The sequence below is a fragment of the Phascolarctos cinereus genome, unplaced genomic scaffold (genome assembly GCF_003287225.1).
Source record: "Phascolarctos cinereus isolate Bilbo 61053 unplaced genomic scaffold, phaCin_HiC Scaffold_1;HRSCAF=81, whole genome shotgun sequence".
Lineage (NCBI taxonomy): Eukaryota > Metazoa > Chordata > Mammalia > Diprotodontia > Phascolarctidae > Phascolarctos > Phascolarctos cinereus.
The window spans coordinates 131881993-132026171 of record NW_027555514.1 but is presented as its reverse complement, the minus strand read 5'-3'; the positions used below and the strand labels follow the sequence as shown (position 1 = coordinate 132026171).

At 36.4% G+C, this 144179-nt stretch overlaps 1 protein-coding gene across 2 annotated transcripts; it reads left to right on the top strand.

Moving 5' to 3' along the window:
- The first annotated feature begins 26162 nt into the window (after positions 1-26162).
- Positions 26163-139778, top strand: MDFIC (MyoD family inhibitor domain containing). 2 transcript variants are annotated; one of them, XM_020984657.2, is made up of 5 exons: positions 26163-26397; positions 26863-27019; positions 45342-45464; positions 90733-91008; positions 136641-139778. In XM_020984657.2, the coding sequence occupies exons 2-5, from the start codon at positions 26926-26928 to the stop codon at positions 136886-136888; spliced, it is 741 nt and encodes a 246-aa protein (XP_020840316.1). In that variant the 5' UTR covers positions 26163-26397; positions 26863-26925; the 3' UTR covers positions 136889-139778. The 2 variants fall into 2 exon arrangements, with proteins under 2 accessions (XP_020840316.1, XP_078010307.1); XM_078154181.1 differs by lacking the exon at positions 26163-26397 and adding an exon at positions 26537-26656.
- The last annotated feature ends 4401 nt before the right edge of the window (positions 139779-144179 follow it).

Sequence of the window (144179 nt, the reverse complement as noted above, 5' to 3'; positions counted from 1 at the left end):
CCATGCTACCAACCTACAAAGTGGGTACAGGACAAATATGAAGTAATGGGGGAGAGAAGGCACTAACAACTTCAGAAATAAAAACAATGCTTCATGTAGGAGGCAGCTAGGTGGTGCAGTGGATAGAGTGTTGGGCGTGAAGTCAGGAAGATTCATGTTCAGAAGTTCAAATCTGGCCTCAGATACTTACTAGCTATGTGACCCTGGGCAAGTCACTTAACCTTGTTTGCCTCAGTTTCCTCACCTGTAAAATGAGCTGGAGAAGGAAGTGGCAAACTACTCCAGTATCTTTGCCAAGAAAACCCCAAATAGGGTCATGAAGATTTGGACAGGATCGAAACAACTGAACAACAAAGGAGGTAACATGAACTGAGTCTTGAAGGGAATTCTAAGAGGTGGAAATGAAGAGAGAAATCATTTAAGGCATGGGACAGCCTACATTGAGAGGCATGAGAGAGAGGAATTGGGATGTTTTCTGCAAGAAAGAATTAGTAGTTCCAATTTAACTGCAATGTAGAGCTCATGAGTGAAATTAATATATGATTAACCTGGAAAGCCAGGTTGTGAAAGATCCAGATTGTGAAAGGCTTTACATACCAACAGAGCAGTTCACATTTGATCAAAGACACAATAGAGAGCCAATGAAGTTTCTTGAGCAGGCTAGTGGCATGGTCATCCTTGTGCTTTAGGTATGTTCATTTGGCAGCTGGGTAGGGGATGGGTTGTAGAATGCTAAGACTGGATGGAGATAGTCTAATTAGGAGGTTAGTGACCATGGGAGTGGAGATAGTGGATCTAGGACAAATCTCATCAATGTCCTCCTACAAGTGCAGCACAGGGGTTCCACCCAACTTGCTGGGAATCTTGACATTTAACGGCTATCTTTGGAACATAAGGAATGTCTGCTAGTCATTGTAGATACATGAAAATCAAGCCTTTGTGCTCAAAGGAAGTAGAAGGTTAAATAACTGCTGGATGAGGATCGTTTGGAGTTGTGGAAGAAGAAACAAGATTCTGGTTAGAAAGACAATGGGCAGAACTGGCAACTAATTAGATGTGAGAGGTGAGAAAGTGTAAAGAATTGAGGGAAGTTCATATTTCTTTGTTGCTTTAGAGTTTAAAAGTGCTTTTCTAACAATAACCTTGTCAGGTAGGTAATGTAGTTGTTATTTGTCACCATTTTAAAGACAGGAAAACTGAGGTGAAGTGATTGAAGTAAATTGCTAAAAGGCATACATACAGGAGTGTGCTGGAACCAATTTGTACTGGCTTGTGAGAATCAATTGTTAAATTTTCAGCATGAGCATTCATACCTCAGAAATCAACAAATGCTACAAATTAGATTTATTGTTTTGTTTATTTTCTGGACTTAAGAAAGTGATAGGGAAAACAGCCACAATCAATAGAGTACTGGGCCTGGAGTCAGGAAAATCTGAGTTCAAATTCTGCTTCAGACATTTACTAGATATAGATATGTTTGCCTCAGTTTCCTCATCTCTAAAATGGGGATTGGACTGGATGGTCTCTAAGTCCATTTATTTTTACTTTTTTGTTTTTGTTTTTTTACTTTTTATATTTGAAATAAAAATTATGCAAACCCAGGTGAACAGTATTTAGAAGATCTAATATGGTATTTGCACCAGTGTGGCACATGGGCTAGAGAGCTTGCCTTTAAGTCAAGAAGGCCTGGGTTCCCAATTCTGCTCTGACACTTGAATCATGAGTAAATCATCTCTCAATGCTCCCAATTACTCTCTAAGACTATAATAAATTACAAGGGAGTTGTAGATTTGAATGTCTGCATAGTGGAAGGAATTTCAACCATAGGGGTTGAAATTATTGAAGAAATCATAGATCCAGATAAAAAAAACTATATATAGTATTTAACTTTCTACTGGAGTTGCATGCATTAGTTCCCTAAGGTCATACAGCTAGTTAGGGATAAAGTTGGAGTGAGAATTAGGGTCTCCCAACTTGTACTTGGTCCGCTGTTATTCCTGTTATACTATGACCACATTGCTTTAGTCTTTAAAAAAAAAGTTTTAATCTTTATTATTTAACTTTATTATGAGTATGTGTATTATTGCTATAGTAATTATAATAGAATTAGATATATGAAGTTTTGACTAAATGACACTCAATGAAATTGCACTTAGTTATAGCAATTTTGAAAGATTTCCAATGAACAGCTTATTAAAAATATGAATGCAATAAATTAGTAGGGCCCACATGGCCACTGTAATGGTAGTTGTTTTAGAAAGTGAAAATACTGAAACATTCCTGACTTATTCCTTCATTTTACATTCAGTTAAAGGATTCCCTAGATCAGCCTGTTACTGATTCCGTAATGAAAGTAATCTGGTCCTTGTGTTGACCTGGGTCCCAGAGAAAGGCAACTGAGGAGGCTTATCCCACTTTGGGTGTTGTGGCAGCTTCATTTTACCCTCGCTACATTATTCTATTTACTTATGGAGTTATAAACATCTGATACTTGACATTCTGTATTAATCACACGAGTTTACTAGTGAACAGTGACTACTGTCTCTGAAGTAACAGTCTCTCAATTGGGAAATGACTTTAGAACATGGCACACAATCAGAGCCTTCTGACTCCAGTGATGTCTAAGACACCATACTTATGTTAATAATGCCTCCTTGAATGAGGAAATCTGACTGTTTCCTTTTGTACTACCTTGAAATTTCATTCCAGAGTCGCAACAAGACATAACAAGCTTCATAGTTGGAGAGAGTTATTTCATTTCTTTACTGCTTCAAGTCACTCAGACTTCACCCTATGGCCTTGTAACACCAGAGGGATGTTTAAAATCATCCAGAAATGCACGTTCTTTTTTGCTTCCAACTGCCCAGCAATGCCAATTGTACACTACAGAATTCTAGCAGATTCCTCAGAAAGCTAAAGATGTTGGGTACTATGGCACCTCTTAGAGAGATATTTTCCTGGGTATTTTTTAAACCAAAGAATCATACCTGTAGTTGCCAACTACTTGCTAACTATGAGAACTATTTATAAATGAAACAGTTGTAGTTTCAATTTCATTTCCAAATTAGTGAACTTGGTTATTAGCAAAGGGTTATCAGAACTTTCACATCTTTAAAAGGTTTTTTTTTTTTGAGTTAGAGTCATGGAAATAAACACCACAAAGGGAACATAATAGAGCATCTCATCAGAATTTACTAATTCTAACTAGACGTTGCTATTTTGGATGCTAAAAGGTAAGGCCTAGTTGAAAACAAAAAGTAGTTAACAGTGTAGCACTAGGGTTATGCAAATGAGTTTTTCCCACTAATTGTATTGGGAGAAATTTGAAAAATAGTCTTTAACAAATGGCAAAACTTCAAGTAAGGAATTTAAGTAAACAGTATCTGAGTATGATAACTACATTTTATAAAGATTTTACTACGTATTCAATATGATGAACTCATAATATGCAAATCTATTCTCCAGTTAATACACATTCATTACATACATGGATAATGGTTCCAAAGGAACTCTTACAAGTATGCTCTGAATACATATTAAGGATGATCTGTACTATGCAACTGGATTCATTGTATACTAAGAGTCCAAAATGCAGAAGGTATTAGCTGGCTAAAACTCATTCAGAAAATATATCAAAGTAACTAACAAAAAAGAAACATTATTGTGTAACTTCCAAATGCGTATAAAGTAAGACAAAAATCAGAGTAAACATTTATGAGTCCTTTAATGGACTAATTGAATATGTAGGGAAGAATGTTTTGATCTAGTACATTATTTATTCCATGGATATAAGAGAAAATTTGGATATGAAGATGTATGTGCTATTTTGATGACATGAAATATTGGAAAGATGCTGGAACATATTAATCTAAATAAAGAATAAGGAAATACATGCTTATATTTTTGCCTACTCAAACCTTAGAGTCATATTGCATGTGCTAATGCTAGAGCCAAAGAGGCTCATAGAGACTTTGTTACGTTACATAACTATATATTTGTCCTATGTTAAAGTTCAGGAGGAACAGGTAGATGGCATAATGGATAGAGCACTGGGCTTGGAATCAGGATGACTCATCTTTATGAGTTCAAACTTAGCCTCAGACATTTACTAGCTGTGTGACCCTGGGCAAGTCACTAAACCCTGTTTGCCTCAGTTCCTCACCTGGACAAGGAAATGGCAAACCACTCCAGTATCTTTGCCAACACAAAGAGTCAGATACAACTGAAAATGACTGAATGACCACAAAAAACCCCTCAAAAACCTCAGGCTATAGTTACAGGTAACAGATATGGACTGTATTTATCACTTCATTGTTATTAGGAAAACCTTGATGAAAAATCTCTCTCTAGCAATGCAGGTCAGATTTCTCTGCAATTTATGGTCTTAGAGAAAGGAATTGTCTGGGGTTACAGAGCTAGTATATTGTAGGGGCATATTTGAAACCAGGTTGCTCTGATTCTGAGGTTGGCTCTCTAACCACTGCTCCACACCACCTCTAAAACTATAGATCTCAATAGAAAAAGGAGTTTTTCCATCAGGATAAGATAATCTCAAGCTCTAAGAACCCATAGTTCATCAATATATCAACAACCTGATGGGTAAGCAAATTCATTGTTGTTTTTTTAGTTGTTTCTGACTCTTCATGACCCCTTTTTGGGTTTTCTTGATACTGGAGTGGTTTGCCCTTTCCTTCTCCAGCTCATTTTTCCATATGAGGAAACTGAGGCAAACAAGGTTAAGTGACTTGCCCACACAACTAGTAAGTGTCTGAGGCCAGATTTGAACTCATGAAAATGGATCTTCCTGACTTCAGGCCTGGTGCTCTACTGTGCCACCTAGCTGCCCCTAAAGACTCGTTTTAAAAATATCATTATTTTCCACTGATGTTGTATTGCTTCAGTTCATAGATCACTACAATGTCTGAAGAAGGAAAGATTGTTGACAATCATTTCAAAGGATAAGGGTGAGACCTTTGTTGGATATGAGTAAGTAACAACACATTAAAAACAAGAGATTGTGAGAAAGTGTTATAAAGGATGGTATCAATAAAATGTATGACCAAGAAAAGATGGGCAGGGTGAGTGGTACAAACCCCCCCCCAAAAAAAAAACCCAAAAGAGAATCAATGGATAGCCCATGTGTATCCTTAAGCTTCTGGAGAACTTGAGGAAACATCCTAGCATATTGGATAGGTGTCTGTGGTAAACTTATGTCCGTAGGGGAGTCACACAGAATGGGAAGGTATGAAAGGCTTGTGATCTTGTGGATTATTGGATGAAATATCTGTCTTAGCCATTTTAGTTTTTGAGTCTCATTAGTGGGAAAGGCTCTCCAGACACAAAGAAATTTATTTTTGCAAACAAAAACTTATGGAATCTTGGAGCTTGAGGTAATGTTGTTCAACCTGTTCATTTTCCTAGATGATGAAACAGAAAGCCAGATAGGTTATGACTTGCCCAAGGTTGCACAGAAATTCAGTAGCAGATCAGAAAGGAAAATCTAGATTTTTCTGAAAGGCTGTCCAGTGATTTTTTCCACCACTATAGTCCTCCATGTTACTTTTGGAATTTGGGGATGTCTTTTACATGGTGAATACAGCTATACTTATGGGCTTGATAGGAGGGCAATACAAAAATTGTTTTTTTCCCTTCAATTCCCTAGTGATTCTATGTGTATGAGGGTACATGCTTATATGTATTTATATATATATGTTTGTGTGTGTGTATATATATGCATGTATACATATATAAATGAACTAGGAAATCAAGCCCATAAATATAGCTGTAGTCGCCTTAGAAGAAATATCAAACTCATAAATAAATCATTAACTAAAACTTAATGAACTTATAACATTATTTGCCAATAATAGCACCTACCTCCAGAGTTGCTATGAGAATAAATGAGATAATATTCGTAAAGTTCTTTGTAAACCCAAGGCAGCTATATGGTATAATGAAGACGAGCATCAGACTGGGGATCAGCCTTGGACACTAGCTGTGTGACCCTTTGTGGGCAAGATACTTAATCTCTCTGAGGTTCAGTATTCTCATCAATAAAACAGGGATAATAATAGCACCTACCTCCCAGGACTGTTGTGAGGATCAAATGAGATAATAATTGTAAAGCACCTAGTACAGTATGTAGAACATGGTAATCACCATGTAAATGTTAGCTATTATTGTTATATCTGTATAGTGCTTTGCAAATCTTATAGCACTATATAAATGCTAGCTGTTACTATTATGATAATAGCAGTGATTGGACACAGATTAAGTAGAGCTCCAGAAAACAAAAAGAATCCGTAATCATTGAGGAAAGGTATTTATAAACTTTAAAAAAAAACAACAAATGAGGATTAAAGACAAACAAATGTTGCTCATCCAATGTTCTAAATCAGGAGCTATCACCATAAATAATTAGGTAATTAGGTAAATGAACTATATAATTCAGGCCAGGAGAAGTAGGAACCCCAGCAACTGTCTCACAAGTATCCAGTTAAGGTAGAATTAGCTAAATTGAGCTAACTTAGTCTAGAGCACTTAGGACATCTGGTTGTTGTTATTATTGTTCTTCAGTTGTTTCAGTTATGTCTGACTCTTCCTGACCCCATTTTGGGGTTTTCTTGGCAAAGGTACTGGAGTGGTTTGCCATTTCCTTCTCCAACTCATTTTACAGATGAAGAACTAAGGCAAGCAGAGTTAAGTGCCTTGCCTAGTGTCACGCAGCTGGTATCTGAGGCCAGAGTTGAACTCAGGAAGATGAGTCTTCTGGATTCCAAACCCAGCGCTCTGTCAACTGCACCACCCAGCTGCCCCAGGACATCTGGACTACCTCTGTATAAGGATCTTTCTCATCCTCACCACTAAAGTAACTGGGTAATTGTCCTAATCTTCTACCATTTTACCTATATGGTCTAAATACAAATTTCCTTCTCAAAAACCTTGTAGCAGGCTAGACTTTTAAAAAAATTTCCCATGAAATATTGCGTTATTTGTCAAACTAATAAAAGATGCACCTAGGTTAACCAGAATTCAGTGTAATAAAAAGAAGCATCTACTATCCAGTCGGGGTAAAATATAGGCAGAAGTGAGCTTCTCCTGGTACTGGGATTGACTAAAAAAGATTAGGAATATTAGAGACATGTTCATTTGCTCATTTACAAGTTCCATATTCAAACACAGAACAACTCTGTCTGCCTATTGAGTAAATTAAATAAACAACTAGGAAAAGAAAAGGTGTTATAGTACAGTCCCATTTTCTGTATTATGAAAAATAAAACTCTATCTTAGAATACTCACAGATACACACAGCTCCTTCATACTCACCCTGATTCTCTGCAGGTTGGAAGCTAGGTTGTCATAAACCTATAGAGGGAAATTTGAAGGTTTATGGGAGTAGAGGAATTCATTTCCTAGCCCCACAGGCACTGAAGAGCAGGTCAGATTATAGCAGGGATAATCAGGCATTTGCCCCTTGGCCTGCATAAAAATACTGCGTTTATTGGATTTTGATAAGTAAGGGGATAGCAAAGAGCTGCAGATCCTGGAAGGTGTGTCTGGTGTGCTGATACTATGGGGATTTGCCAAGGTTGAAATTTTGCTAACTTTCCATTTTTATTCACTTCTACAGCCGGAATGGATGTTATTGTACCCCGTGGAGCTAGAAAGACGATAGAAGACTAAATGACACTTGTGAACCTAACAGGGTGTTGGAGTTGCAAAGTGTAAAGCACTATTTTATGGAAAATCACATTTCCTAGCATTCAGTGGAGTTGAGTTCTTTTGTTTAATAATATTGGGGAATTAACATGATAGTGTGGAGAAAGTATTACATAATCTGTAAGAATATCTTTATAGAGTTGGTAGTTGTATGCATGTAATATAAATATTGACTGACAGAGGAACAAAGTAACCCCCTAAGGTTATAAAAGTTATTAAATTTGCATTACAATTTGTAAAGTTGAATACTAAAGGGAATATGGTCTAAATAAGTTAATTATTTTAACTCAACTCACTTAGTTGACTGGCATGTCTGCAGAAATATGAATTATAAGTCAAAATTTTATGTATGTTGTAACACAGCAGTTTGCACGATTTAGTATATGATCTAATCCATTTTTAAATTGATTGTCTTTGCAAATGATTATCTCCTGCCTAGGAATTTCCATGAGAAAACAGCCAAAGCCACAAAAAAAAAATAAATATCTAATAATAAGCTTGCTTTTTAGAAAGTTTTTTTCTTTATTTATTCACTATACCTCTAAAATGATAAATATACACATAAATATGTCTAGGGAAAGTCAAATAGTTTGAATATATTTTTAACTTGTACTACGGAATCAAATGGCTTTTATCGAGTGTTCTGAAATTTCTATCCAATCTACTTTGAGCCTCTACTGAATACAATAAACCATAGACAGGCAGAAAGGAAAACACTTCTGCTGAAATTCTAATTAATTAAACTTCATTATCATCCACAAATATGAAAGTAAGATTCATATAAGTAGATAGGCTATCACTGTTGAGGAGTTTTCACCAACTACAAGAATGGCATAAAGTCACCAGGGACTTAAGAATGAATTTTCTTCATTTCATCTCATTTGGAGTGTGCAGTTTTTTATGTATCTATTGCCTGGGGCCGAAGTGCACCAGGGAGACACATGGAAAAAAGGGAGAGCCATTAAAACCTCCTAACCACACTTCAAAGTGCCAATTGTTTTTCTAGGATATTTCAGCTTTCTCTTGGGTTAAGAGTTGGGATTCTCTGATTAATCAAGCATCCCTACCTCATCCCCTTAAGCCCCACCCCTTTTCTTTTATGAATGGGGGGAGGAGGCCTTGGTTTCTTGATTTAGAAACTACTGACTCTTGGGAAGGCATGGCTTCCACAGAAGTGAAATGAGAGAGTGATCGATGTCCCTTATGCTGAAATAAAAATCTGAATCTATAATTTGGGATGTTTCACAATGCTCAGTAGCCTCTTTTGTGAAATGGTTATGCTCACTTTGGGAATAGCACTCAATTAAAAAAAACACTATTTTGAAAAATGGATTCTGGGAAAATTCCAGATCTTCAGCTTGAGATTGCTTTCTCTAAAGGGTCTACTTGGTCAAAAAATGCTGTTAAGTTCTGGTTTGTGTGTGTGTGTGTGTGTGTGTGTGTGTGTGTGTGTGTGTGTGTGTGCATGCTTTTTTTTTTTAGAAGTTTCAGTAACAAGAATGTTGAGCTATCGCCATCATAGCTAGTCATTTTGTAAGAACAAGACTCTGGTGGAAATAATAGAACCCAAATGAAAAATACATATGTAGTTCCAGAAATAGCAAGCTCTTATGCTGTTTTGTGTCTGTAACAATTTGATCCTATGCGGTGTAACTTCAGACTAAGGTAAAAAAAGAAATTCATTCAGTAATGGCTCACATTTCTATAACTCTTGGTAGGTATGAAATATTTTACATACATGATTTAATTTGATGCACACTGCAACACAGAGAAGGCATGGTGTAATTAATAATAGATAAGAAATTTGGCAGAGAAGAATTCCGAGATTAAAAGAAGTTGTGGCTTTCCCAAAATGACATAGATAATATGTGGGGAAGCTGAGATTTGAACTCATGTCTTCTGATTCTAAGGAGTCTGATGCTTCTGCCAGTGAACCATGCTGATTTTGTAAATCTTAGGTGAATATAAGGCAGCCTATGAATCTTAAACAAATCAAAGGCTCCTGTAATATAGGAACAATATTCCTCTAGTTTAGCATAGATAAGTTTAAAGAGACTGTGGTTGTGAATGAATAGATTGTGGTTCAAAATATGTTTGCCTGGAAAAAGAAATTTGACAAAAGGGCCGAATTCCTGTAAGGGTTCATTGGATCATACATTTAGAGTAGATGAGACCTTAAAAGCCAAAGAGCCCAACCCTCTTATTTTACAGGTACAGAAACTGAGGTACAGTTAAGGCAAGATTTGAAATCAGTCATTTTCAACTCCAATTCCAGTATTCTACCCACTATGCCACCTCATAGCAACATAAAATGCTAGAGTTGGAAGTGATCTTCAAGACCATCTGATCCAACACTATCTTGTTTTATAAACATGACAAATGAGATCCATGGCAGTTAATGGCCTTGGGAAAAGATCAGAGATCTCAGTTATGGGAAGAGCCAGAAACCAGGAGCCCAATATTCCAAATCAGAATCCTTAGCCATAGTAGTTTGCCACCTGGAATTAATAAGTTTTACTTTGAAAGATGAAGCACACTTGGATTAGATTCTTTAGTTGGATTTTGCAAAGCATGTACAGATAATCCGTGCCTGTTTCCATCCAATGTGTTGTACTTTGGAAGCCTGTTTCTGGCCATACATGATTCAGGGTTTGGTACTATAAAAAAAATCATCTAATTGGATTCAAAATCAGAACAACTGTTGACTCTGAAGGTGCTAAGCCAGGACTGGATATAAATAGAAAAAGTCTGACCTGCCCATCTCTCACATTGTTCTTTGGAAGCTTCAGGTGAGGAAGACTGCTTTGAATGGTAGGGGCGCACAGCTTTCACATCCTCACCTAGGTGCTATATGCCTGTGAACATGTGACACTTCTGGTTTTTCTTTGTAGTGGCTATTTCCTGATTTGAGGTAATTAAGTATTACAAGATGGGAGTACCCATATAACTATATGAATTTAAGATCTACTGAGGTCCTCTCAAAGGTCCTAATGGTGACCAGAGTCAGTAAGTAGCAGAATCCACTGTGAGGTGGTCCTACAGTCACTAGCTACTGCTGGTGTCATGAGGAGACCCAGAAGTAACCCTGAGATGGACATACCTAGGCAGTGATTCTATAGGCATTGCAAGGTCTGGAAAGATTGCAAGATGGCAGCTGAGCAGCTCAGTACAAGGTAGAAATTAAACAATTATTGTTATAGTTCATTCAATATATTCAGTCTTAAAGATGGTAATTTCCCCCTTCTGAATAGACAGTTTATGCCAGAGTAAATTAACTATACCAGTCTGCATCAATTCATATAAGTCTTCTCAGGTTTCATGAGAACTTGCTGTTTGGTTGTGTCTGACTCTTTGTGACCCCATGGATTCTATCCCCTACTATCTCTCTGTCTGTCCAAGTACATGTTCATTATTTCCATGATGCTATCTATCCATCTCATCCTGCATTCTCCCCTTTTCCTTTTGCCTTCAATCTTTCTCAACATCAGGGTATTTACCAATAAGTCCCATCTTCTCATTATGTGGCCAAAGTATTTACGCTTCAGCTTCAGTATTTGACCCTCCAGTGACTATCTTGAATTAATTTCTTTAAATATTGACTGATTTGACCTCCTTGCTGTCTAAGGGACTCTCAAAAGTCTCCTCTAGCACCACAATTTGAAAACACCTACTCCGCAGCCCTCAGCTTTCCTTATAGTACAACTCTCACAGCTAAACATTGCTACTGGAAAAACTATAGTTTTGACTATACGAACCTTTGTCAGCAAGGTTATGTCTCCGCTTTTTAGTAGCTTTCCTTCCAAGAAGTAAGCACCTTTTCATTTCATGACTGCAGTTATCATTTATAGTAATCTTTGAACTGAAAAATATAAAATCTGATTTCTTCTCCATCTATTTGCCAGGAAGCAATGGGACCAGTTACCAAGATCTCAGTTTTTTTTGACGTTAAACTTCAAGCCAGTTTTTACACTCTCCTCTTTCATCCTCATCAAGAAGCTTCTAAATTCCTCTTCATTTTCTGCCATCAAAATGGTATCATTTGCATATCTGAGATTGTTGATGTTTCTCCCAGCAACTGTAATTCTGGCTTTTGATTCATCCAGCCTGACATTTTGCATGATGTAATCTGCATATAAGTTAAATAAATAAAGTGAGAATATACAACCTTGTTGTACTCCTTTTCCAATCTTAAACCAATCAATTAGTCCATGTTTGGTTCTAACTGTTGCTTCTTGGTTCACGTACAGGTTTCTCAGGAGACAAGCAAGATGAATCTGGTACTCCCATCTTCTGAAGGACTTGCCATATTTTATTGTGATTTGTACAGTCACCAGAACTGTCCATTTCATTATTTCTTAGAGAACAATAGTAATCCATTGAATTCAAATACCATTATTTATTCAGCCAGTCTTCAAATGATAGGCCCCCTCTTAGTTTCCAGTTCTTTGCTATTATAAAAATAGCTGTCATAAATGTTTGTACTTATGAGTTCTTTTCTTCTTTCTTTGAGTTAGAGGCCTAGAAGTGGTATCATGGACTTGTGATTTCATTGACATAGAAAACTCCCTACACCATTGAAAGTTATCACCTCTACTACAATTTATAATCTTAGAAAATTTTGTAATGTACTAAGAGGTTAAGTGTCTTAACTAAGGTCACATAGTCAGTATGTGTCAGAGGTTGGATAACTGAACCTAGGTCTTCCTGGCTTTGAGGCCAGCTCTCTATCCTCTATATCACACTGTTTCTTACGACAGTAAATTTTCTCTTTCATTCACTTGTGATTCAGAAAACATGTCATTAAGTGGGGTCCCATGTCTTGGCCTTATATGTTGATAGGATAGATGACCACCTATTTGGAGTGACATTCAAAAGATGAGAAAAAAAGATCCTTCAAAATATTTTCTTTAAATTAGGAATGAATTGCCATAAATGTTTCCTCTCATTTTATCATACTTGCTGATATTCTATCAATTGTAAGTTTATTTGAGAAATTGATCAGTCCCTTTTAAAGACAAATACTCCTGAGAAAGTTAAGAAAGGTGTTAGCTATATCTTTCTGTGACTTAATTTAATCAGATACTTTCCATTAATCCCTTGGAGAAATCAGGGCAGTAAGGCCATGGTCCAGGCTTTGGGTAATCTGAAAGAAGTTGGAAGGCTCCAGATGCCTGGGAAACAGGAACATCAGGAGGTGGGAAAGGGAAGAATAAAGGGGGAAATGATAAAGGGGAGTTAGAGGGGTGCCAAAGGCAAACTTCACCTACTTTAAGATTTTGCCCAGGGCCAGCCTAGTATGTGTTATATGTTAACTATAGCCTTAGTTATGTTGAATTTCTGACATGGCTTTTATTCCCTAATGCCAAATTTGGAGAAAAATGGAGATGAGTTAAAAATGCTATTGTAAAAAAATCAGACAAAATGAGCTTCTATGTAACTTATCTGTCAGAAAGAGTTGAGGGTTCATGCTCGGTGAGAATTATCTTCTTTATTAATTATTTTGACTGTATCATTTCCGGGCTCAAAACTCTGTAATGAATCCCAATTGAATCTTTAGCAAATCTACATTTTGAACCATCTCTTTCAAGGCCCTCTACTAATTGATCCTCCTTACCACCTAACCTCTTGGCATACTTACATTTATCCTCTTTGTCTGCACCAAGCAAGCCTGCTTATTGCCAAATGCCTACAGCATCCTTGCTTCCATTTCTGAGATTTCACTTGGCATTCATTTTTGTAATGCCATCTCCTCTGCCCTGTCACATAACACCCCTCTTTCTAAACATTAGCAAGAAAGAATGAAGTGATTCCAAGAGGAAGGGCCAATGTATGAGCCTTGAATGAGCTGGAACAGAATATACCTATTGGAGGTTAATTAATGAACTGAGTCAAGTTAATTTAATAATGATGAACATGCCCTAAATGCCTCTGCTTAACCGAACATTTGAGTAACCAGTTAGAGGTCATATATAACAATAAGAGGCAGTATGGATAGTGGCTAGGGAACAGACTTTGCTGTCAGGAAGTCTCAGGTTCAAGTTCCATTTGCAACACATACTGGCTATGACATCCTGGACAAGTCATTGAAGCTCTCAGTGTATCTAGGAAACTCTCAAGCTATAAAGTGTAGACAGTTTGTTGATCTGAACTAGTAGATGAAGCTTCCTGCTCTGTGCTTCGGACACTCATTAAAGTCATAAGAGCAGACCAGGACAATAACAACAATAATAGATATAATTTTTAACGCCAATAATAACAGTGATGTGTTTGATATAGACTCCAGTAAACTAAGAGACTTGACTATCTATCATTCCTCCTGAGTTCAATCTAGGCTTTACTCTGCTCTTGAGTATCTGTGCGCCTGGGCTGCAATGAAACCACATAGCTGAATAAGTTAATGTCATAGGCTAGTATGTGCCTTCTGGAAGGAAGGAAGGAAAGAATGTAAGAGGGAAAGAAGGAAGGAAGGAAGGAAAGAAGGAAGCAAGGAAAAGAGGAAGGAAGGGAACAAACATTTACCAAGTGGCTAGTCACTGTGCCAAGTGCTTTACAAATTTTACTTCATTTCATCCTCACAACAACCTTGGGAGGGAGATATTATTATCCCTATTTTATAGCTAAGGAAACTGAAGCAGACAAAGGTTAAGTTACTTGTCCAGATCACATGGCTCGTTTGAGGCTAGATTTGAACTCAAGGTCTTTCTGTCTCCAGGCCCAATGCTTTATGTTGTACCAGATAGAGACTCTGTGAGACAAATACTCATTCTCTAACACTTCATGCTGCTTTGCTGAGTGTTTTTGTCTTGATCACTGCTCCAATGTCTATATCATGACTCCTCCATAGTCTTCTGTATTCATTAATATTGGTGAGCTCTGTGGTTTGTACCAGCTGACTTTGGGATTTAAGGAAGTGAATGACAGCTTATGCTCATAGGGAGATAGCCTAGGTATAGTTTGTTGATATCAAAACAAAGGGATGGGGGCAGCTAGGTGGTGCAGTGGATAGAGCACCGGACCTGGAGTCAGGAGGACCTAAGTTCAAATCCAGCCTCAGACCAAACACTTGACACTTACTAGCTGTGTAACCCTGGGCAAGTCACTTAACCCCAAGTGCCTAAAAATAAATTTAAAAAATTAAAAAAAACCAAAGGGATACAAAAATAGAAAGTATTGAAGACATGGGCCAGATTGTGATAAAATCACCTGTGTGATTATTTCCCCCATGAATTTGGTACACATAAGTTAGTACAATTCTTTTGATGCTCAATAGATACATCTATAGATACATCAGGCATTTTTGGTTTAGGTGTCCTTACCCTTCTCTCCTCTGGGAAAAAGGGCAGATCTGTCAATATACTGGAAAGCTTTTGAGGCCTTGTAGGAATCAGATGATAGACTCCAGGAACAGGTAGAGTCACTCATTGGCCCCACCTCCCAGGTAACACAATGAGTCACCCAGATTCTTTACTGGACAGGTGGAAGAACTTTCAGGGTTTCTGGCTGAATGAAAACTGTTTCTGGACCTCTGTCTCTGAAGAACTCCCTATAGTCCAAGGTAGCCTTGGTCATATGCCACCAGATGGGGCAAGCTCTTCACTGGCCTACCACCTCTCTTGTTGGGAGCAGTTAGGTGGTACAGTGGATAGAGTGCTGAGCTTGGAGTCAGTCAGATTTGAGTTCAAATCTAACATCAGATACTTACTAGCTGTGCAACCCTGGGAAAGTCACTTAACCTCTTTTACTCTCAGTTTCCTCATCTATAAAATAATAGCATCTACCTCCCAGAGTTTTGTGAGGATTAAATGAGATAATATTTATAAAGTGCTTAGCACAATGCCTGGCATATAAGCACTATATAAATATTAGCTATTATTAATGTAGGAAGCTGCCCCTTCTTTGGATTTCAAGTCATTGTGACTTAACAAGCATTTATTAAGTGACTATTATGTGGAGGACACCAAGGATACAAAAATGAAAAACCGACTCAGTCCTTACCATCCAGGATGGTAATATTTTACTAAGGAAAAATAATAATAGATAAGCAAATAACTATAATACAGATGGAATATGAGAGTAGGAAAACTGATATTCAGGCACAGTATTTTAGGAGAATTGGAGGAGAAGGAGGAAATTCTTTCAGATGGAAGGATAAGGGAGGGCTTCAACTTGAAGGTGACACCTGGTCTAAGCATTGAAGAAAGAGGATTTCAACTAGCAGAGATAAGGAGGGAGTTTATTCCAAGTAGGGGAATATATAGCCTACATAGGGATAGAGGATGACAGAATGGATTTGGGGAACAGATTGCAGTTCATTTTGGCTGGAATGTAGAATGTGAAGGATAATAAAGTGAAAAAAGACCAAAAAGTAAGTTGAAGCAACTTCTATTTTGCCTTTTAAGGCAACAGGGAGCCATTGAAATATTTTAAGTGGAGAATTAATTAATATTTGGTCAAAGCTATGAATTAGGAAAATTACTTCAATAACTATGTAAAGGCTGAAACTAATGAAAAGGAGCCGTAATAAGCACTGGGGATAAAAAAAAAATTAGGAAGTCTTCATCTCTCAAGATGCTCACATTCTAATAAGGGAAAACAACAGTTGCCAGTCAGATAGAAAGGCCCGGTGGTCCCAGTAACAAAGTATATATAATCTCCGTAACAAACCTATAATATTTAGTCATTTGACAGCACCAAGAATTTTGGTGACAAGCGCTTCATTTTCTGGGTCTTCAGCTGGCACTGCTGAGGAGGCAGGATGCAAAGAAATCTGCCAAGTTTCTCTTCACAAGGGTTGCTTCCCTTGATGACAGTGGAGAGAGGGTGGAGCTGGCCAGGAAGCAGGGCCAGTGGTATTGAGGCACTTCTACTCTCAGGAATCTTGGGCTTAATTGCCTATCACTGGCAGTTAGTTAGTGGCTGGCTTTTGTGCTGGTTGGGGTGTTCGTCTTCCTCTCCACTAGGATTGACCCTCTCAGGGATGGCTGTGAGGGTCAGATTGGAAGGTGCGAATGTAGTCTGGAGAAACTGCAATTCCTGGGGCTCTTAGGCTCTTGAATCTGAGAAGTGGTGGTTTGAGGAGGTAGCAGTGGTTTGACTCGTCTGGCACCCTTGTTTTATAGAAAAAGTGAGAACCTAGATAAAAGGAAATCAGTTAGGATTATGTTACAGTAGGCTGGGTGAGAGATAGTGAGGGTCTGAACTAGGGCTTTGGACACGTAAAATGGAAATGAGGGGAAAGAAGGACTTAAGAAAAATATGGAATTAGCAACTCATTACATGTGGACATTCAGGGAAAGATAAGAGTCAAAAATTAACCGATGTTTCAAACCTGGGTGACTGGAAGGATAAAACAGGCACTAATCGGAAACAGAGAATGAGAAGGAGAGGTTTAGAGGAAGGAATAATGAAATTCACTTTTGTACATGTTGAATTTGAGGTGTCAATAGGATGTTCAGAAGAAATCTAGAAGGCAACCAGAAAGACAGAATTTGGAATCAAGTGAGAAATTGGGGTTGGATATAGAATTGGGAGTTATTTGTATAGAAATTATAATTGAACTCATGGGAGTAGATAAGATCACCAAGGGAGGTAATATGGAAAGGTTCTTTCAGAAACCATGAGGATCAATGGGAAGGAGAAAGAGAAGTAAGGTTATGCTTGGAGTATACAACATTCCACCCACCAGGATCATGAAAAAATGGATGACGAATTTGGGAAACATGAAAAAGTGACTCAGAGGCATGACCCAGTGGCAACAAGAGATTTTCACGCTCCAGATGACTCTTGGTGCTCTTTGTTAAATGTAAAGAAAAAACTGATAAATTCTTGCATTAGTTTAATAAAATGTTCATTCTTCAAAAGGTGAGGAAGTACCTCAAAAGATGGGAAACTCCACCTTCAAAGATGTAGGAAACTGCTATCCTGGATCTCATTTGGACTAAAAAGGAAGGATTCATTACTAGATTCATTGCTAATGGAGGGCACCTTGGAAAGAACCTCCTCATCTTAGAATCTTGGATAGAAAATGAAAGGAAAGTTGGTCCGAACCTAATTCACACTCGAGATTTTGGGAGAATAAATCTCAAAGAGTTCAGAACAAAGGAGAGGTACAATCCCATGGCCTAAAATTCTGAAGTGGTAGCAGCTCAAAAGGGATGGGAAACTCTCAAAAATCAAATTCTGACAACTGGAAAAAAGTGCTCCTCAACAGTTCTGATGAGGAAGAAAAAAGGGAAGCTTTCTGAAGAGGTAGATATTGATACATAGGACATCAGTCCTCAGGTTTTGTATGGAAGATCAACAGCATGACCAACAATGGTATAGGAAAGTAGCATTCAATTGAATCACTTATATTTTCAAGGAATATCTTTTTCCTGCTTTGTATGTTCTTCCTATTCTATGGCAACCCAAGTAAGCCTTATTCTCTTTTTATTTTTTTGGCAGTTGGGGTTAAGTGACTTGCCTAGGGTCACACAGCTAGTTAAGTGTCAAGTGTTTGGTCTGAGGCCGGATTTGAACTCAGGTCCTCCTGACTTCAGTGCCAGTGCTCTATCCACTGCACCACCTAGCTGCCTCTATTCTCTTCTTTTATAAAATTTGTTATTTTTTATTTTCAGCATTCACTTTTATAAGATTTTGAGTTCTAAAAATTTCCCCTTCCTCTCCTCTCCCTCCCCAAGATGGCATTCAATCTGATATAAGCGGTACATGTACAATCATATTGAACGTATTTCCACATTAAACATGTCGTGAAAGAGGAATCAGAACCAAAGGAAAAAACCATAAGAAAGAAAAAAAAGAGAAAATAGTATGCATCAATCTGCATTCAGATTCCATAGTTCTTTCTTTGAAGTAGATAGCATTTTCCATCATGAGTCTTTTGGAATTGTCTTAGATAATTGCATTGCTGAGAAGAGCTAAGTCTATCAAAGTTGATTATCACACAATGTAGCTATTACTGTGTACAATGTTCTCCTGGTTCTGCTCACTTCACTCAGCATCAGTTCATATAAGTCTTTCCAGGTTTTTCTGAAATCTGCCTGCTCATCATTTCTTATGGAACAATAGAATTCCATTACATTCATATACCACAACTTATTCAGCCATTCCCCAACTGATAAGCATCCCCTCAGTTTCCAATTCTTTGCCACCACAAAAAGACCTGCAATAAACATTTTTGTGCATGTGGGTCCTTTCCCCCTTTTTTTATGATCTCTTTGGGATACAGACCTAGTAGTGGTATTTCTGGAGCAAAGGGTATGCACAGTTTTATAGCCCTTTGGGCATAGTTTCAAATGCTCTCCAGAATGGTTGAATCAGTTCACAGCTCCACCAACAATGCATTAGTGTTCCAATTTTCCCACCTCTCCAACATTTATCATTTTCCAGTTTTGTCATGTTAGCCAATCTGATAGGTGTATTGTGGTACCTCAGAGTTGTTTTAATTTGCATTTCTCTAATTGATAATGATTTAGAGCATTTTTTCATATGGCTATAAATAGCTTTAATTTATTCATCTGAAAACTTCCTGTTCATATCCTTTGTCCATTTATCAATTGGAGAATGAAGTATATTCTTATAAATTTAACTCAGTTCTTTATATATAATTTAGAAATGAGACCTTTATCAGAGACACTGGTAAGCCTTTTTTTTTTTTGGTGAGGCAATTGGGGTTAAGTGACTTGCACAAGGTCACACAGCTAGTAAGTATCAAGTGTCTGAGTCCGGATTTGAACTCAGGTCCTCCTGACTCCAAGGCCAGAGCTCTACTCACTGAGCCACTTAGCTGCCCCCAAGTCTTTTTTTTTCTTAAGAAGTTAGATGGACAATAAGCATTCTTTATTCACTTAGTTTGGTTAGATCAAGCCCTTTTGACTGATTATGGATCTCATCTAGGAAGATTTGCAATTTGTCTTGGGACTTGATGCAAACACAGCCCAAAAATTTAAAACTAGGCACATTTAGAGGGCCTTGCTTCACACAGAAAATCAATCATTTAACTTGGACAGAATGATGAAGAAAAACTTAGGTGTTTTGTGACTAGGATGAAATTTAATAGGAATAGATATCATGTCTAAAACTTTGGTTAAAAACACGCAACCCTACAAGGAAAGTGTGACTAAACCAGAGGTGATCTGAAATACACCTTGGTATTTTGGTCAGTTGAGTGACATAGAAGCCAAATCATTTTATGTGATTCATATCATTCATAGATCTTGGGCTGGAAGGACCCTCAAAAGACATTTAGTGCAACTGTCTTATTTTTCAATATGGAGAAACTGAGGCCCATGGAGGTTAAGTGATTTGGCCAAGATGTTCCGGGCAGTAAACATCAGAGGTGAGTTTTAGACTCAGGTCCTCTGACTCCAGTAGCTGAATTAATAGAGGCAAGGTGTCCAAAGTAGTCCCATTGTGCTCAGCCTTTAGAATTCATCTAGAAAACTGTATTTAGTTCAGCAGCAGATTTTTGTTAAGGACCTTGACAGACTGAAGAAGGGTGAGTAGGAATGGAGACTATGTCATATGAGGACTGGTAGAATGAAATGGAGATTTTTTTTTAACTTGGAGAGCTCATGTTGGAGGGTTGGTAATGAACATTTTTTTCTCTTCAGGGATGGACTTTTACGTATGTGAGACTTTTTGTTGTTTATTTGTTTCACAGGGCAGAGACTGAAGCTAAAGAAACTGTAAAGACATAGAGTTCAGCTTGAGGTAAGGAAAATTTTCCTAACAATCAGAGCTGTACAAAAAGTGAAATGGACTGTGTTATGAGGGAGTAAATCTGTTGGGTAATGTGGCATAATCCGTTTACTGTGTGGGACTCAGAGTATTGCCTGGAATCACATCCATCTACAGGCCCAGAGACAGAATTTCCTTTCTAATAGAGAACTTGGGGAGACTTTTTGGGCACAGTTTGTAGGTATGGTCAGGGAGGAAGCCAGCAGAAAAGGAGGGACTGAAAATGAGAGAGAAGGTATGATACATGAATGGATGAATAGATGAGAAGGATGATAGATGAATCTGCTGCTGAACTAAATACAAAAAGTATTAAGTGCTATGGACTGTGCGAAGTGTGTGGTATACAAAAAAGATACAAAAAAGCAAAATGGTCCCTGCCCTTAAGGAGCTCACATTCTAATAAGAAAAGAGAAGCACATGCTGGCCAGTGAAGGGCTCTTTGATCCAGAAAGTATGCAGGGAGGGTGGTATTCAACAAACTCTTTCAAGATATATAGTGGCTTCTTCAGAATATGAGAAGGTAACAAAGAGAAAGATTGCCTTTTGATATAGGGTACTATATATCTACATGACATAGAAAATATCCTGTAGTTGAGAGATTCCATATATGAATATATGAAGCATTCCTTGGGTTTGTGAGCTGTTTCCACCTTTTTTTATCCCCAGATTTTCTGCTTTTGGTAGTACTTTAGTCTTCGTATTATAGCCCAAGGCATTCTGCTAGACAGCAAATCCAGGAGGGAGATTCAATGATCTCAAAGCCAATTGACCTACCACAACCTGCAAAAATCATTCAGTTTTTGAACACACCAAGTTCCTTTGGCTCTCATCTCATAGACTACACTACCTTCCTCCACTCCACAGTCTGTATTACTTCTACAAGTTGACCACAGTAAATATGGGAGAAGAGATTACTCCCAGTAAAGGTTATATTTAAGATATGGGAGTGCCGTTTGGAGAGAAGACAACAATTCAGCATCACCCACCATGACCACTATTAACAGCAGATATCATATCATGTCGTATTGAAAATCTGGGGATGGAGGAAGCAGAAAGATTGTGACCTTATGGAAATCCAGCAGACTTATTGTAATTCTTATAGTTTCTCTTCTACCCCTAAGTAATAGTAATACCAGTTTTAGTTATGGACCTGCCCCTATTCAAGGGTTTCAAAGCCATTTCTGGTGGAGGTAAAAATCTTGGCCAAGGTTGCTTATTTTCTCTGTTCTCCTGGACCTCCTATTCCTACAAAGGCTGGCCACCTACTCCTGAAAATATTTTTCTAGCGGCATAGTCTCCCCTTTTATGTTGTCTCTGATTGTTACATCTAGCTTCTCTGTCATCTCTGGGCTGTGCTTACTCTTTGTGGTTTTCCAGGTAAAGATTCTTCTTTCTATGGCATATCACCCCAGTACAACAGGGAACATGACCTACACATTTGAGCAATATCTAAAGCGTTATACTTCTCATCATCAAGATGATTTGATCACTGTGCACTGTTGAATTCTGTTCAACAAAACTGGGGATATTTGAGGTTGACTTTCAAGGCACACTACAGTCAGACAAAACAATTTGTAACACAGAAATGAACTTTCATCATAACTCTGGATAAGCTTTAGGTGTAGGTGATCATGTCTAGATGCCTTTTCAAAATCTGCATGTCTATTGACCAGGAGTGCTTGACCTTTTTTGTGTCATGGACACCTTTGGCAGTCTGGTGAAGCCTATGGACCTCTTCTCAGAATAATGGTGGTTTTTTTTTTTTTTGGTTTTTATTTATTTATTTATTTTTGGTTTGTTTTGGTGAGGCAATCACTGTTAAATGACTTGCCCAGGGTCACACAGCCAGTAAATGTCAAGTGTCTGAGGCTAGATTTGAACTCAGGTTCTCCTGACTCCCAGGCCACTGTTCCATCTAGCTGCCCCAGAATAATGTTTTTAAACGCAGAAAATAAAATAGACAGGATTGCAAAGGAACAAATAATGTTAAAAATGTAGTTATTAAAAATATTTTTTAAAAAACAAGTTCATGTACCCAAGTTTAAGAATCTCTGCTTTAATCTAGACCATTCCTCATCACTTGAGTGGTAGGGTACATGAGCTACTGGCCAGGAATGCCCCTACCCTGTCATTACGCAACGACCCTGTACTCTAATAATTAGACCTTATTGTGGTTTACTTAGATACTTCAATAAATCTGTGACTGATCAATGTAGGTACTCCTTTTGGTATAAATTACAACCTATCTGCATCTTCTCATCTTGTCCATGTCCTCCCACAGATTCTTCATAGGGTTCATCCAGTATGCTGAGGCCTTCCTCCGGCTCTCTTGATATTTTATGCATATCAATAAAGCAAGAAGACTTTCAACTAGTCATCTTTCACTCTTACTATATGACCAAACCCATCTTCTTTTGGGGGTCATACAGCTTTCTGACAATATACTTTAAACCACTTCTCCTGTGGCATCTTTCATAGGTAACATGTTTTAGCCTTCAGATCTGCTTGTCCTCTGGGTGACCTTCAACTTAAGTTCTACAGAGACTTTGGTATTCCATGACTCACAAGGCACACATCATCAGTGGAAGAATATTGCTGTTCAAAAATGAGTCTTTGTTCGGGAAGATATTTGAGATCATTAAGCCATAGCACAGTTTTCCCAAGGCAGTAGGCTCATTTTCCTCTTCCTTATCAATTAGGGACCAGCTCACTGTCTATTCAACACCTTGCTTAGATATGCCAAGTTAGAGTTGCCTCAGTTATATGTTACAACTCCTCTTCTTGATTCTTTCTTCTAGCTTGGTATTGACTTTCATCTTTAACATGTTTATTTTCTGACTGTATACAGATAGCTGATTTTAAAATGACTGCTTTCAGTAATCAGTTATATCCTTTCTGTTAAAACATAAATTTTTTTTGGTCACATTATTTGGTGTTCAACATGCAAAGTATATTCAAATCATCTTCTTATAGGAAGTGTTCATGAGATATATATATATATACATATATATATATATATATATATAGATATATAGAGATATATATGTATATATATATAGATATATATATCTATATATATATATATACTTTTGGTTTACCTAGTGCCTTACTGCTGAAATCTGTTTTCTAATGAAAAAGAATTCTCCTCCCCACCTCAGTTGCTCTAATCACATGCAGCACAGAATGTGATCTCAAGGTGCTAATGAGCTATTAAATTAAGGATATGAGATTGATCTATGATTTAATCTCTTTATGAAGTGGGAACAAATCTCTGATTGGACCAAATTGTCTCAGTGATTGGCTGAGCAAAGGGATTGACCATGCCTCTGGGGTCTTTAAACAGATTATCCCTGGATGAATTTCAGTAGCTCTAGTTCAAGAGACTTTGTAAGCTTGTAACTGCCAGTTAAGGAGAAACCCTATGGGGAGGGGAAAGAATTCCTTCCTTCCCATTCCCCACATTGGAAACGTAGCTTTGAAGAGAGCCACTGGACCAGAAGGACACACTACATCCAGCAGGGAGGAGAGACACACACTCTGACAGACACACATACTGAGACATCGTCACCAGAGGGAGTAAGGAGTTTCATGGAGTATGATCCCTGACATTTGAGAGTCAGGCCGTGGAAAGGAGCTGACCCTGGGGACCCAACATGAAAACTCTACAATGAAAGAGGATATTTCCAGGCTTTATAGAACTAGAAGTTTGAGGTGCTTTTGCTAGACATGCATCCTACACTTGTGTCTCATTAACATAATATGCTAAATTTGAGCCTACTCTTTTTATGAATTAAATATATATTATTTGTGAGATGGTGTACTCCAGTATTTTGGACAGAATGTTTTATTAGCTATAATTTTTGCTATGCGACCTTAACAAATGCTTTTACAAAGAGCTGATGATCTACTGGCTGATTATTTATGGGAAGCACACTGGAAGGGGCTCATTATCTACAGTATTAGGCGAATAGACATACCTACAGAGTTGCCCTTAGATCTGGTGGTGGTAGCTGCCTTCTGGGGACCCAATCTGTGAGCACTTGTGGAAACTGGGGGAATATTTCTTAAGGGGTGCTCCATTAACATTTCCATAAAATTACAAAATTATAGAATTTCATTCTGCAGATGAGGAAATTGAGATCCAGGAAGGTTAAATGACTTGCCCAAGGTCACAAAGATAGTAGGCATCAGAAGGTAGATTTGAAAGTGGATACAAGATGGTTTTATTCATTCAACAAATATTGGCTTATCACCTACTACATGCATTCTATTATGATATAAGTGGATCTATTTGTCAATCAATTAACAAGTATTAATTAAGCACCAGGCATTTCAGCATAATATGGCTAATTTGCATTCTTTTGGGGAAGGCAAGATTTATATTCATATTACAATTAAGGAAAAATACAAGCCTATGTACAGTGCTAACCTGAGTATAATCTAAGGAAAGCAGGAGTTTTACCCCAGATTGCCCTGGTCAAGTGGCCAGGTGTATAGTGGAGAGTCAAATTCACCCAGCAACTGACTTTAAAAACTTTTTGGGGAAACTAGTTATTTTTAGGGACTTTTAATGACGATTACAAAAAGTTAAGATATAGGACAGCTGAATAAGTACCAAATCTGAGTAATTCTTTTAGGAAAGAAATGAGCAAGACACTAGTAGTGACATATTAACTTCATTTACATTTACTTTAAAGTTTGATAACCTTTATTATGATTTTTCCCCTTTAGACTGAGTCAAAGTCTGACTATTTTAGTTTTTAAAATATTGATGGGACCTTACTAAACATTACATGGGACATTATTAAGGACTTCATAAAGATTTTTACAATTGTTATTCACTTTAGTTCATTAAACTAAATTACAAAGTGTGTAATTTATAACAGTAGTTTTTACTAGCTCCTCGACATCCTTACACAAAATTTCTACACTTAACACATGGAATGTCTGTCCAGTTGATGCATTTCATCCTTGCTGACAATAGCCATTTGAGATCCAGGCCAGGGCGTCTGTCCCAAGTTTAGTAGCTCAAGTTTGCTTGTCCAAACTGCTTCCTGTTGTCCCATGCCAACTAGTTCTACCTGATTTCAGAGGTTTCTCTTTACCGAGACCAGGAGTTGGACACCCGACCAGATTTCAGTTTTTCCTCTTCTGTTGCTGGGTTTCAATTTCCCTCGGGCATTCTCATGATTGCAACTTCGCCTGGGGCAGAATTGGAAAGTGGAGGAAAAGTATATTAGAAGGGCGTGTGTGTGTGTGTGTGTGTGTGTGTGTGTGTGTGTGTGTGTGTGTGTGTGTGTGTGTGTGTTCGGGTACGGCGCACGGCATCAGCTTCCTATCCTCTTTTCCAGAGACCCATTAGTAGGGCAAAGTCTGAGGTCTAAACTACTCGCCAGAGGACTGCGCAGCCTTCTGGCCTCCTGACCCAGACACGGACCAGGGGGTGAGGAGGAGGAGCGAGGCGGGCAGCAGGACCCCGGGCTGCGCCTCCCTTCAGTCTCAGTGGCTGTGGCCACCCGCCAAGAGTTAGATGCTTTCATGATCCGGAAATGATGAAAAAAGAAAGAAAGAAAGAAAAGTGTTTCTGAAGTGTGGTAGGAGGGGAGGGGAGGGGAGGGGAGGGGAGGGGAGGGGAGGGGAGGAAGAGAGAAGGGGAGGTACAGGGCGAAAGGTCCCCAGCGGTGGGTGCTCTGGGGCGCGGGGAAGGGGCGGGGTGCGTAGAGCCAGCGCAGCAGAGTCCAGGCTGAGACGCAGTCCTGGGAGCAGCAGCGCAGCGGCAGCAGCAGCGGCGGCGGCCAAAGCCAAGGCCAGGGCCACGGCCACGGCCGCGGGACCGGAGATGCTACGGCTCCCGGAGACTCGCTAACTTTTCACTGGAGGAGAGGCAGGGGGAACGAGGAAGAGGAAGAGCGCGCAGGCATCGCAGACAGGGATGCCGAGGTACGTAAGTGAAGTTTGTTAGCTCCGCGGAGTTGGTTCGTTGGTTGCCCCCACCGCCCCGCGGGAGGAGGGGCTTTCATGTCCCCCCTCCCCCTGCACTCTGCTCGCTCCTCCTCCTTCGTCTTCCAAACTCCAACTCTGAGCCCCTTCTCCTCCCTCCCGCCCCCTTCCTCAGCACCCACATATCCAACCCTTCTGAGCTCTTCCCTCCCCACCCCCAGGACTAGCAGAAACTTTACTTTGGCCGTCGAGTGGCTGTGTAATAATTTGCTTACTTCTCTTTTTCAAATCAAAACTTCTCAAGGGGTGGGGCTTGGGGAGGGGAGCAGGGGGAGGAAATATTCCTAGTGGGTGGTGTGCTTTTCTTTTTAAATGTTATTCCCCCCCCCCCCCCCCCCCCCGCTAGCTGCAGTAAGTTTCCCGAATGCAACACATAAAAGTTCTTTCATTTGTTTGTTCCTTCAGGGTCGTCTGTTAGTTGTGACAGAGGGGTGTAAGCTCTATATATCTTGGTGAGAGGGCTGGCAGATGTCCCAAGTGGGAGAACCTCTTCCTCCTGGGCCTGAAGGGCCAAAGCATGGAGATGAGTCTGAAAGCAGCTTTTTGATCTCACTCCCTGGGGGTAAGTTGCTTGCTTTAAACTTTCTTTATAATTGTTGCCTTTTTTTTTTTAATTTGTCTAATACATTTAGGGGATTGTTTGGTGTGTGTGGACCTGTTCCAACCTCTGTAGCATTGACCTTTCGCATGTAGAGAACTTAAAATTGTTACCAAGAAGACTATCAGCGGCTAGGTCTCTATTCTTCTTTCCTTATATTGGGGAGAAACAGAATTCATGAACTTCATTTTGAGGGCAAGCACATTTTTAACTCAGGAGCTAAGACTCTTAGGGTCATAGATCTCAAGCTGGAAGAGGATCCAGATGTCCATGGAGTCGTCCAGCTCTCTCTCTTTACAGCTGAGGAAACTGTTTGGAAGCAGTGCTTAGAAATGCCTCTCAAATTCCTCTATCCTCAGCAGATTTTGGAATGCTGTAGGTCTGTGAACATGTCTGTGCTCCAAGTTTGATCTGTTTGTCCTGGAGGCTGCCCTGAAACCCATTTCCTAATTCTGATTCCTGTGACCCATTTCTTTGAAGTGGCCCATGCATACATTTTCACTTAGTCTTTTGTTTTGATATATAGGTACCTTAAAAGGAAGACTTCATAAGAATGAATTAATTCTCTTGTCTTGTACTCTTTGTCAAAGGGATAGTTTTGCACTTGGGTAACTTCCAAAGCAGCCTTATAAACAAGTTAGACAATAGCTTCCTTCTACTGGAGATAACACTCCTTGTTTTCATTTGTTATCCATAACAAGGCCTGTGCTTTCTGATTTTTTTTTAACCCCATTGACAGTTCTGGTTTGAAGACCTCTGATAATGGATATCAAAGTCAAATGCTTTTTGGAGTTAAGAAACCTAATCTAGAACTTTGACTTTCCAAGTTATAACTGAACAGTTGTTTTCTTTTTTAAATAACAATACTGTAGAGCTTCTGGGAAAGTTTTTTTAAGGACATAGAAGGAAATGAGAGAGAAGAAGTCAATCAAAGCCTGAGCAGATAAAACCAGAAAATACCCATGGTTAAAGAAAAATGTTCTGGCATGGAAGGCTGTAAAATTGAATTATGGTTATCATTATTTTTCTGTTCTAAAAAGTAGACTCATAATTTCTAAACAGAGAAAATAAAAATGAATTAGCTATAAAAAAGTATCACACACAGAGAGCTGGAATGATAAACAGGTGTTTTTCCAGAAACCATCTCTGTTCTACACATATTATTGTCAACAGAATAATTTTCTTGTCATTAAGCATGACCTTTATATTCATTTCAACTAATCAACATGCTGTTTATACTCAGACATGGGCCATTCATCACCTTAAATAATGTTTTTGTCATAAAACCAATTTGGAACTTTTGAAAAACTGTTATTTTAAAAAATTACCTTCTAGATTATTAATCCTTATTTTAATAGTGTGTTCTTATTTTTATTTTTTAATTATCCTCATAGTAAACTGCTATAAGAGCTTGGAATGACAAGTTCCTTCACCTATAGAGTGGGCCACTGTGAGCGCCACCCTAAGGATCAGTGCAGTACTTACTGTATGACATTTGAGAATAAGTTGTTTAAAAACTCATTTGTTTAGTATGTGAACTTGATTTTGATTTTAATTGAAAATTAACTTACTTCAATTGTATTTCTAGGTCAAAGTAGACAATATCTGCATAGAGAATTATAAAGCAGAATGAGTCTAGGAAATAAATTTAAGGTTTATCTTAATAGTGAAAATGACTGATTTACATTTCTGTAGGTAAGTTTTTACAAAGTGTTTTCCTCAATACAACCTGGGGGTAATTATTATCATCCCCATTTCACAGATGAGCAAACTGGAGCCTGTGGTTGTAGAGCTGGTGAGTCTTAGTACTGGAATTTTAAACCAGGTCTCCTGAGTCCACTGCACTTTCCACCATTCCACATTGAAACCCAGAGAGGTCAGGAGATTTTCCCAAGGTCCCAGAGCTGGTTAGTATATTAAGAAAAGGTAATAAGAATAGACTTTTCAAGTCATCCGATATGTTTACTGGGATAAATGTGGAGAAACAGGAAATCAATATTCTAACTTTTTAGTACTATTATATTAAGGATAATACCCTCAGAATATTTGTGAGCCAGTCAAACTTATTCATGCGTTGTTTTTTTTTTTCCCTGATGCTTTTGCCAAGCCTTTAATATGTGGACTCTAAGTACTGAAATACACGATAATGTGATAATGTGTGATTTAATGCATTCTTCTCTCTTGGGAGGATCCTCTGAGACTATTAGGCGGACTTTTCATAGCAGGATGCAAAATGCCAATGAAGTTAATTAAAAATAATCTGAAATAGAAGCTAGGGAGCAGATTTTCAAGTTGGAATTACATAGAAAAAGCTTTATTTTAGATGTGTAGTTTAGATGTCCAAGACTTTTAAATTCCTAATGAGACTTCCTGGGAGAGAAAGGTTCTGATTACTATATACACACATTTATATATCTATATCAGATCCTAATATATATGTATATATATGTGTATATATCATACATGTGTGTATAGACACACATACATTCATCCATTTGATTTCTATAGCACCTTTTCTCCATAGAAGTCAAAGGCTTGTACAGAATTAATTTTGGTCTTTACGAAGGAATGTTAAATCTAATACCTTGCAAAGGAGATCAGTAACTTTCTTTCCTGTTGCTTCTGACTTCAGAGCCCAAGTCAATCCACATGACTGAGGACAATATACACCACAAATTAAGTCCTTGATTTGAAAAACTGGGTGATATTCCAGAAGTTTGGTGTAAATTTGTCATTGGGATTTTAGAATTAATTTTCCCATAGAAACATTTAGCTCTAAAAATTCTGATTCTGTGAGAGATTCTAATTGTTTCTAGAGAAATCATTATGTCATATGAAACAGAAACATACCTGGACTTCAAGATCTGGACTTAACTACCCTTGTGCAAATAGACATGATGTTTAATCTCTCCGAGACTCAGTTTCCTCATTTTTTAACTGGTTATAATAATACTTGCACTATTTATCTTACATATATTTCCCTCCTAAACTACCTGGTATCTAACTACTTTGTATATATTTGGATTTATCAACTTTCTATTTATGTGGTATATACTTAACATATGTCTACTCTGTTAGTAGGTAAGCACCTTCAAAATGGGGTGTTTCATTTCTTTGTACTTGTATTTCTAGTGCCTGACACAGTGCTTGATACAGAGTAGGTGCTTAAAAATACTTCTCATTGATAGGGAAAATTTAAGCAAGTTCTTTGTAAACTATAAAGCACTTAAGTTAAATGTGAACTGTAATTTGTTTGTAAAAGACCATCCTAAAACATACTATACATTTTGATATAAAATTAATATTATAATATTTTCAGTGCTGGTAATTAAGAAAATTAAGCAGAAATATGATTAATAGTTTAAAAACCTTACCTTGAATGCTGGTACTTTAAAAGTTTAATAAGAAGACAAAACAAATTTAATTAAAAGAGGAAAAAAGCTTTCCTTCTTTTCTTCTTTCCTCTCCTATCTTATTTATTTTGGCCAATATTTGCAATTTTATTTGTTTAGTGAACTTCTAGTGTGGAAGATCCTTCTACCAATGTGGATTGTCACCTTTTGTTCATCTTGTAGTGTTAGAGAGTTGTTTGAGATATTATGAGGTTAAGTGGTTTGCCCAGGCCCCTACGTATCAGACTTGAACTTGAATTCAGGTCTTTCTGGTTCTGAGCCACTGTCTCTGTCTGTCCCCAGATATAGATATATTTCTCTCTCTCTCTCTCCTTTCTCAGCAATTTCAAGAACTATTATAACAGATGCCACTGTTTCATTTTCATGCTTCATTTTAAAACTATTGACTTTATTTTTTATTGATATTTTTATGATCAGCCAGTGTTAGGTTGATTTTTAATTGCAAATTGAATATAGAATCACTGAATCTCTGCAGTCCGTAGGGACCTCAGAGGTCATGGAATCCTTCAAGATTCTGTGTGCAGATATCCAGTGATATCTAACCTCCCTACCTCCTGAGGCCATTCATTCAACTTTGGGGGGTGCTTTAAGTGTTAGCAAGCGTTACCTTAAACTGAGCTTCAGTCAGGCTGTTAAAATTAATTGTGACTTTCAGACCCAAGCATAAAGACTGTAATCCTTCTTCTAGCTGATAGCCCTTCAAAAGACCTCGGACAGTTATCATATCAGTGTTAAATCCATCACTTAGATTTAGCAAATATTTATTAAGTGCCTGCTGTGTTTAGGCCACTGTGGTGGCCCTGGGCAAATCACTTAAACCTGTTTGCCTCAGTTTCCTCATCTGTAAAATGAGCTGGAAATGGCAAACCACTCTAGTATCTTTGCCAAGAAAATCCAAACTGGGGTTATGAAGAGTCGAACACAACTGAAAAAGGCTGAACGGCAGCAGCTGGATAAACAAAAACAAAATGACCTGTGCCTTCAAGGAGATTTTATTTCACTTTTTTCTCACTCAGTCTCTTCATTTTTCTGGCTAAACTTCCCTAGTTCCTTCTTACATTCCATGTGTGTCACGGTCCATAGTCCTTCATTATCCTGCTCACTTTACTCTGGGTATTGTCCAATTTTTCAATAGGGGGAAGAAAAAGGAGTAAGCACTTATGTATTGCCTACTGTGTGCCAGGCACTGTGCTAAGCACTTTTACGTTTGATCCTCATACAACCTGGTGAGGTGGGTGTGATTATTATCCTATCTTATAGTTGAGGAAACTGAAGCAGCTATAGGTTAAGTAACTTGACCAGGTCACACAAATAATAAGTGTCTGAGGCCAGATTTGAACCCATGTCTTCCTAGGTCCACACTCACTTGTCTATCCACTGTGCCACCAGCTGCTTTAATGATAGTAACTCACTTATATAGCACCTTAGTATTTCACAAAACACATTCTTCGTAACTGCCTGGTGAGGTAAGTAGTACATGTGTTACTGTGGCTGTTGTTGAGTTGTTTCAGTTGTATCCAACTCTTCATGACCCCATTGGGGTTTTCTTGCAAAGATACTGGATTGGTTTGCCTTCTGTGGCTCATTTTACAGATGAGGAAACCTGAGGCAAACAGGGTTAAGTGACTTGCCCAGGTTCACACATCTAGTAAGTGTCTGAGGCCAGATTTGAACTCAGGAAGAAGTCTTCCTGACTCCAGACTCAGCACTCTCTCCACTGTGTCACTTAATTGCCCCTGATTTTATTTACAAAGATGTCATGAGAAGCTTTGTCAAACACCTTGTCCAAGTACAGCATACTGTGTCTTTGGTATTCTATGAATCTATCATGCTTTTGCTTTATTATGCTTCAGTGATCTGTGATTTTATCAATATGGTGATGAAATCCCTTTCTACATCTGAAATATACATCCTCTACTGATGTTGATTATAAATCCAGTATGATACAGTAAATGATTTTTTTACAGTTTCTAGGGACAAAACATTTATCACCCTACAAACATCTTGATAACTTTTTTTTTTAAACTCAGCTTTGCTAATCTCTGTAGATAACAGGTATGCATCTATTCCTGGATCCCACACTTGAAGCCTTTCCAACTTAGTACTGCCTACCAGAACTTTGACGATCTAAGATCATTATGTTAGGACTTTAGTGAAGCAATTAATTACCTTTCTGGTAACCTTGTTAACACAAAAGGAAATACTGTTGTAGAAGAATTGCTCTTGATAATACATGCTGGCTCTTGGTTACTACCATTTCCTTTTTAAGTATTCAAAAAGCATCTCTTTAAATTTCTGGAATCTTAAAATTCCAAAATTACCTAGAGGTTTAAAATTCTAGAATCTTTTTTTTTTTCAGGAATTTAAGTTTTACCTGTCTATAGTTCTTGCTCTCATCCCCCTTTTGTTGAAAATTGGGGCATTTTCTCATATCTAACCCTTTGGTACTTTTCCCGTTCTCTATGATTTTTTAGAGATTGCTTATAGCAACTTAGCAATAATACTTGCTGTTTTTTTTTAAATAGGTGTAGTAAGTTCAGATATGACGACTTGAACTAATTAAGAGAAGCTAAGCATTCTTAGTATCTTCTCCCATTTCTTGGCTTTTAATTTCCCATTATTTTTTTCTTCCTCATATTTTTTTCTCCTCATAGAGAAAAACAGGAGAAAAATTAGAGTTCCTTCCCTTTGTTATCTATTATCCTACCATACAACTTGAGTAGCATTACCTGTTATGGAGAAAAGAACAGGATGTCTGGTGAGAGGACCTGGATTCAGATTCCATTTATGCACTATGTCACCTTGGGCAAGTCACATATCTTGGACATTGGTCCAAAATGCGGATGTTGGAAGTAGATGACCATTTTGTTGTCTTTCTTACTTCATCTCTAGCACTACCTCGTTCTGTACTTTGGTACAAGTGTTCTCTGTTCTTGTAAGACTATACTATTCTTCTTTTATATGAATCCTCTATTAACATGCCCATTTACTATACATGTGTTTTTCAAATCTAAGTTGGCTAATGAGTTTATCTACATCATTTTCTTTAGAGCCTGGCACTTAATAGGTGTTTAATAAATAGTTATTAACTGACTAGAGAGATGTACTTTTTCTTCTTCATTCAAATTCTGTATTGGTGGATTTTTTTCTTTAAAGTATGCTATCCATCTAGGACTGACTTCACTTGTAGATACTAGCCATTGAATCCTACCTATCTCTTTTTTCAACTCTTTGAAATCTTTTCTCCTGAAACCTGTAATGTATATCAGATTGTCCCCATCTTTTCTTGTTCTTTCATGAACAATAAGAAGTAGGAGAGGTTTTTTTTCTGATATAACTAGATAGAGATTACATGTGAGGAGGAATAAGGGGGTTAAAAAGGATGTGTTGATACTGGTTGAATTTGAGGAATACACTGCAAGACACTGTAGTTTGGATACAAAGATTAAAAATTAGTTCATCTCTGGCTTCAAGGGACATTTAATATATTAGGTAGAATTCAATACATGCACAAGTAAGTGTGATATTAGAGAGAATGTACCAAAGCAAGGAAGAGATAGGAAAAAGAAAGTTTTAGGAAAGATCACTTTCAATTTTGGGGGATAAGAGAAGGCTTTGTGGAGGGTTTGGACCTTTAAGAAGTCCACATGCATATAGATATGAAGCAGAGAGTGTCCCAAGTAAGAGAGGCAGCATGAGACAAAACACAGAAAGGGAAGAAGAGATAGCCTAAGGTAGAATTGACTGAGTTTTGCCTGATGAAAAGTAGAAGTAAAAGGAGGCAACATTATTGCTTTGTGTTCTTAATGGAGAAGAAAGGGGGAAGAAAAGGAAGAAAGCTTAGATCAGATAGATTTGAGCAAGTGATATGACCAGGCCACTGATGCTTGTCCACAATGAGGGCACCAAATAGGGATGACGGAAACAAGGCAAAGAATTAGGGAACAAAGATTGGGGTAATGGTTAGCCATTAGTCCCAAGGGGGAAAGTCCTTGCAGTCCTGTCTACACCTTGCCAACTATATGTATGGGACTATCAGAAACTAGGTATTTTTGACTAGAGACTACATAAATAGTCTTGAAATTTTAGTTTGTAAGCATTTTATGTCTGCTGTGGCATCAAAACTATGTTTACTTTAGCTAGCAGTGCCTTATTCCTTTGTCCTGAAAATGTGTTCGGTCATAGTTTGATATTCCTAAAGGGCAAATATCTTGTCTGATTGGCTTGTTTGCATGAGGTTCCCTGCCTTGCTTGTGAAGGACTTCAATGAATGTGATACTCTGATAGCTGCAGCAGAAGAGCCCCAGAAGAAGAACTTGTAGACATTTGGGTAGATAATAAAACAAGGATTTGTTAAGCTCCTTTTGTATACCAAGCAATGTGCTAGAGTTCTGGTGATTCAAAGACAAAAGTGAGTCTCTTCCTTGGCATAGAGTAGTGGGGGAAAACATTGATTTTAGAGAAAGAGGACCTTACATTCTATTAGAGGAGATATGCAACATATGCAAAATAAATACAAGGTTTTTTTGTTGGGTGTATAAAGCACTAGTAATAGCTACGTTAACTCAGGACAGAGTCTTCATGTAAAAGGTGATGCTTGAGCTGAACTTTGAAAAAAAGCTAGGGAGTTTGAGAGACAGAGGTGAAAGGAGGGTGAGCAATTCGGGTTTGGAGAAAAAAATAGAACAAAGGCCTTGAGATGAGAGATTAAATATGGTTTAAGGCATGGCAAGAACAATATGACTAGACTGTAGTCTATAGACTATATATGAAAAGGAGAAATATGTAAGTCTGGAAAGGTAGGTTGGAGCCAAGTTGTAAAAGGCTTTAATTCAATGCCAACTCACTGTAGGAGTTTATTGGAGCTTGTTGAGTAGGGGTGTGTTGACTTGGTCAGACCGGTGGTTTACAAACATCACTTTGGCAGTTTTGTGGAGAACTGATGTGTGTGTGTGTGTGTGTGTGTGGTGTTGTGTGTGTGTGTGTGAGAGAGAGAGAGAGAGAGAGAGAGAGAGAGAGAGAGAGAGAGAGAGAGAGAGAGAGAGAGAGAATTGGAGGCGTGGCTTTATGGGAGAACCTGGCTAAGAATCGTTCAGGAGGAGAAGGTATGTCTAGGTTTTAGTCTGCATGGAAGGAGATAAAGACCCCACATCTCTGAGAGCCCACAGCCAAGGAAGTATTGTTAGGGAGAGAGACTGGACCAATAATTTCATTTGGATAGAGAAATCCAAAGTGAGGAGACTCCTTTTGTACCAGTGTTGATAGTGAGTATATTAATATGATTATTAGGGAGTTTGTAGAAATCTTGCATGAGTTGGCATTTTTCCCTTTTTCTTTAACCTCATTTCCTGGTTCTAGATGAAGTGATTTGATTTCAAAAAGGGCCCAGCCACAATGTGCAAGTTATTCAGCTAGCATTGTGGTTTTGAACTATAGATTCTAGAAAAATCAAAACAAAATGCATTGGCAGAATCAGAAAGTTTATGCCTTTCACCCTTGACAACTTTGTTGAAATACAAAGTGTGTAAAACATACAACAAATCCATCTTTCTGGGATGGTATAAGCATAGTACTTCTGGGAGGCAGTAGATTGATTACATGATTTCTACATTTCTCCTCTGATTTTCTGGCTTGAGATTAGACTAAGTTCTGAGTAGTTTCACTTCAGTATTACATTGATGCAGATTGAAACTGTTGCTTCCTGTTCTCTTAATCATCACCCTCTACATTTAAGCATGTTTATATTTTGAATGACTTTTTTAGGGGGAGGCAGTGAATGCGATTTAATAAAGCCACTCAAATTTTAAACATCTCCTTTTTATTTCACAAATATCCTTAAACAGGAGAGTCTTTGATTTTTATCTTTTAGACACAGATTTGTTTTATAGATATTAATACCATTTTCCAACATGAAATAGGATCTATTGAGAAGATAGTTATTTTAGTCTGTACTCAACTTTTGGGCTTCTAGATGTATTCTCACTTCTGTTTTCATGTTCACACCTCATGTGCATGTGCCTTTACTCCTGTCCTTTTGGAGGTTTCAAGTTTGACTACTAATCTGAAGTTAGTATTTGCACATCTGAATCATTTTCCATCATTGGAATGTCAAAAGGGAAAATCAAATCAGCAAATATTTATCAAGAACCTCCTGGGTGCAAAGCACCATGCTAGGCACCCTGAAGAAGTCAGAAAAAATATTATTGATTTGCTTTCTTCAACAAATTTGCGGTATTGTTGGAAGCATCCTTCTAACAAACAAACAATAAAGACAATAAAGAAAAAGAGTTAATGATACTGCAAGATTTAAATGAATTTATGAAAATAATAGAAGAGACGTTACAAAGCAACATGCAATCAATCAACTGCAGGATGAATGATTCAGTCATTGATCACATATTGACTTGGTGTGTCAGAGAAGGAAAAAATCATTTCGGGCTAGGAGTGGTCTGGTCCATCCTTATTTACTTAGGTCAGCAGGCTCTGATGCTGCTTTGGGGCTATAGAGCCTCCAGGTTGCTGGTCATTTAAGGGTAATCACTAAAGAAAGTACTTGATTGGGCAGCTATGGAAAAGCAGTTTGGGGTCAGATTGTGGAGAGCCTTGAATTTCAGTTTAAGCTGGACTCATAATCTAGGCAGCTGAGAGGACTGAAGACTTTTGAGCAGGACAACGACATGGTCAAAATCACATTTTAGGAATAGTTTTTGTCTGTGATATGCGTGATGGATGTGAGACTGGAGACAGGAGAGCCTTAGAGTATGGGATACAGTTACAGTAACTCAATGGTGAGGAGGCAGCCTCATATAATAGAAAACCTATGAGATTGTTAATTAGAAGACCTGAGTATATATGCCAGCTGCCATTTATCAATTGTGTGATCTTGGTCAAGTCACTTAATTTCTCTGATCCTTAATTTCATCCTTGAAATACTTTGCAGTGATAACATTCTGAGATTTTTAGATGGTGATAATAGCTAACATTTTTATAGCACTTTAAGGTGAGGAAAGCACTTTTGATTCTCACAACAACCCATGAAGTAGGCACTGTTATTATCTCTGTTTTATAGATAAGGAAACTGAGGCTACAAGAGGTTATGTGACTTGTCCAAGGTCACGAAGCTGGTATCTGAGACAGAATTTGAACTTTGGTCTTCCTCACTCCAAGCTGGGCATTCTGTTCATTGTGCCACCTAGCTACCTGATGAGAGGAGGAAGCAATGTAGAGTAGTATATAGAAAGTAGTGTGTGGATACACAAACATACATATACATATATACACATAATTATACATATATACCTACACACACACATACATGTATTTGGAAACAGAGAACCTGGATTGAGTTCTAGCTTCACCACCTTGATAGCTTTATGACTTTGGACAAATAATCTGGCCTCTTTGATCCTCCATTTGCTCATTTGTAAAATCACTGTCTCTATTATCCACCACATAGAGTTCTGAGAAAAGTGCCTATGTAAGCCACAAGGCTCTATATAAACATAGCAGTAGCTATTATTGAATTAGGGTGGTGGCCTGTGGGAATAGGAAGGAAGGGGTAAATATGAGAAGGGAAAAAGGATAGTGAAAACTTTCCTGTAAAGGGTGGAAACATTCCCTGGGGATGTCCCAAAGGGCTCCACATTCCCATAGTTAACTCTTTTATTCTACCGCATCAGGAGGGTTCCAGATAAAACAGTCATTGATAACAGGTACAGTGGCAGGAATGTGAGATTTGGAATTAGAGAATCTGGGTTCAAAGTCTGAACCTGCTGTTGACTACATGTTCACGCAAATTGCAAATCCCCTTGCCTTCAGTTTCTTCTATAAAATGAGGTATTCCCTCTGACATTACCTTCTGCTATCTATCCGTCTGTCTATCTATCTATCTACCTATCTATCTATTCATCTGTTTATCTATCATCTATGTATGTATGTATCTATCCATCCATTCATGTATGTATGTATGTATCTATCTCTCATCTCTCTCTGTCTCTCTCATATATACAGTTTATATCTTATATATCCTTGCATGCCCTACTCTCCATTAGAATATGATTTCTTTGAAGAGAATGGAGTACAATCTGCTTGCTTTCCTCTTTCATCCTTAGCATTTAGTACAGTGCCTAGCATATAGTGAGACCTTAATAAATGCTTGTCAACTGCCTGTTGTCTAGGGTGATTGAACTTGAAAACTTAAGGTCTCTTACCACTCTAAATGTGTGATCCTATAGTTATGAGTAAATTCTTTTAAATTAAATTTTGTGGATATGTATTATAACAATTCTTAAAATAATTTGTGGTAAATTTTGCCTAAACACATCTATAGATGTCCAGCAATGAAGCAGTTAAATAAAACTGTCCAAAGAGTGATTATAATTCATAGTACATTCAACCTTAAACTTTAATGAGATCTAACCATTTTGGAAATCAGTTTGGAGTCATGCGAGAAAAGTTAAGGAATTATAGGTTCACTTTGATCCAGTAGCCATCTCTTTTTTGGATTTGGAGTTTACTGAGAACAAGAAAGACTTATCTTTTAACAGCAAACAATTTAAAAAGGAACTGCCTAATGATTGAGCAAATGTATAGTATGTGGAATTGATGGAAGGTATGGTTAGGGATGGGAATTGTACCTGTTATGTCTTGAGAGAAATTCTTGCAGCATAGTCACTTTTTCTGCATTTACAGTCTTAGAGAGTTGCCTAGAGGTCTAAGAGGTCAGGTGGCTTGTCTAGTGTCATCCAGCCAATAAGTGTCAGAGGCAAAAGTAATTTTAAGAATTGAGAGAATGAGGAGACTTGTCTGAAGCGAAACAGAGTTAACAAAGCAGGACACAAAGAACTAGATGCAAATGTTGCAACTGTGTCAATGAAGAAATCTTTAAACAGCAATTGAAACTCATAAAATAGTGGTTTTGTTACAGTATCCTTTGTCTTTTGCTCTGATTCTTCTATGAATATTGCTTCTTTCTTTTAAAATTTTTTATTATTTTGCTTTTTGGTGAGGCAGTTGGGGTTAAGTGACTTGCCCAGAGTCTGTGTCTAAGGCTGGATTTGAACTCAAGTTCTCCTGACTTCAGGGCTGCTGCTCTATCCACTGTGCCATTTAGCTGCCCCTAAACATTTTCTTCTGAGATTTTATCTGTTCTCTTTCACTTGCCAACTGTTTTTTTTTTATCTTGTACCATGTAGTTTTATACTAACTTAAAATCTGGTAATGTCAAATCTCCTTTATTTCCCTTTTCCCCCCGTATCATTTGACTCAATCAGCAGGCATTTATTAAGTACCTATTATGTGCTAGGCTCTGGTGATACAAATACAAAAAAATTAAACAGTCCCTATTCTCAAGAAGGTTACATTTCATTGGGGGAGACATCATGCACATACATACATACATACATATATACATTCATACACTTATGTAGTATCAAGCAAATACATATAGAATAAATACTAAATTAGGTAGTTACACACAAGATAGTTAAATATAAGGTAGTTAGGCAGTACAGCATTGATTATGGGGGGAGGGAGAAGGCTCAGGAAAGGTTTTATGCACAAGATGGCGTTTGAGCAACTTGAAGAGTACAAAATACATTCCAGGCTTTAGAAATGGCCAGTGCAAAGGCATGGAGGGAGGTACACGTGTGTGTGTGGGGAATGAAGTTAATTGTGTGAAGAAAAGAGAGGATGATTTGTCTGGACCAAGGATTGTGGGACGAGAAGTAAGAGATAATAAGAAAGGAACAGTAAATTTAGCAATTAAGAGATCATTGATAACTTTGGAGAGAGCAGTTTTATTTGAAGATGAAGCTGGAAGCCATAGGGGCTTAGAAGAGAGTGAAAGTCAAGGAAATTACGGCACCATTTGTGGATGGCTTTCTGAAGGTGATAGCCACAAAAGGAAGAAGAGATATAGGACTATAGATGGTGGAAGTAGTTGACCAAGTGAGGGTTTAAAGATGGAGAAGATAGGGGCATGTTTTTCAGCAACACAGAAACAACCAGTAGATAAGAGACTGAAGCTTAGTAAGAGAATGGGGTTGTTAGAGGCGGGGAATATTCTGGAGAAGATGAAATAGAATGGAGTCATTTGTGCATATAGAGGGATTTACCATGACAAGAAAGGCCACACTTCTTCATGTGAGACAGTGGTTAAAGAGGAGATAGTCGGAGAAGGCATCTGAGTAATGTGAGATGACCATGGAGGGGAGAAGAGGGAACTTTCATTGAACAACCTCAATTTTTTCAGTGAATTTAGGAAGGATGGGGAGAGAAGGTTCTATGGGAGGCTTGAGAAGGGATGGAAATGTTTTGAATAGCCACTGTGGTGAGTAGGAGACTCAATTGATTAGGGAGATTAAGATGGCCTCACTGCAGTGAGGGCCCAGTTAAGATAATGTAACATGAAACTGTAGTGGACCCAGTCAGCAGGGTTTTGTGACATCCTCCAACTCCATTCACCGGCATGTGAGTAAGAAGCAAGTTGGCAAACGGTGGGAGTGATACTAGTTTGTGACATGGTAAGACATGATGGTTAATAGCATGAGGGGCAAGGGATTCCAATGTAGGATTTAGTGTTGAGCTAATTCACTGAAGTCCTGAGATGGGGAAGGTAAGACAGTACAGACATTGCAGGTACGATGCCCTGGGAAAGAACTTAAGTATGAAGGGAAGGATTGGTGGTACTCTCAGTGCAAGAGTTGGGAGTATGACAAATGAATAAATGATAAGATTTTTCACTGGGAACTGTTTTGCAGATAGTTTTTAAAAACTGACAGTATAGCCCTGTACCTTGGTCAAGTGTTACCTTAAAAATCTTCATAGTTTCTTGTTTTTTGTTCTTGTTTTTAATCTATGAATTAATCCTTCACATTTATACAGCATGTTTCAGGATGCTTTCACAGATAGACACTGGACTGGAATTAATCCACCTGTGGCCAAATCCCAACTTAGTCACTTACAAGTTTTGTGACACTAGGCAAGTAAACTTTCTCTCTCTGTGCCTCAGTTTCTTCATCTGCAAAATGGTCAGACTCCATTGCCTCTAAAGTCCTCTCCTTCTCTACATCTATGATCTATGATTTCCTCTCCTCATGATGTGGGCAGGGCTCATTATCCTTATCTTACAGGTGAAGTTGAAACTGAGAAAGGTGTGACTTGATCATGTACATAGAGCTATTTATTGGTAGAATCAGGACTAATAGTAATAACAGCAATAATATTAACGGCTAGCATGTGTATAGGCCTGCCAGGTGGCAGGCATTTTGCCAAGTACTTTATAAATATTATCTCATTTGATTCTCACAACAACCCCAGGAGGTAGGGGCTATTACTATCCCCATTTTATAGTCAAGGAAACTGGGATTGTGACTTACCTCAGGTCACTCAGCTAAAGTAAGGCTGGATTTGAACTCAGGTCTGGCCGTTCCAGGCCGAGCACCATGCCACCTAGTTGCCTAAACTGGAATCCAGATTTTCTTTCAGTGTTTTAACCTCTATACCACACTATTTCTTTCAACCTGTCTGTTAGTAGAATTATGTATGTGCTTCTTTTCCTTTTTTCTTAAGCTGTCTTTGACATGTTGGCAGAAAAAACATACCTTTATATTAATTAAATGATTAGATAATATTCTATGATTATTCAGAATACTGTGACACTTGGTGATGAGTAGTATTGCTCTATTTCAACATTCAGGGTGTTCTCAATTTAAAAAAATAATTGTATAGCATTATGTTCCAATTATATTATATGAGAAGAAGAGCTTAGGAAGTCTATCACATCCATTTCATTGATATTGACATTCTCCTTAAGGGAAAAATTACAATACTGAAGAATAAAGCAACCAGAGGCATATATAAAAATGCTAGAAAAGCATAAAACATCTGATATGTTTCCATATGGATCATCTATCTAGGGAATAAATCATTCAGAGTCATGATATAGAGGTTGTCCCTAAAGTCTTAGTGCAATGCCTTAATAAGACTTTTGGGACACCCCATATTTAAAGTAGAAATGCTATTTTAGAATATGTCTCTGTGTATGCTGTAGATAAGCCCTGTCAAAATATTTGGCAATTCCAAATTGCCACTATTAATATACATGGTTTTATAAGCAGTGAAAATCTCGAAAAAGAGACTGATTTTATAGTTGTTTTAATACCCAGAACCTGATTGGTTGACTGAAATGTGCCACTAACACTGTCTGCTTCTGTGGCTGTACATCTTGTTGATTACAATTGTGTCAATTATGTTCGCTTCTATAAAATTAAGCTTCATAAGATTCTCAACGATTGGAATTGAGTCTATTACCTCCACTGTGGTGTTTAAAATAGTGCTATGTACCTCATAAGTGTTTTATGGAAATGAATATTGAAGGAGGTGTGTTTCATATAAAATGATAGATATTAGCAAATCATGGAACAGTTAATCGACACAGATTATCCAGTTCATAGAAGTGAAGAGTCAGGGAAATTCAAATCATAGTATTTAATCAGTTCCTACCCTGTATCTAACACTGGACTTGGGGTGGAAGCATTATGTTCTAAACAAAAACAATATTCTGGGGCTTGGGAGAAGTGGATTCCTGGTCCAGCCCTGCCAGATAGAAATCCTAGAATCTTGAGGTTAATAACTAGATGTTTCTGAGGCTTAGTTTCCATCTCTGTAAAATGGGGATAATAGTGCCTTCCCTCCCTAACTCTCTTGGGGGTTTGGAAGATCAAGTAAAAATGATGGATGAAAGTCCTTCAAAAACTATGAAATATGATTTTTGTTGTTGTTGAGTTGCTTTTCAGTCATGTCTGACTCTTTGTGATTCTTTTCTGAGTTTTCTGGGCAGAGATACTGGACTGGTTTGCCACTTCCTTCTCTGTCTTATTTTACAGGTGAGGAAAGTGAGGCAAACAGGGTTAAATGACTTGGCCAGGTCACACAGCTAGTAAGTGTCTTAGGCCAGATTTGAATTCAGGAAGATGAATGTTCCTGACTCCAGACCTGGCACTCTATCCACTGCTCCCACCTAGCTGTCCCCCCCCCCCAAATATTAGTATGTAAAAGAAATATGAAACTTTGCTCCTTTGTACTTCTTTGGTAGAGCTTGCATGTTCACAGAAACAAACTCTCAGAACTGGAAGGCAGAGGAGAAGTCTTCTAGTGTGTACCTCTAGAAGCTTCTCCCAACAAGTGGTCATCCAGCCTAAATGAAGGCTCAGGATGTGGCACTCAGACCTGAGCATATCCAACTCTCACTATGATCTGGCCAGATTAAGTACAGTGGGACTATCAATTGTTCTTTTTGGACACCAGAATTCTATTACTGTAGCCTAAGATTAAATTAATTTTTTAACTGTTATGTGACACTGTTGACTCTTTGATCGTGGAGTTCATTAAAACCTACAGATCTTCTTCACATGGCCTGTTATCTAACCATATCTCTCCAATCTTGCACTTGTACAGTTCATTTTTTGAGTCCAGATGTAAAGCTTTGCATTTATCCTTCTTAAATTTCATTTTCCTTTTTCTCTTCCCTCCCTCTTCTTCCTTCCCTTTTTCTTTTCAATAGATGCCGAGCACTTAGTCTTGAAGATAGATACACAGGTCCTATTAGCTCATAGATTCTCTAATTACTGGTTAAAATTTACATACAATAGTAATATTTTTCCATTTGGCCATTTGGCAAAATAGTTTATTGTCGTTTGGAAGATAGAAGATTCTAAAACTACCATTAAAAAAGATCAGTTCCATGACATCATAAAGATCGTTCTATATTCTGTTTGTTAAAAAGTTATATACATGTTTTACAAAGCTAAAAAGTGTTAAGCATTCACCAAATTTATATTTGTTACTATTTAAAAATATTTCATGTTTCCTTTATAGAAATAATAGAACTGAAGGTCTTCTTTTCTTATATACCCACTCCTCTTAGTTCCATGTGGTGTCTCTCCATCGTTGTGTGTTGTATAAGAAATACAAAACAGACTTTTGGCAGAGCTCCTCAGTCTCTCTGAAATTACTACAGAGTAAGTGATTTGCTCATGAGATACACATCCACATGGGCAGAAAACCCAAGTATTCCAATTAATTTGGTTGGTTTTGTTTTATTTGAAACGTGATTTTGAAAAGAGACAACTTAGCAAAGCTGGAATCACCATACTAAGTTAACATCCAAGGAATGTTTAAACAGGTACACTAGAACATTATGCAAAATACAGAATTTTCTAAAGAAGTTTTAGAGATAATAACCTCTAATGCCACTTGGAGACAATACTTAGAAAAGATAGTCTCTTCCTCCTCCCTAAAGTAATAGGACTTGTAAGGATAGGGATCAGGACTAGAGCTGTCATTTCACTGGGAGAGGGAACTTTATCACTGTAGGTTGGCACCTTTTCTTCTACTTATAGTCTTGGTTACATAGAGTACTGGAAGCCTAGGGTGTCAGAGGTGCAAATCTCTATCTACGGTGCCATGCTGCCTCTCATAAGATCTTTAAGCATGTATGAAACCTATAAGTTGAATTTATTTTCATCATTCACAACATGGTGAAGTGGAAAGAGTACTGGCTTTGGAGTCAGAAGATCTGGGTTCAAGTTTTGACTCTGATGTTTACTACCTGTGTGACCTTAGGCAAAAAACTTAACCTCTCTGAACCTCAGTTTCTTCATCTGTAAAATTAGAAGGGGTAGAGTAAATGATCGCTGTGGTCCCTTTTTCATCTAAATTGATGATCCTTGAAAGAAAAGAAACATTATCCATCAAAAGCATTTGTTAAGTTCCTATTGTGTGCCAGTCTCTGGTGATAAAAATTCATTAAGTGAAACCTAAACAGGAAACCTTGGTGGCAATAAGTAAGCTTAATTTTTTTTTCTATTTAGAAAAATGTGACCAAGACAATACAGAGAGAGCTATCACACCACCCACCAATAGTCTCTTTATGCACGGAGAGAATCAAGACCAGTCCATCTGGGAAAATCGTTCAGATGGCGATCTCATCATAAGTAAGTAAATTATAATGCTTTAGTTTTACTTTGCTGGCAAGATAAAAATAAGAATTATTGACTCAGTTACATGTGTCACATGTAATTGTGTTACTGTTATTTCTTGAAATATATCAACAGTTTTCTGTTGACTGAAATGGTTCCTATCCTTGATTATAAATACAGACCAGAAACAAATACATAAGCAAGGCCAATTCCCACCCTTCCCACAGTAATGGAGCTAGTGAGTTCACAATCCAGCATGGGATAGCCAGCCAAAGGTTACTGGAAGACTTTGGGGAGAATCCCAGCCTTTGCCTAAATGGAAAGATTGTTTGGCTGCCCTCCCTGTTCCCAGAATTTTAAACCCTTTTAGGTGTGTAGTTCGTAGGGGTGAAAGGCATGGAAGGATAATGTTAAAGAGCTCTCATACTGTGATTCTATCATAAGACTTTCTGCTTCTCCTGTATAAGATTCCATGGAAATCATAGCTCTAGAGCTGGAAGAGAATCTCGGAGCCCGTCTGGTCCAGTCCCTTCATTTAACAGATGAGTGAACCAAGGCACAGGAAGTATAAGTGACTTTTCCAAAATATAAGTGACTTCCAGATTTTGAGATTTGATATTCTATCATCTTGGGTGTCTCACCACCTCTTAGAAATCCTATGTAGTTTGTGCAACAGAACCTCAATGTAACATTGTCTTCAATATGGGAAACACCTTTAAAACAAGCCAGCAAACTTAATATCACTGTCATTTTAGTCCTTTAGTAACTAAGCCAGCACATACTGGGTTATCCTTGATAACAAATATCCTTAAAATTAAAAAAAAAAAACAACAAATAACAAACAACAAAATGACAAATATCCTTAATAACAAACAAACAAAAATACTATTTTAAAAGTCAGATGAATTAAGCTAATTTTCTCTAGGAAATTTTTGAGAGAATTTTAAGTTACCTCATGTGATAATTAGAAACATTCTGGAGTGCTACAGTCTAGGAGAGAGAATCACTACTGTTTATGACCTTGGTCTGGAGTTTAAATTTCAGAATCGAAAAGCAAACAGATTTTTCTTGGCTACCACACTGACGGATTTGTGGCTGCAGTGTTGGCCAACTGATTTTCTAGGGAAAGGAGGGAGGTGTTTGACAGTAATACTAACTGCATAAGACAAATCATTTGGAGTGCCAAGAGGGTTTTGTCTGATCCACACCTGGGAAGGCAAACTGCTTAGATCTCTTAGAACTCCAAGAGGGAAATTAATATCAGTATGTTTTGTGATTTGATTTGCTAAATTAAAGTGAATCATAAGTAATATATTTTTCACTTAACTGATTAGTTGCATTAACTCTGAAGCTCTATGACAGTCAAGATCTAAGTAGTGTGTATTCGACTTTTCTAGTCATGTACAGGGGTAAAAAATGAAAATTATTTAGTTCTGAAGGCTGTAAGTGTAATAATATTCAATTTTTGTTTATTTGTTATGTTTTTTTTTGTTTTCGTCCAAATCTAGATTTCAGTCCAGGATTGTAAAAAAATAGTAATTCTCAGTCCTTGATTATATCACTCTAGAATGTTTCTAATTATCTCTTGAGGTATATCTTAAAGTTCTTTCTTTGGTGTGGGCAGCTCCTAGTGTACAAACTCCTACCACCTGATGCACATCAGCAATACCTCTGTAGCTTTATAGTTTGAGAGAGATGCCTGGGGCACTCAGTTTAACTCATAGGGTCATAGATTTAGAACTAAATTCAGAGGCCATACAGTTTCCATCCCATCATTTTACAGATGAGGAGACTGAGTCACAGAGAGGTCAGCTGACTTGCCCATGGTCACACAGCTAGCATATGTCAGAAACAGGACTCCTTTCCTCTCCATTATATTTTGCTGCCTCTTGTTAAATCATCATGCTCTCTAAAATAATCCATATCCAATGGAATATAAAAATCCTATAGTATTTTGTTCCACTTGTTTCTGCTAATTTAAGAGAGTAGAACGACTAGACTTAGATTTTATTACTCTCGTCACTTGACCAAAATTGAATAGTAACAATTTAGAAGTGTCTATCTTGCAGGTTTCTATTTAAACAATGGGCAGATTTGAACTTGGTAATCTTTTTTGTTGACCCAAATATCAAGGACTTCTGAATCAAATAAGTCATCAATACTCATTTGTTGTTCAGTCATTTCAGTTGTGTCCAACACTTCATGACCCCATTTAGGGTTTTCTTGGCAAAGATACTGGAGTGATTTGCCATTTCTTTCTCCAGCTCATTTTACAGATGAGGAACTGAGGTTATAAGTGACTTGCCCAGGGTCACACAGCTAGTAAGTGTCTGAGGCCAGATCTGAACAAGCAAGATGAGTCTTCCTTATTCCAGGCCTAAGCTCTATCCACTGTACCAACTCCCTCCCCTCCGCTTCTAATTTAGGATAGACCAGTGACATGCTCTTAAAAGATAGATCATATAAACTAAGAAAAATGAATATTTTGATGACAAATATATTTTGCCCCTGATTTTCTGTAATTCTGCCTATTTATGACTGCCTGTGGTTGAGCTAGCTGGAAAGTTGCTGAGGATGAAGGTCAACTACTGGGATTAATATAGATTCCTATTTGTGGGTAACATTTTTTTTAGTGGCAGGCCTAACTTAGGCTTGTACCTTGTTAGCTTAGATTCAATACTGAGATGAAATAAGGCACTCCTAGGTCATTGAACAAGTAACAGAAGGTTAGAATATGAAGTATGTTAAGCAAGAATACAGTAGCACTTAGCTGTAAGTAGATGTGGCCTCCTTCATTTCCATCGTGGAAATGTGTTTGGTCAACAGGACTGGGTGTGGTGATTTGGGAGGTCTTGGGACATCCACCAAATCTGAAGGGTACATACCCACATAATATATTTGGGCAAACTTTTTATGGCCTTTTGTGCTCTGAGAGGGTGAATTCCTAAGTAGTGGTAGGTTGAGCCTTTGGTGGAAAGTTCAATGGAATAGATTCCAAGGTCCCTTCCAACTCATAGGATTCTATGATTCTATGAATAATAGCTACCACATTGCCCCATAAAAATGTCCCTTATTGCCATAGTTAGAGAAGGCCTACTCCACCGGAAGGCCAGGAGCTTTGTGGAAATTTTAAGCTTCTGAAGTCATCTGCTTCATTCCTGGTTACATCCTCACTTGATTTGTTCTCCAGGTCTTAGAGTGAATGGATATGTCAGTACTTGCCACTTATTGTAGTGGCAAGTGGTTATTGCTACCTTCATTTCTCTGGCTAGAAACTCATCCAGAGCCATTTTTGCTAATTCACTGGAGAATTAGGCAAAGTATTCACTATCTTGTGTCTTATGCCTTATTTCTTCTCTAGGACGCCATATAACTTTTGCTAACTTATTATTTAAACAGAGACAGTTTACTTTCAAAGCAGCTCAAATGTGCATGCTTATTTTCACTACAACTCCAAGGTCTTATCAGTTCCTAGGTTTTAGCTCCGGAGAAAGGTGGAGGTAAAAAATGAGGACAAAGAGACCTAAGGAATTTTGGAGGAGCTCAGATGAAAGAGCTACAAAATTGTACCAAGAGTGGAGGGAGGAATTTAGTGTTTGGAAAACTATTTACCTGAGTGCTTTGAAGTTACAGAATTGTAGATCCACATCCCTACTTATTTTCCCCAAAGCTCACTAATACTAAAACTAAAACGCTAAAAAGAGTGTGCTGTCAGGGTGCAAAAATAAAATAAGATAAAAACTGAAATTACCCAAATTCAGGAAGCTAAATGCTGTTTTTGGTGAAACACAAAATCTGTGGCACTGAGTAGAACTGAATTGCAATGGATTATTTTGCATGCGTTTAAATCGACTTCAAAATCTGCATTGTTGCAAGGTGTTTGCTAAGAAATATCATGATACATTTGAAATAGAACTGTCTTTGGAGAGGATCTGCATTCATATCCCCAACCCCTTCACTGTCTGTGTAATCTTGGATAAGTCACTTAGTTTCTTACAGATAAATTTCCTTATCTGTAAAATGAGGGGGTTTCATTAGAAATATAGGACTAAGTCCCCTTTCAATTATAAATAAATAATTTTATGTTCTTATGAAATCATATTCACCTTAGGAAAAATTCTAAATTTCTAATTTCCTCCAACAATAGGAAATATAGATTAATCAGTTCAAAGAAGTTGATTTAAATTTGCAGTTATATTCTCAGTAAACTTCAAATAAATGATGGGGGCAGAATACAGAGTCATAAGATGCTCAGAGTTTAAGGCTGATAGTTTAATTGTGTGACCAAGGGAAAATCACTTGACTTAGCTATAAAGTAGTACAGGCCCTTCCCATTTCATAGGAACGTTATGAGTGGAAAGTGCTTTGTCAGCATTCCATGTTATAGAAATATGAATTATTGTTACATAAAACTTTTTTTTCTCTTTTGAGTAGATGATAGAGATTGGCCTAGCTATACTAAAGTGTTTATAACATTTGCCTTGTTTCATAATGATAGTCACTGTTAGGAATGCATGGATAGATTTATAGTTCCTGTCTCTTAGATGGCTCTTGGGAAAACTTGAGAGCTGAACAACAACAGAAATTATCCTCAATTTATCCTGTCTGTATCTTGTGTGTACATAATTTTTTACATTAGAGTTGCAAGTTTCTTGAGATCAGGAAGTACTTTTTTCTTTGCAACCCCAGAACTTAGCACAATGTTTGGTACACAATAAATGCTTAATTGGGTGTTGACACTGAGTAGCAACAGGAAGGGAACTGTCATCAGCAAATTATGATGGTACTCTCTGAATTGTAAGGTGGGGCAGCTGACAGATATTTTAAAAAAAACATCTTTCGCTTATCATAAATCAACTGTTACGCCTTTTATTGATCCTGATTGTCTATACATTGACAATTATTGTATGTATGTTCCATTTCCACAACGTACACACAACAATCTGGTACCCTATGGTAAAACTATCATTTTAAAAATAAACTTTCAAATCAGTATTTATGCATAGTTAGTATTATTGGTTGCTCTTCCTTTTTTCTTACTCCCTGAAACTAGAATGCATCTTTTTGCCCAAGGATTCCACAGTAATGGTTGCTTAAACTTGACTTTCCTCCTTTTGGCTTTCAGCATCCAGAACTGCTGGCTGTCCCTGAACAGCATAACATCTCTCTCAGCAGAGCAGTCAGGGCGCATGTGTTTCCCTCTCCCTTCTAGCACATTGTAAGGACCCAATAAATCTTTTACAACAATAATAGACCCTGGAAAGAGGGCTCTGGCTCACTGCTGCTCCAGGAGAGGAGGAGGGAGCAGGGAGTAACATCTGTGGTGAGTCAGGATAGAGTTGGCTCTATTTTACAGGAGCCTTGTGGTGGCTCCCTGAGTAGAGGAGATGAGGCGGACAGCTGGCTCTCACAAAATTGATTCTAGCGCTCCCGCCATGGTGCTGGATGGTGGGGCCATCAGAAAAAAAGAAGCAGGCAAGAGTGTGGGAACATTTTCAAATGAACTACCCACTCCATTTTCCTTGCTTCCATGGAATCTGTACAGACAGCTGCAGAGCCAGGAAGAGTTCTTTCCCACTGGTTGACAGAAGTTTCTCCTCTTTCCTTTGAGGGGTGGGTAGTTAGGGTTGGCAGCTTACCTCTCCATTCCCCCAGATGCTGGCTGTCCTCCTTCTTAGACTCCTTTAGGAGATAATTTATATAACGGACTGTTAGCCTCATGTGCTGTGGTTGTTTTTGATTTAGTTTTCTGAGAACTGTGCTCTGGAAAGTCAAGGGAGTGGTCGCTTTGGAAATTGTTCTCTAATTAAAGGGTGTACCTCTGAGGCTGTATAAGCTGAGCATTTTCCAAATTGTTGTCAACTCTAACCTTGACCCATATGGACCACCCACTTATGGGTCAGGATTGGTTCATAGAGATACATAAATGGCTTATCTCTGGAGTAATACAAATTGCCTTAGGTCAGAATTAGGACCACTGAAGTAATAAAATAACATGGAAAGTTTCTACTAATTAGCAGAATTTATGTTGAAAAATGATCCTGCCCACTCAATGTGAAATGTTTCATTATGAAATTATGGAAGAATTAAAAATATTGTAGAGTTTTCATTGAGAAGTCTTATATATTAAAACCCTATTTTAGTGCTGATGATTTCAGTACATTCCATTGTTAAAACATTTTTATTTGCACTTTAAGTTTAGAAACTAGAGTTTCACTTTTGAAGTTTTGTAAAGTTATGATTTTTAGTTATCGGATACCAGAACAAAAGCAGAAATAATCTGACACACATGAAACCTTATACATTTTTTTCTTTTGAGATACCTAGCATATATGAATATTATTTATCTAAAGTGTAGAGCTTTACCTTGTTTTAATGATTACCTTTCATCTTTCTAAAATAAATGTTGCTCTGAGATGTCCATTTCAATTAATGCTTGTTTTTCTAATTAACCCATTATATACATAAACTAATAACTGGATAGCCAACTTCACTTTTTAAAATTAGAGTAGAGATGGAATAAGGGTAACATTTTGACCTTGGTCTTTTGAGAGATTACTTATATTCCTACACACATACACATTAGTGCATATGTATGTCTTTTCCATTTGGGTCATTTTTTTGCACAGGCCTGTGATTTTTGTGGTTAAGGTGGGGGGATAACAAGTATTTCTGCTATGTGCCAGGTATTGTATTACGCCTTCTGTGGGCCTGGTACTGTGCTAAGGGCATTATAAATATTGTTTCATCTTGTCCTCACAACAATTCTGTGAGGTAAGTGCTATCGTTCTGCCCATTTTATAGGTGAGACGATGTACAGACAGACACTAAGTAACCTTCCCCAGGGCACAGACCTAGTTGTTGTCTGAGGCCTGGCTTGAATTTAGGTCTTTCTGACTCCACGCCCATAACTGTATTCACTTTTCCAGTGTATTTGCCTGTGGCTGATCAGACCAATATGAACTTGGAATGTTCTACCACAGGTTGGGCACAAATACTCCTTGTGAACCTTTGGGGTGGATTCTCTAAGTTTGTGTATCTGGTGTTTCTCTTGAGTTACCTCAGTTCTGCTTTGCTCATAGAGCACAGTACTGTCTCTGATGAGGGCACACCATGCTGGGTGGTCCTGTGCCAGTGACTTTCACGTCACACAATCACTTTCAAAGTTCTTAAGACAGACTTTTAGAGTGGCCTTGTATCACTTCTTCTGATCACCACATGAGCACTTGCCCTGTGTGAGTTCTCCATAAAATAGTCTTTTTGGCAAGCCTATGTTTTGCGTTCAGACAACATGGCCAGCGCATCTGGGTTGTGCTCTTTGAATCAGAATCTGAATGCTTGGCAATGGAGAAGTTTTGAATGCTTCTAGGCTAAGATAGGAGATATTGAAATGTTAAGTGACTTGCTCTTGCTACTGTAGCTATTATGTATCTGTGGCAGGACTTTGACCCAAGTCTTCCTGTCTTTAAGGCTTGTCCCCTTGTACTCTATGCCATCCTACTGTTTGGGTCAGATTCTCCCATCCTAACAATGTGCTCTATGTAGAGGCTTACTTTTTTTCTCCATTATTAAAGTGCCTCTAGTCTCTACCCTAAATTCTTACTGCTTGTTATATCTTTAGACATTTTCTTTATACAGATGACTTATAATTCTAAATGTTATCCCTTCTCTCCAGAATGCTTCTTTAGATTCTCTTCTGATGGAATTCTCATTAGGTTCAACTGTTTAGTTCATATAGTTTTCTCCTTTATGATTTTACAAAATTCCCATGTTCTAAAGCTTAGAAAATCAATGTGTCATACTTAGATTGTAATTCCTATCCTACTTAACCTATTTTTTTTTCATTTTTTGTGAAGTTTTGTTATTTTAGTTAAGGCACTTAATTTCCAATAGAATGCCATTCTCTGACACCAATTCAGAATTACTCTAACTTTATGAAGCTGTTGTATTTTTTGTTTTAATCACTGAACCACATGATACTTTTCCCGTGGCATTCCTGTTTCTCTTAAGGAATCTTTACAGTCAGCATTGCTTTATTAATTGGAAACTGTTATCCTTTTCATCCTCCCTTGCCAGCTGAGCATTGGATCTCTCTGTAATGAAACTCATGTCAAAACTTGGTTGAGTGACTGCTTTATGTAAAGTACAGTGACTAAGATAGGTTCCTGGTTTTGCTAATCATATGTGTGAATATTGTGCTGGAAATTATCATATGGAAACTAGGCTGCCTTGGTGTAAACCTAGATGTATAAGAAATGCTCATTTGAATTTCTTTCAGAAGGTTTCAACATTATTAATGCATTTTGTCTTCAGTTATTTTACTCCTTTCCTTCTGACAAAGAAAAACAAGTAAGCAAATTCAACTCACTAACCAACGTATAAAATAGTGGGTTTTGTCCTAGTAGTCTTGTGCCTCTCTGCTGTGAGAGGCAATACATGTTGCATTAGCTATTAGTCTAGGACAGAAATGTCAAACTTAGATCCATTTCTGTTTGAGTTTGATACCACTGCTCTAGGACATTCATTGATTTTCAGTCACTCAGAACTTGACTTCAATGACATGCAAATTATTATAGTTATTGTGTATAATTATCTTGAATCTGCTTATTTCGCTCTGCATCAGTTTTCATACAATTTTTCTCATGTTCCTATGAATTCTTTTTATATTTCATTCTTAATGTGTGATGATATTTTATTACATCCATAGTTTTTTTTAGGCATCCCTCAATCAATGGGTATCTACTTTATTTGAAGTTTGTTAGTACCACAAAAAGTACTACGAATATTTTGGTATATTGGATCTTTGTTTTTTGTTTCTTGACCTCCTTGGGGCTATAGGATCAGTAATGAGATCTCTGCAGCAAAGAATATAGACAAGGTATTCAATTTTCATGAATAATTCCAACTGGAGATCCAGAACATTTGGACCATTTCCTACCTTTACCAAAATGGTGCCTTATCAATTGCATTTTAAAGTATATTTGAGCAAAATGTTAAATGATTTCCTATACAATTGTTTTTCCACTATGTAAAAAAGAAAAAAAGATGATGATGGAAGAAGGGTAAGAGTTGGGAAGAGGAGGTGGGAAGAAAAATATTTTGTTGTGCCTCTCACTAACCCTGTTTGATTGGCTGTTGCCAAAACAAAAGAATTGCAGGCCCTAGGGTTTATTCCTTTCCTATCTTCCCTTTCCCTCCTGGTCACCCCTATAGTCAAGTACTTCAAAGTATGTGAGGAAGATTCTAATTTACCCCAGAAGTAGGCAAGTTCTGCTTTTTTTTTATCCCAAACCTAATTAGCATTTTCTCCTCTCTGTGTATGTGTGTGTATGTATGTGTGTGTACAGAAAAAATGTTCTCTCATGCTTACTAATTATGTTAAGGTAGTATGCTAATGCTATCTAGAAAAACTTTGGGAATTTGTTGGGAATATACTTGAGTACCTGCTACTTTAGTGAGAAAGTATAAACGATTTTAGTGTGCTATAAAACAGTTTTTTGATAAGTTCAAAAATATTTTATTTGGAACTTTTTATATTAGGCTTTAGGGCATACAAATTTACTGGTGTAAGTTTTTATAGTGCTTCTCAATCACATCTTTATTTTTGTCTATTAATGTTAAATAAAGTACTCTACAAATACTTGTATTTACCACTGCCCTAATGATTCATTCCCCTCCCCCCCTTTTGTTTGTCCACCCACTGCTCCTTTTTGTGAGGATGATCTTCAGGGTATTGTTTTTTTTTTCTTAAGTGTTTCCAGCTGTTAATTTCCCAACACCTCCTTTCCCTTCCTTCTCCCCTGTTTTTCTGACTTTCCTTTCCCCTTCCTGGATATTTGTAATCCTACTGTGCTATTATTTAAAATTGTTGTTCAGTTCTACAGATGTTCAGGGGATGAAATTCATTATGATTTTAGAGACTCTTTTTAGTAATTAGTTTGTTCCAATATTTAACTTTGCTTGTCTGGATTTGTAAACTTGACTTTGCCTCAGGAATGTAATAGGGTTGTGAAATAGTAAGCTGTATACAAACTAACCTGGCAAAAGATAGTGGTTCAAACTGGACTAAAGAGGAATATGTTTTCAGGTCACATGCCTCATTTTCATCTCCCCATGACATCCTGTTTAAAACAATTTCTCTTCTATAATGCTTCCATAGTGTCCCAATTAGTTACCAAATTTAATTACAATTGTTTTTAGTTCAGTTCAACACACATTTGCTCACAACAATGCTATGCAGATCTTTCATTAAAATCCTACTCTGATAACTCATTCTATGTGAAGATGACCCTGTATTCTTTTTAAAAAATTAAATTTTATTGATCTCTTGTTTTTATATGACCATAATTTCTCAATATATCTTCCCCACATACCTTGTAACAGATTTTTTTTAAGTAGGAAGAAAAAGCAATTGATCAAAACTAATATCACCCTAGTCTAATAATATTTGCAGTATTTATGGTCCTCTCCTTCTGCAAAATAGAGAAAGAGGTTCATTTTCTCTTTTCATTCAGGGCCAACATTAGTTTTCAGAATTACACCGTGTTTAGTTAAATTTGTTGTTGTTGTTTCTGTTGTTGAAGTCATCTGGATTTTGAAAGACTGTTCCAGAAGAAGTCAAGCTTTAGTAGGCCTTAGCAAACTGTAACAGCTTCATGTATTGACAGGCTTACATGTCTATTGTCTGAGAACCACTTGGCCTAGCTCAAGGTGAAAAAGGGTCATCAACAGAAGTCTGGCTATTAAATGATAAGTGATTCATGAGTCATGGAGCAGTTTCCATCTTCAGTATTGGAGGGAATACCCATACTGGTGAAATCATGGCCCTGTATAAATATGTACAAAGCACTGTGTTAATGATTAGGAAAGAAATGAAGAAAGGAAAGGAAAGAAAGACAGACAGACATGGTCCTTGCTGTCAAGGAGCTTACAAGGTAATAGGCACAAATATATGAATAACATGAATTCAGAGGTAATGGAAAATGGAAAAACATGAAAAATTCTCAAGAGATATGATGGATTTCAGAGTCCAAGAAAGAAAATATTTCTAGCTTGGAAGGATATCAGAAAATTTCATGGAAAAGGTAGCATTTGAGTTGGGTTTTGAAGAATTCATGCCTCAGTTGTCTTTTCTTTTATCATCTACCTTAAACACACACATTCATAGCTATCAGTTAGTGATGTTTGTCCTTCAATGACTCAGGTAGAGAGAGGGAGGCTGATGACTTTGAGCAACTCTGCCTCACTTAAACCCAATTCATGGGCAATTCAAGCCATCACTCATGATGTTATTGGTCCTCTTCAAAAATAAAGGGAGGCCACCACCACCACCACCACCTTCACAGCCATCTGGTCTGTATTAGTATCTTAATCCTTCCCTAACCCAGAGTTTTGCAACCTAATCTTGATGAGGAGCTATTTTTGCTAGCCTCAGAGTGTTATAACCAGTGACAAAGGGAGGTTGATTATGCTGACAGTATTTTGGGAAGAGGATGGCATAGGAGAAGTAAGAAAATCCTGACTCCCTTTATCTTCACCTTGTGCATCCTTGCTAATCAGGGAGAGAGGTATTAGTGGTAATAAGAAATTGTACTAGTGCCCTTGAGCCACAGAAAAGATGGATATGTCAGAGAAGCTGGTTTGGAGATCAACCAGGTAACAATTCATGACTGACTGGTAGATCTCAGTTGAAGTGTTGGAGATCACTGCTCTAATCTTTAAAGGTTCTCAGCCTTCTAGTCCCAGGCGCTGCATACTCTTTGAATTCCAACAAAAGTTTGGAGAATATTTAATATAGAATGAGCTTTGCAGTATAATATAGTCAAAATATACGTTTAAAAATTGGCTCCTAAAAGTTATCTGTGTTGATCCTTCTGGGTAATCTCTTTAGAATACTTTCCGATTCTGGTATTAGAGGGTGAAAATTGCATTAAGTGTGTCATAGAATGTGCCTGGGAAATAAGTGGGTGGAAAAATTGTCTCCGTTTTGGAACATTATTTAATTAAATACATTTTCTCTGGTACTTTGAGACCTTGGCATTGTGAAATTTAAGAAACAAAGTAAGATTCCCACAGATTCAAATTGTCATAAATAATTGATTAATACCAATGCAATCATAATAAGATTAAATGAAGTCTGTGCTTTCAAGCCTTCGTTGCTGTCCATCATTCCATATCTTTAATATTGTTCCCTTTCATAAAGTAACATCTATGTAGGGGTCCTTCTTTGGGGATTAAAAGCTTCATTTTTCACTGTTTTTCTCATATCCCTTCAAGTGTCCTAGAGAACAACTGTAATGGATGCCTCATGAAAAAGAGTGTAAGTCTTTTGAGTACTTATTGTCATCTTCTTAGCTTCCTAGAGTTCATTGGCAAGATTGAAATCTTGCTATCACCCTTTTCCTACAATAAATATTTTATTTTATAGTATTTAACTATATATGAATAAATACTGCTGTATTGTGAGGATGTAAGGCAATTGGTCCAGTGATTTTGCTGGAACAGGGGATTTCTGATGCAGACACTCCCTGTACCAATGCATACTGGCACTCTCTCTGCAGTTTAAAGTCTAAGAGAGTTCCTGGGGACATTAGAAGATTAAGTGAGTTACCCTGATATACAGCCAGTACCTATCAGGCAGAACTTGAACCCAGAACTTCAGAAATGTAAGCCTTGCCTTTCTAATACTGTGAGATTACAAGTAAAAATAGGCTATTTAAGTTTTTGTATTGAAAGTATTTCCATTTTGACAAAACATTTTAGCTTTAATTTTTCAAAGGAACATGAGACCATAAACTGAGAGCTGGAAGGCACTGAAGTGGCCAGCTAGACCAAACTCCTAATTTTACCGATGAAAAAACTGAGACCCAAGAAAGTTGAATGAGTTTCTTGAGACCATGTGGTAGTAAAGCTGGTGTTTTAACCCAGGTTCTTTGTTTCCAAGCCCAGCACTCTTTCCACTATACCAATGTTGTGAATAATTTTTTTTTATAAAACTAATTTTAGAAATTCAGTAGTTTGGGAGGTAAATTACATACTTTTTTTTCTTTTAAAAAAAACCAAGTAGATAAACTTTTATGTATATAATATCCTTAAGGTACAATTCTCCAATACATATTTCAAATAGTACCTACTACTCTTATAATATTTTCCTCCTCTGAAACAAAATACCATAGAGTGAAGAATAAAGAATTCAATTCAATTTTCAATAAACATTTATTAAGCGCCTACTGTGTATAAGGCACTATGATAAATACTGGGGATACAAGAAGAGGCAGAAGATAGTCCCTGCCCTCAAGGACCTTATAATCTAATGGGGGACTCAGCATGCAAACAAATATATACAAACAAAGCTAGGAAAAGCACTGAAATTAAAGAGAGGATGAGGAAGGTTTCCTGTAGAAGGCGGGATTTTAGTTGTTATTTATAGGGAGATTTAAGGGAGATAAGTAGTTGGAGTGGAGGAGGAAGAATGTGTGTGTGTGCAAAAGAGGGAATGAGGGGGGGAGGCAGAGAGAGAGAGAGAGAGAGAGAGAGAGAGGGAATGAATATATATAAATTCAGTTGTGTAGAAGAGCCAGAGAAAATGCCTGGAGCCCAGAGATGGAACGTCTTGTTCATAGGAATAGGCAGGAGGCCATTGTTACTGGATTGAAGAATACATGTTGAGGGAATAGGGTGTAAGAAGACAGAAAGGTGGGAGGGGACTAGGTTGTGAAGGGCTTTGAATGCCAAACAGAGCCTTTTGTATTTGCTCCTGGAGGCCATAGGAAAATTCTGGAATTTATTGAGTGGGGTGTGTGGGTGTGTGTGGTGACATGATTAGACCTGAGTTGTAGTAAAATCATGTTAATCACTGAACGAAGGATGGATTGGAGTGGGGAGAGACTTGAAGCAGACAGACCCATCAGCAGCCCGTGGCTATAATCAAGGCATCAGGTGATAAGGGCCTGCATCAGAGTGGTGGCAGTGGCAGAGGAGAGAAGGGGGCATACTGGAGAGAAGTTGGAAAGGTGAAATTGACAGGCCTATGCAACAGCTTGAATATGGGGGTGGGTTGTTAGGGTGAGTGACAGTGAGGAATCCAGGATGACTTAAAGATTTCAAGCCTGAAGGACTAGAATGATACTATTCCTTTCTTTAAAACAGGAATTCTTAAACTGGAGTCTCTAAACTTGGTTTTTTAAATATAGATTTTAATAACTATTTCAATGTAATTTGTTTCCTTTGTTATCCTTTGTATTTTATTTTATGCATTTAAAAACATAATTCCCAGAATGGTTCATTAGACTTTACCAGATTGCCGAAAGGGTCCATGGCACAAGAAAAGGTTAAGAATACCTGTCCTAAGGTCTAAGCTTCTTTGAAACCCATTTGTAATGTGAAGAGAGCCCTGCTATGAGCCCTCCTAATTATCTGGCACCAGATTAAATTTGGGTGCAATTAATTGTCTACTATTTGAAAGATGAGAGTGAATTAATTCCTCAAGTCCTGACACCAAATAGTAAGCATCAGAATTACCTGTTGGATTTTTATATAGATGTAGTAGACAAATAGAGTCAGTGGGGTGTGAGGGATAGAGAGCAGGTATTAGAGGTAGAAATTCTTAGGTTCAAGTGCCACCTTTGACATACACTAGCTAAGGGACCCTGAGAAATTTTTCCTCTTTCTAGGGAACCCCAAGGTTCTAAGTTTCTGAGAGGTATGGACCTGTATTGGTTTCTTCACCAGGAGGTTCCCTATATCAGTGAAATAACAGATTTAGTCCCTTTCCAAGAGTCAGCAACACAAGGAGCAAAATAGGAGGGTCTGTATGATCTTTACCACACTTAGCCTTTTTAAACGACTTCTTAGCTGTCTTGAGTTTATTAGAAATAATGCATTATGAAAATGTGTGGTACTGTTTTTTGGCTTCTGGTAAGCAGGAAGACAGCTTCTTCAGATGAAGTTTATGCTCAGTAGCTAGAAAACAATTTATTAATTATAGAATCTTACATTTGTCTTGCATATTGCTTACAAAGTGTTCCCAATCTCTACCTCATTTCATTTTTGTAAGCAAGACAGTTGTTATTCCTACTTTACAGTGAGGAAAACTTGTTGAGTAAGTAGCAAAGTTAAATCTGTACTCTATATTCTCAGTGGAAAATGTCTGCTTTGGGTTCTATTGTTACTTCATTAGCAACCTCTGTAAGTAATTGATGTCACTGTATAGCACAGCTAGAAATATCACGATAGTTCTTCTCTTAGCAGCTTGAGCATATGCATTGGAACAGCAGAGAACATGGCAATATGGGAGGAGCTTTGGATTTAGAATCAGGGATGACCTGAGTTCAAAAGTTACTGTGTGACCCTGTGCAAATCACTGAACCTAGTTACCTCAATTTCCTCCTCTGTAAAATGAGTATAATAACAGCACCTACATTACTGTGAAGATTAAATGATATAACATATATAAAGCACATTGCCTAACTTTAAATTTTTCTCTAAGTGCTATCTAATATTATTTAGTGTCTTTGGACCTAATTTTCCTCTTAGAGTCCAAAAGGGGCTTGGACTAGTTGGTCTTCAGGGTCCTTTTCATTTCTAAATGTATGATTGTACATGCGTGTGTGTGTGTGTGTGTGTGTGTGTGTGTGTGTGTGTGTGTGCATGCGTGAGCATGTGAAAGAGAGGAAGGAAAGAAAGAGAGAGAAAGGGAAGGGGAGAGACAGAGACAGATGCAGAGGGAGGGAGAGGGAGAGAGAGAGAAGGGGGTGGAGAGGGGAAGGGAGGGAGAGAGAGAGACAGAGAGACACAGAGAGAGAGAGAGAGAAAGAGAGAGAGAGAGAGAGAGAGAGAGAGGGAGGGAGGGAGGGAGGGAGAGAGAGAGAGAGAATATATAAGACAATAGTACTGGCTTCAAGTTCCCTAACAGATTACAAAGTAGAAAGCTGTGAGAGGAGAATAATAGTTCCTAGTTCTTTTTTCAGCAAATTCTATTTAATTCGACAAATATTTATTAAATGAGCCTGTTCAGTGTAAGGCAGTTGGGGTTAACAATGAGAAATAGCACTGGCTTAGCCTTCAAGGATCATATGGTTTGGAAGAGGGAGGGGGAGGGGGCAAGATAAGGCATGTACACAAGTAAGTAGTGTGGTATGGGTAAAGGAAAGGGTCCGAATAAAATACTGTATGAGAGATCATTTTTACCTGGGAGTTCAGAAAAGGCTTCATGGTGGAGGTGGCTCTGAGCTGGTATTCCAACAGGGAATTCCAGGGAATGAAGAGTGTGTTTCAGGAAGTGTGTGTGTGTGTGTGTGTGTGTGTGTGTGTGTGTGTGTGTGTGTGTGTGTGTGTGTAAGAGAGAGAGAATGAATGAATGAATGAATAAGCAAAATAAGATGGGGTAAGATCATATAATATTGAGTAGACTAGCTTGAATGGGATAAAGGCTCTATAAATAGGAATGGAGTGAAATGAGGAATTAAAGATATGGGTTAAAGCTTGTATTTTATGAGATAGGCAGAAGTGGGAAGGATGCGTTCATAAAGTTTTTGAGTTGAGTGACTTATGCATTTTTCATTTTAGGTCTGGTCCTGTGATTTAATTTGTGTAAGGGAATTCCTATTCAGCTACATTTCATAGTCTTAATAGAGTTGCCTGAAACACTGAGAATTCAGGTGACTTGCTTGTGGTCACACAACTAGTATGTCACACAACTAGCAAGATTTAACTTTAACCTTTTCTGATATGGAGGCTGACCCTCTTTCCTGCTAAGCCATGATGCTTCAATGGGATCTTCTGAGGCTAAAGTACAAATTCTTCAGCCTGGAATTCAAAACACCTTACAATCTGGCTCCTACTTATTTTTTCTTCCTCATTTCACTCTATTTTTTAAAAATGAATTCTGTGTTCCAGTCTAATTGAATTTCTTACTAATTGTTCCATGATTTTATTCTACATTTTTTTGCCAGCACATTACACTTTCATATCAGGGAGATTCCTTTGAAAGCTGTATAAAAGCTGGATGCTGAGAAGCCAAATGGAAAGCTATTATTATAGAGCAAGTGATGGTGATGAAGACATGATATAGGGGGATGATAGTACGAATTGAGAGGAAGGGCAGATGTGAAAAATACATCAAAGCAGAATCTACAGGACTTGTCAGCTGATTGGATGGGGGAGTGGGGTAAAGTCAGAGATGGCTCAGGTTTTGAGCATAGGTGATGGGAGGATGGTTCTTCTGTTATCAGAAAGATGGAAACTGGGAGCAGCACAGATTGTTAGTGGGGAGATGATGAGTCAAGTTTGAGGCTTTGCAGAGTATTGAGAGGGAGGAGGACCAAACTTTGGAGGGAGCACAAAGGTAGAGGAGGAAAAATCATCAGTTAAAGTGACTGAGTAGGACTGGTTAGGACAGATAAAAGGAAAACCATAAGAAATTAATTGTTTGGAATCCAAGAGAGGAAAGAGTATCCAAAAAGAATGAATTGTTAGTTTTATGTGATATGGAAAAATTAAGGAGGACAAGTACTAGGAAAAGGTCATGGAGTTTGGCCATTAGGAAGTCTTTAGATAACTGGGAGAAAGCAATTTCAGTAGAACAGTGAGTATGAAAGTGGTAACTGAAAGCATTGAGGAGTAAGTGGGTGATGGAGAAGTATAGGGTTGAGAATATAGACTACTTTTTCTCAAACGGAGCAGCAAAGGGAGAGGAAAGATTATAGCTTGAGTATATGATCAAATGAAGATATGTTTTAGAAAAGTAGATACCTTAGTGTGTTTGACATCAGATAGGAAGGAATGGGAGGCTGGAGGTGGGGGACAGCTCTAAAGGGAGATAAGAGGAGACAGATTATCAAGTGGATAAGTTAACTTCTGTGATTTTCCTTCCTTCCTTCCTTCCTTCCTTCCTTCCTTCCTTCCTTCCTTCCTTCCTTCCTTCCTTCCTTCCTTCCTTCCTTCCTCAAGCTCTACTGTAGATAGATTAGTTGAGTTATTGAAGAAAATGTAACAGATCAAATATAAGGATGTAAAAAGTAGCTGAAACTTATAGAATATGACTTATTCAATAGTGTACTGGAAGTGGTTGGTAAAGCGCTATATAAATGTCAACTATTATGATTATTATTATAAATGATTCATATAAAATGGTTATTAAAATATAATCTTTTTGACAGAGCAGTTATTGGCTCCCTGGCTTTACTGCCTTGCTTTGCTAGGTTATTCATTCATTTCATTCGATTCATTTAACACATTTATAATTGAATGCCTGCTATTGCTAGGCACTGTTCACTTTGTATGACTTTCATGCCCTCATGTACTTTGCTTCAGTATTGGAATTCTTTGGTATTTAAAGAAAAAAAGAAATAATATTATTACTGGTTGCATTTTATTTGGATGCTGTGCATGGGATAATGTGTGTGAAATTACTTTGAAAACTATAAAGCATTAAACAAAAAGAATGATGGTATCATTTGACTTATCTTAAGCTCAGCTCAAATACCACCTACTACTTGAGGTCTTTCTTGATTCCTCTCCTTAATGTTAATACCTCTCTCCATCCCCTAAAATTACATTGTATTTAATTTGTACATGTGTATATATTCTTATTGTGCCATATGCTATGGAAAAATAGTAAGTATATATGTATATGTCTAAATTATGTTGTAATTAATTTGTATGTGTTGATATAGGCTTATACTATATGCTGTGGAAATATACTAAGTATATATATGTATGTGTATAAATTACATTGTAATTAGTTTGCATATGTTTATATATGCTTATACTATATGCTATGGAAGTATAGTAAGCACATATGTATCAACTACATGGTAATTCATTTGTATGGGTTTATATAGGCTTATACTATATGCTATGGAAATATAGTAACTATGTATAAGTGTATGTATATGTATATCTGAACACATAGAGTACTGTTGTCTTTCAAGATAGTAAGCTTCTCTGTTTTGTTTTTTTATTTAGAGTCTCTGTTCCTAGCACAGTGCCAGACACATAGGGAAGACTTAATAATCTTAAGGTAGAGCATGTGTTGAGCAGGGATCAATGTGCTTCATGTATATGAGATTTACTTTAAAGGACAAAGGCCCTTTTTTCTAGATTTCTAAAGTATTTAAGGTTTACGCTTCCTCTTTATAATGTTGCTGCTAAAATCTATAATTTGAACATGATACTTCTTCCACTTAGTATTCTTAAAATAGTGCATTACTGTAGTGCTCCAATGAAATGTACATTAGCTGTGTGTGTATACATACCTATACACACACACATATATATCATACAACATATATGTATATAATGTACCTCAGTAAATATTATAAAGATTTTTGGCAGCTATTCCAATTAAAATTAATTATCATAATAAAACAAAATCCTGTGTAATAGAGATGTAATTTATCTAAGAATGGCATTAATAAGTTTAACAGTATAAGTACCTGTATGATATCTCATTGATGTCTGGGCAGTTGGGACAATGCATAATTAGTTTCAATTTCCTATGAGAAGGAGATGTGAGAGTTAAAATAAATCGCTGATAAAGCGTCTGCTTGAGAGAATAGTGTATTTTGAAAGTTTGTGCAATATCAGCCATTTCTTTCAATTCTATGGAAATATAGTAAGAGACTGTGAAGATTTATTAGGGGCAGTTTTCAACCATTCCTCCTTTATAAAAGTTCAGACTTTGCTAATTTAGTAAAAGTTACTTAAATGGGGGAGAGTAGCAAATATTTTTAACCTTATTGGGCAAACATCTGTTCTGTATAACATCTAATACATTGTTGGTTTCCAATAAATATAGACTAATTATCTGCCTATGCCAGAACATTCTGGACAACAGTTCTTAAATACATTAAAATGCTGAAGATAGTCTTTATTATTTAGCTACTCAGAAATGGACTAATGATTATTCTTTCACAAAGCACTGAAAAATTAGCTTACTTCAGAAGCACCATCATGTGTATAATGAAGAAGTTTACACTGTTAAAGTGATGCCTTTTCTGGGTAGGTGGGGAATATAGGAACTGGGGTAAACTGACAATATGTAAAGGAAAGTAATAAAACCGCCTCTTCCTAAGAAATCCTCATGGTGCCAGAGAAAAGTACTAGTCAATAGTCTTTACATTTTGGCTGCCTTTTATCCACATTCAACATACTTGGCTGTTCTGGGTGGTAAAATGTGGAAATAAAATTGAAGTAAAGGAGGATTTTTAAAAATTCTGATGGTTAACAGAAGAGTGTACATAAGATGAATTGAATTTTGGAAAGTAATCCAGTTTAAATTTTGCTGCCCATTTCTTGGCCCTAATTTTGCCCAAATTACATTGATGCTAAAGGGCTGCTTGTACCTTAATAGTACAGTTAATACATGTGTAATGAGGTTAGAATTAGAAAGACATTTGCTAACATACAAGATTGAGTTTCTTGTGCGTTATACTCAAAAAAGGGACAATTTATCATCCTCTTAAGGTCTCCCTGGACATGCAAAAATGTTCTTCTACAGAGCTTATTATTATTATTTTAATTAACAAGCATTTATTTTCTCCAAATCAAAACCCTTATAACATCATCATCATCATCATCACCACCAACATATAAGGTTTACAAACACTCTACAAATATTATCTCATTTTATCCACATAATAAACCCTGGGAGTTAGGTGCTATTATTATGCCCATTTTACAGATGTTGAAACTAAAGCAGAAAAAGGTTAAAGTGTTTTGCCCAGGATCATACAGCTTATGTTTGAAGCTGGATTTGAATTCAGGTTTTCCTGACTACAGGTCGACTGCTCTATCTACTATGTCACCTAGCTGCCTCCAACAGTCAAGCAAGTCAAATTCCCACTTTAGGCCATGTCCAAAAAATGTATGTATCATTTTACATCTTGAGTCCATCACCTCTTTAACAAGAGATGGGTAATGCTTCTTCATTGGTTCTTTGGATTTGTAATTGCTCATTCCATTGATCAGAATTCTTACATTTTTAAAAAGCTGTTTCTTTTTATAATGCTGTTGTTATTCCTGTAGTTTATTAGAAAAAAGACCTACCCTAAAAATGGAATAGTCAACTACCCTGATCTCACAATTATTTAAGACTTTGTATCTCAAGGAATGATACCTTATTTTAGCCCAGAACCAGATGAATACTGAGCAAACATTTTCTTCAGGCTTGCTTATCCACCTAGAAGTCACAATATTGTAGCTTATTATTATTATTATTGTTATTATCATTATTATTAGCTAGCATTTATATATTGCCTTAAGGTTTGCAGAGTGCTTTTTAAATACGATATCATTTTCTCCTCAAAGCAACCTTGGGAGGTAGTTGTACAATTATTATTCCAATTTTACAGAGAAGAAAATTGAGGTAGTGATTTTACACATAGCTAGTATCTGAGGTAGGATTTGAACTCATCTCCCTGACTCTAAGCTCTTCCTTCCAGCCCTGCCACTGGCATATACTGGAAAAAAGTAATCCATCCACTTTTATTTTTTGGTGATATCTCCACCATTTTAAGCGTAAGTTAAAATGTTAATGGTACAAGCCATAGAGTTTAGTCATATGCAAAAAGTGAGGTGGGAGCGATTTTTCATTTTAGTAAATCTTATTTCTTTCTCAAAAACGGAAAAAAGAAAACAACAACAACAAAACCTCCTACTCCCGATCATTACCAGTTAGGTATTAAATATAAAATTATAGAGCTAAGTCCCCAAAGTCAGAAACTGCCAGGGAGAATTTCAGCTTGTTTGGTAATAATGATAGATTGCAGGGAACATTTTTAGCATTTGAGACATAAAATTACAATGAATTGAAAGATAGTGTACAGTTTGGAAGACTAGAATAGTATTTCCTGGGTTGGAGGGGAGGGGATGTGGTTGAACCAATTTGGCATTTTTGGTTTTTTCCTTTACTGATTGAGAGTGTAGATTTTATTTCATTCCTTGAAAACATGTACTTGGGTAGACCTGTAAATATTGTGTATTTCAGTAAAGTCCATTTTGATGTGTGTCTCAGTGCCTCTCTGTGGATTTCTGCATATAACGTTAAAACTTAGTCCCTTGGAAAATGCCATAAAGAAGTTTCGCCGTACAGAGATTTTAATTAATTCTTATAAATTCTCACAAGAGTTGCTTTGAACTATAGAGTTTCCAATCTACTGGGTCTGATGAAACCTACCTCTTAGAGTGCTTTGGGAACTGACTGTTGAAATCTCATGAGCTGTTAATGATTATATGTGGAGACTAGTGAAAGACTGGTGAGATCACTGATGGCTGGAAAGATATAGATGCTTCCTGAAGAATTAGGAAGTGCCCACCCATGACAAGCCAGTTAGTCTAACTTCCATATTTCTGGGATTTTAAAAAGTAAGCATACTGTATTTGGAGGATAAACAGAACATTTAGTGACAGCCAAAAGCTAGATTTACTTAGCAAGTAGCTCCATTTTCCAGAGGTGTTGGCCTCCTGTTCGGGATGTCTGTGGACACCATCCAGTGGCAAGGCTTATGTAGTAACTGGGGCATTGGGTTAAATAAGGGAATGCAGTTAATTTCCCTTTTGGTTCTCTTTTGCAAAAGTAGAAAGTTCAGGTTATCAGTTGGGAGAGATATCTCACCACTTTCCCCATAGTTTATTTCCAGATCAGGCAAGTCTTGCATTCCTAAACTGAGCCAACAGAATACTGGCTTTGGGTTCAAATTCTAACTCTACTAGATTTACTTCCTGTGTGACTTCAGTCTATTAATGTAACTATTCTGGGACTAACTTTCCTTATCTTTAAAACAAGTAGGTAGGGGGTTGTTAGGTGGCACAGTGGACACAGCACCGGCCTTGGGGTCAGGAGGACCTGAGTTCAAATCCAGCCTCAGACACATAACATTCACTAGCTGTGTGACCCTGGGCAAGTCACTTAACCCCAATGGCCTTACCAAAAAAATAAAATATAAGGGGATAGGACTCTGAGGGTCCTTTTAGCTCTAAATTCTGTGATTCTAAGAGAATCAATATGAAATAATCATTTTTTAAATAATGGAATAATAGTATGGGATTTGGTCAGTGGTTTGGTTAGTAAATGTTTAACTACAGCTCACAAAGGGAGAAAAGTATGCACAACAAACTTTTATATATAATCTGCCTTATTAGCATTTTCTCTATCACTTACTAAAGTGTAGACATTCAACAAAACAATAAATCAGGTCCTGGTTTATTGTTTGCTCATTTCCAAGATGTAAATGTTGATAGTGAAAATTTCACAATCAGCTCCAGCCAGTTCAATATGGCTCTAGCAAACCCCTGGATTTGATACTTTGTGTTAATCAAAATAAATTTGTTAGGCTACAGAGAGAGAAACTCATCTGGTGGCTAGTATGTTCACTTGCTAAATTCCTTTTTTTAAAAAAATTTTTTTTAGGCAATTGGGGTTAAGTGACTTGCCCAGGGTCACACAGCTACTAAGTGGCAAATGTTTGGTCTGAGGCCAGATTTGAACTCAGGTTCTCCTGACTTCAGAGCCAGTGCTTTGCTTGCTAAATTTACTCTCATCTAACAATCTAGCTTCCTGGTAAAATTGGCCATTGATCACTGTGCTCTCTATATAAAAGGACCAACCCTTCTCCTGCCCCAGCCCTCCAATGCCCAAGGGAGTCTGATACTTAAGGTAACTGAGGTATATCTATGTCATGAAGATAACTATAAAATTAAGTAGTAGTGATCTCACAATTCTAATAAATGTGCTCACATTTTACAAATGATCTTGTTGCCCCCAAACACTTATTCTACTATCTAATTACATAAAATTTTATTCTGTCAAACACAAACGCTGTTTGCACGTTACAGAGAAATGGATGTGTTTCGTTTCTTGTAATTAAAGGATAGAGTTACAATAAATAGGTCCATAAGATTCTAGAATTTAGTTGCATTAAACTCAAATAGTTGTGTTCTCCTTTGCTTAGCTTTCCAAGCACCCTTTTATTTGTGATATCTTGATATTTTGATAAGAATTGAGCCTAATCTCTGGTCACTTATATGGAGAGTAGCCTTTTAAGTGAATAATTTATTAGGATAATGACTAATGGAACAAGATGCCCAGAAAGGTGCTACCAGTAAGAGTTATAGAAACCACATTCTATGATTTTCCTAATGTGTGTTAGCTTTTTCTCTTGGAATCATACAGTAAATATTTATCAGGGGGAGGGGCAAGAAAGCAAGGGGGAGGGAGAGAATACGTACAGTCAAAGGATAAGTAAATTTGAAATGGCAAGCATTTTGATCCACACTTTTAACTGCTCAGGTCGTTCTGTTAGTTCAGTTACAACACTTAGAGAGTTTTACGAACTTCAATAGCTTATATATGATCTTTACCTCTTATTCTTTTTGGGCATGCAACTAATCATAGATGAATTAGATAGTGTGATATGAAAAGATGGAAGATTTTGAAATATACTCCAGTTTCTGTCTTTAGTTGTTTTTATGGTAATTGTTATGAAACACTTAAGAAAGTAAAGCAAAAAAATTGTTTAACATGTTACCTATATTAACATTATATTGAATTAAAATGAATTAACATTACATATAATGGCTGGGTAGATAACTTCTTTTATAATACAGTGTAATACTGTACTATACTGTACTGTACCATACCATAATACACCATACCATACTTTACCAATATTATACTGTACTTATACTATTCAATACTATACACATTTATTAAATGCCAGGTATTATGCTAAGCACTGGGGACACAAGTAAGAAAAAGATAGTACTTCCCCAGAAGGAGCTTACTATCTAATGACAGATGATGAGTCCTAATCGTGTTTTAAAATTTGAATTCACCTCCATTATGTGACTTAAATTCTTTGGCCTAGGAAATGGAATCATTTGTGTTTTCCATTGGGATACTTTATTCTTGATCAGAATTGGTAGAATAGCAGTTATGTTAAAACTGAACCTTAGAGATTCTCTTCTTAATAAGTATATAAAAAATTTTATATAGTTATAAGCCTTGAAATGCTAACTGCTTTGCTTCACTGGTACAGCCAAAGATTTCTGATCCATTTCCTTTTAATTCCTCCTTCCTTCAAAGTTGGCATTGGTAGGGGCTAGTTGTGTTTCATGAGGGTATGGTAACCTTAATGATTTCCTATAGATTGCATGTAGATTAGACTTGTAATTAAACTTAGTTTTCATACACCAGGATGTTGGAAGAACCCCTGGCAACAATTTAATCTATAGGTTTTTCTTTGGTAGGCTGGTTGTTTTGGTTTTCTGACTGCCTTTCATTTCCTCTTTTCTGTTGTGGGTACTTCCCTGCTGAGGAAATTATCTCCTCTATAACTTGGTAGACAATTTTTTAGAGTTGCTGTGGTAAAAAAATTCATCCCTTGTGGTCAGTCTAGTGATAAGCCTCTCCACATTTGGCTAGACTGGTATTTAGATGAGATAGTACATATTCAGGGCCATAGCAGAAGCCTTCCTGGCTTGGTAGAATCTACCAAAGTCTGTGCTCCATTGGCATAGAATTGAGGATGTAGAGTCACTTATCACACCCCAAGCCATCTTAGTAGAACTTCCTTAGTAGAAGTTCCTTTCCTTCTAACCTTTAAGACTGGAATTTTCAACCTTTTGTGTCTTGGAGCCATTTGGTGAAGCCAATGGAACCCTTCTCAGAAGAATATTTTTAAAGGCATAAAATAAAACACATAGGATAACAAAAGAAACCAATTATTGAAATACAGCTATCAAAATATTTTTTAAAAACAAAGTTCATGGATTTCAGTTTAAAACCCCCCACTTTATGTTAACTTGTTTTTTTCTAAAAAAAAAACCCCAACAAACCAAAGTATTTAAGCAGTTTTTAAAAGTTGAAGGGTCTCTTTTTAAAATTATACTTTTCATTTTAATTTCTTATGAAGAGCTACCTTTGACTTCTGTCTGAAGCTTTGAATAATTTGGGGCAAGGCTGTAATGACTACACAAGTTGCTTTTTTCTGTGTTTTTGACCAGGAAAAGATAGATATAAAAAAGATAGGTAAATTACTGACATAAAGTTTGAATCATTTTGGAAACCGTTAAGTGTTTTGAAATCCATTACATCAGATTGAGATTGAGTATGTGTACAGTAAAGCTGCTTTGTATATGTTGAACTCTTCCTTGTCGACTAGCATTTTTCCCCAAAATTAAAGATTTTAGAAACCATCCAATTCATATTATGAGACCAGAGATTAAGAACTTCTTCTCGTTATATTTGTCCTTCATTTTCAAAGATGACCAGTGACATCATGGGTGATGTTTTGACTTGCTCGTGAATTCGGTTTAAAGTGAAGCTGAGTCACACAAAGTCATCAACCTCACTCTCTTCCTGAGTCATCATAGTCTAGTGGCAGGACAAAAGTGAAGATGACTGGCAGTGACTTCAGGTGATCTTAGAGGTCTTCTAAGCTAACCTCCTCATTTTAAAGATGTAGGAACTGATGTCCAGTGTGGTTAATTGATTTGCCCAAGGTTACACTGGCAAAAGCAGCCAATCACTCAATAAACATTCCTTAAAGTGTTTACTGAGTACCAAGCACTGTACAGTTGGGCACCTAGGTGGTGCAGTAGATAGAGCACCAGGCTTAGAGGCAGGAAGATCTGAGTTCAAATTTGGCCTCAGACACTTACTGGCCATGTGGCCCTAGGCAAGTCACTTAACCCCAATTTGCTTCAGTTTCTCATCTGTAAAATAAGGATACACTGAAGAAGGAAATGGCAAACCACTCCAGTATTTTTACCAAGAAAACCCCATAGACAAAAAGTCCATGGGGTAATGTAAAGTAACAACAACCAAGTGCTGTGAAACCAGGAATGACAAAAACACCACTCCTGCCCTCAAGTAACTCATGTCCTATGACTTCAAATCCTGTGCTTTTCTCTATTAAACCATTGTCTCCAATGCTACATCTGAGTAATGGCCATTCATTAGTACTCTGCTGCTGGTCTGTATTCTTTATAAGGTGGTGAGTAGGTTTCTTATTCCCCTAGAGAGTACCCTTAGGATCAGTGCTCTGTGCATGCGTAGGTCTGACCAGAACTACAGTTGCCATGATGATCACTCTCTGCATCCTCTTCTCCCTAATTCATTCTCTATTAATCTTTCCAGAGTTTTTCAGTCAGATCTCTCTCTGTGCTACCTTTCAATCTCTACTGACTTACAAACTTGAAAGGAATCTCTATGAACTGGTTCTTCTTCTTTCACTAACCCAGGACAGCTTTCAGTCTTGGAAATGCTCAATACGTCCCTGAGGTCACTTCCTGACACCCTAAAATAGGCTCACAGAGTAGCAGGAAGCTGCCTTCTTCAGCCTTGGGTATGTAATAGCTCTTCATCCTTTTCCAGTTTGGCACTAGGAGTGTTCACAACCTCTAGCCACTCTGATGGCTTAAATAAATTGATTAAATCTTGTTCAGCCAGCTGATAGAATATTTTCTTGTTTTCTTTTCTCAGAAAACTAGAGTACTTGAGGGGTTATTGGTCATTCATTTCAGTTGTGTCTGACCCTTCATGACCCCATTTGGTGTTTTCTTGACAAAGATACTGGAGTGGTTTGCCATTTCCTTCTCTAGCTCATTTTACAGATAAGGAAACTGAGGCAAATAGGGTTAAGTGACTTGCCCAGGGTCACATAGATAGAAAATATCTGAGAAAGAATTTGGACTCAGGTCTTCCTGATGAAGCCCAGCACTCCATCCATTGGTGTCCTTAATTATACTTTTATATTTATATACTTAAATCATATTATATACTTATATATTTTATTATATCTAACATAATTACATAATTGTGTGTTATATAACATAATATTATATAATATATTATATACTATTATCTTTTATACTTAATTATACTTTTCATTTTAATAAAGCTACTTTGGAAAAAATAATTAGAAGGACTAAGAATTAAGAGTGGTAGAATAGTAGTTATAAGTATTTCTCCAGATATTCTCTGTGTTTTAAAAGGTTATAGAGTTTTGGGGTTAGAAAGGAACTTAGAGATAATCTAATTTAACTCCTTAACAGTTGAGGAAATAGTGACTCAGAGAAACTAAATGACTTGTCTAAGGTCATGTAAGTAAGAGTCAGAGCCAAGGTTTAAGCCTAAGTATTCCAACAACTCTAATTCAGTACTTTTTCAACTATGTCATGCAGTTTCCTTTGTCACTCTCCTCTCCCTCTGACATATTTTTTTTTTTGGGGTGAGGCAGTTGGGGTTAAATGACTTGCCTATGGTCACACAGCTAATGTAAAATATCTGAGGCTGGATTTGAACTCAGGCCCTCCTGACTCCAGAGCCTGTGCTCTATCCACTGTGCCATCTAGCTCCCCCTCAACCTTTTTTCTTTCCTGTTCTTTGCAACTTTAGCATTTTTCTTGGTCAATACATTGTTTATAATTTATCACTGCAAAAAAGGAATGCCTTCTTTAGAAATTTCTATGTTCCTCTTAATGGATTAGCACACTCTCTTTCTGTAAGCACCCTGAAAAGATCATACAGCTTTAAACGATTTGGATTATCAGAACTCATGGGTTTTATCTGAAATTTACTCAGTGAGAAATATTGACAAATTTCAGATGTTTTAAGAACTATTAATCTAAATCAGTTTCATAATTAAAATAAGATTTTCAATCAATGGGGCAAACACATTTTTAAAATTTGGAAGTATGGTTTTTTAAATTGTTTTGTAGCCAGATTACTCTAGTGCTCAGATTGTTAGAGAGAAAGGACAATATTACCTGCTATTACTGAAAGCTAAGGATTTGTTAATGCCATAGGTCTTTGCTATATTGAAATTACTTGAGCATAGTGATTTCCTAGAGATTAATATTGGGCCTTGTAAAGTTGGAGGAGAGTCTCTTACTGGGCTTACTCTGATCTTTTGCTAAAAATAAGCATCCATGGAGGTGATGTCATCCTATTATGATTAGTCACCTATTCATTGGGGTTTTTTCAAGGTATTTTTCTTTAGTGTGCATCCACACGTGGTTTTCTGCTGAATAAAAATCAGCGGCAGCTGAAACCTTCTATCTGTGTTATTTTCTCCTATTAGAATGTAAGCTCTTTAAGAGCAGGGACTGTCTTTTCTATTTTTACCCCAGAGCTTAGTATATAGTATAGTACTTTGCACATAGTAAGCGCTTAATAAATGCTTTATTCATTCAACACAGAATTTTAAAATTCTAATTTATTTACTATTAGCTCAGGCCCAACAGCCACTACAACATGGAGAAGGACCTCCTCTTCACTGTCCACCCTCCAGTCTCTCCAGTCAGTGAGAGGGAAGTGCCCTGGGGCAGGAGGTGGTAATGAGATGTGAGTTTTGGGGTTGATGTGATCTGGCTGATATTTTAGTTATATGAAAAGGTGTTAGTTTGAGAACTGAAGCTAGATCGAAGAATATTAGTTCAACATGGTCTTACCAATCTTAGCCTTGAGCGTTCTGTAATCTTTGTTTATCCCAAATGCTGGTGGTTATGTTTGGAGCGACAGTTTAACTCTGGAACCAGGAAGATTGTTATTGTCGTATGTGCACATTTCTAAAATTTATAGTCATTCTGCTCACAGGCTAGAGTGAGATCTTAGAGAGAGGGGGCTGCTCTATCTGTCATCCTATATCCCCCATAAGGCAGAACAGGAGAAGAAAGGATAAGCTGACATAGCATTATTGCACTTTTATATTATGTATATATATATCTGTGTATATATATATATATACACATATATGTATATATATGTATATATATATACACATACACACACATATACATATATATAATATCTATCTGTCTGTCTATCCATCTATCTATCTATCTATCTATCTATCTATCTATCTATCTATCTATCTATTTATCTATCTTTTCATGTTAAATGCCCCCTTAGAACGTGAGCTCCTTGAGGGCAGGGACTCTTTTGGCCTTTCTCTGTACCCCAGCACTTACAGTGTCTAGCACAAAGCAAGCATTTACTAAATGACTTTTGACTTGACTTTTCTCCTTAACTGAAGAGTTCTTTTATGCCGCTTGTTTGAAACAACCTTTAGTAGAGATGGTAGTTTTTCTTGTAAGTATTAGAAATGCCAACCAGAGATACTCCATTCTCTTAGTTTTCAGATTATATGAAGCTTTACTATTTTTGTTTTTCTATATTCTGTATAGTACCTTTGTTAATTTTAGGACAATAAGAGATATTGCCTTTAGTGTTTTCCAGTTTTAGTATTTAAAGAACCTTAGGACCACTCCTGATAATGATGTTTAATGTTTAAGTCTTCTACAGATAATGCTTATTTACAAGCCCTGCCCTCTTGCAAATTCCATTTCATTTTTCTACACTGAATTTTAGAAATGAAATAAATTTTAGAATCTGTGAACTTTTGCTTTCATATTTTACTTTTTGAAGGTCTTATCATGGTTTTAGAAGGGAAAAAAATCAACAACTTGAAACATAAAAAGATCAGATTTTTTTGATATTTTGGTTAAAATTTGAAAAAAAAAACAAACTCCAAACATAGAATAATATTGATTGAAGGAACTTTGCCATATACTAGGATTGAGGAATGGAATATTTTGATCAAATGCTTTAGTTAATAATAACCTTATATGTCATACTGATTATTATTTTTGAAAGGATTAAATATATGGGATTTAATTATTAGTGACAAAAATATCCTCTTCCTTTTGATTTTTTTTAATCCCTCAGGTAAGTTGGCAAACTAAATTTACTTTGCAAGCATTCATTTAACAAACTAAATTCTTCATTATCTCTATCTGGCATTTTAGTACGACCTTCATTGCTATAAGTAAGATACAAGTTTGGCATAAGTATCATTCCCTATATTCTAGATGTGCATCCTTTTCTAAAGAAAATAAAATTCAAATGTGCTATACTTTTTGGCACTGATTTTGCATATTCTATATTAAGATAAAATATTTTTGCTTAATTTAAAATTTTATTTCAGTACAGATAGCATGCACATAAGTGAAACATGTTAATTCATGCATGAGTGAGTCTTTCATTCTTTATTACCTGGAGAGCTTTTTTTTGGCCTCTTTTTAGGACCCCAAAGTCCTACCTACTTTTTATTTATGAAGCTTCTCTCCAAGCTTGGGAAGATACAGGTTTATGATGCCGACTAATAAACTGTGCTTTGAATTATTTTATTTTATTTTGCTTTTTTTGATGAGATAGTTGGGGTAAGTGACTTGCCCAGGGTCACACAGCCACTAAGTGTCCAGGGTCTGAGCTCAGATTTGAACTCAGGTCCTCCTGACTGCAAAGCCGGAGCTCTATCCACTGTGCCACCTAGCTGCCCCCTTGAATTATTTTAAAGAAGTTGTTACATACTGGTTCATATATGGCCCAGAGGCAACATAATTCATCTTCATTTAATTTTTATTCAGTAACCACTGGGTAAATGGCAGTGCACAAGGGATTTTACCAGCATATGTGTATATAGGGTAGACAGAACTGGGAGCAAAACAGATTTAAGTCTGTTAGAAGTTTGCTGTAGGACAAAGACAAAATGGCACTTAATATGTGATTTCATTAGTTAGGAACTTCCACTTCTAATGGAATGGAATGGAATGGAATAAGCATTTATTAAGTGACTGTGCTATGCACTTTACACATATCTTATCTGATCCTCACAACAAACCTGGGAGGTAGGTGCTATTATTATTTGCATTTTACAGTTGAAAAAAATGAGGCAGATGGAGATTTAAATGCCTTACCCAAAGTCACCTAGCTAGTAAGGGTCTGAGACTGGATTTGAACTTGGGTCTTCCTGATTCCACTACTCTGTCCCCTGTGACATTAGAAGCCTTTAGACAGATTTTATAGTTTGGAACCTTCTCTTCAGTTTGGGTTCTTAGAGCAGTGAGCAATCTGTGAACTTCTATATTTCAGCATTTCAAAACCTGTATTTTAATGTAGTTGGCGTCCTCTGTAATCCTTTATATTTTATTTCGTGAAGTTTAAAATGTAATTCTGAGCATGGGGTCCATAGGCTTCATCAGATTATCCATAGCACAAGAAAAGGTTAACCATTTCTCTTTAGAGAGCTGTTAAGTGATTTCTTAGGGTCAGAAGTCTAGTATGTGTTTAAAGTGGGACTTGACCCCAGATCATCTGGACTTTGATGTCAGCTTTCTATCAGGATGTACTGCCTCTCTCCCATGGCATATGCAGGGTGTCCCAAAAGTCTCAGTGCATTTCTGAGTTATTAAAGTTAAAACTGCATTAAGACTTGGGATACCCCATGTATAACTTGACTAAGATACGTATATTAAACTATATAACCAAGTATACATTAGGGCGTGAAACAGGCAGGCTAGTGAAACTGAGGCAAGATTGGGGCTGCCTATTTCAAATACTCTCAAGAAAAACTAGGATTTCAGGTTGAGTCTTGATGTAGGAAAGCAGGCTTAAAAGATAGGTATAACAAGAGATGAGGGCAAAAGATCCAGTTCTCTTTATGAAGTTTACAACTTTATGTTCATAACTATTAAAACTTTGGAAAGCATAGACTAAAATTCTGTTCTTAATATTTTTAAAATAATGAAATATAAGATCCCCACAATTGAGTCATTTTAGTGTAATTTTAGTTCTAATTTCCTCCAGTACTATGTATTTCCTTCCTTTCTTTGTTAAATCTTTTTCTCTTGTGGTAGCTAAAATGCCCTCCTAGGTACAGATGAGTCTTGGTGGCTTATCACTTATGGCAGCAAATTAGTTCCTAACTAATGAAATTCTCCCCAATCGGCCCTCCTCCCCGCCCCCAATCTCTCCCATTTATTTTGGTTAGCAAATTGTGGGATTTTTCATGTTTTGATAGTTCGCTATTTTAGACAAGTGGCAAGGCAGGATGGGTTTTAAAATCTGATAACAGCAGAGACTAGTGGTACCTGCTTGTAGTCCTTATTACTAGAAAGCCTCAGGCTGTTGGATCATCTAAGTTCGGGAGTTCTGAGCCCCTTGGGCGTCCTTAAGGCCGACCAATTCTGTGACCTTCCCCTCCCCAACAACCAGAGGACTTAGAGATTGTCTAAGGAAAGTGAGCCAGCCTTGACTGGAAAAATGGGCTGTATTAAAGCCCTTCTAGCCTGGCCTCGATAAAGAGACCCATTCCTAATAATAATAATGATGATGATGATGATGATGATATGAAGATCAGATTTAGATAAACATATTGGAAAAATGCTTGCTCCAATACTTAATGGTCGCTTATGAAGGTTGAGAAAAATAAACTGGGTATTGTTTTTTCAATTATTTAAATTCCCTCAAATATCAGACCACATAAATGTTAGCATAGTAGTTTTTTATTTGTGCTTTTTTTTTTGAGGTGGTGATAGTATCTATGTGGCACCTTGGTATCATGGATAGAGAGGTGGCCTATTCTCATTCTGTGACAGTGCCTCCCAGTGCCCCAAGTGACTCTGACAGGAGCTCCTAACCTTCTGTGTTTCTTGGACCCCTGTGTCACTGATGAAACCTATGGACCCTCAGAGTAATATTTTTTTCCTTTAAATTCACAATTGAAGGAAATGCTAAATTTCAGTTAGAGGTCAGTGAAAATAATGATGTGATTGTTTTTTTCTTCCATGTTCTTTGACCTCTAGAATTCTATCCTTGGACTTCACAGGAGTCCAAGTTAAGAATACCCTGTTTTGAGACAAGTTTTCATAGATTTCCCTCAACACGGAGCTCTTTACACTGATAAAATAATGTCTGGGTGAAAAATAAATGTGTTAGAGTCTGTAGAAAATCATCTGCTTTTGGTTGGCTGTATTTAGTTACAAAGGGCCAGAATGGTGCTTTCTCTGGGTTCAGTAAAGCATTTATTATTCTGTGTAAGGTTCATTTCTAGGTTTAGGGTATCATTTGGGACCAGAGACCAAATTTGATATTATTAGCTCTGGCTTCCATTTAACAGGATTAACAAATACTTACCCAATGAGAATCTATTTTTTGCTGACATTCTCTCTGCCTTTCTGAACCTTCACAGCAAAATTTAAAGCATGAATGTCCCATAAGTGATTTATAATAGATACATTGTTTTGTTGATTCCACTTATTTCAAATCATATCTAATTTGAGATCTGGATTATTTATAGCTATCTTTGAAGTTTGTTGATATTTTTGAATGACCCTATGTGTTCTTCAAATTTGAGTCAAGCCCCTTTTGGCCATTTGGAGGGAGATGTATGCAAATGGGCTTCCAAACTGTACCATATTAGAGTCATAGAATATAGAATAGAAAGAAAAAATGAGAAATTCAGTAAATAATGTCTGAGAGAAATGATTATTTCTTTTTGTATTAAAAATCAGTTACTGAATTAGGACCAGGATTTTTTACCTTCCTATTTCCTCATTCATTATCTAGCCAGCATCTGAAGGACATTGCTGATAATGAGACTGGATTATCTTTCTCCTCAATCTTATTCAGGCCCCACCCAAGTATGGAAACCCATTGTGTTCTACTCTGGGTTGGGTGGGGAGAGATCCTTTGTCTAGATTGCCTGGGACTAACTGGTGGTCTGGGAGTAAAAGTGACATAATCAAAGTTATGTCTACTAGCTCCTCATTTAGAATAGGTCCACCTCTCATTATAATATTCAGTATTTTCATTAATTGTTAACTAATCAGAGTTGATTGCTTTCTGTTGGGACCACCCACTCTTCCAAGGGCATGTAAGCTCAAGAAGCCTCGATGATGGATCTTTGGTTTAGGAGAGACAGCCAAATGACCTTTTATTAATTATCTGGTAGCAATAATTAATAAAATTATTAATTACCCAGAAATTAAGTCTCTTAAACTTTTTATTCATTTATTTATTTTGCCTAGGCAATGGGGTTAAGTGACTTGCCCAGGGTCACACAGCTAGTAAGTACTACGTATCTGAGGTCACATTTGAACTCAGGTCCTCCTGAATCCAGGGCTGGTATTCTATCTACCATGCCACCTAGCTGCCCCCTCTCTTAAACTTTTTATACTTCACTTGTCATTACTGTAGTAGGCAGTGCAAAACCAAAATTCTGTGACTTTTTATACCATGACTTTGAAACTATTTTTGTGTGTTTTCAGGTGGTTTAATGAGTAAAACCCAGCATTTTACACAGTTTGTATGTTCATTTCCTGCTTAATAGAAGGGACTAAGCATTTACATAATTCCTACTATATGTCAGGCACTGTGCTGCTTTTTTTGCTTGTTTTAAAAAAATATTTAAACAAATTTTAAACAAAAATTTAAGCAAATATTATCTCATTTGATCTGAATTCTTAAAGGGAAAGGGGATTATTTGAAGTGACAGAAGGAAATGCATTCTGGGAATGGGGCCAGCCACTATAAAATGGAGGGCAGAGATGGGTGTCATACATGATGACAAACAAGAAGGCCAGTTTGGAATACAGAGTACAAGAAGGAAGTAATGCATAATAAAGATAGGTTGGTTCCAGGTTATAAAGGGCTTTAAATACCAAAGAAAAGGAGTTTGTATTTTATCCCAGAAGTAGTAGGAGTCCTTGAATTTTATTGAGTAGAGGAATGACAAAGACAGACCTGTGCTTAAGAAAGGTCACTTTGGTCACTCAACTGATAAAGATCTGGGGCTGGATTTAAATTCAGGTTTTCCAGACTCCAGGTCTAGTGGTCTATATACACTCTGTCACCTAGCTGGCCCTTATGGGGGGAACTGTATAGGTTTCCTGTAGAAGGTGCAATTTTAGCTGGGACTTGAAGGAAGAAAAGAAGCAGAGATGAGGAGGGAGAGAATTTCAGGCATGATGGATGGCTAGTGAAAATGCCCATAGTTGGCAGAGGAATTATCTTGTGCAAGAAACATCAAGGAAGCCAGAGTCATTGGATTGCAATAACAAAGATTGAACTGTCCTTAGTGTAAAGGTAGGTGAGGACACCCCAGTCTTGCTCTATCACTTGACTCCTGCTGTCAGCATAATTACATCACAGTGTTTCAAAGCTATGTCTGCAGCTATTTTTGAGAACAGATTCTTAAATCTTTCAGTTGCAGATTTCCTTGTCTTGTACTTAACTTCATTGCAATATTTTTTGCTCATTTGTTCAGTTTCTTGGGTATCATTTAACCAGAAAGTTACTGAAATAGCTTATAGAACAGATTATGCCTGAAATATACTAGTTAATATTAATAGAAATAGTATTGCTATTTTCAGGAATAACTTTGTAAATGGATTATTTTCCTTCTCTCCATCTTTTCCTATAAACTTACATTTGTGACATGAGTGGAATGGATTGGGGGTGCTTTCATAACTTATGACCCAGTAGTTGAAATGCTTGTATGTGTATATATCAGCTAAACAGTTCCTTTGGTTTAGATGGTATTTTTGATATTCTGCTGAAAATATGCGTTCATTGAATCATCAAAGTGGGTCTTTCAAACTTCAGCTTGAAAATTAACAAATTAAAAAAATATTCATAGACATCCTTTTGGTAGCACTAAAAGGTCATATATTTGTATCAAAAATGCTTCTTAGAAAATACAGAGGTATTTCTAAAGAAATTGTTGGTGTTGGTTGATCCTTGATTTTCCTTATAAAGTCGGCATAGCATAAAAAATTTAGTATGAAAAATTGATTTTAAAAGATTGATTGTGCCTTGATGGTACCCTGTTATTTAGTTAATATATGCTTTCTGTGCTACAGAAGATACAGTATATGCTATTTATTTCCAACAAAATATTCAAAAATAATTGCTGACAAAAGCCACTTTACAGAGGTACATCTGTAATATGAATGTTAATATTGTAGATAGTTATGCAGAAGTACCTATTGATGTATTTTGAGGATTCTCATGGAGTCCAGTGAAGGTTTTCATTTTTAAAAAGGAAGAAAGAGAAGCTTGCATAACCACTGAGTATACCTTTTCCTAAAGGGTTATGTGACATAAAAATTTGGCCTTTTCATGTCTGACTAAAGTCTCTAAAACATTACAAAGACAAGAAGAACAGGCCCTCCACATAAAAGGAATTTGTTATGTATGAGATGCATTTCCAGAGTCGTTTTCAAATTTCTTATTTTTTTTTAACAATTGATGTAATTTATAAGGAAAAACAATCCATTTTTGTAATGGGACCCAACTTAAGTCCAAATACTTTTCTGGTTAAGTATGTGACTGCTTGTATTATCTAAATAAGTTGGTTTGAATTGATGTACTCTAGTTTACTTAAAATAAGGCCAAATCTGTCATTAGAGTTTGAGATTAAAAAATGTTTTGAGGAAAATGTGTGTAGTAAGATGCATAAGGATTTTGTCATTCCTTGTTTACTTTCTCACACTTTTAACATGTTAATTTTGGAAAGGATATAAATTGCTATCCTTTAAAAGCCCTTAAAGTTTTTTTTCATCTACTAAGTCATAATTTCCTTTTTCTTTTTTCTTTTAAATAGTGCCTTATTACCCTGAGACATCTTTCCTAGAAAACCATATACAATTTACTTTTACACTTCAACAGTAGCCAGAAGACTCTGCATGATAAACTAGGAGATATCTTTATAGAAGTAGAAGATGGCTTCTCAGTAGTTCTAGAGAATAGTGTACTGGCAGTACTGTAGTATTATCATGTTACATTTCTTTTTTTAAAAATTTATTTATTCATTTATTTTGGTGAGGCAATTGGGGGTTAAGTGACTTACCCAGAGTCACACAAGCTGGTGAGTCTTACATATCTGAGGCCGGATTTGAACTCAAGTCCCTCCTGACAGGGCCAGTGCTCCATCCACTGTGCCACCCACCTGCCCCATCATGTTACATTTCTAATGCTCCCCAGTAGTGATATATGCTCCTCATAGTGATATAGCAGCAAACATTGAATCAAAATCGAAGGACCTGTATTCCAATCCTGATCCTTTTAATTACTTACCTATGAGACTTTGACCACGTCCAAATTTTTGTTCTTTTTTCTGAAAAATGAGGGAGTTAATTTCCTAAACATTTTCCTGAATGTGTCTGTTGGTGATTTATGTATTCGTGAGAGGGAGGGCTCAGGGTTTATGGGGAAAATTTTTTACTGCTAATTTTTTTTTACTGTGATTCTTTTTTAATGTCTGAAATAATCATGTCTTCTGGTTGAACAGTATAAGGGTAAAGGCTGATTGACATACTCATTCAAGCTCCACTTAAAATAAGTGAGAAGATGCCAGACATTAAAAACAAGGGGTTAGGACTACTGATCTTTACATTTCCTTCAAATAAAAAATTACATAATCTTATTGTAACTCCTCCATAATTATTTTAGACTAGTTTGGGTGGTTTTTTCACTCTCTTTCTATAACGCTAATGCTTATCCCAGTACTTGCCACATAATAGGCATTTAATAAACTTTTATTGACCTAAAAATAATCATTTTGATGTGAAGAATTTTATATACATTTATTGCAAATAAGCTTTAGCACAAAAGTCTTTAATATCTTTTTAAAGATCCCCTTGTAAAATGTTTTCTAATCCTAGCATTTTAAAAAATCAGATGTTAATTCTCTGTATTCTATGTATTTTAAAATCTTACTTGAAGATGTGTAGGTATGGGATGAGTCTTCCAAACATTTTAGAAAGCCTTTATCATTGCATCAGCTTATTTGGTTTTGCTGTTCTAACTTTGTATTTTCTTTTAATATTTGATAGATTTTGTTTGGATACAGCAGGCAGTTCTCAGTGTACATGCAAAATAAAAGAGTTCATCATTTGTTAACAGAAAAGAGAGGTGTTTCCAAGGTTGTGCTGCGGCCTGCTTGAAACAGCTTGTTACATTTTCAATGTGAGCATTTATGCCTCAGAAATCAACAAATGCTACAAATCAGGGCTTGACTTATTGTTTTATTGATTATCTAGACTTAAGAAAGTTATTGAGAAGATGTTATCATTGGATATTAGACTTAAGTGTGCCATATGTATGTTTTTCCCCCAGAAGCCAGTTGTTAAGGATTTACTAGCACACAACTGGGTATATCCTTTAACTTAGGATTTATGATATTGACATTGACCTTTTTATTTGACCATACTTTTAAAATCAGGAAGACCTGGGTTCAAGTGTCACTACTGATATTTATTTGGTTATATAACTGGGCAAGTCTTTTAATCTCTTAATACTCTATGCAGATCACAAAAACTGTAAGTTGAAGAGAAGGTACTAACCTACATTGTTATGAGGAATTTCCTCCTTTCTACAGATTTCCATTTTCCAGTAAAATCACAAGTCCAGTTCCTGTCCTTTTGTTGACTTTATTTATGTTTTTATATTTGTTATGTGCATTGTTCTTTTGACTTTTATCTTTATTATGCATTAGACTGTACTTCATACAAGTCTTTCCAGGTTGCTCCAAATTTCTCACATTCTCAGTTTCTTAGAACCCAATAATATTTCATTATATTTTTGTGTCATAATTTCTTCATCCATTTCCCAATTACTGGGTGCAGTTTTGTTTGTAGCTTTTTAAAAAATCTCAAACAATACTCCAGTGAACATTTTTATAGATTCCTTTTTTGCTGTTGATAGTATCTTTGGGATATAGTCCCAGTAGTGGAATTTTTGGTTCAAAAGTTACAAAAAAATTTACTATTTTTGTATCACTTTATTTTTTATGTAATGTTTTTATCATAAGAGCATCCTTCCTTTCTACCTTCACCCTACATGTGCTCACAGAATTAATTTGCTAGAAGAAATAAGATGGATATAATTCTAAGATACAGTGTAATGCTCTATTATCTTAAAAATAGAACAATAAAAGCTGGTGAAAAAAAGGTTAGAAGTACAAATGCATAAGGAAAATGGCCAAAGGACTGTGTAGAAGAACTAAGGAAATAGATAGCATAACAATGTTGGGAAATGCAAAAAAAAAAAAAAGGGATAGGCAAGGTGATTCTAGGGAAAGATGATTCTAAAAATTAATTGAAGAAGGACAAATAGTTGCTACATATGATTGGGTGCACCTTCATCTGTTGGGTATGGAAGTTCCAAGAAATAAGGAAAAAAGAATGAAGATGATTAGCAAGAAACAAATGCCTAAGCTGATAATTGGGATAGTCTTCAGGCAACAAAATATTTTTGAGGTATGGAAGTAGTGATTAAAATGTAATCAATGTATATCAGCAAAGCTAAAGTAGTAACAATTTTCAAAAGAGGAACTTCAACTCCCACAAAAAGAAAAGGAAGGATTTTATACTAAATTTTATAAAATTGCAATTATTCTAATTTATCAGATTCTCTGATGATTTCTCCTTTACCCTCTGGGTGGGATGAAACTCTGGGTGCCTAGTGAATTGGTATTGGTCTGAAAGTTCCAAGCCAGAGCTGATCAGGACATGATAAGAATTTTTATCCAAGCCATTACAAAAAAAAAATAGATTGGAGAAACTACTCTTGGTAACTGACATACTTGTTCTTGAGAGATTGTGGTATAGTGAAAATGAAAGAGGTCTGCTACAGGTAAGGCAGCTTAAACTAATCACATTTATGGAGGTAGGTGCCTCCAGGTTTTCAGTAGAGCAAACACTAAGTTATATAATCTTATACTAAGCAGAAAAACATATCATATTGGTATGCGTTGAAACAGTTTATTCCTTTTCATGTATTTATTTCCTGTAACCTTTTTCCATATTGACCATAAAAGCAAAGTGCTGAGCACCTAGTATGTTCTTATTATATACTTGTTTATTGGTTAATTTAAAGTCTCTAATTTCCATACTTTCTCTTATGTGTTTCAATGTGCATTTATCTTCTTTATTGTAAATTTTAAATCTATAACCATTTAATTTTATGACACTGCATATGTATACAATTAAATAACCATGGAAATTGGCTAAAAAGCCTGGGAAATTTTTGTAATTTTATTAAGTCTTACTTTTGTAAAGAGACCTGTGACTGAACATCATTGGTACATTAATAGATTATATGCAATAGCAATATATTGCTTTTTTATTGCTATTTCAGAAGCAGCAGATTCTTGTATAGTTGTTACTAGCTACACCATCTTCTCTTTTTTTATCAAAAGAGGTTCATGCTATTGAATCATTACTCCAATATTTATCATTCTTATTGAAAATCACTAGACCTAAATCTGTTGGTTTCTCCCTAGATTGAAAACATCTGAACTTAGAAAGCACAGTATTTCCTAAGACATTTGTAAGTATTCATCATGGATATTGAAATTACAGTCAGGCTGTGTGTAGTGTGAGGAGTGATTAAAAAAAATCTTTAAACATATGGTAAGCGGGTGACCAATGCTATCCAGGTTTGAAGATGCTGAATGTTCGTATAACTTGTATTTGAAATTTTGATGTGTATTGCATTCGTTACTGAATATCAAGAATACATTTTTTTGCTCATACAGAGAGAGTTTAAAATGGGGTCTTTTGTAGAAGCATACGGTCTGTTTAGAATGATATAACAGATGCTGAATGTTCACATATCAAACAAAATGCCAGCTTTCTGTAGAAAAGAGGTGTCAAAAAGTTTCTTTGTACCTTTAACGCATGTGATTATGTAGTACAAAATGCAGAGTTTGTAAAATTTCTTGAATATACAGGCAAAAAAAATGAATAATTCAAAACAACTCATAAGTTCTACATTCTATTGTACCTTTTATAACGCAGGCAGAAGATAGCATTGTGCTCCCAGTAGAGCTGAATTTGCACAAGTTACACCTCTGAAAATGCCAGATGGTCTATGGTCTACTTTTGAGAGCTGTCACATATGTAAAGATTTGAAAAAAGAAAGACAGCTGAATGAGAGCAGTGGATCATTAAAGGGAGAGTGAGGGTCCCTAGGCATCACTTGTGTTTTAAGAAGCATTGTGTCATTCCCCATATTACCTTTTTTTTAAAGCTATACACAACCTTTATACAATAAGGTGAAAAATATTTCTATTTTAGACCAAATTATTGTGGCTTAATTTTCTGTCAGGTACTTTTGTTCTTTTTGCTAGAAAATAGTTATATGTTTCCTAATTGAATTCAAGAGCAATTTAACCACAAGATTCAATTCTCCTTTGTGAAAAATTATCAATAAAGCCAAAATAAATTTAAATGGAGATGACTAATACATTTGGGGGTTCATCCAGTTTTGATTTGACCTGTATGCCTTGTATGACTGGCAAAATCATTCAGCCAAAAAGTTGTGTGTTAAAATGCTGAAATGAAATACTTTTTGTTTTTAGTACTTAGGGGTTAGATAGACATTAATAATAAAATTTGCAAAAAAACCCCCATAATGAATTGAATATGAAACAAGAAAGAATTAAGACTGTCATTTTTTTTGAGGTTGCCCATTTGCAGACTCACTAATAGAAATAGATGCTGTTTTAAACTTATAAGTATGGTTTAGAGTATTTTAGTTGGTTTTGAAGATATAAATATGGTTTATGGTATTTTTGATGGTTTTGAAGATGTAAGTATGATTTATGGTATTTTTGATGGTTTTGAAGATGTAAGTATGGTTTAAGGTATTACTACAATGGCTTGACAAATTAAACTAATTTAGGTGGTTGGGGAAAGGTCAGATCTGTCAGTTTTAAGAACTTTATTTTTTAGGTATAGAATTATCTTCTGGTGTTCTTGTTTTTATCGTTGAGATTGTTTACTACTTAGGAATCTTTATTTAATTTGCCTGTAGCACATGTCAAGAAATTGTTTAGGAGCTTAGCTATCTTCTTAGAAGTGGACAGTGTGCATTCTTTGCACAGTTCTCTTCTATGAACTGCTATTACTGGTGAAAAGTGGGACCAAAATATTTTATTTGCCTTGAGCCCAAATGAGAAGGGTACTAGATTGGGTTTAACTGTCTCTAGCATTTTTTTTTTCAATACATATGCATTCCTAATGTTAGGCTCCTAGGAGTCAACAGGATGTTATTCTAGTCGATACGAGAGGTTATGTGAGCAGCAAATTAATCACCAAATTAAAGGAATGCACACTCATAAGAAACAGAATTCCTTCTACAGAAGCCTTGATTTTGCTTTATGGCTTTGAGAGGGCATGTATAATTGTCAGAAGAGCAAGTAATTTTTAAAAATATGAGACACTGTCAGAACAAAAATAAAGAGTTGTAATACTTTTATGTTACTGATATTGAATATTATTGCTAAAGTGAGTAACAAGTTTTTTAGATAATTGGATTCCTTGCTTTAGAAAGCAATTGATCATTGCTGCTAATAAAAATAGTCTGAAAAAACTTCTGGGTATCATCTTTCATTTGTCAACTGAAAAAATCATGAGGCATAAATTTCCTTGGAATTTACACTGTGCAAATAAACTTTTTTTTTTGTATAGTGAAAGCATTTATATTCAAGGATCACTTGGTATGTGTACAATAACTGAGACAAAATATGATGTTATAAAATTATTCCTTCACTTAAAATTAGGCCCTGTCTTGGATATTTATTATATTTTAGTTCATTCTTCACTGAAGTCCTATTTTGCTGCTTTATTGTGGCCTAGAAGATGAAAGCTATTTCATCAATAGTGTAAGCTCTGGCAGCTTTTACCAGTCTGGAAAGTCTTTAAGTATGCATCTATTGATAAAAGTCCATATCCATTTTCTGAGATTCAGCCTCACTAAATTCAGCAAAGCTCATTGCCAGGTTGACTGCAAGATGCTTAATTTTTTGGCTATAGCAGTGGGTAGGTGGCACAGTAGATAAGGTGCCAAGCCTGGCAGTGAGTCTTCCTAAGTTCAAATCTGGCTTCAAACACTTATTGTGTGACCCTAGGCAAGTCACTTAACCTTCTTTGCCTCAGTTCCTCATCTGTAAAATAAGCTGGAGAAGAAAATGGAAACCACTCCAGTATCTTTGCCGAGAAAACCTCAAATGGGGTCACGAAGAGTTAGACACGACTGAAAAATTACTAAACAGCAACAAACTTTTAAAGACTGTCTATCCATTGAGTCACCTAAGGACTGCAGTCTGCATTGGTGGTGAAAATATTTATCACAGATACTCTTGAAGACTTAAACTGAGTCTTGGTAAATCCCTGTTAATTACTGTTATTTCATTTATTTTTATTGTGAATTACTATGTTATTGCATTTTATATTATGCCATTTTAAAAAATGAAAATTTATACATTTTCAGTTCAGCAAACATTTATTAAGCATCTACTAGGTATAGAACACTGTGTTAGGTAGATAGGAAAATGTAAAATTTAAGTAAGGCATGGGGCCCTGATCTCATGAAGCTGATGGTCTAATAATAATTTACTGTCCAGATTTTAAAAGGAACATGATCTAATTTGTTCATTCCAAGGAAATCCTAGGATCATAGAGTCACAATGAGTAAAGACCTTTTGGATGACTTAGTAGTTCTGCCCCCTTAGTTTACAGATGACGAAATTGAGGGTTAAGTATTTTACACATCACAATGTAATATAATAATGATATAATAACACATGACATAAAAAACAGGCAGGATTTGAACTTGACTCCAGACTTGGCCATCACATGCTCCCTCAACTAAATTCAATTCAACAGAAATTTATTAAGTCCATGCTGCTCAGTCACGTCATTGTGACCCCATTTGGGGTTTTCTTGGCAAAGATAATGGAGTGGTTTGCCATTTCCTTCTCCAGATCATTTTACAGGAAACTGTAAGGCAAATTTATGGAGGAAACTGAGGCAAAGAGGATTAAGTGATTTGCCCAGGGTCATACTGCTTCTAAGTATCTGAGGTGCTGTATCCACTGTACCATTTAGCTGCTAGACACTGGGGATACAGAATCAAAAAAAACTAATAGCACCTGCCTTCAAGTAGCTTACATTCTACTGTCTTATCCATGGTTATTAGCATGAAAACAGAGAATTTAAGGAGGGAAATATTTATAAGATTTATCTTATAAATCTCTTTCATTCCACACGTCCAGCACATAATTTTTTCCAATAGGATATTTTAAAGTATGTTGTCTCTTTTTTAAGGCCTAGATTATTTCCTCCATGACTTATGTTGAAATATAGTTCCATGGTCGAAAACTTTCTATTATCAAAATTCAGCTTCCATATGGTTTTAAAAATTATTCCATTACTCATAGTTCTATCCTGTGTGTCATATTTGGCAGTCCTACCAGTCGACCAGTCAAGAAGTGTTTGTTAAATGCCTACTTTTCAAATATATCTTTGTGGATTTTGCTAGTCCTTTTCAATAATTTCTCTCCTCTGCCATTTGAAATATGTATTAGAAAACGTTGTTTCCTAACGTTAGATTTCTGCCACGTTAAAATTTTCTTCTTTTTTTTCATTTTAGCACAACCTCAACGCTTGCCTGAGCCCCAGACTTCAGCACAGGAACAAAGTGAGGAGGAAATGGGCAAGATAAAGAATGGTCATACAAATCTGAGAAATGGGAATGGAATCCACAATGGGGTTAGACATGTATCTATAGATAACCGAAAACTTTCTGCGCCTGTTTCACAAAAAATGCATAAAAAAATTCAGTCCAGCTTGTCTGTAAACAGTGACATGAGCAAGAAGAGTAAAGTAAGCGCTGTCTTTTCTCAAAAACCAGGCTCATCACCTGAAGGTAAGCTAAGTCCTGTGTAGATTTTTAAATTTTTGATACTAATTCCAGCTCATTCTTGTTAATAGCAGCAGAAGCAATTAAGCATAACTAAAGTCATCATAGAATTCTAGCAGGAAAGAAATTTAAAGATGATCTGGTCTAGTTACTCATTTTCCACCTAAAATGAAGTACAGAAGTTAATGTCAAAGCCAGGACCAGAACCCAACTGTCTTGATTCCTCTGCCCATGCTTTTCTAATTTTACTTGTTTTTCAGAGAAAAATAGAAATTAGGACAAAACACAAAGTAGCTTCCCCATAGGAAATCATGAAATATTTTAACAAAGTGACAATTGACTTCTTACTTTTAAACATTCATCATTTCTAGAGGTAAATGTTGAAAGTGAAGAGTAACTCCATAATCTAAAACTTTTAATAGCCTAAAACTTAAAATATTAGTGTAGTTTTAGGCTATTAAAGCTTAAAACTACCCTAAGACTTTTAGTACACCCTATATAAATGACTCCTGTTACTCTCACTATCACTTTAATTAATACATAACCACATATATTATTTAAATAACTTATATAGAATAGACACAGGAACTAGACTTGTGATTTTATTGGTACTGGAAGGGATCACTTCCCTTTACTAAAGCAGGTCAGTTATCTACTCTGCAACTTAGAGTCTTGGACAATTAGCTAGAAAACTGGGAGGTTAAGTGATTTCCCAGGGTTTATAGCCAATATGTGTCAGAGACAGTCTTTGAATCCCGATCTTGACTTTGAAGCTGGTTCTGTATTCACTACACCAAACTTCATCTATGTACCCACTTTATAATCAACTCTAAATCTTGCTAATTGTATGTTGTTTACTAGAATACCTCCGGGTATTCCCACTCAGATGCATTAGAATTACCAAATATTCCCCTAATCTTTCATTTCCACTGCCATGGCCAGTGGACTTAATTATCACCTGTTGAGTTCAGCTAATCCTAATTCCTCTTCATCTCTGCTGACTGCCTTCCCATTGTAGCTGTGCTTGCCCCAATCTTGTAGCAGGCCCAAAGTTCCTAGCTGAAGGCACTCGGGGTAGTTAGCTGGAGAAGACCTGGGGACAGGATAGTTGTCTTCAAGTATTTCGGAAGGTGTTATGTGGAAGGGAATTAGACTGTCTTTGCTTGGCCTCAGAGAGCAGAAATCCAAGAAATGAGGGTACGTTGGCAGAGAGGCAGATTTAGGTTGGCTATAAGGGAAAACTTTTTGTAACAGTTGGAGTTGTCCAGAATTAGCGGCTGCCGCAAAAGACTCCCCATCACTAGAGGTCTTGAAGTGTATGCTGTTTAATTATTTGTTGAAAATGGTGTAAATTGGATAATGTCCTATACAGGTACAAGTTGTACTAGATGACTTCTAACATCCTTTCCGTCTCTGAGATTCTGTAGATTTAACACTAGGACTTAATTTAAAAATCCTTAATTAATCATAAATAATATTAGATAACAACTTATTCCCTTTTACTAGTATAACTACTTTTGAAATATTTGTTGTTTTACCTACAAAAGTAGCTTTTTTTTTTCCAGACTGGGGACCCATATGGATCGTTGCTCATATGTATCCCTCTCTGGTATACCTTTGTCTTCTAGGCCTTCCTCTTCCTGTAGTGCTTGGTACTTTTTAGTTTAAGGTCTATATCAAATTACATTGGCTATCTACTCATTTCCTCTAACTTTCTTTTTCAACTTCTATTAAAACCTAAATAATTACTTCCTCTGTGATGCCTGTATAAAGCTGAGCACTCTTCATTTGTCAGGGTGGGTTTTACTCACAAATAGGAAATTGTGTTGAGAATTACCAGTAATGAACTGGAAGAAACTATATTACACTTTGCTTACCGGTGTTCTAAATTCAACTGAGTTAAAGTGTTAGGTTGATCAAATGATATGATAATAAGCTGTCTGCATAGTTCTAGGTCAGTGACATTACTTCCCAAACTAATTAGATTGGAAGGGACATGATTGGCACTTTAAAATGAGTTTGACATGTAAGATGTGTGGTCAACTCTGAAGCACAAGTAGGCTGTTAACTAAACTGACTCTCTGAGGGGTTGAGAATGCAATGCAATTTTATTTAGAAGACCTCTGTATTCTAGGTGATCAGGTGAAATAATGCTATGTCAAAGAGAAGTACTATATATGTGTTATTTAAGACACCTATCATTTCATTTTGTCTTTTTCCTTTTAATCTAGTCACTTTTTAAAAACATTTTTCTTTAATTCACTTGCCTTTCATGATAGCTTAAAAATCTACATTCTTTATAAAAAAGCAGGCTACTTAAAATTACTGAAGTATTTTAAGTATTTACAGTCTGTAATAGGGCTATAAATAGTACTTAATAAAAGTTTGTTGATTGATCAAAGACATCAAGTAGATCTTATTAGAATAAAAATGCAAATGAATACAGTACATTTACAGAACCAAAAAAAATTCTGCACATATTTGGAGGAGATAAGTGCCTTCAATTCTGTTCCTGACAGAGTAGTACTAGGAGGAATGATGAAACTGAGGAAACATTGCCCTTGATGGGTGGATTTCAACTAAGGTTAATTCATGATTTGATTCTTAGTTTGAGGTAATTTAATTCTTGGCAGTTCTTTTGGTAACTCTACCTGCGATTTTTATAGGCTGTTTTTTTCCCCCTTAACCTCAAACTCTGTGGAAAGGAGGTGTCTTTCCATTTCTCAGAAGGCCATTTATTATATTTAGTGAAGAAGAAGCAACGCTAATATATAAATACTGTCTATTACTACTACAGTCTAGTGTTAGTTTTGCTCTCAGACCTGATGGCTAACATTTTACAAACTCTAAATCAATTTAACAAAAGTAAATTAGACTTTGTCAAAGCCAGGGATTTCAGAAGTATATAATTTAGACCATTTGCTCTTCCCCCAAAAAATTTTTTTTACACATTTCTGTGAGGGCCTGTGAAATGTCCATGGATAAACTGTATATATATATATGGTTACTATCCTGAGGAAAATTTCCATTTTGCAAATAACCAGTTTTGGAAGCACTTTGCTAAAATTGAAGAGCACGTATTACACGCAGCAAGCATACCATTTAAAAAGATGGCAATCTTCACAGTCTAAAATGATTGGTTTTTGAAAGATGAAGAAATTAATTTTCACTGCTAAACATAATCTTAAAACATAAATATTCAGATTTTCTTTTTCAAATGGTAATGTGGAAATAAAATAGTATCAGAAACGGGACCTTCTTTTTTTTAAGATGAGAAAAATGGACATCAAAGGAAAGCAATTCAGGACCTTAAGTCTCACTAGTTACCAGAAGACTTAATATTATGTCATTTCAATATAAAATATAAGTAGATTAAAAATAAAAACAGCATTTACAATTTCTTCTGAAATTAAATTTCCTTATTCTCTCCCCTCCCCATTAAAATCATATACATTCACTTAAAATAGATTAAATGCTCTGCTGTGAGTTAGACAAAGAAGGCAGCTGTGATAAAGTGTAAGGAACTTGGTGTCAGTAATCCTGGTTTTAAGTATGAGTTATTCTGTTTGCCTGCTGTTTGATCTTGGGCCAGCCCCATATCTACCCCAGACCTTAATTTCTTCATCTATAAAGTGGAACAATAATGCTTTTATTGTCTTTATTGGATTATTTTGAGATACTGGAGTGGTTTGCCATTTCCTTCTCCAGCTAATTTTACATATGAGGAAACTGAGGCAAAGAGGGTTAAAACTCCAAACTTGCCCACAGTCACATAGCTAATAAGTGTCTGAGGCTGGCTTTGGACTCAGGTCTTCCCAAACTTCAGGCTTAGTGCTTTATCCACTGTACCACCTAGCTGAATAATTCATAACATCAGATAATTTTATAAAAGTATTTTTAGATTAAGTGTGGTGATTCATGCCTATAAATCTCTCTATGAGAGAATGTAAAGCTGGTGGATCTCTTGAGCTCAGGAGTTCTGAGGATATGCCAGTTAGGTGGCATTATTTCTGGCATTAACATGGTGACCCTTCCCCCAGGTTACCTAATGAGGTGTGACCTGGTCAAGACATACCGATTTTACTTTACTGGCATCTCTTGTACACTTCTCCTTTTCTCCTCTGAAACTGCTACCTGCTTAGTACAAGCCCTCATCATCTCACATTTAGACTATTACAATAGCCTGCTGGTGGTTCTGCCTGCCTTGAGGCTATCCATACTCCATAAACCCACTGGCTTCGTATCACCTCCAGCCTTAACCATAAAATCCTCTCTTTGGCATTCAGAATCTTCTTTTGCCTTTCTACCCATGTACTCTATGACCCAGGGACACTGTCCCCCTTGCTGTGTCTTACACAATCTATCTCCTGACTGGGCATTTTCACTGGTTGTCCCTCATGCCTGCAGTTCTCTTCTTCCCTGTCTCAGTCTCCTGGCTTTCTTCAAGTCTCAGCTAAAATCCCATCGTATGCAGGAAGCCTTTCAAAGTCTCCCTTAATCTAGTCCCTTCTGTCTGATAGTTGATGATCTCCAACTTATCTTGTCTATCTAGGTATTTTCTTGTTGTCTCCCCCATTAAACTGCGATCTCCTTGGGAGCAGGGACTATCCCTAAGTTCCATAAGAACTTATGCACAAGGGGTAAGAAATAGAACAGATTGATATGTAGGTGAGTTAATGTCACTCAGGCCCAAGAACAGTCTTAGATGAATCTCTGTTTGATATAGGCCAAACGATGGTTCATTAGAGTTAGGTTAGAAGGCATTAGTAATGCTATCAAGAAGTAATGAACTATGTGTATTCATAGATAGATAAACATAGAATAAGTTTAAATAGGATAGATTTGAGACTTACAAGTAAGTCATTAAGTTGAGTAGGCACTAATTTGGAGAAAACTTTAAAGTAAGATTTGTTTCTATAGTTTATCATTCAGTCAAGAAAATATTTTTGAGTGCTTACCCTTTATAGTTTAGAAAAACATTGTAGTAATCATTAATGACTTCAGGCTTTGACACCTTGTAGGCTTTCACCTTCCATTCTTAAACTGGCATAACATTACAGGTTGCCAATATCAAGGGAAATGGACCTCTTTAGTCATATTGCTTCATAAGTTCACCCTTTTAAAAGTTGTTTTCTTTTCTTTTATTGATTATATCTGAACTCAGATTGGGAAATTTACATTTTTTGACAGTTTTGAGACATTGACATCCCCCCATCCCTAAATTAGCTTTTTCTGTGCTTTGCTTTGCAGGGACTCTTGTCCCAAAGTCTCTGGTATATACTTAAGTTCTTTATCTAACTTTCAGTTCTAAAGTTGTATGCTTTCTAAGGAAGGTAAAATGATGTTGTCCACAGAATCCTGGATGATGAGCCAGCATTGATTTATATAGAACTTTAAGATCTGCAAAAACTTTGTATAAATATCACCTCATGCCACTCTCACAACTTTGGGAGGTGTGTTTTCCTGTTATCCCCATTTTATAGATAAGGCAACTGAGGCAGACTGAGTCTAAAGTCATAGAGCTATTAAATATCTGAGAGTAGAATGAAATTAAGTCCTCTTAATTCCACATCTGGCTTTTTATGTGCTAGGTGCTACCGGCTGCCTTAGAAGGCTAACTTATAAACCCAGTCCAGCTAATGGTTAGCTTTGTGATAACTGGAAAAGACCCTTACCCTCTGTGGGGCTTAATGTCCCCTCCTATCTAAAATGACTGGATTGACCTAGATAATCTATAAAGATCGCCGACCCTTATATGTAGGGGAGAGGGAAGTTTTGGATCTGTGGTTGGTTTAGGGAACTCTGGGTGAGGAAAATTCCCCTACCAACAACAACCTGTAGCCGTTTTTCAGGCCATAGTCTTAGAATTTCCTGGAGGTACTTAGAGGTAAAATAACTTATCCAGGATCATAAAGCCAGTGATGTATCAATAGGACTTGAACCCAGGTCATAGTGACTCCAAAGCCAGCCTCTTCCACTCTCTCTTTCTTATAGCCCTAAAATTTTATGACTTCATCACTGTAATGTTGTTTTTGTTGTTGTTGAGTTATTGCAGTTGTATCCTACTCTTCATGACCTCATTTGAGGTTTTCTTGGCAAAGATACTGGAGTATTTGCCATTACCTTCTCTAGCTTATTTTACAGATGAGGAACTGAGGCAAAGAGGGTTAAGTGACTTGCCCAAGGTCCCATAGTTAGTAAGTGTCTGAGCCTGGATTTGGGCTTATGAAGATGAGTCTTCCAGACTCCAAGCCTGGCATTCTATCCACTGTGCCACCTAACTGCCTATTGTTGTAATAAATAACTTTTAAAAACTGTTTAATAATTATAGTTGATATTTGCATAAGGCATTATGGTTTATAAAGCACTTGTATACATCATCTCATCTGATTCATATGACAACATTGTAAGGAGTAGGTGCAGGTATTATTATACCTGTTTTACAGGTGGGAGAACAGAGGCTCTGAGATTAAACACCTTGCCCAGGGTCACACAGTGACAGAACTAAAACTGGAAGTCATATGTTATATTACTGTTGAGAAGGACCATAAAATCTCCTAACTCTGTGGGGGAACAGTAGAACCTCATTATCAATCTAAATCTAAATCAATCTAAATAAATTTCTTAATCTAAATTTAATTTTAAAAATTAGATTGACAGTGGACCAAACACTTTGATTCATTGATTCATTCAACAAGTGTTTATTAAACACTGTTTCTAGGCACTGGTGATATAATGACAAAAATGAAAGGATTCCTGCCTTTTGGGAGATTATATTTTGTTGGGGGTGGAAACAACTTGTATGTAGATAAATACAAAAGATTTTGTATTTTATTTAAGCCTGTACAGTCCCTGGTGACATAAATTCAATATATGTTTCCACCAAAGTGTTAATCACTTTCATGTTTATTTTATAGCTATGTATCTCTCTCAGACATTCATTTCTTCCTGAAATTATTCTGTTTTCTTTTAAAATTCTTAATAATTTCTTTCTCTTATAAAGATAGATACATTTAATGAATTTACATTTTCAAAAAGGCTTTAATCAATTGTGCCTCCTGTTGAGATAGGTAAGCAGCATAAACCATTATAACCCAAAATGCTCCTTCCAATTTTCTTTAAAAACACTACTAGAAAATAAATGTATGCTCACACACATTAAAAAGTGCTGGTTTTGTGTTAAGTGCCTTAATAGAATTGGTTGGGGATAGGTATCTATGTGGGGAAACATTGTATGATTTATTTAAAGGTTATTAAATTATCATATTTCTCCTTGTTTTGCATAATTAAATATTTTCATACGTACTTTACTTTTCTGATTGCATCATTCAGGTGGAGAGTTTTAAGACTAAATGTTTAAGATTCTTGACCTTTTAAGTAATTATAGTATAATAATCTAGTATTCTGTAATATTCAAATTGCTTAGGGTTTTCATTATAGTCAAAGGGACTCTCCCTGCCAAATGGAACAGTGATAAATCCAAGTATGTTTTAGGCTGGCCAATTACCATCAAAGGTTTTTTGTGAAACTAAGTTTCAACAAAGTTATTCTCAGTAGCTATTTTATCTTTGGGTGGCATTTGCCATTATAGAAACGGCTCATATTTGATGTTTTAGGTCGAACATTTATGAAGACATATACACTTAAACATCTCATTGGACACAATTTCAGAGCTAGGGTGATGAGTACAGCAATATATAGAAGTCACAATGATCCTTCTCATTTTCATTTGTAAATCCTTGTTAAGTATAAAAATTCATGAATAATTTTGCAGCTTATTAAAAAACATCTTATTTTTACAGTGTAAGCTTCTTGAAAATTACGATGGTTTCATTTTTTTTGTCTTTGTATCCCCAGTGCCTGACATATAGTGGACTATTAACAGATGCTGGTTGGTTGATTGATTCAGCAATCCCATATTAACTTGGTCATATCTTTCTCAGTGCTCTTTCAGGAACATTATTATATAGTTATCAGTAACTTAGTTACACTTCTGTTAGCACCAAAATTCTCTCTGTAAAATGAAGCAAATATTACAGAAATTTTATTGACTCTACAGTCATGTACCTAGAAGGGCCATGATTCTCCAGGGATGAATTCTGTCATCTAGGAAACGCTCTGGTCACTTCCTGGCTATTTTGGCATTAGAATGTATGACATTGTGAGAGAAGTCTGGTTTTTAGGCCACTATGGAATTTCTGGATTATTTTCCACCCCTTAAATGGTATCTAGCTCTTGATAAATAGTTGTCATTTCTGGGAATGCCATGTGTAATTGGGGAAATTGGCACTGCTCTGGCAAATATTTGCATTTGTATATTTTCAACTTTTTCAGCACTCACACACTTTCAGTGTTCATTATACAGTCATGAGTTATATCAGAATGGATTGTACTGATAACAGCAGTTAGCTGCATCGTTTAGTTAACACATAGATCTTCTATCAGCCTATCCTAGGCTGTCTAGAGGAAATTCATTTTTGAGACATTATCCCTTCTTTCAAGGACTTCATGATCACGGAGTAAGAGAGGAGACTTTAGCTATGGAACTGCCACCCTAGGGCTTCCAGTAATTTGATGACTGGGGGATGCCCCATGTGATCCACTATATCCTGGCTGACTCCAGCTGTGCTTCACTTTATTCCAGGTCCATCTTCTTGCCATCTTTCTTGCTTTCTGACATGAACACCATCCTCCCTGCTCTTGCCTTACACCAGCCTCTATTCAGTCTTTAACCATGATTATAGGAATACTTCCATTGCTAGTGGAAAGGATGTATTGGTTTCTATCCATATGGCTCCACTCACCATCTCTATAGCATTTCAAAACCAAATACCCTTCCCTGGCCATCCCTCCCCAATGGTTGTAGTCTCTCCTATGAAAATATAGGTTTCTCAGATAGAGAAACAATCTTCAAGTATATATTTATCTCCCCAGCACTTAGCACAGAACTTGGTACATAGTAAGCATTTAATAAATGCTTTATCTTTCAAATATGAGGCAGATCATGATAAGTAGTATATTGTGTCATTGTATGATAAGAGATACTTTTTTTAAAAAGACATATTTTTAATCATTAATTCCTCAATGATCAAGGAAAATTTCATGTCATTTGAGTAAGGCATTGAAGGATGAGTATAAGATGAGGGAGATGGGGTAGAATATTCTAGGGTAAGGGAATGACATGCAGAGGGTCATGGAGATGAACAAGCACGAAAGGTTAGTGAGGCTGCTAAGTAGTACAATGGATAGACCACTGGGCCTGGAGTCAGGAAGATCTCAGTTCAAATCTAGCCTCAGACACTTGTTGCTTATCCTTGGGCAAGTCACTTAACCTCTGTCTGCCCCAGTTTCCTCATTTATAAAATGAGAATAAGTAAGCATTAAATGATGATTGAATTTGGAGTCAGAAGAGGTCAGATCTTGCCTCTAACCTTTACTCCAGGTGTGAGTTTGAACATGCCACTTAACTTCTTTCTGTAGGACTCAGTGCCCTCATCTTTAAATTGAGAAGGCCCGATTAGGAAACATCTAAATTTGATCTCTGAATCAGTGATCCTATGCTCTCGATTCCTTGCCTCAGGTTCCTTCTCCTAATAACACTATTTCCAGAATAATGCAGATTGTAAAACTAAGTAAAATAACCAAAATACAGAATTGATATTTAGATTGTAGAGCTCTGGATTCTCATTTAACCTACAATTTTAGGTCTTCTTCGCAGAAGAGAATGGAATATAGCCACGGAGGATAAAAGGATGGTATAATCTGGTGGTGTAATCACAGCTTCCAGAAACAGATTTCCTATGACTTCTGACAGGAAATAGCTCTGAATTGCTCCACATACTTTGGTGGTTTTGGATTCTATCTTGTTTTGTTTTTCCCAAGCAGTGGGCCTTTCATTCTGTGGCAGTAAACTGATACGGGAGAAAGGTCTTGCACTATTGCTTTCTGAAGTAATATGTGTTGGGCCTTTGGAAAACAGTAGTTTAATAAATCTCATTCTACTGCCAACACATAAATGGAACACAAGCATTACACTGGGTGGAACTTATTTTTAAAGAGCACAGACTATCAAGAACTTATCCATATCTGATGGAGAGGAAAAGTGTTCGTTTTAAAAATGAGAATTTTCAACTACTTTGTGAAAATGATTACATTTTCCACAGTAGCATAAACCCATTAAAGTGAAAGTTGTAAAATTTATGGAGAAAAGAGTTTAAATGGACTTTGATGGAATGCAAATAAAAGTGCAAACTACCATAGAACCTTTAACGACGACCTTGTTGCCATCTATTGATGTGTAATTTTGAGATAGCCTTGTTGAAGGAAGTACAAAAGGTAGTTTTGTTTTTCTAATGGTTTCTGATGGTTGATATAATGTTACCACTTCAGCATATTTCACTGGGTGTTTTTTAGGACCATGAGTTAAGCCTTTATTTTGTGATCTGAAAATAATTCTCCACATGGGCTTTTTTTTTATCAACCCATTGGAAATTAGAAAAGTGCCAAGGCCTAGGCAGTTTTCCATCCCTCCTCACAATTCGTGTTTTAGAGGTTTTTGGTAGATAATGATTAGTTTTTCTTCGACACCACAATCCCTTACCCTCACAATTCTAACAATTGTATATCTTGTACATTTGAGGGAGAGGTTCTGTGGGTGAAAGCTGTCTTATGGAGGCACAGCTCTTTTTGTAAATGAAAGTTCCAAGTAGAGAATCTTTCTGTTGGTGGGTGTGGAGGAAATAGAACAATGGTGGACCTGCTGGGTTGGTCCTGAAAGAGGAGAAAGGATTTCCCAAGGGAGAAAAGAAAGAATCTCTCTAGTCTCTGATGTAGAAACAAGTCAGATAAACAGGACCAAACTAAGCAGGTTGTTGGGAGGAAGGGACAATAGCTTATAAACTCATAGAAGTATAAGATGTTGAGTCCTTTCACTCGTATCTGACTCACTGTGACCCCATTTAGGGTTTCCTTGGCAAAGATACTGTACTGGTTTGGCATTTCCTTCTCCAGCTCCTTTCACAGATGAGGAAGTGGCTTGCCCAGGATCACAGAGCTAGTAAATGTAGGAGGCAGAATTTGAACTCAGGTTTTCCCAACTCCAGGGCTGGTGCTTTATCCATAGCGCCACCTACCTGCCCCTAAGGAACTGGAAAGTTCATCTAATCCATCCTCCTCATCATAGTAGTGAGAAAACAGAAAACCCCCTCTCCCCATCCCAGACTCTCTACTTCTTTCTTATGCTTTACATATCTGGGAACGTGATTAAGTCGATACTGTCATTGCTTTTGGAAAGGGTATGCCAGTCTAATACCTCTTTTACCACTATAATTTTTTTTCAATCAGCAAAAATCTACCTTTTCTCCCTCCCACTGACTCTTCACAAAAAAACAAAACATGTAGTCAAGCAAAACAAATTTCTGCATTGACCACATCCAAAAAACATATCTTTCTTTTGTATTCTTGAGTCCATCATCTATCAGGAAGTATGGGTAGCATATTTCATCATGAATCTTCTAGAACAGTGTTGGCCATTATGCTAATCAGAGTTCTTGAGTTTTTCAGACATGTTTGTCTTTACAGTCTAGTTGTCATTGTATAAATTGTTCTCTTCATTCTGCTCACCTTGTTCTGTGTTCATAAAAGTCTTCCTAGGTTTCTCTGAAACCATCCCCTTCATCATTTGGTATAGCACAATAGTAGAATGTAAGCTTCATAAGGGAGGATTATTTTAGGGTTTTTTTAATTTGTATCTCCAGTACTTAGTATCTTGTTTGGCAGATGATAAATGCTCAATAAATGTTTTTTTCACTTATGTATTCATTCATCATAATAAGAGTATTACACATTACTACTAATTTACTAATAATAGTATCTACTATCTACTAATAATTTACTTCTACTACTAAAACTATCTACTAGTAATAGTAATTGTATTATATTATACTTTACAGTCTATAAAGTGTTTTCTTCTAACGTGTTGAAGTAGATAGTGTATTATTACTGTAGTTTTAATGATGATGAAACAGATTTAGAAAGACGAAAGTTAGTCCACGGTCATGAGGCAAATAAGTGGCAGAGCTGGTTGGGACTCATGCCCTAGTCAACTTTCTAAAAGTTCAGTGCATGCAAGTTAGCCTATTCTAGACACTTAGGAAAAAAGAAAAATTTAAGTGATTGCTAAATGTGGGATATGAGAATGTCCCATGGATCTGTGCTTGACCCTGTGCTGTTTAACATGTTTATAAATATATATTAATCTATATTTGTGTATATTTACATAGATATTATATAATATAATGACTTGTATTATAAGTACCTTGTAAGCTTAAAGGTAAAATGTATTATTGTTATTGATATCATTCCATAATGCTAAAAACTTTTGAGCCATTCAAGCAATTTGCAGCTCTTCTAGCTATGAATTAATGTGCCTCTCTTCCCATAGCCCTGTCTAAGTGTGAGTGTGAGGTGGTAATTCAGAGTTTTAATTTGCATATCCTCTGATTATTTGTGGTTTTGAACATTTTTACATAGTTTTTAGTTCTGATTTTTTCTTTTGAAAATTGCTTCTCCCCTTGGATCACCTCTCTAGTGATCAATGTTTCTTATATAAGACACTCTGTATGTGTATATATGCATATATATGTATATGTGTCTATACATGTATATAAAATCTTAAATGATCCTTATTTATATGTCAAGTCCCTATAGATTTTGGATGTCAGATATCAGAACTATGTAATAGAAAGTAAGCATGGTACACTGGAAAGAGTACTAGATTTGAAGTCAGGAGACCAGGATTTGAACCTTATCATTTGCCATTTGAGGTTTGTGTGATATTGGACAAATCATTTAGTCTTTCTGCTCCTTAGCTTCTTCATCTGTAAAATGAAGAAACTGAGAATTATATTTTCTGTGGTCCCTTCCAACTTTAAAGTTATGATCTTATAATTCCCCCCATTCACAACTTTCCTTCTAATTTTAGCTGCATTGCTTTTATTTATTCAAAGGTTTTAAAATTTTAGATCACTAAAATTCTGTTTAAATTTTGTAGTCATTTCTATCCTCTCTTATTCTCCCATATTTTTGAATAATATTGTTTTACATAGCCTTCCAATTTTTTTAATGATATGACTGGAAAATATTTGAAAGCCCAGTGCTTGCTTTTTCTATTATTTCTGGTACTTATGTCAGCTTATTTCTCCTTTCTTTCCTCTGTACCATGACCATTATTAATGGTAGGGGAAGAGATTATGGAGAAAGAAAGACAACTGCCCTTGAAATGAAGTTATTACTTCCTTGAGGTCATTTCTTTTTTTTTTTTAAATCCACTTAAGTCATCCAAACATGGAAAAAATTCTTTCACACTTGACTTACTCTATTATTTTTTCTGAAAATGTTTGTATGTGACTCAAATGAGGTACCCAAATGTTTGGTCTCTTTAGAGTTAAAAACGGAATAAAGTTCTGTATAATTTACATATCATCATATAATTAAAGAAAGGAAAGAGTACATTAAAAATTTGTTGTTCAGTCATTTCAGTTGTGTTGGACTCTGTGTAACTCCGTTTGGGGTTTTCTTGTCAAAGATACTGGACTGTTTTGCCATTTCCTTCCCCATCTCCTTTTATAGAGGAGGAAACTGAGGCAAACAGGGTTTAGTGACTTTGACTCCAGGCCCAGTGCTCTGTCCACTGGGCCACTTAGTTGCCCTATGTTAAGAATATCATGTAACATAATAGGAAAAGTGGAGGGTTGTTTTTTTTTTTTAAATTTCATCTAGACCAGGCATGATGGTGCGTACTTGTAATCACTGCCATTTGGGAGACTAATTCTGGTGGACTGCTTTAGCTCAGGAATTCTGAGCTATAGTGAGTCTAATCCAACTGGAGTATTTGAACTAAAACTGGCACCAATATGGAGCACCCCTAGGAGAAGGAGAACATGAAGCTGCCTAAAGAGGGCTAAACCAACTCAGATTGAAAACAGAGCAAGTCAAAGTTTCTTAGGTGATTACTAATGGGATTGTGTTTATTAGTGGTTGCTGTACTTCCAGGCTATGTGAAATAGGGAAACCTAGTCTAAAAACATGCCTATGAGTATTGTACCATGATTAATTTAGGTATAAACATATGCTTCCCAATAAGTTACAGATGTATTGGGTCCAAATTGGGTCCAATGTGGTTTGTTTCTTCTAAGACTCTAGCTTAGTTTTATGGGACGGAATTCACATTGTCATTGAGATTATTTTAAAATTGCATTAAAATGTTGTTTTCTGACCTAAAGTATTACATCTTTTAAAGTTGTATTAATATTCACTGGGGCTACTTCCAAGGACATTTTGGTGTTGGGCTAGTATTTAGCTAGTAGTTATTATCTGGTGTATAACAGTTTTGTATTTTTCCAGGGTGGTAAGGGAGTAACAGTGTCTTGCCGCTGGTGGAAACTAACTAGTGTCTCACCTCATGGAAAATTTTTTAGTGAGGCTAATCTGGTTCTGGAGAGCATTAAATAAAAACAAACATCCAGTTCCATCTCATCAAGAAATATATCCTAAGTTTTACCAATATATAAAAGACATTTATACTAAATAGTATAATGTGATATAGTAGAAATAACATGAGACTTGGAGTCCAGAGACCTGGAACACTTACAAAGCCTACATCATTTCACCCCTTCACCAATCTGTAAATGTACACAGCTATAAAATGGAAATAATAGCACTCATAACCTTCAGTCATTTTTCAGTCATGTCCAACTCTTTGTGATCCCACTTTGGGTTTTCTTGGCAAAGATACTGGAGTGGTTTGCCATTTCCTTCTCCAGTTCATTTTACATTTGATGAAACTGAGGCAAATAAGGTTCAGTGGTTTGCCCAGGGTCACACAGCTAGTAAGTATCTGATGCTGGATTTGAACTCATGAAGATGAATCTTCCTTCCTCTAGTCTCCCTTCCCCACTCTATCCACTGTACCACCTAGTTGTCCAAGTAGTACCCATACAGCCCACCTCACTGAGTTGTTTGGATGAAAGCACCTTGTAAACTAATCAAGTGCTACAGAAATGGCTCTTATTATTAATGTCCCTGCCTTTTTCATATACACAGTAGATAGTCAAAACAAGTAGGTCTAATTTCATGAGGTCAATCAACAGCCGTTTACAAAGCACCTACTGCATGCAAGGTATTATGTGAGTTGCCAGGGATACAAAGACATGAATGAAACAGTCCCTCTTATGTGAGGTTTACAGTCTAGCCAAGGGAGACATCTACAAATAGAGTTATATGCAAAAATAAATGTAGGCTGATGGAAGGGGGAAAGGTACTAGCAATTAGTGAGATTAGGAAAGGCATGGTGTAGAACAGTAGAATTCAGGTTCCGCACTCCTGATGTAGAAGGTGGCTTTGAGTTAAGTCTTGAAGGAAATTTCTCCTTGAGAAAAGGAAGGGAGAAGGTGATGCATTTCAGCCATGGTTGACACCCAGCAAAAATGCACAGAGATAAGATTTGTAGCTTTGTGTATGAGTAACATCAAGAAAGATGAGTTTGGCTTGTCTGGTATGTGAGGAGAGAAATAATGTATAATAAAGGCTGAAAAGGGAGGTTGGGGCAGGTTGTGAAGAGCTTTAAAAGACAAAAAGAAGAGTTTATAGAGGTAATAAGGAACTCATGGCATTTATTAAGTAGGGAAGTAACATAGTCAAAGGGGCATCTAGATGGCACAGTGAATAGAGTGCCAGACCTGGAGTCAGGAGGACCCAAGTTCCAAACAGGCCTCAGATACTTCCTAGCCATGTGACATTGGGCAAGTCACTTAATCCTGTTTGTCTCAGTTTCCTCATCTGTAAAATGAGCTGGAGAAGGAAATGGCAAATCATTCCAGTATCTTTGCCAAGAAAACCCCAAGTGGGATCACAAAGAGTCACAGAGGGTCAGAAAAGACCAAAACAACTTAACAACAACAACAACAACAACAACAACAACAACAACAACAATATTGTCAAGGTTCCGTTTCAGTTTTCCTCCAAATGATGTGAAGTGGATTTTCTTTGCAGGGGTAAAAACAAAAAAACAAAAAAAATTTCTGTTTAAGTAGTTCTGTCACCTATGCTTCTTTTTATGTATGTCTGAGACTTTGCAGGGTAGAAGTGATGGTAACATGGGCAGAAATGAGATGTGGATTGGGTAGGAATAGCTGCTGTTCCCACCTGGCACTTAGATTGAGTATAACAGGAAAAAAAACATCATCTGTTTCTTTATACTTGTCCCCAAGAGCTTTGGGGTAAACCTTATGAATCATTTGCCATTGTTGTAACTCTCTGATTCATGTGAGAATGAGGTCAGGAATATGCTGTGTCATATGCTGGACCCTTCATAAGCTACAAGTCAACTTGGTTTCTGAGCTGTGTGAACATATTCGTGTTCCTCTGCCCCTAATCAATGTTTTACACTGTAGCACATTTGAACATCATTAAATGTTTCGGTGAAACATTTTATTTTCTCTTCTATTTTTACTTGTTTTCTCTCATTTTTAAAATTTCTGACATCTTTTATGAATGTTACAAAACAAACAAGGGTCTGAGGTATTTCCTGGTACAATTGGGAAAAGCACTGACTAAAGTTACTAGGTTCAAATCCACTTTTGATGTTTGGCCAAGCTACTTAGACTCCCTGGGCCTCATTATTTTCCAAAATGAGGGGGTTGAACTAGACGGCCTCTAAGGCCCCTTCTGGGCAACTAGGTGGCTTAGTGGATAGAACACCTGGCTGGGGTTAGGAAGACCTGAGTTCAAATTTGCTCTCTGACACTTATTAGCTGTGGGACCCTGGGCAAGTCACTTAACCCTATTTATCTCAGTTTCCTCATTTGTAAAATGACCTGGAGAAGGAAACAACAAACCACTCCAATATCTTTGCCAAGAAAATCCCAAATGGGGCCACAAAGAATTAGACATGATTGAAGAATGGGTGAATAACAACAAAAGGCCCCTTCTGGCTTGAAGGCTGGGATCCTATGATAACTCCCAGCCCTTCACCGGTGCTTCTTACCTCAATTAGCCTGTTGTGCTAGTAGAAAATTGTTTTCCAACTTCATGAATAAAAGAATAATTGTATTATATGTATTATTACTGTTGTTATTACTTATTAGATCACTAGGACGACTGGCCACATGTATGGCTATTACAAAATATTTCAAAATAATGCTTACTTTTTAGAAATAGCATCCCGAAGGTAATTCTCCCAGTCACGCTACAGCCACTCCCCAGGTTACAATTATCCTGTTTATGAATATCTGTAGATACCAACAACTTTCATGAGCGGAGAGTGACAGAAAGAGAGAGAGAGAGAGAGACAGACAGACAGACACACACACACACACACACACAGACAGACAGACAGACAGAGAGTGAGAGAGAGAGAGAGAGAGAGAGAGAGGCATCTGTTCCCAGGACACACAGTTTGTCATCCATACTTGCTAGTGGCATCCCTGCAGAGAGTGAGGCATGTAGCTTCCTGCCCCCACCTTCTCTGGATCCTCCTCCCACTGCTCCCCTCCCTCATCCTTCCTGTCCCTACTCTCACCCAGCCCTTTCCCCTCACCCCACCCCACCAACCAACTAAGCCCAATTATTGACTAAAAGAAAACAAGTCAATTAAGTGGCTTTGTCTCTGGGATCCTCCTTTTCCTTCTACCTCCACAGAAGGGGTGGAAGAGGGAGGAAGCCAGAAGTGGAGAATGACCAGCACAGGACAAGGCTATTTGTGCCCTGGTGCATTTTCTTTGCTTCAGCTTAAAGATTTCACGAGACATTCTGATCTCTAGAAACCAAGCTTAACAAATGAACTTTTGGACGTCAGCCCTACCCCACTTACAGGGTTGGAGCTGAACCCTTGCTTAATAAAGCTCTGAAATGAATACTGTATTCAGTATTTGTCCTCTTTTGGCAGCATGACAAAAAGATTAGTGACCTGGCCTCAAAACCAGGAAGACCTAGGTTTCTGTTCCGTCTCTGACCTATTAGATGCTGTGTGACCCTAGACAAATCATCAGATTTCTCATGCAACTGTCTAAGGACTGTAAGTTTCAGAGAGAGCTTTCTCATCCAGAAAAAAGAGGGATCAGCATTTATAAAGCTCCAATATTATATGCTAGGCACTCTGCTGAGGGCTATGTTATCTCATTCGATCCTCACAGCAACCTGGTAAGGTAGATGCCATTATTATCCCCAATTTACAGTTGAGGATCCTGAGGCAAACAGGGTCATATAGCTAGTAAATTGTCCAGGAATTTCTTCCATCAATGAAATAGTAGCTCTAGTCCTTTGTTGTTCAATCGTTTCAGTCACGTCCAACTCTTCCTGGCCCTGTTTGGGGTTTTCATGGCAAAGATACTGGAGTGGTTTGCCATTTCTTTCTTCAGCTCATTTTACAGATGAAGAAACTGAGGCAAATAAAGTTCAGTGGTTTGCCCAGGGTCACACAGCTAGTAAGTGTCTGAATTCAGTTTTGAACTCAGGTATTCCTGACTGCAGGTCTGGTGGTCTATCCACTGGACAACCTAGCTGCCCTCCTAAAATGGAGATTTTGGAATTCATGGCTTCCCCACCCCCACCAAATCAGAGAAACAGAGTGGTGATGCAGGTAGTAGAATACTAAAGTTAATGAGATCTTGCAGCAGGGGGTATTCCCAATTATGAGCTTCCTTGGGGTTGGCAAAAAAGTTAGAGAAGTCTCAAAGTAGAGCAGCCAGGTGTGAGTTGAGCTCCCTCCTTAATTAACCATGACATCATGTTATCAGCCTTTAAGCACTGCCCTTATTTTATAGATGAAGCAACTGAGGAAGAAATGTCAAAATGAATTGGTATAATATAGTCCAAAGAACATAAGACAGATTGATTTAAAAGCAAACTTGGGATCCTTGTGACTGTTTAACATTTTAAACTCCTCCACCCCCAGCCCCCCATAATCTTATCTTATATCAGGTAAGATTTACCGTGTGTGTGTGTATATTTATGTATGTGTATGTATGTGTGTGTGTATATATATATATATATATATGTATATATATATATCATATATATATCATATATATACATATCATATATATGGAGTTATAGAATAATCACTAATTATTTCTTAAAAAACAACTGGTTTATTTTCTTCTTTAAGGGGGTAGGTTGTGAATGTTCTCTAGAGGTAATCATGAAAGGATATATTTTTGAGGACTAGGATAATATCTTACTCATTTTTGTATCCCCCTTCCTCTCCCTACAGTGTCATGTGGATAGTAGGTGCTGAGTAAATATTTGTAGAATTAAATTTATTGGATTCCTGGACATAGATGAATTATTTGATCTCTGAAGGTCTCCAGGCTATTGTTTCAAAAATTCACCAAGTCTATGAACTGAATAGAATAGTTTCTTCTTTGTAGTATTCATGGGTCTAACTAAAGCAGTCATGTTGCTAACTGGCTCCCAGTCCACCATGATAGAGCTGCATACTGGTTGGTCTGAGGCCATTTAGAATGCTGGTGATTGACAGCACTGTTTCTCAAAGTGTTTTCCTGTTTGAGATGTCAGGTTTTTTTATTGCATGAAACTTCTCTAGCCACTTAGTTAACTGTTTTCATACTGCCTTCAAGTGAGCAAAATTAACTCAAAAATTAAACAATAATAAAAGCAACCAACATTTATGTGAAGCATTTTATCCCATTTGATGCTCACAGCAACTCTGTAAGGAAGATCCCATGGGCATTGTTATTTTACAGATGAGGTAGGCCTGACACTAGCACTCTTAATTCTGGTTTAATTTGGGGGTGAAATGGAGCATTCCTAAGTCACTAAACAGTTAACAAAAAAGGAGGTTTACTCTGCCCTAACACAGAAAGGATATGCAACAAGGAGACTTAGCTTTGTCTTTGGCAGACAGCCTGCATCCTTCTCTCAAATACCCACCAAGTCTGAGAAGCCCCAGACTCTAGTGAGGTGGGATTTTTTATGCTCTTGGGTCATCAGGAAGCAGAGACCAACCAGATCCCAAGGACTGCCTTGTCTTCTTTTAAGGAAATTTAATCCCTATCCTAGGAGGAAAGGAAGAGGCATGGGACTGATCTGTGTTTGGGGAAAACATTGGTAGATATTTGTCCTTTCCCTGAGGAAACATATAGTAGCCTTTTATATTACTATAGTATTATACTTTCCCCCTAGATAATGTGTATCAGGGAAAACAGATCTTTTCACTTTCTTTTGGAGCTATTTCTTAAGGCAGTCCAGAGGTAACTTTGCTCAGTTGACCCAGGGGAGATGATAAGGAAAGGAAGAAAAAATTGGGAAGGAATGAGTATATGCCTCTGAGTACTTCAAGCAGTAGAAGAGTGTTGATAACTGTAATGATGGACAAATTCCTACTTTCCCCCTTTCTGGAGCCCAATCAGAGCACTGCTTTAAGACATGATACATATACAAGTGCCTGAGAGGAAGGCAGTCCCCTGGAGTTGAACTTTTAGCGCTCTGTGAGTCTTTTTCTATGTCCATCAATTTGTTACTAAAACTTTTATGTTTTGAATCTTATGTATAGTCTTTTGTGCTTATAAGAGCTGATGATGTTTACCTAAAAGGTCTTCAAAATGGACATCAGTCATTCCTCTCCCTCTAAAGGAATCCTCTTAATACAAGAGTTATAATTGTAATTTTCATATGTAGTCTGCCCATCATTTCTACCTATCACTAAAGGCTCAGTTACCTGCTCCACTATGCCTTCTTTGATCACATCAGCCAAGAAAGATCCCTCTTTCCCCTGCACTGTTAAAGTTCTTAGTTTGTTCCACTTCTGAAGTACTTCCTACATGCTGGCTAGGCTATAGTTATTTGTATGTATGCCTCATCTTTCCTTTTAGATTACAAACTCTTTAAAGGAAAGGATAGTATCTTGTACTTCTTTGTAGCCAGCATCGTACATATCACAAGGATTTGCATGTAATTGGTTTTTAGGAAATAATTGCTGAATGATAAATTTGGGATGTGACATAATGTAACGGCCACTATTTTGAAGTCTTTACAAATAACAAAAGTTTATCATTAGGAGAGATTTTGGATTTTTCAAACATTTCAAACATTCCTCTTCACCAAACAACTTTATAACCAAAGATTAACCCTAGAAATTGTCTAATGCTTTGATTCATAGGATTGCAGGTTTTGGAGGAAAAGTACAAAATGCAGAATGAGTTCTATGACAGAAACTGACTGATGACTCAAGTCTGTTGTAGTTATGAAGAGTAGACACCTACTTAATATTTTCAAGGATTTGAGGTGACCATTTATGATAAACCACCTGGATTTCTCAAAATAAATGAAAACATTTATTTTACTAATAATTATAATTCACTGTAATCACAGTTTCAGTACATTAAGCTCATTAAGCATTAGAGTGGTTTTGATAGTTTATATAACATTTCATTTTAAAGGATGTAAGGGTTTTAAATAATCATTAGGCTGAAGAATTGTGTAGCCCAAATGCCATCTGACCTTCCTACTGGTCTTCTGATCAAGAGAACCATGAGTGTATGGAGAAAATATTAAGATTGCAGTTGATTTTTTTTTTTGCTTGGTCTGGAGCATTGCTATGGTGATTTTAAATATTTTTCTGGACACTTTTTAAAAAAATGTCCCTCTCAACTCTCCTGAATGCTTTAAAGATCTTCAATATTTGGTGTATGTGAGTATTTGTTTTTTGTTATCACTTTTATCTCAATATATTATACTACTGAACTCATCTACTGAATAAACAAGCACTGAAACAAGTTGGAAACAATATTGGAAACATAGTAAAATGTTGCAATTGTCCTGACTTGTCATTTTTTTTAATGGTTAACTGTTTTATGCTCCGGATTAAGAAGTCTCACTCAGTCATAGTCTGAATTGCTTAAACCCAGAATTTAGTTTTTTTCCTACATACTTCTCTGTTTGTTTTGGTATGACTGCTAGAAAGTAAACCAGATTACAGGTGGGTGGAGATTCAGATTTGATATATGTTTGTCAGGGTGAGGATTGTGGGGTAGGGAGGGTATGTGTGTGTGAAGCTGTGTCTACCAGGTTGATTGGTAGAAGTTTTTGTGTGTGACAACAAAAAAAATCATCAGAGTTCTGACCATTAGACCACCTGGCTATTAGTCCATCTTCTGGACAATACCAACCCCTATACTTTAACCCCATTCCCTTTTATATCTCTGAGAAGTTGCCGCTTAAGTTCTCTCTCTGCTGGCCTTAGTTTTCAGTTCAATTTAGTATTAAGAGGCAGGCTATTGTGTGCCACGCATTGCAGTAAGCACTGAGGATGCAAATAAGAAAAAGAAAGACAATCTCTGCCCTCAACTAACTTACAATCTAATGGGGGAAGATAGCGCAAAAAAAAAAAAAGGCAGTCCTGTCCATTGACTTCCAGATTTCCACTTGATCCTTTCAAGTAATTATCCTTTATCAACCCAACCCATTTCAGAGCAAAATTCCTAGAAATTTCAACTCTTTGTCGTCTGGATTGAGTCCCTGACATTCCCCTGAAATTGGTTTCCTTAAAGTCATCAGTCTGTTATTGCTTAACACCTTTCCTTAGTGGCTCTAATCCCATGTCCTTTCCTTTTTTACTTCACTGTATCATTTAACACTGTTGACCTGTATCCTCTCTCCCCTTTGGTTTCTTGTAATGCTATTCTCTCCAAGTTCATTCTCTTCCTATCCATCTGATTGCCTTCTCAGTTTCCTTTACCAGGTCATCATTTATTTTATTTTATTTTATTTTAATTAGGCAGTTGGGGTTAAGTGACTTGCCCAGGGTCACACAGCTAGTAAGTGTCAAGTGTTTGGTCTGAGGCCACATTTGAACTCAGGTCCTTCTGACTTCAGGGCCAGTGCTCTATCCATTGAGCCACCCAGCTGCCCCTCGGGTCATCATTTATGATCCATCCTACATGTGGATGTATTGTCTGCTGCAGATCTCCAAGTGGATTTCCATAATAATCTCAAACTGAACATGAAAATGAATCCAGTGAATGTTCATATCTCATAACTTTCCTCTCCATTCTCCACATTTCCCTGTCAAGGGTATCACTGTCTTTCTAGCAGCCCCTTAAGTTTGCAATCTCTACCCTTCATTTTCTCTCCCCGACACTTTCCTCTCCATGTTTGCCAAGTCTTCTTGATTCTACTTCCACAACATCTCACATCTGTCTTTTCCTATCTAAGCATAACCAACCTGATCCAGCCTCTCATCACCTCTCACCAAGACTATTGCAATACTTTTATAACTGGCCTCCCTTCCTCTAATTCAGGGGTGGGGAACCTGCAGCCTTGAGGCCACATGTGGCCCTCTAGGTCCTCAAGTGTGGCCCTTTGACTGAATCCAAACTTCACAGAACAAATCTGCTTAATAAAAAGATTTGTTCTGTAAAACTTGAACTCAGTCAAAAGGCTGCACCTGAGGACCTAGAAGGCCATAATGGGGTCTCAAAGCTGCAGGTTCCCCACCCTGATCTAGTTTTTCCCCTTTTTAGTCCATCTTCCACACAACTACAGACTGACATTATTTATTTATTCATTTACTGATTGATTGATTGATTGATTGATTGTTTTTAGGCAACTGGGGTTAAGTGACTTGCCCAGGGTCACAAAGCTAGTAAGTGTCAAGTGTTTGGTCTGAGGTCAGATTTGAACCCAGGTCCTCCTGACTTTAGGGCCAGTGCTTTATCCAAGTGCTTTATCTAGCTGCCCCCAGACTGGTATTATTAAAGCACAGACATGACCCTGTAACCTCCTTCCTCACAAAGCTTCATGGGTATATATACAAATATAAACTCCTTAGCCTGGCAATTAGAGTCCATCACAGATTGGCACCAACTTTTATTTCCAGGCTGATTATATAATACACTCCTCAAGCCTTCTATGTTCTGGTCTCAATTGGCTTATTTACTGTTCCCCATATGTGACATTTCAGCTCTCATCCTTATGCTTTTGCATAAACTAAACTCCATGACTAGAAGATGCTCTTCTTCTGAATGTCTCTTTCACGGAACTCATGGCTCCTTTGAAGGCTCATTTCAAGTACCAGTCACTTCCTATGGGACACCCTTCCTGATTTTCCCAGATGTCAGTGCTGCCTCCTGAGTTTCTTTGTATTTAGTTTGTGTGTTTTTGTCTGTATACTTGTATGTATATAAAAATGTGTGTATATGCATATACACATAATAAATATATATGCATATATATAATATAGATAGTTTTTATTTATCTGTGCACATGTCATATCCCTCTATAGACTGTGAGCTCCCTGAGGGCAAGGACTTTCTAGTCTTTGTAGCTTCAACCTCTGGCACAGTGTCTGTACACAGTAGGTACTTAATAAATGCTTATTGAATTGAATAATACCACTTTATATTTGTGTAGCTATTTACAGTTTACAAAATACATTGACTCTCAACAACTCTGTATGGTAGGTGGGAGAGGTAGTGGGACTGTCTCCATTTTCGGATGAAACTGGACTTGCAGTTTTATCGGTTTAGGAATTCTTGATGAGGAAACTGTCTACTCGTGCAGATTGGCACCTGATCTATTGTAATTTAAAGTCTTAGAAAGTTGTTTGGTGCACTGAAAGATTAAGTCCAGGGTCCTATAATGTGTCAAAGGTGAGATTTTAAATCAGGTCTTCCTAACTCAAAAAAACCAGTTTTCTATCTAATAGGCAATGGAGCCTCTTATCCCTGTTTTACAGATGTGGAAACATGTACAGAAAGGATACATGTTTTTACTAGAGGTCATAAAGTGGCAGAAATAGGATTTGAACTTTGATTATAACCCAGTATTCTTCCCAATATAGCTGTAGTAAACTGGATATGATGGGATAAAATATAGAAAATATATTTTATTCTGTTTTCAATTTGATTTTGAATTTCAATGACATATAATTTGAAGCAAACAAAAAAGAGTCTATCTAAATTTCATTAACTCAGCAATAATTAGAGCTTCCAATTTGATCTCAAGTTCTGATAATATTTGAATTAAGTTCTTACCTTAAAGTAAGCATAGTTGTTTTGAGGTTTAACCAGTTTGTTTTTATTGACTTCCAAATAGTCCATTTAATTGTCAAAGGCATCCAGTATCTACTTAAAATAAGAGAAATTGTCTCTTAAGAAATAGCAGTAATTTTAGTATCATTAAGATTAAAAAGCTGCTGATGGACTTTTTATTTTGTGAATATTTTATCAAATTTTTAGATAACTTGCACAAATTAATAAAGTATTAAACAGAATGGCTATAATTCACATTATAAAATATGATTCTGAAAAGTTGTATAAACCAAATTTATTTTACATTGGATTGTAATAAATACTAGGTGAAATATTTTAAAATCCCTTTATAATAACATATTTGTTGTTGTTGTTTGGTTGTGTCTTATTCTTCATAACTCCATATAGGGTTTTCTTGGCAATTTTATACATACATACATATATACATCTGTGTGCACATATATATATATAAAATATAATATATATGTACATACCCATGTAATATTTCCATAACTTATCTGTTTTGTAAATTCCTAATTTTAGTATATAGAATTTCTTAAAGTATAGCACAGACATTTTACTGAAATAGCTTATCAATGAACATTAAGTAAAAGGGTAAAAGTTGGAAATCAATCTCTCTCTAATATATATATATATACACCTTAAAATTATATTAAAATAGTCCCTTCTTAAGCAACAATAATTTCCTGGCTTTTGTGTTAAAACTATGACTAGAATCAGCCACATTGGTTTAGTAAGGTTTAGGAGAGGATTTAGAAGAATGTAGGGAAAAGAAACATTAACTTCATTTTCTCAGAAGTGCTGCCCCTTAGGATGTCAATAATCTTAGTACAACACAGGCCACATGAGTTAGAAATTGAGAAAGCAAAAGAGGCTGACTAGGAAAAGCCTAAAAGTCAAAATAGATGAGAAAGGAAAAAAATCTTATTGAGAAAGGAAAAAAATCTTATTCTGGAAGGAAAAATAGAAGATAGTATATGTTCGATGAAAGTAGATGTAGGAGACAATTAGAAGAATAGAATACAATACTTAAAAAACAGATCCCAGGGAGGTTAGCCATCTCCCTCACTTCTAGAGGGGAAAAACACACACACAAACAAATGGTAGCTGTCCTTTAGAAGTTCGGAAAATCCAGGGATCAGGGAAGAATGTGAAGATAATTGAAAGAAAAGAGCAAAATGGATTAATATACTAGTTTTCCAAAGACATATTAAACCTGCCTAAATTTCTACTCTGACTTCTCCAGGGAAATCAAACTGGAGGTACTGGACCTCTTGGGGAATAATATCCCTATAACGTAACATAATTTAAAGTTGACACCGCAAGTTGAAGTTTATTTTTTTTTCTAATAATTATGCTCAGAGAAGGACACAGAAATTGCATTTTGGAGTGACAGAGAAGGAGTTATTTTAGAAAGAAATTTCCAACAACTGTGGAGTATTTGATAGGAGCTGCTAAAGTGAAACTGAAAATGATCTCTGCTCCAAGCTGTGTAAATGACTTAAATCAGAACAAGTATTTTATTAAGCACCAACTGTATACCTGATGTAGTGGGAGATTCCTTTTCTGTCCAAACCACAGCCTTCTTCCATTCATTCCTTCCCTTATCCTCTCACCATTTTGGGGGTATGAGTTGTGGATTTTTAGTTTGAATGCCAATTTTACCAAGAAGCAGTTATGAATTTGGGAAAGGATATTACCTACCAGGTCCTGTTTCCTTTTTAGAAAGTGGAGAGGGGATTAAGGAGCTAAATGTAAAGAGTAATAATTGACTGCCATGGGTCTTTCTTTGGTTTCTAAACTGGCCTCAAATAACTCCATTAATTTGGAAAGCAACTGGAGCTGTGATTATCATAGCTCATTGTATAGTGTGCATTCTAAAGTGCTCTTGGCCCCTTTCCTTTTCATTAAATTCATTGTCTTCTGGAATTCTTTCATGTGTGATCTTCCCCATTATTACTCTGCATCCTTCAGGGACTTTTTATGGTTTTTTACAGTATCTGTTGCACTTTTTTCTCAAGTTAATGTTAATTTCCAAACATTCTGAAATCTGATGTGTGTTCTTTGTCCCCAGAAAGGTTATAAACTTCTTCAAGGTAAAGAGCCATGCATTCTCTTTCCATCTAGCATAGTTGTTGTTCATTCGAATCAGTCATGTACACTCCTCATGACCCCATCTGGTGTTTTCTTGGGAAAGATACTGCGAGCTTGCCATTTCCTTTTCAGCTCATTTTACAGATGTGGAAATGGAGACAGACAGGTTAAGTGACTTGTCCAGGGTCAGACAGCTAGTAAGTGTCTGAATTGAGATTTGAACTCAGGTCTTCCTGACTCCAGGCTAGATGCTCTGTCCACCTCACAGTTCTTTTTTGCATGGTGTTTTCATTCTAAGTAGCTAGGTCCAAAGACTAAAGACACACCCATGCCTCAGCCTAGACCATAGTTATGTGAATTAATGAGAGTCACAGAATCATAGATTATCATTTGTAATGAACCCTATAGCAGTCTAATAAAGCCTACGGGACTCCTTAGGCTAATGTTTTTAGTGTATAAAACGAAATACATAAGATTACAAAGGAAACAATTTATGTTAAAATAATCATCAAACTATTAAAATAAATAAGTTAATGGGCCCCAGATTAAGAACCTGTGCTAGTTATAATCCATTAGATTGTAAGTTCCTAAAGGGCAGGGATTGTCCTTTGCCTCCTTTTTTATACCCAGACTTTAGCACAGTGTCTGGAATGTCATAGACCCTTAAGAAATGTTGATTGATTGAGGTAGAGTTTACCTATTATGACCTCTTTTAATAAACAAAGAAGCTGTGTTCCAGAATGATTGACTTCCCTACTGTTACATAGCTGGTTAATGAGCTTAGAACACAGGTCTCCTGACTTATCATTCCATTTTATTAAAATTTTTACTTTATTGCCTTAAAGGCAGGATACCATTTTTTTTTGTCTGGCTGGCTTGTCTTTGGCTAAGGCTGCTTACAATGGTATCTATTCAGAGCATTCATAGGATCTTAAATTTATAGCTGGAAGGAAACTTAGAGACCACTGAGTCCAATCTAATTTTACAGATGGGGAAACCCAGGCACGGAGTAACTTAACCAGGATCACGAGGCTTTTTTGTAATTGCTGTTTGGTCATGTCCCATTTGGGGTTTTCTTGGCAAAAAATACTGGAGTGTTGTTTGTCATTTCCTTCTCTGGCTCATTTTACAGATGAGGAAACTGAGACAAAAAGGGTTAAGTGACTCGCCCAAGGCAACACAGGCAATAAGTGTCTGAAACCAAATTTGAACTCAGGTCTTCCTGATTCCACATCCCACTTTTTATTCCCTGAATGACTTAACTGCCAATTCTTCATTGGAAGACCTTTTTTTTTTTCATGATCATCAGAAAGATTACTGTTTTGCATGGACGTAATCCCTTCCAAATTTTAAGACCTTTCTTTTTGGAGCCCCAAAATCAGCTTACTAGGCAGACCAATATAGAAAAAAAATGGATTTGTTTGTGTTTGCATGGAGAGCACAGGAGTCATTGTGTTAATATCAGAAGGTGGAAAGGACTGTTAACTATGCCAATTCTTACACTGTTGTGTTAATTTCCTAGTTGTAGAGCTACTCACATTCTTTATTATGTTGACAGTTTTAGTTGCTGTAAAAGGTTATATTTTATCCTTGGTTTTTGCTCGCTATTTTAAGTAATTTGTAGAGTGGTGTTTTGTTGCTATTGTTTATTTAATTATATGGTAAATCCAGGCATATCTCTTTTTATCAGCTTTAGAGCACTCTGAACATTTTTATGGATTTCCTGGGCTCTGGAATTTTTTTTTCTTATAGTAACAAAACAACTAAATTAAAGTGGAGTTATTTATGCATTTGAAAATTCCACATCATGCTGTCCTGCTTGGCTGAAGCTATATTGCAGTGGCATTTAAAAATTAAAACAAAATAACCACCATAACAAAAAAAAAACACCCAACATCCAGCAAATGAAATTCGAGGTATTGATATTAATAGGTATGCTGGATGGATGGAAGGGGAGGAATGTGGAAAGAATAATAAGGGCAGCATTGATTCGCAAATTAATTCCATAAATAACAAGATTTACTTCCTGCTTTGAAAATGTGCTTTCCTATCCCAGCTTCTTTTTAAACTTTTGGCTCTGCTTGGTCCTCTTTATCTTGCCTTGAATTTGTATTAGACTGCTGTGCTTCCTTGGTGATGGCCTGTCTTTTCTGTTAGTGTTCCGGAGTTCATGGCTGTCCTTCTCAAGGCCTGGTTCCTTTTGCCTGCGTGAAGCCTGTAACACCTGCTGTGACTGCTGTTCCTGCCTCACTGTGGGCCTAGAGGAACACCCCCTCCCACTGGGGACCTCGGCCACCACTTGGATTGTGATTTTGCCCTCTCTGATTCTTACTGTGAGGCAGCTAAGTGCCTGGAGATTTGTTGTGAGTGCTCTGAAGCTTGTGAATGTAGTTAGCCTAAACATTGACCAAGGTCAGCATCTTATGTGTGCCCCTATTTACTGCTACAGTGCCATCAAGACCTCCTATCATAGGAAGGTGACCTGGTAGCCCAGTGGGTTTGTTTTTTATAGGCTAATGTCAATGACTAAAACCAGCTGACAGCAGCCCCAGCATTTTTCCCTACTTTGTCTTTTCAAGGCTTACTCCTATAGAGGTGATATGACTTATGAGGAATGTTCTTTAAAGATAACCTATCAGCAAAATTTATTTCTCTATTTTTAAAAATTATTTTTATTTCATTAATAATACATATAAATACATATAAAACACATATAAAATACATATAAATACATATAAAAATTTTGAACAATCACTTAAAACAATTTTGAGTTCCAAATTCACTTCTTCCCACCTAGCCTTTCCTCTCCTTAAGAAGGCAAGCAATTTGATATCAATTATACATGTGAAGTCATACAAAATAAATTTCCATATTAGTCTTGTTGAAAAAGAAAACACAAAATAAAACAATAAAAACAGAGTAAAGAAAGAGTATGCTTCAATCTACATTTGGACTCCATTAGTTGTCTCTCTGCAGGTAGACAGTAGTTTTCATCATGGGTCCTTTGGAATTGTCTGGGATCATTGTATTGCCGAGAAAAGCTAAGTCTTTCACAGGTGATCATCGTTGCAATATTGCTATTTCGATGTACAGTGTTCTCCTAGTTCTGCTCACTTCACTTTGCGTGAGTTCATATAAGTCTTACTAAAGTTTTTTTGAAACCATCCTGCTCATTATTTCTTATAGGGCAATAGTATTCCATCACAATTATATACCACAGCTTATTCAGCCAATATCCCCAATTGTTGGGCATCCCCTCCATGGCCAGTTCTTTGCTGCCACAAAATGAGCTCCTATAAATATTTTTGTATAGATAGGTCCTTTTCCTTTTTCTTTGATCTTTTTGGCATACTGCCCTATTAGTAGTATTACTGAGTCACAGGGTATGCACGGTTTTATAGTCCTTTGGGCATAATTACTGTTCTCCAGAATGGTTGGATAAGTTCACAACTCCATCAACAGTGCTTTAGTGTCCCAATTTTTCCAACATTTATAATTTTTCTTTTCTGTCATGTTAGTCAATTTGATAGGTATGAGGTGGTATCTCAGAGTTGTTTTAATTTGCATTTCTCCAATTATTAGTGACTTAGAGCATTTTTTTCATATGATTGTTGATAGCTTTGATACCTTCTGAAAATTGCCTGTTCATATCCTTTGACCATTTATCAATTGGAGAATTTTTTAAATTTTTTTTTTTAATTTGGCTCAGTTCCCTACATATTTTAGAAATGAGGCCTTTATCAGAGGAACTTGCTGTAAAATTCTCCTCTCTCCCACTGCAGTTTTCTACTTTTCTTCTAATTTTGGTTGCATTGGTTTTGTTTGTGCAAAAGCTTTTTAATTTTATCTAGGTGGTACAGTGGATAAAGTGCTGGCCTGGAGTCCAGAAGATTCATGTTTCTGAGTTTAAATCTGTCTCAGACACTTACTAGCTGTGTGATTTTGGGCAAGTCACTTAACCTTGTTTGCCTCATCTGGAGAAGGAAATGGCAAGCCATTCCAGTATCTTTGCCAAGAAAACCCCAAATGGGATCATGAAGAACTAGTCATGAGTGAAAAATGACTCAAAAGCAGCAGCAGTCAAAATTAGCCATTTTATATCCTCTGCTGCTCTCTATCTCTTATTTGGTCATAAACTCTTTCCTTATCCATAGATCCTACAAGTGCATTTTCCCACATTCCCCAGATTTACTTATGGGATCACCCTTTATGTTGAAATAATTTATCCATTTTGACCTTATTTTTGGCATATGGTATTAAAGATCTATGCCTAGTTTCTGCCAAACTGCATTCCAGTTTTCCCAGCAATTTTTGTTAGATAGTGAGTTCTTACCCCCCAAAGCTTGGATTGTTGGGTTTATCAAACACTAGATGACTATGGTCATTTACTGCTGTGTATTGTGTACCTAGTCTATTCCACTGATCCACCCCTCTATTTCTTACCCAGTACCAAATCATTTTGATGATTACTGCTTTGTAATATAGTATGAAATTCAGAAATGCTAAGCTGTTTTCCTCAACTTTTTTTCATTAATCTTGATATTTTTGACCTTTTGTTCTTCCAAATGAGTTTTGTTAATAATTTTTCCAGCTTTATAAAATAGTCTTTGGTGGTTTGATTGGTATGACCCTGAATAAAGGAATTAACTTAGGTAGAATTGTCATTTTTATTATGTTGGCTTGGCCTACCCAATAGCAATTAATATTCTTCTGATTGTTTAGATCTGTCTTTATTTGTGTGAAAAGTGTTTTGTAATTGTGTTCATATAATCCCTGGGTTTGTCTTGGCAGGTAGACTCTCAAGCATTCTATATTATCTGTAGTTATTTTAAATGGAATTTCTTTTTCTATCTCTTGCTGCTGGACTTAGTTGGTAGAATATAAAAAAACCTGATGATTTATGTGGGTAAATTTATTTTGTATCCTGTAACTTTGCTAAAGTTGTAGTTTTTCTGCCTATTACTTTTAATTAGCTCTGTTATTGCATTTGCTTTGTCTGAAATCATGATTGCTGCTCCTGCCTTTTTTTACTTTAGCTAATGCAAAATAGATTCTGTTCCAGCCTCTTATTATAACTCCATGTGTGTCTCTCTGTTTCAAATATCTTTCTTGTAGACAACATATTGTTGGATTCTGGTTTCTAATCCATTCTGCTACCTGATTCCATTTTATCCCATTCACATTCACAGTTATAATTGCTAACTGTACATTTCCATCCTGTTTTCTCTTTTTATCCTGACCCTCTTCAAAAGTCTGTTTTGCTTCTGACCCCTGCCTTATTTTATCTGCCCTTCCTTTTATCACCTCCTTCCACTTTCTCTTGCCTCCTTTCTCTGTTGGATAAGATAGATTTCTATGTGTGTATGTGTATAAATCAATTTAGATATGAGTGAGCATATTTTAAGCAGGCTCTCTACCCCCTTCCATTTCCTTCTCCACTGTAAAAGTTCTTTCTTGTACCTCTTTTATGTGAGATAATTATTCCTATTTTTCCTCTATCTTCTCCCTTCTCCCAGGTCATCTGTCTTTCTCAACTACTTTTTTTTTTTTACATCATCCCCATATAATTGACTCATTCCTTCACCTTCTTTCTATTTAGAGTCCTTGTAATTTCCCTAATAAGGTAAAGTTCTTAGAAGTTACATGTTTCATCTTCCCATATAGAAAGGTAGGCAATTTAATCTCATTGAGTTCCTTGGAATTTCTCTTTCATGTTTATCTTTTTTATGCTTCTCTTAGGTCTTGTATTTGAAAGTCACATTTTCTCTTCAGCTGTGGTCTTTTCATCAGGAATGCTTGAAAGCCCTCTATTTCATTAAATTTCTATTTTTCCCCTTGCAGGATTATACTAAGTTTTGCAGGGTAGGTTATTCTTGGTTGTAATCCTAGGTCTTTTGCCTTCTGGAATATTATCTTGTAAGCCCTCTGCTCTTTTAATGTGGTACAAGCTAAATATTGTGTGATACTGGCTGTGGCTCCCCAGTATTTGAATGGTTTCTTTCTAGCTGCTTGAAGTATTTTTTCCTTGCCCTTGGAGCTCTGGAATTTGGCTGTAATATTCCTGGGAGTTTGCATTTTGGGATCTCTTTCAGGAAGTGATTGGTGAATTCGGTCGGTTCTAGGATATCAGGACAATTTTCCTTGGCAATTTCTTGATATATGATATCTAGACTCATTCTTTGCTCATGACTTTCAGGTGATCCACTAATTCTTAAATTTTCTCTCTACCTTTTTCCCAGTCAGTTGTTTTTCCAGTGAGATACTTCACATGTTATTCTATTTTGTTATCCTTTTGACAAAATTACCATACTTTTGATCTCTTAGATAGTCTTTAAAGTCATGAACAATCTTTTTAATGTGCTATAATTCATCCATTATAATTTTGTTGGTTCTGCCACTCAAAAATTTGATTTGGAGCATTTTAGTAGAGCTCAACTAAGTATTTTCATTACTCTGCCATCTTGGCTCCACCCCTGCCTGTCAGCAACATTTAAAAGAAAGAATGATGAAAGGTAAAATCAACATGTAATATTAAAATGAATGCATGACTTTAAAGACTATCTAAAAGATCAAAAGTATCAAAAATGTAGACCAAAGAATCTTATTGTTAACCAGAAAGTGTGGTTTACCAGTACATCAATGTTATCACTAGGTTCAACAATCTATTGAAAATATACTAGGAGAATATTTTTAAAATCCCTAATGTGTATGTAGGTTACTAGCTAAAATCTTTCCTATTGAACATATTTGTTTTCAACAAGCCAACCTAATATGGGTAATACTATATATTTTTGTACTAGAGTAGGGTTTTATTTTTATCTTGTACATTTTAGTTTCTCATGAAAATGAATAGCTAACCTTTGAAATGTAGCATTAGAGCTGGAAGTCAAGTAGTTCCACTCCAGACAAATAACTAAATCTCTCAGGACAGATGGCTGACAATAAGAATTTCTAAGGATGAATACACCATAGCTTAACATGGTAGCCACTTCTGCCATGGTTCAGTCAAAAAGTTTTTCTTCCTCTCAAACCACAATCTCTACTATTTTTAATATAAAGCCATTTGTTTCTTGCTGAGTCTTCCACAAGCTCCATTTATATGTGTTGCCTTGCTAGTCTCCCCATTTTAAAGAGTTGAACCATGAAAGGATCCATTTGGAAGCTTCTTTAGATAGAAATCTTATGGATCTAATATTTATATAGTATCTCTCAAAGTTGAAAATATGTAGTAATTTTCTACTTTTCTCCCCTCAATACTGTTTATTTGAAAAAAAATCCAGTGACTGTCCTCTGCTGTTCAGTTATCAAGACAAGATTTCCCAAGACAGTGCATTTTCTCTAGCTGTCTCCCATGCTGGAATTTTTCCCCTCTCATCTTAACCTCCTGACTCCTCTGGCATCCTACAAATCTCAGCTAAAATCTCACTTCCACAAGAAACCTTTCCCATGTTAGTGCCTTCCCTCTGAGATAATCTCTAGTTTGTCCTGAATATATCTTGTTTCTACTTAGTTGTTTTCATGTTACCTCTACTTGATGGTAGGAACTGTTCATGCATTTAGCTCAGTGCTTGGCACATAATATGTGTTTAATAAATACTGATTGACTTGAAAAATTTTCTGATGAGTAGTACTCAGTACTAAAGACCAAGTCTCTTTAAAATAGAGCCACAGTTCACTCTTAATGATGAGGAGCTTGTCAAATGAAATCTACAAATATTGCAAAAAACAGCCCAGTTTATTTTTAGTGTTGTTTGTTTAGCCAATGATAGATTTTGGTTTTACCATCTCTTTCTGTCCAAGTCTTCCTTCTCTCTCATCTCACTGACTTGGACTAGAACTAGATGACCCTTCAGGCTCCTTCCATCACTAAAATTCTGTGATCCTCATGGTAGAAGTGGTAATAAGTAAGATAGTCACTGAAGGTAAGGCAGTATGGTAAAGAATAAAAGCAAAAGACCTGAATAATCTACATGTTGGTGAGCAATCAAGAATTGGATATAATAAAGTGCTCTTTACTTTAATAGGGAGTTTACTTCTAATAACTTTTTCAGAAAATGAGAACAGCAATAGTTACCACCTGAGTCTTGCCTCAAAGGAGTGTTGTATTGCTTAATAAGATGTTTCCAGACTACTCTTTAGTTCCTGAGGGAAGAGATAGCACTATAGAAACTGAATACGTGCCGTCTTTGCTTATAATTTTCCTTAATAAAGTCTTTCTGACACTTTTAAAAGAAAACCTCTTTGATCTATCTCATTTTCTTCCCCATTGTAGGAAAATGTTGCTCGTTTTTGGCTGTATTCTAACTAAAATGATATGTGGCCATTTGGGACGGGGTTTTGTGTAATACGTGCACACCAGGCCAGTTTATTCAGGCTGTAGGTCAGTCTAGGGCTTTAGGCCAGAAACACTTCAAGGCCCCTGGCTTGGAGACACTAAACCACTTGAAACTGAGCTACTGTGCTGTATTAGTAAATATTTCCCCACCCCCACACACTTGAGGCGCACAATTCCCTAGAGATGTCTGGGCCTCATTCCCCACAGCTGGATTCACAGAAGCTAGATAAATGACTTAGCAATGTCTGCTGCAATCCAGGATGACTGAATCCTCTTCTGGTCTACTTTCTAATTTTATATGAAGAAATTGCAGACTTTCATATTCAGTCTTGTTACCTAACCCCAATTTATGTCTGTAGCCTTTAAGTAAAATAATATAGGGAAAGAATAACGATTGGGCCTGAAAGGGGCTTCCATTGTCCAGAGAGTTGCGTTGTTATCATTCAGAGAGCAACCTTAGTAACCAAAGAATTTGGAACAACTACTAGTGATGGATAATTTTGACTGCAAAGCCTGGTTTAATCCTAGTGTCACTTTCTAAATTACTAATCATAAATAGCTAAGATGTTCTATTATTTATGTTTGTTTTGTAATTTGTGTTTAGAGTTGAAACTTTAAATGTTAACAAATGTTTGGTTACTCTTGTTAATCCATTATAATTATATATATATATATATATATTTATACACACATATATTTCTTTAGTTGTATATACAATATTTATACAACTCATATTAGTTATATGCAAAATTTATACAACCTATATTAGTTGTATATAATTATTGTATGTGACATAATATTGTATCACACATAATATTGTACAGTAGTGTATATAATGCAGTTATGTTAGTTGTATATAATTTCCATAGTTATGTGGGTTATGATGTACATCTAAATTAGGGAGGTCAGGCAGTTGGAAGAGGCTTTTTAGTTATTCTTGATCAAAAGAAACTTTGTTGACGTTAGCATATAGATAAGGAGCTCATACTCTAATCTTTATTAACCCAAGTATTTGCTCATAGCTATTCTCAGAATTCACTGCCAGTTTCACAGATATTCAGGGTATCCTATAAATATATATGTGTTGTTTTTTTTTTTTTACAAAAAGGAAACCAAAGAAAAAGTTATATGGAGTGAATGTTTCTTAACTTTCATTCCTCACTCACTTGTTTTATAATCACAGATTTCCAATAAGGTTTGATTGAGGCAGTCAGTTTTGAGAATTTGGGAACATTCAAAATAGCTTTTTTAAAATAAAGAAACCAGTTGTTAGTGTTTTTTTTTAAAGTATCAATTTATCTAGAGCAAAACCTAGCTCTCTTCTGTAGAAGACACAAGTGTTGCCACCAGTCATTTGGAGTTCTCTAAAAAAGTTGTACTTTTTACTTTTACAAGTTTTAGAAATAACTCAGCATTCTTAATTCAAAGACCTTTCAGTTGACTGAAAGATCCCTGTTTCTGTTCACTTCAATTCATTGCACTTTTTAAAATTTTCTAGAATGTGTCTACAGATTTCCTTTTATATACTTTTTGCTATTTTGCTGTCCATATTCCTTTGTTTTACTGTAATTAATAGGAGGCTTTAGTCTTGCTCTTGCTGAGCTTTGCATATATTTTTTATGTACAGTGAATTAGGAAGTGCTTATGTGAATTCAAAGCCGTCCTTTCTTGAAACCAGTCTGTTCATCAGAAGCCAAACATTTTGGAAGTAGCTTAGGCATATCATTTCATAAAGCCACAGAATGTTAAATCTTCCACAATAGGAAAATAAAATGACATTTCTTGCTGACAATCACATCATGTGATTATGTGTTATAAGGAGAAAGATAGAGAAATAAAGAGGAGAAATATCTCCTTGTTGAGGAACCAATAATTGAGAACATTTTTATTTCTATGTTTGTGTTTTCTACTTGTAGCTGGTTTTTTTCCACTATTTTCCTAAAATACTTTCCCAAGGGAAAAAAAAAGTTCATATTAGAAATACCCTTGTCATTTTTTCCTGATTTACATAAAAAATGCAATCCTACAAATTCTCATAGTATGACTGGTATTGTTTTGTTTACCTTATAGCAAAAAACAAGCTACAAACAACAATTGCTTCCTCAAATTTGCTTTTAGTCTTCTCTTTTTCTGAAGCCACAAATGAACTTATGCAGGAGAACAGTTCCAACTAACAGAAAAGAGATGGAAAGAAGATGTTATTTGCTAGGAAAAAGACAGACAACCTCCACCCCCCCCCCACAGAGATGATTAAATCGCTTCTGTTAGAACCTAGTGTATGCTGAGCATGCTACTAAAAGCTTTATGCTTGTAAAATACAGAAAATGAAACTATTTCTAGTAAAATTTTGTCTACTTTTTTTTAATCCTTTATCACTTCGATCTTTAAAAATCTGTTCCTTCTGGTTTGTGACTTCTTTCTGGTATCTATTCATAGAACTCTATTTCCAGAAAAGGGGCCTGAATTGCTTTTTCCAGTAACCGAGTGATTGTTCAAAGAAAGTTTGATGAACGCTTTACCAAGAACTTAATCTTTTGAAATTCTCCATTGGACCTAGAGTTCCCATCTGGTTGGTTCAAAGTTTAGACCCTATAGTGCCAAGGATGCTGTGGTTTTTCATTGACATTTCCAGATTGGCATAGCTTCTTGATTAAGAGAGTCTCTGGTTTTTCAAATAGATTAATATCTACATTTTATCAGGCTCTTACAACAAGTGATGTCACTTCTCAGTGTTAAATCATTTGTCTAAGCCTTTACTTATTTGCTGAGAGTTAATAGTTGCTCTCAATTCTCTTCCTAAAAATTAAATTTCAGAATAATCTTTGGAAGGGAAAGGGACCAGGTCTGAAGTTTTAGACAGTGAGCAAAGACTAAAAAGATAGATGGGCAACAAGTCAACCAGCAGGAATTTTTTATATTTATATCCAGTCTCCCTCCCCGGACACCATTTATAATGCATTGTCCAATTTCTAGAAACAGCTTTAACCTTACTACTGCAAATGGAAAGAATGACAAAAATAGGCTGTACTCCTAGAATGAAAAAAAATCCTCATTTTCAAAACAACAAATAATTATTTCCACTACGCTAAAGCTAGACTCTTTTCCTGTTTAAAATAAACACTTGCTTGTTCCTTTTTTTAAAATTATATTTAGAATGTCTCTAAAAGTTGTAGTGGGGCATTCTGAATTCTAAGTTCTAAGGATATCTTTTCCATTTTCCTGTAAGAACATTGGATCTAGGGAGCAGGAGAACTAGGTTCTAATCCTGGCCCATCTCTCAAGGGTTTTGTTTCCTCAGGCATAAAAATGAGGAAGTTGGACAAGATAATCTCTGAAGTCCCTTGCATCTTTGAATCTTGTAGAAATATAAAGGAAATATTAACTAACTTAGGAAAAAAAAAAGAATGTCCTGCCTTTCTGGAAAGGTTTCAAGACAGACCCAGTGACAGCAAATGTTCGTCCTCTACTTACCAGCTTAGCTAAGTTCAGAGAGGTCACTAGGTTGACCACAATATAATTTTTTTTTATTATAGACATTTTTGAAACCATCTACTTAGTCAAAGATGAACTGCAGCAAGCATTGAGAGAGGGATGTCCACATTATTGAAATCACAAGTTCTCTGAGAGTCTTTAAGTTTAGCGTGAAATATAGTATGATAAATATAAAAGAGAGGTATCAAGAGCTGCAGATTCATAAAGGAAAAGAGCTTTAGATTTAGGCTTGAGAGTTCTAGTCCATAATCTTTCATTAATTAGCTAAGCAACCACTGGGAAATAACTCCATCTGTAGGTACCCCAGTTTCCCAATCTGAAACATTATTAGACTCCTAGATCCTTTTCAGCCTTTAACATTGCTTTTAATGAATTATTGATGATGGGGATGAATGAAGACTTCATGGAAGAAGTGCATGTTGTCCAGGGTGTTTAAGTACTGAGCACGTGAATTAGGAAAGTAGAACTGTAAATTACAAGTATGGCATAAATGGAAGAGATTTTAAGGAGAAAGAATTGGCATGGTGCGTCTGCTTCATGGAGTAGTGTATCTGGGACAAGACAGAAAGGCATCAAACATGGTTTCAACCATGAGTTCATATGTGTGTGTGTGTGTGTATATACACATATACATGTATATATACATATATGTATACATACATGTGTATATACACATATGTATACATATATACATATACACACATACACACCCATACATACACACATATACATATATGTGTATATATACAGATATATCTATATGTATGGCAATTTGAAATAGAGATTAGGAGCTCAGAAGAGGGTTGGAATTGTAGATTGATTAGGGAATCAGCTGCATAGAAGTCATGAAACCATAGATATAATTGAGATCATCAGAGGGTCATCATCTTTCTCTGCATGTTCTATAGTCATATGGATCCTATATTCTTTTCTCCAGGCTCTCCTATCTCTAATCTGTGAAGTTGTTGTTTTTTTGTCTTTGTAGCCCCAATGCCTGTCACAGGGCCCTTATATATTATTCATTTAATATACTTTTTGAAAATTTAAACTTTTACAGTTTAATAATAGAAAAAGAATATTCTATATACAAAATAGAGCACACAAAAATGTATTATAAGTAAAACTTTGAATATCTATTATATGCCACTTGCTTTTTCGTTGTTTTTTCTTTTAAAGAATCTGAACTTAACAAAACACCAAATAAAACAGGCATTTCCATGTACATAGTATAACAAAAGAAGAAGATTATATGTGAAACTGTGAATCTCTATTATGAACTTTTCTTTTAATTATATAATAAATTCAACATATAATTTTCAAAGCTATCTTACTTGTCTGTGATTCTTTCTGGCCTTCCTTCTCTTCTATGTATCTTCTAAAACATGATTCAATGACCGCTATTTATTTTCCTTCTTTCCTTCCTTTCTTTCTTCCTTCTTTCCTTCCTCTTTTTGTCTCTCCCCCCATCTCCTATTTCTTTCCCATAACCCCTATTGGAAGAAAATATACACAAAACCTTTGTAACCAATATGCATAGTCAAGTAACACAAATTAATACATTGGCCAAATCCAAAAACGTCTTATTTTGCATCTTGAGTCCATCACTTCCCCCCGGAAGTAGGTGGCATGCTTCATAATCAGTTCTCTAAAATCATGGTTGTCATTGCTTTGATCAGAGTTCTTAAATCTTTCAAGACTGTCTTTCTTTTTAATGTAAGTATCGTCTAAATTATTCTCCCAGTTCTCACTTCTCTCAGCATCAGTTCATATAGTCTTCTCAGGTTTCTCTGAAACCAATCATTTCATCATTTGTCAACGTGCAATAATATGCCTCCTCAGTTTCCAATTCTTTGCTCTATATGTATATGTATTTATAAACATCCAAAGGAGTAGGTAAAAATATGTTTCTACCTATGGGTCCTTTTTCTTCTTTCTTTGATCTCTTTGAGGTATAGATCTAGTAGTGGTATCACTGAGTATGCTCCTGATATTTTTAGGTATAGTTCCAAATTGTTTTACAGAGTAGCTGCACCAGTTCCACCAGTGGGACCAACTTCACTAGCATAGTGCATTTAGTGTGGCTATTTTCCTGCAGTTCCCCCAACAATTTTTACTTTCCCTTTTTTTGATTTTTGCCAGTCAGAGTCACTTTAATTTGCTTTTCCCTAATTATTAGTGATTTGGAGCATTTTTTAAAATATGGCTATTTATAACTTGGTTTTCTTCCTCTGAAAATTGTTCATATCCTTTGACCATTTATCTTTTGGGGAATGGCTCTTGTTCATATAGATTTGAATCAGGTCCTTATATATTTTGGAAATGAGTCTTTCTTCAGAGGAACTTACTGTAAAGTTGTCTCCCCCTGCTCCCCCTTAGCTGCTTCTCTTTTATTTTTAGCTGCTAAAATTGACTATTGACTGCTGGCTATTTTTATACTAGGTTTTGTTTGTGAAAAACCCTTTTTTATTTCATATAATCAAAATTGTCCATTTTATCTTCTATCATCCTCCCTATTCCTTGTTTGCTCATGGATTCTATGTATAGATCTGAAAGGTAATTTCTTCTTTGCTGTTTGTTGCTGATGTGAACTTTTATGTCTGAATCATGTATCCATTTGATCAAGTACATAGTGTTGGTCCAAACCCAGATTTCATCCAGATTGCTTTCCAGTTTTTCTAGCAGTTAATGAATTCTTACCCCCCAGTAGCTGAGGTCTTCAGCTTTATCAAATCCTGTGCTACTGTATTCATATGCTTGTGGATGCAAGGCACCTAATATATTCCATGTATCAGTCACTTTCTTAACCAGCACCAAATCATTTTGATGATTACTGCTTTGTAGTATAGTTTGAAATCAAGCACGGCCAAGCCACCTTCCTCTTCACCTTTTTCCCATTATTTCCTTTGAAATTCTTGACTTTTGTTCTTTCAGATGAATTTTTTCCTCTAGCTCTATAAAATGATACTTTGGTAGTTTGATTGGAACAGCATTGAATAAATAAATTAATATAGGTAATGTTACCATATTTACTATATTTGTTCAGCCTATTCCAGTTATTAAGGTCTGTTGGTTTCCATAGAGTGTTTTGTAGTTTATTCATATAGTACCTGTGTGTGTCTCGACAGGTAGATTCTCAAATATATATATATTTTTAGGCAATTGGGGTTAAGTGACTTGCCCAGGGTCACACAGCTACTAAGTGTTAAGTGTTTGGTCTGAGGCCAGATTTGAACTCAGGTCCTCCTGACTTCAGGGCTGGTGCTCTATCCACTGCGCCACCTAGCTGACCCCCGATTCTCAAATATTTTACACATTCTGTAATTATTTTAAATGGAATTTCTTTTTCTGACTCTTTCTGCTGAGTCTTATTGGTACTATATAGAAATTCAGATAATTTAGGTGGATTTATTTCATCTCTTGATACTTTGCTGAGGTTTTAAACTGTTTCAGTTAAGTTTTAGTTGATTCTATAGGGTTTTTTTAAAAGTAAACCATCATATCATCTGCTGAAAGCAATAGTTTTGTTTCTTTGCCCATGCTTATTATCTTATGTTCTTTTTTCTTGTCTTAGTCCATAACTAGCATACCTAGACTACTATCAAATAGTAGTGATGATATTGGCATCTTCATTTTACTCAACTCTTACTGGATTATCTTTCTTATATATCATACTGGCTCCTGGTTTTAGATAGATGCTTCTAATACATTAAGTTATAATATGTAACAAAGATTCATTTATTCCTATGCATTCTAATTTTTTAAACAGAAATGGGTGTTGGATTTTGAGAGTTTTTTCAACATCTTTAATATATATTGAATTGAATTGAATTCCACACTCATCTTCTTTAAATAGTACTTTTATCATATCTGTCCCATGTCCCCTCTCAGAAAACCAAGGGTTCCTTAACACAACACCAAATCTAAACTTTTATTTCATCCCCTTTCTAACTTTTCCTTAAGAGTTTTATTCAAGTTCTGCATTTTTTTTAGCAAGAACTTTCATGCTCATATCAATCTTCTGTTATGAACTATAAGTAATGTATTTGAATAAGCAGGACCATAGAGGTTTTTGAAGCTGAAAAGGAACTTAAAAGTTATCTAGTTTAAACCTCTTAATTTATAGATGAATGAATAGTCTCAGAGCAAGTGAATTTATCAAGCTTGCTAAACTTAGCCTTTTTTTTTCCTTTTTGGTCTAAGCTTATGGTTTCATTGTACATAGAACTTCCAGTACAGAAATTCTTTACACCAAGGCAAGTCAGCAACCCATTATATTGTTGAGTATCACTTAAGATTTTTAACATTTTGGTTATGTTTTTAGGGAAAGTGATTTGACCTATAGTATTTCCTATTTCACAAGAGAATTCTCCTTTATTTGATATGCCAAGTCATCCTTTGGACTTTATATTTGTGCTAGTTTTCTATATAAAGATTTTAGTCTTATTATTAATATATAAGTTCTCTGAGAACAAGATACTAACTGCCATCACTTCATGTATTTCAAGGGCTACTTCCCTGTGTATCTAAATTGAAGTTTGAGTTGACTTGTTGTGGCAATGTTTAATGTTCCTTATTTACATGGGAATAGACATTTACTCATCACTCCAGAACTAAGCCACACCAGATCTTTCTGGTAGAACCAGATTCTTATCTGAGTGCATAATATCATGTAAAACTTCTTGCTTAATCAGAAGCCAGCCTGGGAACTACCAAGTTAGAATGAATACCCACTATTATATTAACTTTTATGTTACCAATGTCTGTACATAAGGCATTGACACCCACTCTTAATGCCTGTGGGATTCAGCCAGTATTCTCTCTCATAGGCTTGTTGCAAAACCTAGCCAGTCTTAGAAACAGCCTGCCACAACTGGGCTGTTGCTTTAAAAAATGGCATATAGGTTTGTAATAAGTGTTAAGTAATGATAATAATAAGCACAACTACCAAACACTCAGCAATGTCTCTAGGTATTCATCAGGGTTTTATGAAAGCTGAGTTGTTTCTTCATCTCCAGGTGATTTTTTGTAAACTGCCTCTATAAATCTTGAAATGTAAATTGTTCCAAGTGGAATTGGAAATGAACAGTATATCAGCATTTTGTGATTTTAATGCAAAGGTAAACACAGAGGAAGATAGTGAAATATATATTGGAAAGTATGACTTGGGGTTTCACTAAAACAGGCAGAATATATGCTATATATTTGGTACATTGTTTTGGTTTCTCTTTTTTGCTTAAAGAGCTGTTGTTTATTTAACATTACTTATTTATTACAAGGGACGACAGCTAGATGGTGCACTAGATAGAATGCCAGGCCTGAAGTCGGAAATACTCATTTTGCTAAGTTCAAATCTGGCTTCATACTTACTAGCTGTGAAATCCTGGACAAGATACTTACCTGTTTGCCTCAGTCTCCTCATCTGTAAAATGAGCTGGAGAAGGAAATGGCAAACCACTCCAGTATCTTTGCCAAGAAAACTGCAAATGGGTCATGAAGAGTCAGACAGGACTGAAAACAACTGAACAACAACAATTTATTACAAAAAATGCTGCATGTTCATAACACTATAGGCCATTTAAAATCATTAAAGAGTAACATAACTTATTCATGCCATCAAAACACTCACTTCGAAATTAAACCTAGAGCAGATAGGGGCATAAAAGAAAAAAGAAAACAGAATCACATTTATAACTGAAAATATGCCTGCCAGTTCCATCACTGCCCCATTTTCATTCCGATAATTTTAAAAAATGATTTGTAATCACAGAATGTCAGAGTTATAAAGAATCCCAAAGATCAACTAGTCATATACCTGAACAGGAATATTCTTAACCATCTGAAATGTGTTCACCCAGCCTCTTTTTAAAGGCCTCCAGTGAAGAGGAGCTCACTGCTACCCAGTGTGAATGAATGAATGAGTGAAAAGCATTCATTAGGTACTTAGAATTTCTAGCTAAGTGCTGGGGATATCCTTCCCACCCAAATTTTTTAAAAAAGGAAAAAGTAAGACAGTTTCTTAGCAACTCTACTCCCTTAGGTGGACTGTTTTTCCTTATTAAAGTATAAACTCATTTAGGAAAGAGACTACTTCAGGTCGAGAGAGCTTGTTTAAGTATTTTGTTCGGATAATAAACTGGGTTAATTTAGAGTGATTGGCATGTCCTTTCTAAGCAATGACCTAGTGTTGATTCGATTACTGCTCCCAAGTGGTGGAAAGCTTGGTAAATGGGGATAGAGGTGGGTGAGGGATATGAAGGAGTGTGAACGTGGGGAGATAATGGTACAAGAACTACAGTGTGGAATTTGGGTCAGGCTGGATGTTGGAGAAGACTCCCTGATCAGAAACTTGGGTCCCTGGGTGATAAGATAAAATGCAGCTCCTTTCACTTTTAGACTGCTTAAATAAATCTTTTCCCTTATATCCTCTAATGATTCCATTTTCTAATTATGACATTTCAGGAGCCATATGATTAATGAAGATGATCTTTGTTCCTTTTTTAGCATTTGGTAGGAAAAAGGGACCCTTGCATGGCACATGGATTGCTACTTAATCTGTTGTCATTATTTCTCTATTGACATGTATTATTATTATTTTTCTTTCCCTTTCTCTCTGTGATATGCTTAACAATTGAATGAACATTATGAAGATTGCTGTGTTCACTGTATCCTGGCCTGCTTGTTCTGTGAGTTCCTGACCCTCTGCAATATCGTATTAGGACAAGCATCATGTGGCATCTGTACGTCGGAGGCCTGCTGCTGTTGCTGTGGTGATGAAGTAGGAGATGACTGTAACTGCCCTTGTGACATGGATTGTGGTATAATGGATGCCTGTTGTGAATCATCAGACTGTTTAGAAATCTGTATGGAATGCTGTGGAATTTGTTTCCCATCGTAAATATTTATCTCTTATTTTATTTTGTTCAAAACTGGAGTTTTTGTTGTTTTTTAAAAATTCTCCTAAGGGGGGGAAAAGCATCACAAGATTCTCATGAAACAACCCAGTTACTTGCACTGTTTCTTCCCTCTTTTTAAAGAATCTTTGAAAACTCCATATCATAACCAGATGTGTATGGTTTTATGTGTGAAATTGTATATTTTTTTCTTTAATAGATTACTTTAACTAATGGGAGATTTTGAAAGAAAAAAAATTCATTTTTCTCTTACCTCTTACCTAGATTTGTGATAACCATTCCTAGAAGCCTCCTTCCTCCAAACACATTTATTTCTAAATGAGTATTTAAAAAAGAAAATTTATTTTTGTTATTTGTCTATTAATGTTTAAAATGAACTGTTCTTTGTAGTTTAAATTAGAGAGAGCAAACTCAAAGCTGTCTTAAAAACAAAATTGTGGGAACTCGAGTCTCAGAGGCTTTCCACATTTATTACTTGAAGAATTTAGTTTCATACCAAACTTTAGAGGTCAAGCTGAAAACTCTGTACTCTTAATCAATTACAATTAAGTATACATAGCCATTTTAGAGCAGTAAGAAATACAGTATTTAGAAAATAAAATTTGTCAGCTAAGATTTACCAAAATGTGCATCTTGTTATAGCTGATTATAGTATTTTCTGTTTCATTGTGAGGTTTTATGTTGATGAAATTAAAGACTTATGAAGCTGATACAGTATATTCAGAGTTAGGAAATGCCAGTGCCAACATGAGGTGCAGTATTGCGCAGTATTTCTCTGTTTAATTTGAAACTGCTATTTTTTTGTGGGTGTTTTCATTTTTGAAGTTGTTTTGGTTTCTGTTGGATTTTAACCAGTTTTAAAACAACAGATTACATAAAGGACGCTTACTACAAACCATTCGTTAACAATGCAATGAGAATTCCTATTTCTACCATTGTGACTTGACTAGATTTCAAGATTTCCAGTCTTGAAATTAGCCAAGTCATCCACTATACATACCATGTGTAGTTGATACATCCCTTATGTATGAAGAAAGTAGGAAAAGACAAGGAGAGTTATAGCTGATTTGAGACTTACAACTTTTGAGTATGTTCTGTTAGAATGAGGAGTATGTTTTCCTACTATGTGTTTCCTGCTGGTGTCTTGATTTTTCCAGATTGCTAAGTTTGGTTTCGTGTAATTTATTTTGTAGAGGTTATGGAAGTACACTTTTGGATTGATATTTCTTGCTAGGTATGTAATTTATTGCTTGCCCCATTCCCATTCCCCGTTGTTGTCCTTTATAATCGAAGAGGACCAAAATGACATCACAATGTCGGATCAGTGTACAGTGTGTCTGACTGTGGCTGATCAGACGAATTAACTGGCCACTTTTCAGTCACCTTTAGATAGCCTTTTAAAAAAGACATTGCTACATTGGTCTTGGAAATGCAGGACCACAGGCTTCAAGGACAGAAGTGCCATCTGTTACCATGTGCTTTTCATGAGACATAGTTGATAGTTATTTCATGTATCATTGATGTTGTTGTTCAATGATATCCGACTCTTTGTGATCCCATGGACCATACTGTCCATGGGGTTTTCTTGGCAAAGATACTGCAGTGGTTTGTCATTTCCTTCTCCTATGGGTTAAGGCAAACAGAGGGTTAAGTGACTTGTCCAGGGTCGCACAGCTAGTAAGTGTCTGAGGCTGGATTTGAACTCAGGTCTTCCTGACTCCAGGCCCAGCGTTCTACCCACTGAGCCACCTAGCTGTCTTATTTCATGTATTGCAGAACTTAAAATAAGCAAAACAGCAACAACAAAGTGTCTTCACTCCCACTTGTAACGCATTTTACAAACTGAGGACTTTTGAGCTATTGAATTTAAAATAGAGGGCTAATAAACATCCTTTTCCCCTCTTTTCCTAAAGAATGCCTTCTATTTGTTTAACCAAATATAAGAGCTTTGTAGTATTTTATACATAATCAGAATCTCAATATTTATATGTACCCATATACTCACTAGATATATGAAACATTACAGATTATGAGTATCATCTGTATAGGCATATAAAGTCTCCTAATGACCTGGAATTAGATGATGAGTATCATCTGTATAGACATATAAAGTCTCCTAATGACCTGGAATTATGGGATTATTTCATTTTTTTTCCTGAAAATAATTTTTGACTGAGTGATATCTGATATTTAAATGTATTCTGCTATTTTCTATAGAAATATCAGCACTTTTGTAATGTATATCTCTGTAGCAGAGAACATTAGTTGGATAGTGGAATCTCATTTTTATATTCTCAAAATTCTCTTTTGTCTACTTCAGACAATCATTTTGTAAGCACCTTGCGTAATAAAAATGAAGCAAAAATAAAAGTAGATAAATGTGAACTTGTACTTTTGAGCACCAGTTTCAGAATTTCTATGTACAAAATGTTCTGTTGGATACTATGGAAATTGTGATTAAGTTCTGTAATTTACAGTTAAAGGTTTTTTTTTTGAGGGGATTTCTAACCCCCTTTTTTAAAATTTGGTAATACTGTCTTTGAATTTTATATTAACTGGATCTTGTATTATCCTAAAGAACACTATTTTGAAATGAAAGAAACAACAGCTTTATGTTGAATCATTGATATATTTTCATGTCAACCTGTTTAACTGATTTTTGTTTTCTCTTTTAATGTTTTTCATTATGATTTAAGACTAGAAGTTTCGTTTTATCCTGTTACTTTTTTTTTCTGAAGACTGACTTTGTTGGTTGTGTCACTCAAATGGGACACATGGACATAAATGAACCAGTGGGGACAAACAGCCGTAGTGCATTCGAACATTAGAAGTTTGCTTTATTTAAAAATCGATCATAAATTTGTATAAACTGAATTTTACTTGGCAAATTTTCTCATGATCAACTTTAAAATCTCACCTTTAACTTATTAAAAAGCTAACTTTTACTGTATGATTAAGTAGACTGATTGTTCACAAGTAGTACATCTTGAGTGTTAGGTTTAATGGATCTCATGAGAATGAAAATCATCAGAAATGTTCAAATTATTCTAGAGGATTCTCCATTACATTATATAAATAATATTTAACTTGTTATCTTAGGATAGTTTGGTGTTTGACTAAGCAAATGATCAAACTCACTGCTTTAGGAAACCCTTGACTTTACCTTAGAGAATAATAATTTTGATGTTTGTTATATTACTATGGATAAACTAACCCTGTTCACCTGTAGTAGGCTTTTACTTCACCTTAGCACTTTTTTCTGGACTAGACATTGGGAACTAGTTGAATGATGCCACATTTGTAGGAGATTTTTAGTGGAGTGACCCTCGGGGATCTATGCTTGGTCTCCTGCTATTTAACATTTTTATCATTATGCAATAATGCATGAAACCAAAAATGGAATTCTTATCAAATAGCAGATGACACAAAGCTAGGAGAGATAGCCAACAAATTTGATGACAGTTATGATCCAAAAAACAAAACAAAAAAACAAAACCCACCAACAGACCAACAGACTAAAACTTAAGGCTGAATCTATTAAAATGGAATTTAATAAGTACAAATGGTTGGCAAGATAATTTATTAGAGGTTAGAGGTCATCTAATATAGTGCCACCTATTATTTTAAGAGAGGAGGAAGTTGAGGCACAAAGAAATTAAATCAACTTGCCCAAAGTCATTTGGGGAGTTAAGTGGCAGAATCAGGATTTGAAACTAGACTCTCTGATTCCAAATTCTGTGCTTTTTTCCCCCAATACATTTTGATCCCTTTTTAATACTTGAGTTCACATCCACTCACAGATACAGAATGGGGGGAGGTCTGGCTAGTTAGCGATTCATCTGAAAAAACGTGGAATTAGTTTAAGGGGATTTCAAGTCAGTAGAAGTCAATGGTATGATGTGGCCATCGAAGAAGCTAATGAAGCTTTTGTTGTCGTTTAGCCGTTTTACTTGCATCTGACTCTTCGTGATCTAATCTGGGGTTTTCTTGCCAAAGATACTGGAGTTATTTGTCATTTCCTTCTCCAGTTCATTTTACAGGTGAGGAACTGAGGCAATTAGGGTTAAGCGGCTTGCCCAAGGTCACACAGCTAGTAAGTATAAAACCAGATTTGAACTCAGGACGATGAGCTCCTGACTACAGGCCCAGTACTCTATCCAGTGTACCACCTAGCTGTCCATAATGAAACTTTAGCCTTTGTTGAGAGGTACAGAATCCAGAACTATTGAGTAGATAGTCCCACCATATTTTGCTTTGGATAGACCACATTTGTAGTGTTGTGTTCAGTTCTGGACGCTACATCTTTTTTTTTTTTTTTAAAGGCAGTTGGGGTTAAGTGACTTGCCCAGGGTCACACAGCTAGTAAGTGTCTGAGACTGAATTTGAACTTGGGTCCTCCTGACTGCAGGACCAGTACTCATCTACTGAACCACCTAACTGTCCCTTGGACACAACATCTTAAGAGAGACATTGATGTTGTAGAAAGTATATCAGCAACAGTTAAATGAATTAAGGATGCTTAGATTGAAGTTAAAAGTACTAAAAGAAAAGACATGTTAACTGGATTGAAGTATTTAGAAGGGGGAATAGATCTGTTCTTTTTGGCCCCAAAGAGCAAGGACTAGTATCAACAATTAGAAGATGCAGAGCCAAATTGAGGCTTGACCGAAGAAGGAAAATCTTCCCAATGAGTCCAGTTAGCCAGAAATAGAACGGACTGCCATAGCTGGGAGGGAGTTGACCATTTCTAGCTCAGTCTCGTTTTCATAATATAGCAAATGAGGATAATAATAATGCTTATCTCAGAGTAACAAAGATCAAATAAGATAAATTGTGACAGTTAAAAAGTTCAAGAGTAATTAACAATCATTTTATTAATTATGGCTAGTGGATAATTAACAAAAAGTCATTTGACTGTCTTTCGTAAACCAAAGACCCCTCATAGAACCCCCTTAATGCTTATATTTCTTTGGAAGACTAGGTGTTCCTGGAGGTAAAAATCAATTCTAGTTAACAAGTAATGAGAGAATGAATATTATAATGAGAGGTGGGCTTATTCTAATGAGGATCCGGGGGACATAACTCTATAGTCAAAGAGAGTTATCTGTACCCACACCACCCCGTCTAGGGTAATCTAGACAAAAGGGGGACTCTACCTCCCTCCAGACCTGTCTGACTAAAACACAATGGGCCAGAATTCACCAGTTCACCTAGATTAGAATTTCTTTACCTTTTGATCAGACCTGAGTTTTCCCAGTTGGCTGCATTTCGGCTAATATTTCATATTATCATCAACACTTCCCTTCAAAGGCTGACTAGATAACCTATAGGGGCTGATTTCTGAATGAGGAGATAGGAAGGGGAAAAAACCTTAGTCCTAATTTAATAATTTGTTATTAATAAAGAGAGAAATGATCATTTCTCTCAAAATGTAGAACACATTGCAAACCTTAAAGCTAAATACTAGCTAGCTATGACTAAGTTCAATTTTGTATAAATCAAATGCTTAACAATCATAAAATTTATGTAGAAGTCTACAAATTGCATGGATTTTCTTCTTAAATTCTAAGTAAATGGTTGTTACCAAGTTGTAAAATGGGTTATTCCTAAAGAATACACTACTGTTTCCAACCCATTCTAGAACTCACCTCCAACCATCCTTTATAATGAATTTTTTTTTAACAAAACAGTTCAGAAAAATTAACCAACATGTAAAAAAACAGTATGACATGATATGCAGTGTTCTACACCAATGGTCCCTTTCCTTTGCCAAGAAAAGAGGGAGATACTTTCTCATATCTCTTCACTGGGGCTAAGCTTGATAATACATAAAATTATTTGTTAATTATAACCACACAACCAGAACCAGTAGATTTTCTTTCAGCATTCAACTAGATTGTGGATCCCCTTCCCTCCCCTCACTTTTGTCTGAGAAGAGACCTTTAAACAACATATCCATACTCCTGTTACCTTCTATTCATGTGAAAGATTGTGAATTGTGAATATAATTTGAGGGTAATCTTGATATCTCTTCTTAATACCTTACACTCAGTGGGAATTCCAATATTGAAAACGAAATATAGTTCTCTAAAATACTGATAAAATATTTGTTTCCTGCACAATTTGGGAACAAGGCTCAGTTAAGGACATAATTATAAATTTTTTCTTTGTGTGCCCAATACTTTATTTAAATTTTTTCCAAGCAACTCAATTTTATATTATTTTCAGTTCCAAATCCTCTTCTTTTCTCTTTCCCCTTCCTGACCCATTGAAAAGGCTAGGAAAACAAAACCCATTACAAATATGCATAGTCATACAAAACAAATCACCACATTAGGCATGTAAAGACACAATTATTAACAAAATTGGGGAGTGAAAAGCAAATTCAAACAAATGCTTTCTAAGTTTAGATTTAAAAATTGAAAAGATTCCTAAGTGCTAATGTATAAAGGGGTTAGAGGCAAAAGAATTAAGTTCCATGAAGAAGAAAGAGAGTGCATAAAAGCCCCTGATCCATTTGACACAGTTCATAGCCTTTTGCAGAAAGAATAAAGCCCTGTTGAGCAAGGAACGAAAAGATCTCATTATAGGAAGAAGCCAAGCCATACTGAAGACTGGACACTAGTAACTATTTCTAAAAACAGCCCTGCTGTTTTATATTGAACCAATCCATTTCTTAACTTGGTAGGTAGCAGTGTAAAGATGGAGCCAATCGGCTTGATCCTGTACCAATTACAGACGTCTAAGTGTGGTTTCAAAGACCTACAAATAGTTAATGTAGCCAGCTGTGTTGTAGTGAAACAAAAGAAGAGTTAAATATTCCATCTGGAAGCCTAGAAATCATTGTTCACCATGTGCCTGATTTTCCAAGTTGTAAAGACTACATCGTGGCATCGTGGCATCATTTAATGTGGACTTCAAAGCAGAGTCCCCAAATCAGAATGCAAAATACTTTCAAGAACCCTGCCTCAAAGATGAGGAAAATACCCTCTAAAAGTAGCAACCTCAGATGACACTGCATCTGTTATCCGCTCTGCAGCAATTGGACTTTATCGGTGGTGGGTTTACAAAGAAGGAAGGTATCTATGGATGCATAGAACATTAAATCTTATTAGATCCTCAGAAAGAATAATTGGGCATATTTACACAATTACATTTTAGTAAACTATTATGCCAGCTTAGCTATAATATTCTTGTAAAAGTACATTAAACAGCAATCCAAAAGCAATTTAACTGCTGAAGACTTTTTATCTAATTATTCATAAATTAATGAAG

What these genes read in the sequence shown, in the direction of transcription:
- MDFIC (XM_020984657.2), top strand. Translation starts at nt 26,926, where the DNA reads ATGTCCCAAGTGGGAGAACCTCTTCCTCCTGGGCCTGAAGGGCCAAAG. An exon ending in AGATGGCGATCTCATCATAA is followed by an intron (nt 45,465 to 90,732) that starts GTAAGTAAATTA and finishes TTTTCATTTTAG; the next exon opens with CACAACCTCAACGCTTGCCT. An exon ending in ACCAGGCTCATCACCTGAAG is followed by an intron (nt 91,009 to 136,640) that starts GTAAGCTAAGTC and finishes AACATTATGAAG; the next exon opens with ATTGCTGTGTTCACTGTATC.